The sequence below is a fragment of the Notamacropus eugenii genome, chromosome 5 (genome assembly GCF_028372415.1).
Source record: "Notamacropus eugenii isolate mMacEug1 chromosome 5, mMacEug1.pri_v2, whole genome shotgun sequence".
In the NCBI taxonomy this organism is placed as follows: domain Eukaryota; kingdom Metazoa; phylum Chordata; class Mammalia; order Diprotodontia; family Macropodidae; genus Notamacropus; species Notamacropus eugenii.
The window spans coordinates 188,752,448-188,896,626 of NC_092876.1; the positions used below are offsets into that span (position 1 = coordinate 188,752,448).

General features: G+C 38.0%; 1 protein-coding gene and 1 long non-coding RNA gene across 2 annotated transcripts; one reads left to right on the forward strand and one right to left on the reverse strand.

Annotated features, from left to right (window-relative positions):
• The first annotated feature begins 4,484 nt into the window (after nt 1–4,484).
• Nucleotides 4,485–46,744, forward strand: FGF9 (fibroblast growth factor 9). Its single transcript, XM_072611717.1, is given in 5 exon segments — nt 4,485–5,320; nt 5,322–5,422; nt 6,134–6,400; nt 18,779–18,882; nt 43,278–46,744. Coding segments are annotated over 5 exon segments (759 nt in total). The 5' UTR covers nt 4,485–5,279; the 3' UTR covers nt 43,524–46,744.
• A 4,616-nt stretch (nt 46,745–51,360) lies between these two features.
• Nucleotides 51,361–69,045, reverse strand: LOC140505587 (uncharacterized). The gene is made up of 2 exons (XR_011967568.1): nt 68,723–69,045; nt 51,361–51,917 (listed from the first exon to the last, which is right to left on the reverse strand). It is a non-coding gene; the product is annotated as an uncharacterized lncRNA (long non-coding RNA).
• Between the last annotated feature and the right edge of the window lie 75,134 nt (nt 69,046–144,179).

A 144,179-nucleotide genomic window follows, 5' to 3' on the forward strand; every position in this document is an offset into this window, starting at 1 on the left:
GTGAGTCCCAACTTAGGTATCATCTCTTCTTCTGCCTTCCATGCCCCCCCCAGTTAAAGGAAATCCCTTCTTCAATCCATCATGCCTATCAGATGTCTCTTGTTGACTTCTGTCATTTTGGTTTACATGATATTCATTTGTTTATTAGACATCCTCCTACTAAAATGAAAGTCCACCTTCTCTCCACAGCAAAGACAAACACTACCACTTTTTAATCTTTGTACCTCTAATGCCTAGAACAGTGCTTTACATATAATAGACAATACAGTTTTTTAATTTGAATTGAGCAGACACTATTTGTAAGGCAAAGAAAGTATGAAAATAAGCTCCATAAGAGAGTAGGTGATGATGGTCTGAAGAACCCAGTAAGCATACTGTTATCCCATATCTTATTATTTGGCATACATGGAGAAAATTAAGATGCTTCTAACAAGTCTCCATGGAAGAATCTCAAGAAAGGCATCGTATAATTTGAAGTTATCAGCTTCTTGTATGAGCAACAGAAGCTTTACTAAGCCTCTGTTTACCTTCCTGACAATAAAGATTACATGGGGTTGGGAGGGGAGGAAAAGATGCAAGGACCAAATGGAAAATGCTTAGAAAGTAGGAAAAAAATGATGTGAATGGAAAAAGGGAAATGAGGAAGGAAAGGGAAGTCAAGAAAGGAAAGGAAGTGTGGCATAATGATATCAAGTAGATCCAGGTTCAAGTTCTGCTTCTGATATGTATGACTATGGATGAGTCATGCAATCTGTCAGTGACTGGATTACCAAGGAGTTGCCAGTCTCTAGCAATGATGGAAGTTTCCACACTAGTAGTTCCATATGCTGATGAAATCACACATGTGGATCAAAAAGTAAGAGATGAAAGGTAGAGTTAGAAAGTAGTAAGATCTTAATAAGAAGAAGTTTAAAGTTTTTATAGATAGCATTAGGAATTTTTCAAACCAATGAAGTGAATTGAACTTTGAGGTAATGTCCTGGGATGCAACTTTGCATACAAGTGCTTATTAAATATTTGTTGAATTTAACTCAATAACAACAGCTAGCCTTTACATAGCACCGACTATGGGCAGAATACTGTACTAAATACTTTACAAATATCTCATTTGATCCTCCCAACAACCTGAGAGTAGGTGCTATTATTATTTTCATTTTTACAGTTGAGAAAACTGAAGCAAACAGAATTTAATGACTTGTTCATGATACCACAGCTAGTAAGTGTCTAAGGTCAGTGTTGAACTTATGTCTGTCCTGATTTGAGGCCCTGTGCTTTATCTGCTGCACCACCCAGTAGTCTTTACTAATTTTGCTATAATAAGCAATAACAATTACAGTGATCTTGGGAGTCATATTTTGTACTGAGAGAGATGAGGAAGCCCCAAGTTGAAGACTGAAAGAAACAAAGGGGAAAGTAATTAAGGAGCAGATAGGAGTTTTCACAGAAGAAGGAAAAGGAGCATATGTTGTATACATATTCCAGGTGATGAAGTTAACTTTTCCACATTTTGAAGAATCTATAAAGTCAGTTCTGTGGGATTTTGTGGAAGAAAGCTGTCATAAACTAACATGTTCTGGTTTTTTTTGATGATGTATTATCCCATGCACTAAACATATATGGATCAAATTAGAAATTTCTTATTTTGTGTTTCAAATGTTTATTGTATTAGCATCATTGAAAAGGGAAAAAAAATGAAAGGATTCTCTAAGAGCTTGTATGTGGGAAACACAAGGTTCAAAGACATACCCAAACTACATGTTCAGTAAATAGAGAAGAGAGTGATAGTGGAATAGAGATGGACAGAGGATAGAGTGTCATAAGAATAAACAGTGATTTTTAATGTCATCACTGATTTCTATAATCACTAAGTTTAAACCAAAGAAGTTAGATGTCAACATATTTGGTAGCAAGCACTGGTGAAAGGAGGAAGAAAGAAGATATTACAATGACATTTTACAGAGGGCAGTCAGTAGCCTGGGAAAAAGGAGGGAGAAACCAATAAGGTTTGCAAGTAATGTCTGTTAAACACAATTGATTTTCCTCCCACTGGGTGGAACCTTGTGGGAAGATCTAAGTCTTTATTTGTAAAAGGAGGCAGTGGTACTATATGATTTCTAAGATCCTTTCTAGCTCTCACAGTCCATGAACCTATGAAAAAAATATAGGGTCTCTTCTGAACTCATAAAGAGGACAAACACTTGAGAAAAAGGCACACAGCTTGTAAAGAAACATGAGAATTAACACAATGACAATTTTAGTAAGTGACATTTAATTGTTATTTTTTTTAAATTGGTGGCATTGAAATCATAAGAGGTCTCCCCTAAGTAAACAGAGCTTTGAGAAAGTCAGTCAGCTTAGGAGAAAGGATGAGGAAAAGAGATGTGGTAAGGGAAGAGAAAAGAAGGCAAGGGACCAAAAAAGAGAGGGCAGAAACAACGAAAAAGATGATAGGTATAGGAGAGCAATGAAAGCCTTAGGGAATTGAGTAAGAAAATAAGTAGATGTAGTAGCTAAAGTGAGGGTGAATGAAGCATGGGAAAAAAAAAAGAGAACAAAGCTATGAGAGTAAGATCTTGTTAAATCATTTCTTTAAATGACACTCATGAAGTCTGAAACAATAATAACGTTTCTTGAGCTTTATTACAGAACCCCGAAATGGCTCCTGCTCACTGAGGACTCACAATCTAAACTTAGACTGAAGAATGCTCCTGTTGACAGAAGGGAGATTCCCAGTCTTACTGCGCCTCTGTAAATGTGTCCAGATTCCTCCCAAAGCACAATGATACTCACATATGTTACCCACTCCTCCCACCGCCCAAGCCATGGGAAAAAAAGTTCAACAACACTGAATGCAAGTGGTCCAGTAATGTCCCTGTTTTCTGTAATACTGGCCGGGTGTCTAGGGTGATTACTGAAAGCTATTGGGGTGGTTTATGAGAGCTGACACTTCCTGCTCAGCTTTTATCAGCCACTGAGCAGTTATCGTTAACAGACTGCTATGTACCATAGTTGATGTGACTGTTGTAAATACCACTACGGTGCAGGGTAATTATGCTTCATAAAAAAGTAAGGAAGAAGCACTGAGCAACTAACCCAAGACGGTCGCTGATCCGGCACTGCGGAAAAAGGTGTGGGAGAGGGAGGAAACAGATGATCCTAGCTCTGTCCACCTTTCCACCCCCCACCCGCCTCACTCCGCCCCTGCCTTGCTCCCCTCCTGGTGGCCTTCCGCAGCTCAAACCCCTTACATCTCGGTCAACCTAGGGGTGGGGGTGGGGGGTTACGGGAAAGGTCATTCTAGGTCACGGGCACAGCCAACGCCCAAGAAATCTGCAATTTCACTCCCTGCTCCTATCTTCTAGCAAAAATTGCGTGTCACTGGAACATCAGGACATCTTCCTGTCCCCAGCTTTTGGGGGCTGTAGTAAGATGGAATCAAATTCCTCTCCTGCAAGAACACACTCTCTCTCTCTCTGTCTCTCTCTCTCTGTCTCTCTCTCTCTGTCTCTCTCTCTTCTCTCTTTTCCTCCTACCCCCATGTCCTTCCTCCTTCTCTCTCCAGCCCCCCCCCCCCCGACCCCCCCCCGAGTGTTTTTGTTTTGTTTTGCCCAGTAGGCGCAGTTGGCTTTTCCTTTCTCGGCTGAACGCCCCGCAGTCCTGAGTTTGGCAGTCTGTGGTGATTTCGCGAAAGTCTGGAGAACTTTCAGTTTCTTTGCTGAGACTCGGAAGAGATTGCCGGTGTTCAAGGGTTGTGAACAAAGAAGAGAGAAAGGGGGCGGGAGAGAAGAATGGGAGGGAGGAGGAGTAGAGGGAAGGAAGGGGGAGAGAGAGAGAGAGAGAGAGAGAGAGAGAGAGAGAGAGAGAGAGAGAGAGAGAGAGAGAGAGAGAGAGAGAGAGAGAGAGAGAGAGAGAGAGAGAGAGAGAGAGGATATTTATGGAGTAGTTATTCCTGGGAGTTGCAGTGAAATAAGCAAAAGCAGGCTAGATAAAGTGTTTACTGTGACCGCATCAGTGAATGTGTCTAGTATGACTGCACTCTTGCACTGGGCTGTGTGCTTTCTGATCGGCGGCTGCTATCTGCGGATTTCTTTGTTCCGCGCTTGGGTTGTGCCCTGTGTACACTGCTGGTTGCTATCAGAAACTTGTTCAAAGTCCCAGTTTATAGAAAGGTTTCAATGTGCAGTTTCCATTGGAGAGATTAGATGGAAGAAGCTATGTCCAGTTCCGCTGGGGATTCTGCTTCTGAGGACTGTTAAAAAAAAGTCCAGCTTTCTTTTCTGTTTTTAGTTAGATATTTTTGCAAGGACACTAAAGCCCCATCCGCCACGTCTTTCCACCCCTCTCCGCCCGTCGACCTCCTACCCTCCCAAGACTCAGGGAACCTTCCTAGGGGTCGGGATGAACACAATTGGTCTTAATGGCGTGGTTTGAGGGAGGTAAGAGACAATGCTGATCTTTTTCCCCAAAGTGCCCTCTAGGGTGAGAGTTGAACTCTTGGACCAGCAGCAATTCGCTAGCGCCTCTCCTATAGGACTGTTTGCAGGCGTTGCTGCAAAAGTTGGTGGCCGAAGCACCGGAGCCGCAGAAATGGCAATCAAATATGATCTCGTGTGTGTGTGTGTGTGTGTGTGTGTGTGTGTGTGTGTGTGTGAGAGAGAGAGAGAGAGAGAGAGAGAGAGAGAGAGAGAGAGAGAGAGAGAGAGAGAGAGAGAGAGAATATGGAGAATACAGAGAATATAAACAGGGTCTGAGATCTGTCACTAAGTACCTGCTTGCAATTCTTTAGGATAAGCAACTGAATAAGATTAGAAGAGAAATTGGGGATTGTGTCCATACTTGTGAGATTAGTCCCTCTCGGTCCCCCAAACTACTACTAATATTTAAATCCTGTTTTACAATTATAATACCATACTAAGAATTATAAATTCCACCCGAAAATTAACTTTGTAGTGCAGGCATGAACCTGCGGTTTATGTTATTAGGGGAGAGGATTTCTGCAGCCTGCTAATCCAAGCAAGAAACCTTCCGGCCAAAGCACTTGTGATTCCAATAGCATTGCACTGCCTCCTGCCTCTCTCTCGCTTTTTCGCAAGTGTTCCTCATCCCAGAAGAAGTTCCGAGCTCTTGAAATGTTTGCTCTGCCGCAGAGCAGCGGTAAAGACTACTCCACTAGAGCCCAGAGAGAGAACTGAATCTCTGTATTGCAGCAGGTACGGGTGAGCGCTAGGACCTTGGAGAATGCTCCCAGAAGCAGTCAGGACTACCTTAAACCCAGCCCAATGCCTCTTCCTGCGCCACTCTGCGTGCTGGATGGAGATATACAGTCAAGAGCCGCAGCTCAGTGCTGGAGTTCAGCATTTCACTGGGAGCCCTGCAGAAGCAACACCTGTTTCACGCCAGCCAAGAAAGCATACAGGCACTCGTACGTTTTCCTCATTTGCTTGTTGGTCGTCAATAATTATAAGCCAATGGACATCTTCTGACCCGCTGGAGAATTCCGGATAATAGATTTGGACGTCAAAAGTTTTTTTTCTTCCTTTTTTTTTTTTGGGAGGGGGTGGGAGGGGAGGATTTATCTCAGCCTACAACGTGAGATTTTTTTCCCCTTGAAGGATTCATGCTGATGTCTGCAGAGTCTGTTAGAGAGTAAAAACAGCGCATGCCTTCCTGGAGTCAGGATCCATAAATTCTGACGTAGCCTGTGCATCTTAAAAATCCCTATAATAACGCCTAGGTATTTAAGTTGCTATGGTCATTCTGATCTCAAACCAAATGGAGAAACTACGGATTTTTTTCCTTATTACGGTCGGATGGGATGAAGACCTTACTGCCTGCTAACCGCTGGGGATCTATAGAAATACATATATATATGTTTATAAATATGTCAGTGTGTGAGTATAAAGTGGTGGTTTCTTAGACTATCAGTGGTTTGACCTTGAACCTGTGCCAGTGAAAACAGCATATTACTTTTATTTATGCATTTAATGGATTGAAGAAAAGAACATTTTTCTCTCTGTAACTGCAGTAAGGGAGGGGAGTTGGATATACCTCGCCTAATATCTCCCGGGTTTGACACCATCATTATTGTTTATTCTTGTTCTCTAAAAGCAGAATCTTCTGATGGCTCCCTTAGGTGAAGTTGGGAACTATTTCGGTGTGCAGGATGCAGCAGTACCTTTTGGGAATGTGCCCGTTTTGCCGGTGGATAGCCCGGTTTTGTTAAGTGACCACCTGGGTCAGTCCGAAGCAGGGGGGCTGCCCAGGGGGCCTGCAGTCACGGACTTGGATCATTTAAAGGGGATTCTCAGGCGGAGGCAGCTATACTGCAGGACTGGATTTCATTTAGAAATCTTCCCCAATGGTACTATCCAGGGAACCAGGCAAGACCACAGCAGATTTGGTAGGTATACAATTAACCCTTTAGTGATCATGTGATGAAATGATCTGGTTATAACTAACAAAAAGGTGGTGGCGGTGTTGGAGGCTGGGAAGGGATTAGAATGAAGGTTTTTGAAAAAAAAATTTTTCTTTGCCAACTAAGAAGAAAATGCCTCCGGAATTGCAGGTCTACAGCTGGTACAGCTGCAATTCAAACAATTTTTTTTGGAGGGGAGAGGAGGCGGGATATGAAACAAGATCCTAATTCTTTTGGGATCAGATCTATGGGAAGGTCGTGCTTAGGAAGTTTCTGTTGAACTGACTAATTCCAGAATTACTAGGTTTTAATGATTAACCACTAAAAACTGAAAAATACATTCAGTTTCCTGAAGGGAGTGGTCATCATCCTGTACCAAAAATAAGAGTTTTTTTTTTAATTAATGCTCATTTAAGTAAACTGCTTGAACTGCAAATCTACTGTATTGTTTATTCCTATTGTAAGGTCCGACTGAATGGCCTGTGGGGATAAGGGACTTAAGTCATATTTTAACTCCAAAGTGTGATGGAGTCAGAGGCATGCGGGGAAAATTACTTCTGGAGGGCATAGGATTAGATAAAAAATGTTTGTGCTTGCAGGTATCAACTTAAGATCCATACGCTTTAATTATCATAAAATGCAGAAAAAAAGTGTGTGTGTGTGTAAGTGTAAAGCTGTGAGCTAATTTTAAAGAGCATTCCGAAAATTTCATTTCCAGAGGACGCTATTTGTGACTCAGCATAGAGGGTTGCAGACTGGAGGTCTCGTGGCTTCATCCACTTTTAAGTGCCTGCACACACACAGGCACACACGTGTCAAATAGGCCTGGAGCTGCTGTTGGTGCAACCTTAAAGACCCTAACAAGATGATTTGAAATAACTGAATCTGTGTGTGTGTGTGTGTGTGTGTGTGTGTCCCCAATTATTTTTCCCCCCTCGTCTCTTAAATACAAAGTAAGCGCCAGTTTGGGCAACCAGGTTGTTAGAAGGAGTTAACTTCTGAGTGAACCCACCTGACAGTACTTAAACTAGGTCGTAAAAAGAAAGTCCTGCGGTGATCCGAAACTGCCCCCCCCCCCCCCCCCCCCGCATCCAGATGTTGAACAAGCTCTTAACTATACGTTATTGCATCTTGGGCTGTAGATGATGCCAGTCTTGTGACGGATGATAGCCAGAGGGCTCATTATGAAAAGTTCAGAGCCTGCCAGGTGAATATTCACCGGTGTAAAAGGCTCCACCAGGATGTTCTTCAGCCGCTTTTGCCAGAAATTTTCTGAGTCTCGAGACACATGGTCCCTCCTTCTCCCCCTGCCCCCCCCCTCCCCCGCCCCCGTCCAGGGAAGCACCATCAATAATTTAGAATTGTAGCTCCTTGCTTTGCAAAAATATCTTTTGGACTATTCAGTTGAAAACAGCTTTCTCAGCTCAAAAAATGCAGCTATTGGATGCTGCAGAGTGGAGAATAAACTTTGCGGAGACATTGATGTATGTCTTCAGGGGTTGCCACCTTGCTTACAGCTTAATACTACAATCTCTGGGAGTGGGATGCGTGTGTGCGTGTGTGTGTGTGTCTGTCTGCGCGCTGTGCGTGAGCAGCTGCCTGCCTCTAGGGACCTAAGCTGCTTCCTTTTCCGTGGGTTCGGAAGCGCTTGGCAAGGAGATCAAAAGCTGCAGTTAGCCACGGAGGAGGTGAGACATAGCTGGCGTGGCCGGGAACCCCTCGCCGTGGGGTTCAAGTTGTCCCTAGCAGGTGCCTGCTCTGCGCACGGCTGCCGCCGCGCGGGGCCGCGGCGCTGGCGCTCGCACACTTACCGGCACCGCTACGGCATTGGAGGCAGCACCAGCCAGCAGCAGCAGCGAGGACTTCCGCGGGGTCCTAAACACGCTCCTCTCCCACTCCACTTTTCTCCCTGTGTTCAGAGTACCATCAGCTGCTCCCGTCTAGTACCGTAGTGACCGCATATTTGAAGCATCTATTTTTAAAAGATTTCTAGCCGCATTGGGCTAAGCTCATGCTTTTTTTTTTTTTTTTGCTAAACTTTTAGTGGCAGCTTTGCATTCTCTTTTGTGTCATCCACATTAGAGGAATGGTTGATTCTCTAACTGTAGGCTCTACATACCAGAGTTTGGGGGACCCTCCTCCCTTCCTCCCCTAACCCTCGCCAGGTCCCTTTCACCTCTTTCTGAAGGGCTTGAAGCATATTTAAGGGGTCCTGTCTGCCTGTTCAGGGAGCCTTGCGCTGGGTCCTTTTTGCCGCGGTGCACGGACCTGGGGCTCGGAGGAGGGGTGTGAAGAGGGGAGCTGGGGTTGGGCAGAGGTGGACAAAGGGAACTGGATAAGGTGCATGGAGATGTGGGGATGCAAAAGTCAAAACCCTTTCTGGGATTGCAACTCGTCTTAGTTTTTCCAGTGTGTAAAGCCTAGGAGACCTGGAGTTAGTTTAAGCTTTTTCTCTGTCCTTCCTTGACCACCCACCTCTGCCTCAGTGTCGCCCCCCCCCCCCCCAACCTCCTGTAGTAGAATGATCCCCGTGGAACGGGAGATGGCCTTTAATGCCACCCAGTTTCGTTGGGCAGTGCAGGTTTTATTGTGTGCATGTTAGCCAGTCTGTCTTGATAATGCAGAAGGTGGAGAAGTCTTTCGGAAAACCCCGCACCCCACCTCTAGTACAATTCAGTCTCAGCTCGGTGAAAGATGATTTGCTCCAAACGCTGTCATCCCTTCCACTACCCTTGAAGCACTAGTGCCCTACTCCTCTCGAGCGCGTGTGAGTGTGCGTGTGCGAGTGTGTGTTGCGTGTGTGTGTGTGTGCGTGTGTGGTGTGTGTGTGTGTGTGTGTGTGTGTGTGTGTGTGTGTGTGTGAGATGAGAGAGAGAGAGAGAGAGAGAGAGAGAGAGAGAGAGAGAGAGAGAGAGAGAGAGAGAGAGAGAGAGAGAGAGAGAGATCGCAATGTAGGGTATTTGCCAGGCACTATGGAGTCATTGTCAGTTCAGTACTCTCTAACGGGGTGCTGGGTGGGGGTGCAGGGGACACTGAGATGGGGAGGAGAGGAGAGAGGCGTGTGTCTTGCGTCAGCAGAAGAGTACTGCAGGCACAGCATTTTAAAAAAAAAAGACCCAGGAGAAACGCTTCGCCCAAGAGGTGACCTCTTCTTCCTAAGATTTGTCTGTTTGTGCTGTCAGGGTGGATGGCCACATCGAAGGGAAGAGAGAGAACCGATCATCCAGAGTCGAACCTGAAATCATGGGGTTGAGAAGTGGTGGGGGTGGGGGCTGCAAGGAGGCCGGGACCACTGCTGGTTGCCTTGGGGTGGAAGAGGACTGGAGAGACAAGTAGGCAGCCTTTGCGGGTCTTCCTCCCCCACCCCAGGCAGGATGGGGGTAGTGGTGGTGGTGATAGGGATAGGAAGGATGGTTGGCCCTCCTGGGAGGATTGTGCATTTCTTAGATACCTCAGACTAGGTGCAGTCACCTTCCTCTTTAGTGTCCGACCCTTTCACATTCACTCCTTTCAAATGAATTGAATAGATGTCTGTGTGCTGGGGGAAAGCCAATGCGGGTTATTTAAATCTCAAACCTTTCATCGGGTTAGGTTTCTGAGAGGAATTGCACTCCTGGGTGACAGGAGCCCTGCCGCTGTCTCATGCTGCTGCTGCTGCATATCCCAATAATAGCAACTCTCTGCAGAGAGCCTTGGGCAGAGTCTTCTTCCCCTCCATGTGACAGGCGCTTCCCTTGCTGGAGTGAGAAAGAGGACCTGACTGAAGGGGGTGGAGTGAGAGGATAGAGATTCTACCGCAGTTTCTCACACCTCGAACCTCCTAGCTTACCCGCCTCCTTACTCTCCTTACTCCACCCCCACATCTGAATCCTCGGGGACCTTCTCCACTTTCCCCTCTCATCCTTTTTAGAGGACTTGGTCTTTATTCTCAGTTTCTCTTGGATGCTCCAGAAAAGAGTTTGTGGGGGAGAATAAGGGGAAAGTTCCTTCACAAAAAATAGAAGGTACATTTTTCACTTCAACTGTATCTCCAGACCAGGGAGGAGGAAACCTCGAGAAAAAAAAAGCTGCCTCCACACAGCTGCAGGGGACTGCTGCTTCTGCTGGCAAGCCTGGTGGTGACACAGCAGCAGCAGTGCAGGGGACACTAATCCTGGCAGAAGCTACTGCTGTGACAGCAGTGGGGTTTAAATTGGGTGGGGCCTGGAGGACTGAGTTTTTCTTTTTGGTATGTGTGTCTTTTTGTGTATGTTGGGGATGGGGTGAGAGATTAGAAATATAGATAAGGAACTTGACATTTTACTTTTGATTCATGCCCTGGGGAGAAGGGGGCTTTTATATTATTTAAAAAAAAATACTGGAATCTTGCACAGTGCAGAAGAAAAAATATTGAGAAATAATTGTTAAGACAAGTGCAAAGCAATCCCCAAAGTGAATTTTAGTCCTTACCTGCTATCTAGCCTTCAGAATGTCTAGAGACCCAACTGAGGCTGAAACAAGTTAGGTACTAACCTTTTAGGAGGGATTGTTGTACCTACTGCTACTGTTATGTCAGCTAACGTAATGGAGGTAAAGAAGCGTTGGAACACCAGTTAGAAAGGCACCATTGTCAGCATCAAGGACAATATATTAAATGAAGGTTGTTTCAGGGTGAAGAGGATAAATTCAATGGGCATTACAGTTTTTAGGAGAAGGTGGAAAATATTACATTCCCCTCCTGTATTCTGCCCTGTTTCCCCAAGTTCCATATGTCTGGCGGTTCAGTAACTTCCTAGCTAGATGCAGCATGTTTAGGAACTGTTCTTATGATTTGCTTCTGATTCTCTATTATCATGAATAAATTGTAGCACTTGCTTTAGCTACCATTTCTGACTTACAATATGTTCTATGATTTGTCAGCCATTTATTCTGTAGACCTGATGTATGGAATTCCCTTGGAAATAAATGAGCTTTGTGGGCAAGAACATTATACTTTACTTCCTAGAGTAGTTTAAAACATATCTTTTTACAATAGCCTGAATTATCATATTTGATGTCGGTTATTATTTTCATGCACAGGGGTGGGGAACCTTTGGCCTTGAGGCCCCATGTGACCCTTTAACTGAAGGGACACAGGAGGACCTAGAGGGCTACATTGGGCCTGGAAGCTGAAGGTTCTCCATCAAATATCTTTTCATGAAGTCGTTTGTGTCTATGTTAATAAGGATTACCAAATATTGATTAAGAATGCAACAAGATTTCTCCTTATCCTTCTTCCAAGGGCTGATCTTGGTTCAGCCAGGAAAGTTTGGCATGGTTCATAGTAGCTCTAGGTCCTCTACTTGCTTGGAAAAAAAACTATAAACTTTCCTACCCTAAGAGACAGGATGTCTTAAGCTAGAACCATGGACCAATTGACCTGAGTTCAAGTTCTAGCCTCACAGTTTATGAGCTTGAACAAATTAATCTCTCTGAACCTCAATTTCCTCAACTGAAAAATGGGAATATTAATATATTATCCACTAAAAAGATTATTGTAATGAAAGCATTTTGCATACTATAAGCTATATTAGAAATGTGAAGTTTTTTTTTTAAATTAAATGAGAGCTGTTTCCAGATTGTAAACTTTGTTGCAACATAGGCTATATCTTATCTATCTGCTTAATTGGCTCCAACTCCTTGCATATGGTATGACTCCAGTAAATGTCTAATTGATATGAATGTTTGAATGAAGAAAATAGAGTCTCTGGGACTGATTGGCCTTGGAAAAGTGGGAGGGAAGCTCTGTGAGGGAAGGAATAGGGGGCAATAGAGGAAGATGAGAAGAAAAGAGAAAACCAAGGTATGGGAATTCTGAATGCTTCAGGCCAACCCTGAATCACTGAAGCAGCCTCAAGAACTGGACTGATCTTGGGCTCCGTCAGATCAGAGGTCTCTATTAAAGGCCATAGCTGTGTCATTCAGTGTACAAGTGGACCTTCTAGGCGCGTACTACTGTGTACCTCTAAACTCTTAACTCTTTTAGTTATGATAGAACTTCTTTGGCTACCATGTGATGGGGTCCCAGATAGAGTATGTTGGATAGTGGAGGACAGGGGAAATGCCTCATCATTTTTCTGCATTCTATTCTTTGTTATATGACATCATATCATAGGACATCAAGGCTATATCTACACAGAAGGAAATGGATGTTTTGGCAGGGAACAAATAGTGCAATATGATAGCAAGCTTTAATATTTCAACTTTGGGAACAGTTCTAACCTCTTTTTAACCTTTGTTTTATGAACAGAAATTTTTGCCTATTAAGTATCACTTTTCCAGACAAAAGACACCTCCTTAGCTAGAGCCAGAAGAGATCTTAGAGATTTTCTTGTCCATTTTATAGATGAGGAAACTGAGACCAAGAAAGAGGGTAAGTCAGGTTCCCAGGACCTAAGCTGAAATAAGTACCCTTTTTTTTCTTCTACTTCTATATGAACAATGGGAATGAGGAAAATAGTTTTCTGCCAAATAGAGGAAAATTGGTCTAACACTAACAGCAACACACAAAGGAGTTAACTTACCTGACTAAGGTCAAATAGTCTGGTTAATGAAGAAAATGTTATTGATAATGTCAAAATCCTTTCCTAAGTGAGAATTGTCAAGTCTTTCTGTCAATTAACAAGTTTTTATTTTGCACTTGCCATATGCTAGGCATTGTGCTAAATTCTGAGGCTACAAAAAAAAGGCAAAAACATAGTACTGGTTCTCCAGGTGCTTATATTTGAGTGGAAGAAGAAACATACATGTACACAAAATATATTTAAAGTAAACTTAGAGGGGAAGGCTCTAGAAGCTAGGGGGATTTGGAAAGTCCTGCTATAGAAGGCAGTATTTGAGCAAAGTTTTGAAATAAGTCAGGAATTCTAAGAGGTGCAGACAGAGGGCATTCCAAGCATAGGAGACAACCAATGCTATAAGGATTGGATGACATATCCATTCCTATATTCCTATTAACCACTAATAACTTAATAACACCATAACCTGTGATGTGGTGAATTGAAATAACACTTCCAGAAAAGAGCCCTTCTATGTACAGACTTAAAAAAAACCCCCAAAACCAAAACATTCACTGCAGCATTGTCCTCATTTTCAGTTTGTTCTCATTGTATTTGGGTACTTTTCTTTATGAAGCAGTATTTCTTCTCAGTCACCTTATTTGAGGAATTTTAAGTATAGGAAGCAGGAAAGTGGAATAAATATAAAAATGACAACAGTTTTCTGGTTTCAGATGAGACATGGGTGGGATAAAGAGTAGTTGGTATTTAGATCATGAAAGACTTAGCTTCTCACTGTTTTGGTGCATGTTTAGAATATCCTTAGTACAAGAAAATTCACATGGCAGGGAGAAAAGTTTGTTAAGTTTGACCCCTCCCCAAAAGAAAACCAAACAACTTCAGAAAGTAGTATCAGATACTTCTCAGTGCAAAAAGGGAAAAAAAAAAACCCAACTCCCCTCTCAACATTTCTTCTACTTTCCAGGATTATTCTTTTCATTGAAACTATACTTATGTTTGCAGCTTCTGGGATGTGGGGGTGGGGTGGGGAGTCACAAGCAAATCCACTCAGTACAACTGCTGCACTCTGAGACTGCATTACTGACAGTAATAAGCTTTGTCTGCTCCTCCCTTATTCCCCCATAGGCCCTGGATATACTAGGAAATAGGAATGCCTGAATGTTATGGGGACTGTTTTGTTTTTCTCTGAAGATAGCAATCATTATTTGTTGAATGATAAAATGCAAATTGTGGAAATAGTAAAGAAGACATTATAATGAATCTCTACAACTTCCCCCTCTCCCCCAATAATCCACACTTAGCTATCTAAGGTGGTTTACAATAGTGATGTAGACAAATGACTAGACTTTTAGCTTTCAAGTAAGTGTTGAACTAAACCAAATGTCCCAAATTTCAGGTCTTTCCATGTTCAACAGATTTTGGTTGTGTTATTTCCCCACAATGAAGATGTAATTTTCTAGTTCTAGGAAAGTAGTCATTTTATTTAATGTTAGAATCAATAACTATGGATGGAAAAATGTAGTCACAAAAGAATTTGGCTTTTTTTGAAGGGCTTGTAGGCATTCAAAACACATTCATATCAATGGTAGATAGCTTCAAGATGCCAGAAAAACACCAGCTAGGGGAAAAATGTAGTGGATAGCTACTTCTTTCCATTCCTTCTTAAGCTGAACTTCAAATTGCTCTAGAAATTATTTTATAAACTTTTGGAAAAGACTATACTTCTCAAGGCATTGTAGCTTAGTGACTGCTTTACCTGTCTTTGGATGTCTTTAATCCAGCTGTCAGTCACCTGGTGTGTCTTACAGACTCTTGAATTAGCTCCGCCTCCCATCTTTTCCATAGTGAGTCTGATTTTCTGAGACAGTGGAGTTAGAAGCTGTGTACAAATGCTTGAGGATGCCCTTTTTCTACCCAGGTGTGAGATAGAACTGCCCATCTCACCATGCTTGGGTACTGTAGGATCTGCATTGTAACTCTTGTTTCCCCTATCCCAGCAACATTGCCAGTAGGGATATGGGGGAGAATCTGGCAATAGTTTTTATTTCTCTTAATACACGTAGTTTTTCTGCTTCCCCATAAAGATGTCCTTACCTTTTTTCCTGAGGTGAATTTACGTGACCCTTTATTAGTAATTACACAATTGCAAAATGTGATTGTTGGTAGAAAGGCTAGGAGAGAGGTAAATATGATAAAACTTCCTCCCTTATATTGAATAAAATATATTGCTTATTAATTTCTGAAATTTGAAGGAAATTCTAACTGAATTAAGATACTGAAAATTATGCATAATGTGGACTGTAAAATGTCCAAATCTATTGAGTCTCAGTGTCAGGAAAAACTTCCTAATGTCAGAGCTCTTTAGGATGGAAAAAGCTGGAAGTAATGGTTTTCCCTTCATTAGACTTCTCCAAGCAGAGGTCATATGACCACTTGTTGGGTATGGGGTAGTAGAGATTCCTTTTTCAGGCAAGGATTGGGGCCACTGATGGCCAAGCGATGGCCACTTTCACTTACAACTAGGAAATTCTGAGATTCTTTTCAGGTCAATTCAACAAACACCTACATGTGTATAATGTATTGTGTTCAGGGCTGGAGAGTCAGGGGTAGATGTGATACAGAAGGGGTTTACCATCTAATGGAAGGAAATGAGGCATGCACACAAATAACTATGCTCTAAGGGAGAATAAGATTTACAATGCATTTATACATGTTAGTTTGGGCCAGTGAGCTGGAATAGGGTATTTGGACTCATGTCCCTATTCTAATCTTAAACATGTGGGTGCTCATTACTAGTTACTCAACACACATACTATTCATAAACTGCCCTTTTACTTTCCTGCTTGTCAAGAAGTACTTATTTCAAGATCCCCGGTGATTAGACTGGACTATGAAGACATATTTTATCTTTGCTTTGATACTATTAAATAACTCATTTACCAGATACAATAACTAAGTTTATCTAACAAGTAAATCTAGTAAAAAGTATGGTTTTTATTTTTGGAGAAACTTTAGAATAATGTATGTTAATCAAGTTTGTGTAAGTAACTGTCAAAATATAAATGTAGCCATATACCCAGGATCTTTCAGTGAATAGCAATGCCTTCCCTTTATATGTATCACTGATACTCTGTAAACAAATAAAACCAAAAAACAAATAACCAGAAAAAAAAAAACTGCTGGGGTAGGGAGTAGGGATAGAGTAAGTTCCTCATTCTATCAGATTCCCAGGGTCCTCTGTTCTTTCAGCTCTGCCCATTAATTGAATTAAAAGCAGCAAAAGAATAGTTACAGTATATCTGCTAAAGGCAGAGTTATAGATAATCTGTAACAACATAACAGGTCTTTTAAATAATTTTTGTGATAAAAACATTAAAAGTTATTTTATATGAGATTGTTTCAGTTTCTTTGCTTATAAAATGGAGATAAGCCCTTCTTTTCCTACATTGAAGAACAGTTGAGAAACTCAAGTCAGAATGTGAAAACACTTTGTAAGTTTAAAGTGCTATAATAATGTGAGTTTATTCCTTCCTTCGCCCTATCTCAAATGGTCATTGTAACTGTCTTCAGACATATAGTCTTGGCAAAATTGGTGACAGGTTTTGTTGTTTTGTTTTTGCCCCAACTTACATTGTTGTTGTGTGCGTTAGACTGAATAAACAGAGTTGGCTACTGTTTGATGTAGCCTAAAGGATAAGATAATGTCAGGCTATGATCACCATACTTTTGATTTCATAACTGTACTTTTGGAGTGACCTAGTGAATTATTGGTTCTCAGATGAAACAAGGAGATTCTTTTGTTTAAATTTCCCATGAAAACTGAACATTAGACAGTCGTCCCTGGGTTGTTTTAGACCTTTAGTCTGTTGTTGAATGTTAGTTGTGGCATATGCTATATTTGGTGGTGTTTTTTAACTAGCTGAAAAAGCTTTGGCAGAATGAGACCCCTAAACATATTTGCCATTTGATGTAGCATTTCTATTACTTTGAAATTCAGAAATCTAGGTTCCACACCTTGTATGTGTATGGATAATTCAATAAAATAAGAATAATTGCTTGGATTGAAAAATAGGAGTGCTCATTATATACAATGGCATCTCCTATGTGGTGATACTGCCTCATTTGACAATATCTTTGTGATGTAAGCAGGAATCAATAAACTGATTTTATATGAGGTACTCCTCCTATCCATAATTTATTACATGACAAACATAATTTTAAAAATAATTTCTTATATATTTTTTCTCACACAGTAGTTCAATTTCCATTAATCTATATGGTACTTATATACTACCTATGTTGGCAGACACATACTCTCTAAATACTAGCCTTTCAGTATTTATAATAATGTGTACACCATAAAGGAATTACAAATACTTCCTCAGAAGAAACAGGTTTTATCTTTACATTGTTTTGATACAAAAATTTCTCTTGGGGTTTTATCCTAGGCTTTATTAGATTTATGTGGTCCATGTCTGTTATTGATTACCACACAGTCTATTTTGTGAGAGATGCAAAATTAATTGTTTAAAAATCCATGTAAGTGCTTTTTTATTAGTCACATGGGACTGCCTACAGTGCAGTGTTAAACTTAGTTCTTTTACTGTTAAATGTAACTAAAATTTTAAATAATTGAAGGTTTTCTTTTTATAAGTTGTTCAGCACTGAGCTACACTAGAATGCATCATTTCTAAATGGTGCATTGTAGATTTAATTATATAAATGAGGAAATTATGAGTACAGTTATATTACTTCTATATTTGCCTTGCCCAATTGATATTGTGAGCTAGTCACCTTTAGCCAATTAGAAAGGTCATTCAGGTTTGTTACAGTAATATTCCAGCTCTGTGTTTAGATTGGATAGTGGTAGGGAAGCAAGTTTCAGTAAAGGAAGGTAATGACAATGTTCAGTGCTAATTTGTAAAGATACTGGACTTTGTCCAGTAGAAAGTAAATTCCTTGAAGGTAGGACCTGTTTTATGTATTTTTAAAAAAATTTCCAATGCCCAGAACAATGTAGGTTCCTAATAAATGCTTATTGAATCTGAATAAAGAATTACTTGTTTGGGGGCATAGAATGTGGTGTTATCTGACTTGCCCACATACCTCTTTGAATTTCAGAAAAAATGAAGAAGAAAAGTGAATAATTTCCAAAAGCAGTAATATTTGAGATAAAACAGGAATATTCCAATTTTAAAGGTTAAATTTTTAGCAAAACAGAGCTAGGGAACTAGGTGTTTTTTCTCTGAGACTAATAATGATCTAGATAATCTCTGTTATGTTTATGTGGGTACATGAGACAACATTTTGAGGGGAAATCAAACCTTGATCCATATGACTAGATATACACTTCATTCCCTGATGGTTTTAGTTTTCCATCTATAGAATAATATTTTAGTTAATTAGAAAATGTCTTTTGTGGGTTTATTTGACCAATATTTCAGAGGACAATTAGCATTCATAGGCATGGGCATCCATCTACATTTCTAGTATTTTATTCAGGGAATTTGTTGTTTTTGGCACAATTCAGGATGCTGATAAATTATGTGACGTTATTTAACTGTAGATTTTGGTTAAAATTTTGGGAAAATGTTCAAGATTTATCTTTTGGTTGTCATACTATAAAATTGGTTAAAGCTAATTCTTTTGTATTATTATTTTAAAATCAAAATCAAAAAATTAAAATAAAAAACCTTTATCTTTTGGAAGATGTTTTTCTAAATAATGACTTAGATTTTATGCCACTTCTTGCTCATTTAAAGTCTATACATTTCTGAGGAAATCTTTTATGCACTGACTTGTTCTTTCTTTCCTTTTATTTTAAAAGGTATTCTGGAATTTATCAGCATAGCAGTAGGTCTGGTCAGCATTCGAGGCGTGGACAGTGGACTATACCTCGGAATGAATGAGAAAGGAGAGCTGTATGGATCAGTAAGTATTCTGAGAGACATTGCCTATTGTGTGCTAGTATTAATCACCTTGCACTACATTTTCTTAAGATTTAAAAATAGCCCCAAATGGGCAAAATATTTATTCTGAAGAAGAGTTAAAGTGCTTACTTTTATGTATGAAGTAGAAAACATTCCATTTAATTGTAAATAGACATTATTTTTGAATTTACGTGATATATGCCAAGCAAATGCTTAAATTCAGGCAATACGCACCACACTACATTCACTATTTCTCTACACTGAAAATCTGCAAGTATGGAAATAATTCTTCATCTAGAATTGAATGGAGGCTATTTATTTTTTGGAAAATGTATTGAAAGTCACTATTCTCAAGCATCCCAGTGAAAACTGGGTGTGGATGAAAAAGTAAGTCTAAAACCAAATTTCAAACCACAAGGAATTTTCATTATGCAAACAGGAAAGGGAAGGTGACCTTAGATCTACTATAATTCTCACTCTTAAATAAGAATTTGAGATTATTATAATTACTTTTGCTGCATGTTTTAACCTCCCTTTTAGATTACAAACTCACAGAGGGCAGGAACTACGTCTTTTGTATCTTTCAAGGCTCTTAGCATAGGACTTAGCAAAACAGGAAGTCTTCAATATTTTCTGCATGCATGAATAAAGTATATAATTTTAGCTAAAATATTTATTCATAATCATAGTTTTGTGCCATATATATGAAGGACATTTAATCAGGATTTAGCTGAAATGTAAGAATTTTCATCAGAGCAAATAATACTTTGAAAATACAAAACAATCTAACAATCCTAGATAGGAAAATCCTTGGTGTAGCTAAATCAGAAGAAATGAAAATGACTTTCACATAGCATTTGGGGATACCTCTTTATAAATATACCACTTTCCTATCTCTACATTCATCATCATATACAAGATAACAAATATATATTGAGATGGAAACCTTAGAAAAAATGTGACCCAAGAACCCCAAATCATAGGAAACCATGGTCTGTTTAAGTTGAAACTAAGATGTTGTTTGGAATGGTATAAGGTGTTTTACAGTCTTGGAAAGAAATTTGAGTTGATTTTTTTGGAAGTTTACATGTCCTTGCTAATATATGTGCCTTAAAGTTGTGTGTTTGTTTTTTAAAAACCAGAATTTGTATAAATTAAGAATTAGCTTCACCAGAGGTGTAGCATAGGTCAGATTTGGTAATAATAAGTCACGTTTGGTCTAGAACTATTATTTTACTATTGTAGGGAGAGCGCAGTGATGAAGCTTCCTCTACCAATGCTGAATAGCAACTATTGTATAACTTATAGTCTTACTGAGTTGCTTGGGATGCCGAGAAGTTAAGTGACTTGTCAGAGGTCCATACCTAGTATGTGTCTGAAGTGGACCTTCAGTCCAAGGTTTTCCTGACTCCAAGTTCAGCTTTTTAGACATTATGTCATACCACCTCTCAATTTTGCAATAATAAAAAAAATAAGTGCTTTACTTAGTAAAATATCTGTTCTTTTTTCCATGGTGAGCAAGGGTCTTCTTATTAAGTATAGCTAGGCATTTTAATCGCCCTTTCTACTTTTGTAATTTCTCCAATTCTAGCAAGATGTATTAATCTGAAGTAGAAATCATTCAAGGGGAACCATTTGTAGTAAATGAGAACTCAGTGGTGATTTCTGTGTCTATGGTTGTATTTGTGTTGCGGTTCAGTCATTTTTCAGTCATGCCTGAGTCTTCATAACCCCATTTGGGGTTTTATTGGCAAAGATTCTGGAATATCTTCTCCAGTTTATGTTACAGATGAGGAAATTGAGGTAAACAGGGTTAAGTGACTTTCCCAGGGTCATGCCACTAGTAAGTGGCTGAGGGTCAGATTTGAACTCAGGTGGATGATTCTTCCTGACTCCAGGTCTGACACTCTATCAATTGTGCCCCTTAGCCTCAGTTGTATTTGTACCCCTTGGCTGTAGGGAAGAGTCAGCAGTTTTATGACTGTTCAGCTCTGTGTTAAGCTGATGCTGAAAGTTTGGAAAACATCAGTTTTTAGGGCTCATGGTCTATTAGGTTAAATAATTGACAGATTTCGAACTACAGATATAATTTTGATTGAAGAGGACTCCCTTGCTTTTGACAGACATTCTCTGGGTTTGTTGAAGTGATTTTATCCAATTCTTCCACAAGGCTACAGTGGAAAGCTGCTCAGGCATGGAGCCTCCATACAGCCTCACATAGGGGTGTGTGGTTGGGATGAGTCAAGAGAAATCTGTTCTGGTGCGTTTCACGGGAACTCTCACTGGCCTTCCTAGGCCCATTTACTGTAAACAAGCTGTGAGTTATGGATGCCACACTCCTGTAGCCAGAGACTAGGTAGCCAGTTCCCTTCACTAATGTTTAAATCTGGGCAAAGGGGAGAATCCAAAGGAGGTGAAAGAGGCCCTTCCTTTTCTGCTTGAGAAAAATGCTTACTTCTTGGGGTGATGGGAATGATACCATCTCAGTGACTGTTCTGAAGAAAATAAGCAGCAGACTATTTTTCCCACTGTAATTTTCCTATAAAAAAGCTTTTAAAATTTAGGATCTTTTAGTAGTTTATTCATGTGCTGCATTAAATACATAGGTACCTATGTTGGCATGGCCTGAGAACATGTAGTCAGGGGTCCAAGGGCAGAATTATCCTCCTTTCTTTCTCATGTTCATTTGCTGCATCTTATGAGCTTGCTTGTAGTATACCATTGGAAAAGATGGTCTTTAATCTGCACACACACACACACACACACACACACACACACACACACACACATACACATACACATACAGTATAAAGAGTTTTGTTAGCAGCCTGAATATAGAGCCAAGAGTTCGGGGGAGGGGAGGAGGGAGACTAAGTGGGTTAAGTTCCTAAAGATAGCAAACTTTTGTCTATTTTGTCATTTGTCTATACTTAAACCAAAATCAGGAATTCTTAATCTGAGGCCTAAGAATTGTTTTTTTTCAAAAGTTCTGATAACTACATTTCAGCATAATTTATTCTCTTTACAAAGGGAATGTATTTCATTTTATGTAATTAAAAATTTGTTCTGAAAAGAGGTCCATCAGTTTCATTAGACTGCCAGAGGGGTCCAGAACACACCCCAAAATATTAAGAACCCCTGACCTAGATGAAAAAGAGAATATAGGAGAGGGAAGAGGGAATTATCCACTTTACTTTGTTACTGGGAACCATGGGTTTCTTTATGTAATGGTATAACATCTAGCCCATTACAGAAATGGGGAGAAAGAATTAGAAGAGTGATCAAAAAATCAAATTTGGATTGTGAGAAAGTTAGCAACAGAAAGGAAATAGTAACTAGAAAATGATCAAATACATCCAATTCAATGAACCAATGTAGTAAGTGCTTACTAAGCAGAACGTGATGCTAGGCCCTGGGAGAGATACTAAGTTTAGATAGGATGCCCTCATAGTTTTGTATGATGATGTGACACATAGGTAACTATAATATAAAATCGTACTTGAGACACGTATAAAAGATGCACAAAGCAGAAGGCCATATGAAAACTGAAAGGGGAATGGTTGCAATGAATTGGAGCAGCTGAGGAAAACTGGAGGAAGGGATATATTAATTATACTTCAAAAGACGTTTAAGAATTCACCAGGTAAAGAGGGAAGGGGAAAGTGTTTAAGGTATATAGCTTTGATTGGGGGGTAGGGAGTAGGTGAAATTGGTTGGAACACGGAGCTCATAGCAGGCAGTAGCATTAGCTGCTCTTGAAAGGAAAGTTGGTATCAGATTGTGAGAGATGTGCTAACTTTTAACTTCATTCAGTAGGCAATGGGTAGCCAATGAAAATTTTTTAAACTAAATTTTATTTTACTGAAAAAAGATGCCTTGTTCTCCCAGCTCCTCTTCCTCTCCTCTCCCGCCACTCCAGAAAGCAAGAAAAACAAAAACCCTGTTACAAACATTTGAGTTTATAAATAAAACAAATTCTCTATGACCATTTGACCATGGCCAAAAAAAAGGTCTTAATCTGCACTCTGAATCTCTCATCTCTTTATCTGGAGGTGAGAGGCATCTTTCATCATGAATCTTCTGGAACTGTGGCACTGGAAAGTGCCCAAATTTTTCAAAGTTGTTTTTATGTTACAATATTTTGTTATTGCATAAAATATTCTCCTGGTTCTGCTCACTTCATTTTGCATCACTTCAGTCTTCCCAGATTTTTCTGGAACCATTCCTTCTATGATTTCTTACAGCATGATAGTATTCCGTTACATTCATATACCATGGCTTGTTCAATGAAGATTTTTGAGCAGCAGAATTCTGTTTAAAATCCATGCACAATCCAGATTTATGCATAGAAAGAGTTAGTCTGGCTGTCATATGAAGGATGGATGCTAGGTTTATGAGGTAGGAGTATTTGTGAAGAGGGTGAAAGGAGGCTGACTTGATGCAAAGCAATTTCAGTGCTCCAGGTGCATGGTAAAGCAATGGTAACAGGGAAGAGGAGACAGATTCTAGTGATTTGCTGAGGGGACTACGACATTCAAGTTGTAGTTTAAAGAAAAATAAACTTGTCTTGACCTCTTGTGAAATGGCATAAGGCTCAAAGAAATAAAATTCATGAAGAAAATAGAATTTCTGGCTACCCCTAAACATTGGAAAAAAACCTCGTTGGCATTAAGACTGATTCCATGATGAGGCAAGGTAAACACACCATCCCTGGGAATACAGTAGTTACTTCTGTAAAGCCAGTTAACTCTTTGAGGACAGACAGTTCAATTTTAAACAAGTAACCTGAGTTTGTGGATTAACTTTATATTCCCAAACTTGACTTGTTGTCCCATAATTTACCCTTATATTAGATGCAGTCTGACCAATGCACTGGTGGCCTAACAACTCCCCAGAGTATTAGTGGAGAACACCAGTTCTTCCACTAGAGTTTGGAGGTGAGAAATATGGTGATTATTTTGTTCATGGATATCATTCTTTTTCTTTTTCTTTCTTAAGAGGTGCCTTCAGATAGGTTTATCCTCCACTATTTGAATATTATGGAATAATAGGTCAGCCTTGACACATACTAATTATGTAATCAAAGGCAACCCACTTAAACTCTCAGTGGCTCAAGTCAACAAGCATTTATTAAGCACCTACTATGTGCCAAACACTGTCCTGAGTGCTGGGGATATAAAAAAAGTAGAAAAATCCTCAAGGAGTTTGGTGATCTAATGGGGAAGAAAGCATGCAAACAGCAACATAATTCTATCACCGTAAGTTAGAAATGAATTGCTGGGTGGAATTTCCCAAACTGATGAAATCACAGGTACAGGCAAACAAAAAGCCATAGGTACGGACAATTCTAGGCTTGAATATGTTGAATAGCATGCTGTGGTTAGCGCATATAACATTTTTAGAATGGAAAGAGAATATCTTACTTCATTACAACTAGTGGAAGGGATTAGGCAAGGTATGTTTGAAAGCTAATATCTTTGCATGTGTTGGAAGTGAGCCAGGGTATTAGCATAAATTTAGCATCTTTATTCTTAGAAACAGTGTCAGGCCAGGTGTTGTGGCCCAATCATTCTTGGTATCAGTAATCAATATTTGGATATTGCCAAAACACAGAGGGAGTCAATAGTTATTACTTATGAAAATTTGGTGTCATAATGTAGCCAGATGTTAGTATTTCCTATAATTTAAAAAGTGCTATTGAGCACTTTTTAACTGACAATATGAAAGGGTTTAAATGCCTGCTAATCACATTTTAGCAAAAATGTAAGCCTCCCTGAGGGGTAGGGATCACTTAATTTTTTGTTTTTATAAACCCAGTGCTTACTAGAGTGCCTGGCACAATAGTAGGTGCTTAATTGATGTTTAATTGAATTATAAAAAGAGATAATTTGCTAGTTTGTCTAATTTATAATGAAACTTTTACTTAGTTGAGTTTTTTGACCTGTCCCTGAACTGTATGCACACATAGGTTTCTACATGCTATGTTGTCATGTATTTTCTTATAGATTGTGGAATGTTTGAAACACTGGTGGCCCAAGATGGAACTAACTTCCAAACAGAACAAACAGAACATCTGACTTTTACTAGATATGATTCTTAAAAGACATGATTTGACCCATGGCAATGTAAATTCACCAAATAATAATAATGGATAGCATTTATATAAGACTTTAAAATTTACAATTTGCTTGATATATTTTATCTCATTTGATCCTCACAACAACCTTGGAAAGTAGGGGCTATTATTATTCCCATTTTACAGGTGAGGAAACTGAGGTATAGAGAGGTTAAGTGACTTACCCTTGGTCACACAACTCATAAATTTCTGAGGCTCCAAGTCCAGTGCTCTGGATCCACAAATTTGGTCTGTTGTACAATAGGGAGTGAACTAATGGAAATTGTAGCTCTATAGTGGGACACGAGGAAGGAGTCCTTTGGGTATGCAGCCCTAGAAATGGCCCCTCTCCAAGGGTGTGTTGGGTCAGAAGCTGATGATTTTGCCCCTTTGGAGGTTTTTTGGGATATGGTCACCTTTTCCCCTATGCATGCTTCTGTGGATTTATGCAATAAGAGTACTGTGTTAGGTGCTATTACCTTAAAAACCTACCAATATTTTTTCTTCAAAAATTTTTTGATAATAGAAGTTTAAACCTGTCATGTAAAATCACAGATTCTCAGAGTTCATGGAGTTCTTTAAGGAAGTCAGCTCACATTAAAAAGAATGCACCAGGTCAATAGGTAAGCTTTCGGATATTCAGCATGATCAGGACATGAGATATTTTAGTTAACCAAATATTTTGGTTAATCAAGGATTACCACATACAGACTGATGAATTACCAGTTTCCAAAGGATATGCACCCAGTGAAATATATTCAATGCTCAAACCAGCCTATAGAAAGCATTCTTTCTTTGATGATTCAGAAGGTACTTCAAGACCTTGTAATTCAGGACCTCAGGTTCATCCATATGAACACCAGGCATTTTTGTAAGAGAGATGTACTAAAAAGTGCCAGCTCCTAGGATGTTCCAGGGATAAGGTGCTATAGGCAGTGTGGTGTAGTGGTGAGAGAGCACCAGATTTGGAATCCAAAGACCCCCTTATTCCCTGTAACTTTGAATTATTTAATATTTCTGGACCTCAGTTCCTCTGCTTGTAAAAGGAAACAGTTGACCCGTTAACCTCTAAGGTCCCCACTCTAAACCTGTGTCATCCTGTGCACAAAATTTTGCTGTAGGGAGTGAGTACATAGGTAGTGTATGATGGTGGGGGGTGGGTGGGAAAGATACTATATTTCTTTCCTTGATATACATTCACATTATATGTGGCTCTCCATGAATAAGAAAATATGTTACCAGGATCAAATATGCAACCAAACAAATGTTTTTTAATCCATTCTACAACAATTTGTAACATAGAGATGTGGGGAAAAATTAGTATTGAAGGCGATGTCTTTGATCTCTCTGTTAGGTTGAAAATTTTCATTTATATTTTTTTCTCTTATTCTAGGTTTAATTATTTTAAAGGGTTCCCCTTTCTCACTAGCCTTAGTTATATAGCCCATATATAATTTATTTTTTCTCAGCATTTATACTTATGGCCTTTAGTTTTCTGAAAACTTTTTATTTGACTGTTCAAATTTTTAGGAAAATGATTGGGTTGGACAAGATGATTTCTGTGATCTCTTCCAGCTCTGAATCCTATGATCATAGAGTAGGGTAGCCAAACTCATTGTATGAGTCATACATGACAGCCTTTGGAGTGATGTGGCCAGAATCATGGCTTATAGGGCTCTAGGACTTTAGAGCATGGGAAAGATGTGTGCATGTGTATACACACATATATGTATGCACACACAAGTACATGTGCACACACAGTATCTATTTGTGTATCACATCTATCTTTATCTCTATATCATCCTCTATGTTTTGGAGAAATCAATAGTTCATTTAAAAAATGCTTTCTGTCCCTTAGTAGGAGTGGAGTCAAAGATTACATGCCAAAGAGAAGAAGCTTAAGAGTATAGTCCTCCTGCAGGCTCAGAAACACAGCCTTTGCAATCAGATAGACATAATATTGACACATGGGAGAGAAAAGCTGGGAAGAGAGCTCCATAGCTGGCATTGTCGTGATTCTTACTCTATTTGTATCTCTTCTCATGTAAAATGGATCATAGGCAGGTAGTGACTTACGGATGCCCTACACATGCAAACAATTATTAGGGGAGTTTGCATTTGGAACTCTTCCTCCTTCTATGGAGTTATTACCCTTTTCCTCCCTTTCAGGACCCCTAAGAGTGACTGACTCAGGGAGGTGACTTCCCTGACTACAGATGTAGAAATAGAAAGAGAGGTGTTATCTTATTATGTATACAGAGTCATGTAGAGAGTTACAAAAAGGTTCCATCACCAGGAATCTGTGTCTCTGGCAGTCACACTAGGTATGCTCCTCTCTCCCATACGGCTTCCACGGAGGTCACCTGCTACTTATGGTATAGTAGATATGTTTCTGGAACAAAGTGGAACTTTAAACTATTTTCCACTTTGAGGCAATATTATTAAGACAGACTGATTTATGTTTTCATAGTGACTTAAAGGTTTACAAGATCTTTCCTTACAGTAAAATTGGAGGAAGGTAAAATATGCACTATCCTTTCCCTTATAAAGATAAGGAAACAGCCTTAGAGAGATTGTGACTTTTGTAAGAGTACTAAGAAACTTAAGTACTTCAGTCGTTCCCTGTTGCCTCTAGGATAAAATACAAATTCCTCTGGCGGTTAAAGCCACACACAATCTGTCTCCAAGCTATTGTTTCATACTATTGGTACCTTATATACCCTTACATGCCCTACATTCTACCCAGACTGGCTTATTTTTTTGTTCTAGGTACTCACCATGCTATCTCCCACCTCATTGCCTTTGTACAGACTGTTTCCCATGCCTAATATGCCCTCCCTTCTTACCTGTACCTCTTGGAACCCCTTTTGTTGTTATTCAGTCATTTCAATTGTGTCTAACTCTTCATGAGTCCATCTAAGGTTTTCTGGCAAAGATACTGGAGTGGTTTGCCATTTCTTCCTCCAGTTCATTTCACAGATGAGGAACTGAGGCAAATAGGGTTAAGTGACTTGCCCAAGGTCCCACAGCTAGTAAGTGTCTGAGGTTGAATTTGAACTCAGAGCTTTCTGACTCTAGGCCTGGCACTCTATCCACTGCACCACCTAGCCACCTCTCTTGACGCCCCCCCACCTCCCTTCAAAGATCAGCTCAAGTGTTGCCTTCTACAAGAGGAATTTCCTGTTTGTCCTCCTCCTCCCACCCTGTGCCCCCTTCAAGTTGTAATTCCCATAACTACACTATTTTGTGTATATTTTTAATTTGCTTATCTGCATACATGTTGCACATTGTAGAATATAAAGTCCTTGAAGGTAGGGACTGTTTAGTTTTAGTCTTTGTATCTAGCACCTAGCTCATATGTGGCACATAGTAGCACTTAAAAATACTAGTTGAAATGATTTAAATGCAGGTCTCTGTGTTTTTTTTCATCTTCCCAATTAATTAAGATTATTATTGCAAGTATTCTTCTTTTAGATATATTATAGGTTCAATAGGCTTTTGTGGGCTGGCCTGGGAACCTAATCACCATTTACAACACTGTTTCTATGGAAAAACACATTCTGAGTTTCAATTGGTTAGGGACTGCCTAGTTACAAATAACAGAAAATACACAGTAGAAGAAGCATCAGAAAGGGAAACTTCCTTCTGTCCCTTCATTTTTCCATTCTTTGATTCCATCCTCACTCCTTCCTAAGGAAAATGTGGTAGGAAAAGCATTGCTGAAATTAAAGTGGGAAGGGCCTGGGTTCAGATCTAACACCTGCTATTTAATTACGTGGGTGACTTTGAGCAAGTCAACTTACTTCCATTGGCCTTCAATTTCCTTATCTGAAAAAAGAGCAGATTGGACTGCGCAATCCTTACAGGTCCCATAAGGTGTAAGTTCTGTATTCCTCAGTCTAGTTTCCTTAACCATACTAGTTCCTTTGTTGTCCTAACTCTTCTGTCCAAGGTTATCTCTTTCCTAGAAGTGCAGACCCAAATCCCTGACCCACCTTTAAGTAAATGGATGACTCAGTTCCTTCCAGAACCTTGAGAGAACCTACAGAGAGGCTTCTTAGGCATAGATTTCACCAAGCCCCTAGAAAAATCTTCATCTCCTTTTCAGTCACTGCTGTAGTCTGCCCAGAAGGGACTAGAATCTCCCATGGTTCTAGCTGTCCATCTCACAAGATATGTTTGGTAGCCATCCTAAATTTTAGGCTTCAATGTAGAACTTTTTATGTGGGGCCATTCCCTCGATTACTGGATTTAGAAATGTAGGTATGAGGTTTTTTGGGGGTGGGGTGGGGATGGGATGGGGGCAGAGGCAGATATTTTCTCCCTCAGCTGCTTCCTGAGCTATGCCCCTGTATTCATTTTCCCCAATTCCCAGCCCAGCTTTGTTCTCTTGCTCTTTCAACCCAGCATGCACTGCCAGAACTGCTTGTTACCTTGCTGCTGGACTGGTTTGTGCCTTGGTCCTAAAATCTGGTGTCACCTGGGGATTGTAGTTGAGCCACCTAAAGAACTTCCTCTAATCAGCAACCACTCAAAGCCTCAGTAGGAGCCACTGGACTACTGACAGATCCTCAAGGAGCAGTAACCACAGTTAGTGGACACCCTTGCTTGTTTCTGGCTTTGAACCCCTTACATGCAAAAGTACACCTATAGATATATTTTTTTTAACCTCCTCAGCCAGCTGAGAAAACTGACAGGATATGTGAAAGGAACATAAAATGGCTAGCATTTTCCTTTCAAAGTAGTATTAAGAAATGGATTGGTTTAGCAGTACATAGAACTGTTTCCTTTCACCCTTTCCAGAAAGGGTTATTTTTTTTTTTGTCCTTAATCAATTCCTCCCTTTTTTAATCTATTTTGTCAGTCTTCCATAATCTCTCCACTGCATATTTCCCCTTTCTGGTAAAGAAGGGCTGGTAGTTTAATGGAGCATTCCAAAACCAGACTTGTCAAGGTCATGCAGAAACACTGCTCTCTCTGGTGCATAATGCGAGTCCTTTCCTGTACCCTAGAATTGTTTTTTCCCCTTTTTGCCTTTTTAGCTGCCATGTTGCATTGTAAATTCTTACATAATTTGCTGTACACTTTCAGCCCTGGGCTCCTTTCTGCGTTGCTGCTCACAGAGTGCTCTTTCGGAACAGCTGTGTTTCACATAATCTTTTCTTTGTAATAAACTGCATTTTAAAAAAACACACTGATTTCTGGTTTGTTGTTTCCTACCCCTGTGTCTGTTATTCTTTAATCTCCTTTGGAGTCACCTCTTGGTCCTTTGTTTTATCCTGAGGACTTTCCTATTTAGCATCATCTGCAAGTCTCAGGGAGCATTTTCAGTATAGAAATGCTGATCCTCGTGATGGATGTGCACACTCTGGGGCCAAATGAAATGACAGATTTTTGCTTTTGCCATCTAGGGCAGTGCTCAAATTTGTCCCTCAAATTAAATGAAGCAGATGAAATTATTCCTTCAAATCATGATGTGGCATTTTGTAGTTTAGGATGGTTTTCAGATTTTAACAGAAAATCAAAGCTGTTCTGTTGGAATTTGTTTTGTTTGCTTTGTTCTTAAATAAATCTAATTATTCCTTTATCCACTTAGTATTTAAAAATTCCTTTTAATTTGTTAGGGGTTTAATTTTCTCTGTGCATAATATGGGAGATTGGAATAGGCAAGTGACTTCATATTGCAATTTATGTTGCTCTACTGCACCCAAATGGCAAATGTCTACCCCCTTCCCCATCTGTTATAGGGTCTAGAGTTCCCATTCCTTTGAGTTAAGACATTGTGTCTCCTGAAGACACAATTTAGAATGGAAATATGTCCCCTAAGAGGGTTAACACATTAAGCCATTATCACCAATTATCACATTAATTAGACAGCTGTGACCTAACATAGAACACTGGGAGAATCTGGCACAGGACAGGTAACTTGTTATGGAGAAGAGAAGGAAGTTAAAAGGACTGTACACTTTAGGCCTAGGGAAGGCTAGTTAAAAGGCTTCAGCCACTGGTGGTACATGAGGTTGCTGGGAACTAGGAATGAGACATGGGGAATGCTAGCTCCTATTGCTTCTACTTTGAAAATATCTTTCCCTTCTGTCTTCTCTGCTTCCACGGCAACTACTCTAATTCAGGCCCTCATCTCTCCTTACCTTGACTATTATAGCGTTTCCTGACTAATTTTCCTGTCTCCACTCTATTCCCTCCCTATTTCATCTTTGCCCAAGTAAACTTTCTAATGTAACACTCTGATTATGTCATTGGTCAACACAAAAACCTTTAGTGACTCTCTATAACTTATCAAATAAAGCAAGAAGTCTGGTTCCTGCCATTTAAAGCCCTCCACAGTGGGACTCCAAATCACCTTCCCAGTCTAATCTCTTGCAATTATTCCCTTTAACATACTCTATATTCCAGCCTGGTTAGATGACTATCTCCTCTTTTCATGTTGCCTTCTTCCATTATCAAGCCTTCTCCCATGTCTGAAAGGGACCCTTTGTTGTCCCCACCCCCCATACCTCCATCTGTTGAAGTTTCCCCTCTTACTTCATAGACTCCACTCAGGTGCTACCTCTTCTTTGAAGCCTTTCCTCATGTTACATTTGACCTCTGCTACACCTGTCTAACTTGATAGGAGTTACCTCTCTCTCCACACTTAGAGGTCTCATAATTCATTTCATGGCACTCTACCCATCACATTCTCCATTGTATCAACTACTTATGTACATGTATTGATTATACCTAGATGGTAAGATTCTTGGGAGCAGAATTTGTGCTATATTTATCTTCCCATAACAAGTATTAGGCTTGTACAGAGTAGTTGTTTAATAGAAATTTGTTGAATTTAATTGAGTTTAGGTGGGAGAAGCCAAAGGAAAACTCTAACTACTTAACTGCATCACCTGAAGTCGGTGCTGAGGAATGGTACTTGATTTGGGTGTTAATGATCATGGAAAATCAGAAAGGACTAGGGAGATGCCAGACAAGGTGGATTAGAAATTGCTAAGTTATTTCTTCTTAGGGCTGCATTTTCTCCCTTTTACATTTGTTATATATGTATATATGTGTGTGTGTGTGTGTGTGTGTGTGTGTGTGTGTATAGGTATATATACATATATGGCTTTTTTGCCTCTACCTTTTATCAATTTCTTATCATCTCATTTTTAGCATTTTTAGGTTGTTTTCTTAATTGAGTTCTTAAAATAGCTCAGTATGTCAGGTTCCCTAGTCAGCTTGTCACTTTATCAGTCACTTTATCAGTCAGCAGTGCTCTTGAGCCTTTACTTTAGTTAACAATATGTAGTGGAACCCTGAAAAGGAAATACCTACTATGTAGAATTGTAGCATTTTGGAATAGGAAGCGATCTTGCTTACAGATCACATCTTATGTAAACATAGAATATCAAATCTGGGAAGAACATTCAGTTAATAAGCCTTTATTAAGAGCCTACTATATGCCAGGCATTGTGCTAAGTGCAAGGGATACAAAGAAAGGGGGAAAAAATCTAGTTCCTATCTTTAGTAAGCTCACAATTTAATGGGTGAGGTAATATAGAAACAACCATATACATACAAGATATATACAATAAAAATGGGAGGTAATCTTAAAGGTAAGGTACTAGCAGAGGGCAAGGGGAGAAGAAGGAATGACTGGTAAAAACCTCTTGCAGAAAGTGGGATTTGATTCAGTTTTAAAGGAAGCCAGATAAGCCAAGGTAGAAGGTGAGAAGGGAGGGTATTTCAGGCATAGAGGGTAGCCAGTGAAAAGACATTTTAGAGTGAGGAAACAGAAGCCCGGAGGTTGAATGTCTGTCTCTCTCACAGTCACACAGTGAGTGATAGAACTAGGATTTAAATCCAGGTCTCCTCACTTCAAATTCAGTATTCTTTCTATCACACCCCAGTAGTTCCAACCTTTGGTTTTACAGATGAGATCTAGATCCTCTAAAACCGGGATAATGGAAGTGACTTGCTCAAGACCATGTAGCAGATACAATTCTCTGTCTCTCAGTGTCTCTGTCTCTATCTGTTTGCCTGTCTCACTCACTCACCCTGCAGTTCATTGAGCTATTATTGTGGGAGCACTTAGAAAATAAAGGTGTCATCCTCTTTCCTTTCTCTCTTTTGTCCTTTATCAAAGCCTTTTCATTCTTGTTTCTGTTGCTTAGAACATAAATTAAGCTGGTGTTTTTGTTGTATTTATTGCTTTTTTGTAGGAGTCAACTGATATTGTTTTTATGACCATTCCCCATATTTGTTGCAATTTCTTTTTCACCCTCTCCTGGTTAGCATGCCTTTTAAAGAGCATTTAGGATGGGATATCATCCCCTCCCCCCAACATCTGTAAATTTATAGGATTCATGAACTCAAAGCAATGAGAGATCTTTGAAGTTATCTGGTCAACTACTCATCCTTGCCATTTTATAGATAAGAAAACTGAGGCTTAGCATGATTCAATGACTTGTAAAGGTCACAGAATCAGTAAGTGGCAGAGCGCTGCAGGATTCAATACCAGATCCTTTGAACACAAATCCAGCACTCTTCACTCTTTTCCACTGTATCCAGAATGAGAATTCAATAGACATTAATTACAACTGTGTATGCAAGGACCTTGAAAGATTTAGAAACAGAAAATTACCATTGAAGATGTTTTTAGCTAGTTTCTTCAGTTTGACTTTAGACTTTGACTTTATTGACCTTTCAGATTAACAAATGACTTCCAAAATGAAATAGTTGGCTGGTGGTGTGTGTATCCTTTGAATTAATTCTTTATAGAGTAGAATTAAAGTAGCTCAGGCTTGTATGATTTGGTATTTAAATGTTTGCTGCATATTTCTAACCATTTGTTAAAATGCTGTGCTTGCCAGGACCACAGAGTCAAACAAAAATGGAGGTCAGAATGTGTAAATGGTTGCTATTATTGGCTGATATGTGGAGATCTCATTAAATGACCACCTGAAGAGCCCACGTCAAACTTTTAAAAGCTGAATACCACTCACATTAAATGTCACTGCAATTGAAAAGTGGAGCCTCAACTGAAATGAATTTTAGTCTTTATGAAAAGCATGGCATTGTTACCTTTGACGGCAAAACTTCTTGAAGCAGTTTATACTTCACAGAAAGTGGTTGTGTCACAGTCTTTTTCTCACTCATATCACATTCTTCGAAATCATATTAGAAACTTAGTGGTTGGAAGTTGGAACCCAAATTTCCTTTTGTGTGTTCTTCCTTTTGCAAAGGAATTTTATGTTAAGATTTCAGTGCAGGAGATCCTTATATTATGAAGATATGTTTGGGGACAGTTTCTTGCTAATGCCTTTAATAAATGATAAGAATTAACCAGCTTGCATTCGGGAGCTCCTACATGGTGAGTGATGCCATTGTAACCTCATATTGAAGTAAATGTCAAATGTACCTGGAGTAGCCAAAGCATCTAACCCTTGGGCTAAAAGTAAAATGAAATTTAAGGAACCATTGGCACCATGCTACTGGGAACTATGTGGTACTAAACCTGATGGAAGGCAGTTTATCAAAGTTAAGATTCTCTTGGTGCCAATATAATGGCTCTTTTAGTAGATGGGAATACCTTTGTACTTTACACAGACCATTTGGAAAAACAAGTGAACTTGTTTAGCTCTTTTTGTAACTTTTCTAATAGGTATTTCTGTGACTTGGAGAAATGGTAATCCATGTGACGATGGCTTTTATTTCATGTGGAGACATTCAAGTCATATGTCAGTGACAATTCCCAAAGAAATATTGGTTAGTGTAATAAATAGTGTATGTGATTTTAATCAGCATGCAAAGTTATATGGATGAATTTGAAAAGCTTTTCTTGCAAGGGTTGTGTGGAAAAATGAAATGCCCATAGACTGCACAAATACTAACTGTTCCTTAGCTTGAATGTGAGGACTCTTAAGTGTGAATCTTACTGTGTGCTAGAGGCAAAACATTTTTTGTGGGATGTATTTCATATAAATATAGTGAAAGGTAATAGGAAAATGTGATTTGGTATTCAAATGTTCATTTTATACTGTTTAAAGGAATACATAGTACTAGAAGCCAGTTGGTACTATTGCATGTTTAGCAGATTGCTCTTGATGTTGTCTGAGCCCATTGTTTAACGTGTGTGTGTGTGTGTGTGGGGCAGTGGGGGGGCTCATCGAAGATTTTTTTATTTCCCCTAAGGTGAATCATTACATAACCCTATGCTTTAGGTTGGCCATGTTGACCTGATCTAAGTGTTTTGGTTGCTGTCTTAGTTCAAGTGATCAGTATTTAATAGAAAAGCTGACAAGGTCACTGTTCTGTAGTTTTTAGTCTTTTGAAGAAAATCCAGCTTTTTGGAGGGGCGTTTGATTTCAAGTAGATCTTGAAGTAGACTGAGAAATGGCTCTCCTCTGCCGATTTCCTGTGTTTTGTTTCCTTCTCTTCTCATCTGCTTCCCTCATTCAGGATGTCTCCCTGGAGAGGGGAGTTAAAAGACTGGGCTTCTTATTAAAGGTCCTTTAGTCATTATATTTAATCATCCCCATCCTTACAACAACTCCCATTAAGACTTTACTGCTTTATTATTAATGAGAGAGAAAGAGAGAGAAAGAGAAAAAGAGAGAGAGAGAGAGAGGATATGAAAATATAAGAAAGAATAAGAACTTATCCGTAAGAGATGCTGTGGTGAAGAGAGTTTTAAATGCCATGACTCTAATGAATAGTAGATATAAAAATGAGTGATTACATCAGAGTCATTAACTTATAAAATGTGCAAGGACTCCACAATTAAGTCTGTTACTGAGTAGTCACTCTTAGTATTTAAAAGTATGATTTATGTAAGCTAGCTATCACTGGAATACTCTAAAGGATCTGTGTTCTTAGTTATGTGGGTGTTTCCTCCAAGGGTGTTGATTGCAACTCATCCTTGCTGCCTTTTCTTTATGACTCTTCTTCATGTTTGCCATAGGGAATCCAAACAATGTGTTGAGGGTTTTCCCTCAAGTTCTCTTTATATTACCTGTTTACAGATGGAACATTGGTTGATTATTTTTCACTTCCTTTTTGACTAGGTTTCTTTTTTTTTTTGTCACACATTTCTTTGTTGACACAAAGAAATAAAGGCAGTCAGCTGTACAGTTGGTCAGCTAAACATTGTCAGATCCACAACATACATATATTAATGTAGAAATCCCATTTGAAAATGTCAGTGTAGAACTACAATTTATACTTTTCAGAGAACTACCGTTTTCTGAGAGAAAAAATTCCAATTAGCTCCATTTTCCATTTTTTATAGCTATAGATACAAATTGGGCATAGTAATGTCCACATGGACCCTATACTTTCTAATTTCCATACTTTTCAAACTAATCTCCCCAATGGTATGTGCTATTAGATAACATTCCTCGATATGCATTGGGATGTACTGTGATTTTTCCTGTCATTAACTCATACTGAGTTTTAATGAGCCTGGTACAAGTTTCGCAGTTTAAATTTCAATTTTCTCCACTGCTCAGGACTGGATGACACAGAATAAAATGGGGTTTCCATAGTAGCTAACATTCACCAGATTGTGTTCCAAAGCATGGGCTTCGCTAGACTTTTGAATCAAGTCCACATTCTCCACCCAGGCCCGGTGATATAATCCAACAGTTCAAAGATAGGTATGCTATAAACAGCCACAGTTAAATAATCTAAAAAAGCAGTTAAAATGTGGAAATACAGTAAAACAAGAATTGATCACTTTATAGTGGAATACTCTATAAACTGTCTGCATTGGAAACATGTGGGTGAGTAAGAAAACATCTGAGTTGCATAATTCTAAAGTGTATAGTTATGGGCAAGCAGATACTTTTTGTATTCCACCCCCCCCCCCATCACTGCTCATGTGTCAAAGCATAGATCAAGATTTCTCTTAAAGTTCCACTGATATAACTTTTTTAAAAAAATTATGATTTGTAAGAATTACCCGGGAGTGTAAATAAGAATATAGAACAATTAATGAAATGTACAAAAATGGGATAAAGTGGTGAATGAGGCTGATTTCCAGAAGTTTTCCCAAGTCATCTGTAACACTAATGCCTATGTATACAGTGAAATCTTCTAGTTTGTGACATCAATACTTCTAAACAAGAAGAATGACTAAAAACCCATCTATTCTGCTATATAAGAGCTGAAATGGGTAGTGCTCTTTTCTTTCCACATTTTGTGGGTTGTGCAAGTTTAGCAGGGGGTGGGAGTTGTGGGGGAATGAGAAGGGAAAAGGAGGAAGAGTAGGAGTTATAAATGCCATAAAACTGCAATGCATTGGTGACTTTGGTCATGTTTTGGTCTCTGGAAAACTTCATTCACTAAATGAAACATTCAAACTCTGAAGACCTAGGTTTGAATCTGGCTCTCTTCTACTGTGTGACCTTGGGAAAGTCACTTTTCCTTTTTCAGTTTTCTCATCTATTAACATGAAGTGGTTGTTCTGAATGGCTAAGTGGTCAAGTAGATAGAAGACTGGGCCTAGAGACAGCAAGCACTGAGCTCAAATCAGGCCTCAGACACTTATTTACTGTGAGATCGTGGACAAGTCATTTTACCTCTGTCTGCCTTAATTTCTTCAGCTGTAAAATGGGGATCATCATAGCACCTACCTCCCAGGGTTGTTGTAGGGATCAAATGTGTTAATATTTGTAAAGCATTTAGCACACTAAATGACTTATAGTAGGCTCTTATAAATCTTTCCTTCTTCCTTCCTCTCCTTCTGACTTATAGTAGGCTCTTATAAATCTTTCCTTCTTCCTTCCTCTCCTTCTTTCCTTCCTTCCTCCCTCCTTCCCTACCTCTTTTCTCCCTCCTTTTCTCTCTTCCTTCCTTCTTTCCTTCTTTCCTTCCTTCCTTCCTTCCTTCCTTCCTTCCTTCCTTCCTTCCTTCCTTCCTTCCTTCCTTCCTTCCTTCCTTCCTTCCTTCCTTCCTTCCTTCCTTCCTTCCTTCCTTCCTTCCTTCTTTCCCTTCCTTCTTTCTCTCCTTTTCTCTTTCCTTCTTTCTGTTCCTCCCTCTCTCCTTCTGAGGTAGGCCCCTTCAATCTCTGTATCTCTCATCCTATAGTATCTGGGATCTCAGTGCAGCTGACATAGACTTTACATTTGTATGGGAGAATTGAACTTCGCATGATTATGACAAATGCTCACATTGGATAATCCATTTTTCTGGGTTCCCTAGAAAGCTATTTTATGTGTGTGTAAACTATGCTGTAATAGCCTACTAGGGGAAATAGAGCAATGTTTACTGAGCAGTGAAAATGCCACTTTAGTTTTTTTACTTATTCAATCTTCCCCCCTTTATGTTTAGGAAGGAAGTTTTCACATTCTGACAGAAAAGGGAAATGAGAATCTTTACCAAAATAAGCACTACTAGAGCTCGTTATGACATTTCCTCTAGTACCATTTCTACTCCTTGTCTTTTGTCATTGATTCCTGTCTTTGCCCCAAAAGATTTGCATTTTTCACATTTTGAGGGGGAGAGGAGATAGTAGGGGAAGCAGGGGTTTTGGAATTTACCCTTGAGATTCCTATGGTATATTCTGTTATAGCATATAGTTCTATTTCAGGAAGGTCCAAGTTATTTCCTGCTGTCTCATTTTTTTTTTTAACCTTCAATATAAGCTAGTGGATCTTTTCTTTGGGAGAGAAGATTAAGAACAGTCACAGTGCTTTCTGAAAAGTAACAAAAACAACAAACAAACAAACACAAAATCCAGGGATCCAAGTTGTAACAGTGTGGTTGTCTGTAATCCCTCTGCTGGGGAGGTTTTGTTTTGATAATTATATGAAAGTTATAGATAAAATAGAAACAAATGTTTGTTTATACTTGAATTAAGTGAGCTTATTTTCAGTTTAGGAAGACCACCTTGGAATGTGTATTTACATATGTATATGTGCATATATATTATATTTGCAAATATATACATACATGCACATATTTGTGTGTATACACACATGCACACACATATATACCGCAATAGATCCAGTCCATGGCTATGGATAAATTTCAGGGGACCCACAAACTTGGATGGGGAAAAAAATTACATCTTTGTTTTCACTAACCTCTAACTCAAATCTAGCGTTTCCTACAATTATGAATTAACACCCCCTCCTCCCCCAATCAAACTATGATTCTGAGAAGGGACCCACTGATTTCACCAGATTGCCATAGGCGTCCATAACACAAACAAGGTTAAGAACCCCTGGCCTAGATGACTATGGGATACTCTTTAGCTTAAGGAATCTATGATATATGATATATGATATATATATATATGTATTGTGTATATAACATTCTCAAATCAAAAGACTCTGGGAAATATATGAACTATAGAGAAAATGTTGAATAGTGAGTAGATCCAAGAAATAAGAAAATATGACATTTTAGGAATAGTTCTATTTTTAATAGGATGGATTCTGCAGTGCTTGTCAGGTGATTTGATTTCCCACAGAGAAAAGGCAAACTTCATTTGGATTAGTTTCATGTCCCCTGTGGAACTGCAGACTCAGTGTATAATACCACTCAGTGTCTGTTTTTGTAATTAAAGAATACAGCATAGCTTTTAGTTTAAGTTTTAAAAATTTATTTAATTACAATAAATCCAAACTAGTGATTTTTAGCCAGGAATAATCTTTAATGTGAGGAAAATATTCATTACACAGATGGAGGTATAGCCTAAAGATAGCTACTAATATGTTTAACACACTATTTTTGTTCTGACAGTTTTAATACAAATGAAAGAGAAAACACATTCGGTCTACTTTTTTGCCACCCCAGGAGGAGAGTGGGCTGTTGTATATCCACAGAGGGATGCCCTCTCTGGGTTCATCTGGGTGTGTTGGTGAGGAAATTATCTGCCCCTTGTGCAGAGGCAGATGACGTGAAAACTATTCCCAAGTGCACGCCCAGCTGTATACTTTCCATAGTGGGATTAACTAGAATGGGACCCTCAGTGTACGACCTGTGTACTCTATCTGTATTCTGCTGAGAGTTGAGGGGAAGATTAAACTAAAAATTTCCAAATACATCCAATGGGAAAGTAAAATTTTAACCAATATTTCTGAAGTAGACATTTGTATAATTGGCTAGGCATTTTTATAATGTGTGTGTGTGGTTTGTTTTTCCATATTGACTGCCATAATATAGTTGGGTCTAGTCTACATGAGAAGAGAAAAGAGGGAAAATGTAGATAATTATTCAAATAATTCATATTTTTAGCCTGCAACTGAGTAAAATTAATTTGTCATTATCTGTTATTTAGTAGAAGCTATTGATCTATTGTGGGTAATTCCTTGGTTCCCAATTCTGGTTTCATTTTGCTTATGTAGTCACAACCTAACCTCAGGGTTACCCAGCCTTTTCTTCTTATCTGATACTTGATCACTCCTTTCTTCATGATTTTTCCATACCTTTGGCAAAATTTCTTCTATTTAGTGAGATTAAAACAATTCTAACCTATTGAGTTCTTGATTATTTGGAAAGATAGCTTTTGAGAATACTTACTCCCCATGGTACATTGAGTTTCTTTTGCATAATCAAAGAGCTAAGGCAGATAAAGTATACTTGTGTGAACATATAACAAGACTGAACTCTACCACTAGGAATCTTTCAGTTCGACTAAAGACAGAGATTTAATTGAAACAAACCACACCAACAATGGACAAGGACTGGCTGGGCCAACACTTGAAGACACTAGTTCAGCTTTGTTGCAAATATACAAACTAGAAACCACATAGCTAAAATGGCTAAAACTTTGTTACTTTACTATACTTTGAAAACTCATGAAGAAATCAACATGGGTAATGACACATAGATCTTTGGGTGAAGGTGCTGGTAAAAAGACAAGTAGCTTAATCATCAGCATAGATACAAGCTAAGAAGTGATTTGAGAATTGATGAAAGCAGTAATTCCACAAAGTTGCACTCCGAGGGTATTTCTTTGGGTGTGTGCAGGAGCTTGGAGGGGTAATCCCTTTGAAATTTTTTTCTTGGGCTCCTGAAATTTAAACCATGTCTTTGAGCATGACATAATAGAACGATCATTGAATTTGCAATCAGAAGAAAAAGCATTTGTTAAGTACTTACTATATGCAAAGTACTGTGTTAATAAGCATTGGGGTTACAAATAGAAAAGCAAAATAGTCCGTGCTCTCAAGGAACTCACATTCTAATAGAAGACAACACATACAGGAAGTTTCAGCTGCAAATAAGGTAGAAAGACACAGTGATGGATGGAACAGAGTGGCAAAGGAGATGGTAACGATTTTTTTAGTGTCATTTATACTGATAAGACCCTATCTGTTTGTGAGTTTGAACCGTTTGATGTGCCTAGGATTTCACAGTGAGAACTTTCTCTTCCCAGTCCTTAGTAACTGTAACTACTGAGAACATGGAGGCTATAAAATCTGCAGAAGTTGCTAGGTCAAATCTCCACAAGGGTTTTTCCTCTTGATGATAGCTTTGGGAAATGGGCTGGAAGCAAGATCAGTGGTTTGGTGTCTGGGGGAAACTATTACTAGGGTTTACTGGTGGCCGTTGGTTGATGATTGGTGTTAGTGGTGGTGGGAATGTTGGAGGCTCTTTCTCCTCTAAGGTTGCATCTCTAAATGATAGCTTAAGGGGGCTGGGCTAGAAGTAGAGCTGATGGTCTGGGGGATATTGTTATTCTAGGGCTCTTGGGTATAGGACTCTGGCATGTAAGGGGAAGTATTAACTGAGGTCATATTGGTGGTTTTATTCTCTTGGCACTAGCAACTTCTCTCCTCCCCTCCCTTAGGAAGCTCACCTGCTTCAGTTAAGCTGGGTAGCTGGTCCATTGTTGACAATCTTCCACTGAGTGTATATAATGAATGACCAGAATTTAGTACTGCATATAATTTATCCACTAAGTTCTGGGACAGAATTGTGGAAATGGAAGAAATCAACATCCAATCTTTTTTTGTGTTGTTGTTACCTGTTGGGTTATACCTAGGTATACTGTTTTATTATTTCTTTATTTGTGAAGCTACAAATAGGTAGTACAGCTCACTTTTAGTGCATTTGGTACATTTTCCTCAAAACATCCAATATAGTTCTACTTACTCAGTATGTCTCCACATTAATAATTGTGAAGGAAACAACACCCCCAGTCCTAAGGCTCTGTTTTTCTAGGGTTCAGCAATAAAAAGGGATACAGTGATACTTTGGGTATCCTCATATAAAGGCAGATAGGTAACCTAGTGGATAGAGTTCTAGATGGAGTCAGGAAAACCTGAGTTGATAACCTGTCATGTACTGCTTGTATAACCTTAGGCAAGTTACTTAACTGCTTAGTGGCTCAGTTCCCTCATCTATAAAATGAGGAAGATGGACTTAGTGGTTCTACAGACCCTTCCTGCACCAGGTCTATGATCCTATAAACCCTATTTAGATCTGCTATTGTTGCAGTTCATGCTGTGTTGTTGGCTGCATGAACTTCAGGAGAGGGGTGGACCATTTGCTGGTGATTCTGCAGTAGATGTTTGATGTTATGGAATACTGCAGCTATATGCACTTTAGAGATCCTGTAGCTACACGCTCTTCCTCTCTTGGCCATTCCTTCTATGCATATTGGGAAGCTATACATTTATCAGCTGGATTTTTCATGCTGGTCACCCTTAAGGAAGAAGGAGATGAACTTTTTTCCCCCTCCTGGAATCCCTCAGGAGAATGAATGGAATTACCTGTGTAGGAGGATCAAAAATGCTTGGCACCAAGGCTGGTGTTGCTTCTCTGCATGAAAATCAGTGTTACTGATGTACAAGAAGTACTTTACAGAAAACATTTAAAAAATAAAGCATTTACCTGAACTTTTGACATTAGCTAGGTAATTTTCACTTTCCCAGCCTGTATAGTCACCCTTTTAATTGTCTGCAGAAAAAAGGAGAAAGCTTTGTTAATCGTTCTCCATTCTCTCATCATCCTCTGCACTTCATGACTCACTCAAGTGATTGGCATGTGGGTTAAATTGATTTGGAAGCTGAAAAATTACTGTTCTTGGAAGACTGTCCACAGTTTAAACAGAAAACAAAACAAACTTCTAAGGCTATTTTAATTTTTTTTGTAAGTAAGCCATTAAAATAGGAAATAAGAATGGGACTGAATTTTATGGTTGAGAAATTTGCAAAAATAGTTATTTTTAAATGCATCTGTTTATCAAGATCATACCACACTGTAGGATCATTTTAAATGTCACTGAAAGTTGCTTATTTTTAGTAAGATATTTTATTTCTGTTTTGTCTTCACAGGAAAAATTAACTCAAGAGTGTGTATTCAGAGAGCAGTTTGAAGAAAATTGGTATAATACGTACTCATCGAATCTATACAAACACGTGGACACTGGAAGACGATATTACGTTGCATTAAATAAAGATGGGACTCCACGAGAAGGGACTAGGACTAAACGGCATCAAAAATTTACACATTTTTTACCTAGACCAGTGGACCCTGAGAAAGTACCTGAACTATATAAGGATATTTTAAGCCAAAGTTGACAAAGACAATTCCTTCACTTGAGCCCTTAAAAAGTAACCACTATAAAGGTTTCATGCGGTGGGTTCTTATTGATTAGCTGTGTCATCATATCAGCTCCACTGTTGCCAAACTTTGTCGCATGCATAATGTATGATGGAGGCTTGGATGGAACATGCTGATTTTGTTCTGCACTTAAAGGTTTGTCCTCCTGGAGGAGAGCCTATGCCCAATCGCTTGATTTATTATGAAAGAGAGAGTGAGTGAGTGAGTGAGAGAGAGAGAGAGAGAGAGAGAGAGAGAGAGAGAGAGAGAGAGAGAGAGAGAATGAACGAATGCATGAGTGAATGGGTGTGAGAGGGGGAGATGGAAGCTAGAAGTGAAAGCAAAGAGGAAAAAGGCCTGATGCATGCTGGGAAATAGACACGCTTTTAAATTTTTGATCAGTTGTATTTCATCATATATCAGCATAGCTGCCATACTTCGACTCATCAGGATTTCTGGCTGGTGGCCTGCTCAAGGGTACGCTGCATTGACAAAGGCATGGAGGGTGCAGTCTTACTTAAAAAAAAAAAAAGACTTTTCAGTTTAAATGCTTGCTGGTATCATCCCAGTGAGCTTAAAGCAAAGACCTCTTAGTAAAAAAAATAAAAAGTTAAATTTATTTATAGAAATTCCAAAGGCAACATTTTATTTATTTTATATATTTATTTATTATATAGAGTTTATTTTTAATGAAATATGTACAGGCCAGATAGGCATTTTGGAAGCTTTAGGCTACGTAAGCATTAAATGGCAAAGTCCGCTACGAACCTGTGGTAAATTCATGCAGTAACTCTAAAGGTGCATGAATACAAGAAATTCTCGTGACCCTAATGTACTGAAAGGTGACAATCTCTTTTGTGCCCGTATTATTGTACAAGTATGCACACCACTCATGACCCTGAGTGTTCACTCTTCAGACTGCTTGTTTCATAGCTTACCCCCCAGAGGATTAAAGATCAAACTGGGTCTCAATCTCTTATTCTGTGTCTGTAATATTTCCTCTCTGATTAAGTGGCTTATTTCATCATTGTAACTTCACAGTTGTGGAAAAGTATAAGGGTTGGTATATATTCTACTTGTTTAAACCTATTGCAAATTATACCAAAGCTAAACAATAAATATGCTTTTTATTTTTAGCAGATTTCCAGAACGGTAGAACTAACATCACCATTGTACTAATTTAAGGTTCTCAAAAAAAAAAAGGAAAAAAAAGAAAGAAAAAAGCTTACATAGCACAGAATTATTTTCAAGAGGCAACAATCAGGTTAATAGGATGACTCTTGTAAACACTTTTTATTTGTTCACTTGGCTATCTACTATGAAACGATAAAAGTTCCTTAGGGGTCATTGTAACATCTTCTATGGAGAACTGCTTTCAGTGTGAACTGTCATCATACATGATACTAGCACCCTTCTTAAAGTAAAATTTGCAAAATGAAACTAATAAATCTGTATCGATAATGACAATGAGGGGGAAAGCATTATACTTGTTGGCTGTGTTTTGTTTTTTAAAATGGTCTTCACAAGCGCTCAAGTTTTTTTTTTTAAGGGGGAGGTTACAATATATAATATCTTTTACAAGACTTTTTATAATATTTTATGCTGTCAAGCATAGGAATACATATTTCTTTAGTAGCAATAGTTTTGGAACTTGCCCTTGGGCAAGGGAGAATATTTCTTACTATATACTAAGGAAAATAGAGCCAAATTCTTAAAGCAATATTTAAGAAAAAAGGAATTTATAACAAATTCCCACACCACAGCTAGCCCTTTGTAGCCAGTTATGATGGGAAATTGAGAGCGACAGTTAAAAAAATGTTTGGAGATTTATATTCTTGAACTACTTTTAATTTAATATTCCCACTTTGTTTTGCTCTGATGCACGTTATGTAGGACAAAGGTATGGCACTGGCAAATTTAAAGCAGGTATGAAATATCAGTACATGTCTCAGTGTCCTGAGCTTGTATTCTGAGGTCCTTAAGTTGGAGTAGGTAGCAATGCCCTCCTCATGAGTTGCATTATGAAAAATTAAATCTAGTAATATGGTATTAAATAGGAATTTTTTTGGGAGGGAGTGGGCAGAAGTGATAATAATAAGTTGATTTAAGGTGGAGGTTAGAATTGCCTATTCCCTTGTTTTAGGATTAGTTATATGTCTAAATAGTAACTTGCATTTAAGTCCAACAAGTAAGATTCTTATTTATTTTTAAACCCTTCACTACTATTGAAATATGCACATATTCAGGCTTTAGTTTTCCATAAAATATTTGATTCTTTTGATGGAAAAGTATTAAGTATCTGCTCATGAGAGAACCAAATTTCTGAGATGTAGAAGATATGACCTTCAGCACTGAAGTTCATTTTACTCAATTGCTAAAAGCCTCCTTAAAGTAGCATTAGAAGTCAGGTAGCCAGCCTCAAAGAAAACAAAACCCAACCACAAAGAGATTCATGGAAAAGGCTAAGATGCCTATGAGTTAGTTCATACAAGAATGCTACTTTGATGTGTACTTTGGGAGTTCATTTTGTTCTGGTCTCTTTTTAAAGAGGAAGAAAAACAAGTAAAATGTTATGTGCTTTTGGCAAGTGATACAATAAATTGTAATGAATTATTCAATTCTCCATAATGGTGTGTAAATAAATAAGTGCTGACTTATGCGATTTATGTAAATAGGCGTTATTGGGAGGGGAGGGGTTTGCTGGCTCAGGGTTTTGGCATGGGCATTGTATTGCTGGGCTATGGAGTGTTTCATCTCTAGCTTGTTGATTCATACCCATCTCATGTCACTAGTGACCAAAGGTCTAATTGATGGCAGCTCTTAGCCTTTATGGAATGAGCTGTTCCCTTTTCCATAGACAGATGCTCATGCCACCAAATCATTATTGTGTTGGTGCCAACTTGCACCTTAGTCAAAGACTGAATGGGCATGGACTGACCCACCTATCCTTTCATCTCTCATGTGAGCCTTCCCAAGTGGTGTTGAAGGACATGAGCAGGTCAGAGTTATGTGGGTGCTCACCCTGCCTGGGCCTGTTTTATAGAGAAATTGACAGCTTTGTCACTCCATGACACCCCTTCTCATGAACACTAAACATCGACTTCATGTTATCTACCTGATAATCTGTAATTGTATGTAAATACATACACAGTTATGTAATTTGTGTAAATACATAATTACAGACTTTTGAAAAATGGTATTTTTTACTTGATGTCCATTTTAGAGCTGTTTCAGCTAATTGTGCCTACATGAACCATTGGAATTTGGAAAAAAAATGTTCTCCTTGCTCTTACAGCTGTTGTGTGTGTGTTGAGGGTATGGAGGAGGGGTTGGGAAGCAAACACATTAAGATATTTTTTCTTTTTTGTAAGTTTGAGGAGATAGCTTTCCAAGATGGTACTTGGAACCAAAAGAATTCTATGTGCACGTGTGTGTGTGTGTGTGTGTGTGTGTGTGTGTGTGAATGTGCAGGGTAAATAGAAAAAGGAGAAATTATAGTCAGTTTTCTGCATATTTTGACCTTGGTTATATGCTAAATTTAGATTGGCTACACCTGGTAATTTGCAAAATAGTCTAAATAAGCAAATCTCAGCGAGGGGGATATTGCAGGTGACAAGAAAATGCATATATTTGTTGTTTTCATGTGTTTTATATATATGTGTTATACATACATATACATAAAACACATGTTACATATATGTATTTTATACAACATATGTGTTTTATACATGTCTATCCAAAGAAATTTTCTCCTTTTTAAGTTCCTGTTTTGCTGTTGAATTGGGATTGATGGGATTGATTGGGAATTATGGGGACAAAGGTCTCCTGGCTGTTGCTCTGAACAGACATCCAACAGGGTAACCAGCAGCTGTAGTAGGAGCATCACCTACCCCCTGCCCCCACCAGCCTCTGAGGGCTTGGTAAGAGCAGTTGAAAAAATGTAAACATTGGTTAAGCAGGTTTCCTTTTCTTTCAGCTAGCTAAGTCATTCCTGCCTGTTCAAGTGTTCTTACTAAGTTTTAAATACGATATCTGGAGCAAGGTGGTGGTGATTATATATCCAGAAAATAAAAATCTGTGTTTTTTCAATTTCAATTTCAATTTTTTTTTGCCTATCCTCATATGTTAATATGTGTTTTGCTCCTGTCTCTAAAGAGGCACAAAGAGAGCATGTAGAGACCAGGTAGTGAGTGCCTGATCATGGGCCAGGGTTTGATATGAGCTTGAAAGTCACAGGGGAAGAGTAAAATGCTGGGAGCAAAAGTTTCATTGCTGTTTCAGTAGACAGTGGAAGCTCTCCAGCCTGAGATACGTACTTAGACATTCTCCCCTTCCCCAGAGAAGCTACGTTCACCATGATTTCATGATTTGTCCAAGTGAATTAAAACTAATAAAAAATGCTTGTAAGGGAGAGTTTAAGTTCAAATTTTCCATTTTTCTTTGAATACTGGAGTTAGCAACTCAGAGAAGGAGCTTTCCATTTTGCTTTTAATTTCATCACTTGAAAGTAGCTTCTCATTTATTTATTGGCATCTTTTTAAGCCCATCCCATTTGATTTTTTTGGTTTTGAAAGCTGCTGCTCTTGGGAGTGAGAATATGGAGATCCCTCTTTCTTTTCTTTTGTAGGAATGTAGAATTCCTTAACAATTCTTGGCAGTTGTATTTGTCTGGGCTCTGTCTCTCACTGCTCCCAACCAGAAGTTCCCTTAATACTACACAGTCCGACCTCTGGCACTGGTAGTTCTTGCCATCATTTCCATTGCCATGGGTGAACTTGGAGCCAGGAAAATCTGATGCCTGGTACCAAGGAGTTAAAAGTTGTGTAATGGGAATATCCAAAGTGTGGACAACGGGTTCTGCCCTCGCTGCTTGGGAAGAATGTGGAAAACATTGTTGACAGTATGCAAGGCCAGGCTTAGGAATCGGGAAATGGATTTTTCTAAAATACTCATAGATGCTTTTTCCTGTTTCCTGACCATATTGTGGGATATTGCAAAACAACCTAAGTTCAACCTGGCTCCTGTCTAGTGCTTCTACTGTGTACATGTGCCCTGGGTTTGTAAGTTACAGCTTTCTGAGCCCTCTCCTCAACTCTCTCTTAACCAGCAGGAGGTCCTTTTCAGTCGCTGAACTTACATAGATACTCGAGTTTATAGCTGTGCCAGTTTGGGGAGAGGCAATATTCAGAAAAACCAGTAATCTCTGTGCCTCTAAACATATTAAAAGAGTATTTCATACTCAATACCCAAATGGCTCTAGAAACTTGTCAATGCAGCTAGGTGGTATTATGGCTGGAGCTCCAGGTCTGCAGCCAGGAAGACCTGAGTTCAAATCTAACCTCAGACACTTAGTAGCTACATGACCCTGGGCAAGTCTTTTCACCTCATTTCCTCATCTGTAAAATGGGGTGGTGGAACCTACTTCCCAGGGATATTGAGATGATTAAATGAGATAATAATTGTCAAGTACTTAGTGCAGTGCCTAACACATAGTAAGCACTATATTAGCTCTTACTCTTATTACCTACAGACCTTGTATAACTATTATCTAGGCTGGCCCGTAAGTTCAGCACAGAGGACCCAGTCAATGTACTGGTGGGTCTTCCTTGCTTTTTTTTTTTTTTTTTGGATATTACAAGGATATCAAGAAAGCATAAAGGCTACCTATGTTATCACTTATTTAGATACAATGGTAGCCTGTCCTTTTCAGTTGTGTATAGTGACATCTCTAACCCAGCAGTGTGTTCTATACTTTGATATTCTGATACCTGTCAAGTGAAGGGGAGGTTGAACTAAGAGTTAGGAGAAATGTTTTTGTCTAAGTTCTGTTACTATCTACTAAGTTTATTATATAACCTTGGAGATGTTATTCAGTCTGTCTGGGTCTCAGTTTCTTCTTTTGTAAAATGAGGAGGTTGGTTTAGATCTATGAGGCCTTTCAACCCCCACATTCTATACTCTTTAACAGAGGTTCCACTGCATATCTCAAGAATATTGTTCATAGGGGAGTGGATCCATACTTTGTTGGTTTGACTTAAAACCAACTGGTTGGAGATTAACAGGGACAAACACTTGTGGCCTCCTTCCTTACCACTGGTACTGCTATGTGGATTTGTGGCTGAAACCTGAACTCTTTCAGTCAGATGACTTTTTTGGCTATGTGCAACCTGTTTCTCCCCCTTCCCCCCCACCAAGGTCTTTTGTTTTGTTTGACCCCTTTATCATACTTTTCTCCTCATGTATCATCCATGTAACACGTCAAGCACAATACACAAAATCATAGATTTAGAGTGAAAGGAACCTTAGATGTCATCTAGTTCGACATTCTTATTTATAGATGAAGTTGAATCTCAACGGAGGCTGTGATTTGCCTAAGATCCCACTGGAGGTAGGGGTAGATAGGTGGCCCAGTGGAAAGAGGACTAGGCCTAGAGCCAGGAAAACCTGAGATCAAATCCAGCCTCAATCACTGGGTATGTGACCCTGGACAAGTTGCTTAACCCTGTTTGCCTCAGTTTCCTCAATTGTAAAATGAGGATAATAATAGTGCTTACTTCCTAGAGTTGTTATAGGAATTAAATGAGAAAATATTTGCAAAATGTATAACAACTCTTGGCACATAATAGGCAGTTAACAAATGTTTGTGCTCGCTCTTCCTTCCTTCCTTCCTTCCGTCCTTCCTTCCTTCCTTCCTTCCTTCCTTCCTTCCTTCCTTCCTTCCTTCCTCCCTTCCTTCCTTCCTTCTTTCCAAGGACTTTGAACCTAGGTACTTTAGTATAAAGTTCAATATTCTTTTCACTGTCATTCACAACAGCTTACATTTAAATAGGACGTCTTTAAAAGTCTTAGTGCAATTATAAACTCTTTTGCCTTATTACAGCACTAAGACTTTTTTAGGACACCTTATATTATGTATTATTCATTTGAGACTCAATGAAATCTGTGGGGTGGATGCTATAGTGAGCTCTTTCATTTATCTGATGAAGTCTCAGAGCAGTTAAGTGACTTACCCACAGTCATACCCGTATTTTAAATAAATTAATGTTAGAGACCAGATTTGAACCTAGAATTTCCTAATTTCACGTTCATCACTTTCTCCTTTATGCTACACCACTTCCTATAAAAAACTGTAGATAGTGACAGTTTTCATCTTAAAGGAGAAAAGAGATGAAATTTTACATGTAAATGTTAATCAGCCAAGTGCCTATTTGTATATTACTGGGCACTAAGTAAATTGTTAAACAAACAAACATTGGAGAGCTCCTATTTAGCTATTGTAGGGCAAGGATGCCCAGATTATATGGTACTGAGGATAGTGTTGGCAACTATCCCTGAACCTCAGAGTTCCCTTTCATTTTTGCATTTTGTTTATATTGGTGTAAAAAAGCCTGGTTAGCAGCAAGCCCCATTTAAAGCCACAAAGCATGAAGTAGGATAGTCTTTTCAAAGGTCATTCTAGACTCTTATGAATCAGACTTCTCTAGTGTTTTGTCTCTTCCTTGGGAGTCAATAACTCCTTTTGAAATAAACAGAATGGGACCTTTTCAATTTTAATTCTAGAGAAAAGGCAGGGAATTCCAAAGTGGATCTACTGTGGACTCACCTGACTTTTAGAATGTGCCTTGCTTAACAAGAGTTTTCTGAATTGAATTGGGTGGAAGTGATGGAAGCAGTAAGTTAGTATATGATACCCTATGGTCTGAAAGAGTTAATGCAACTTTCCATAGTGCTTTTTTTTTATAAAAAATTCCCAACAAATATCTTCCACACAGTGAGAACTGAGCTCAATGAAAAATGGAAAAATCACCATAGCTATTTATTACAAGAGGGGTAGCATGATGTATTTTTGGTTAGAAGGATAAAACGTCTCATTCTGTTTGTCTCCACCAGAAATACAAATCTGTAGTTAATCAGCTTTTGGCTTCAGTTTTTCTTCCCTTTGGTTTCCTCTTTCAGTTCTAGGGAAGGGCATGACTCTCCCTTGCTCCACCCACATTTAGGAAGAGATGTGTTTCCCCCCCAAGTAGGACTGACAAAGAGTGATGGATGGTTCATGAAGGAATAGCTGATGGGACTTTAGACCTTGCCTGAAAGAGTTTGATGTTGCTCAATTTAGCTTAAGAAATCTTGCCTAATTCAATTAGGGGAGCATTCAAAACAGTGCATGTTGGCATAAAAACATGTTCTACATCCTTTGGGACGTGCATCATGTTGGTCTCTCCATTGGTGGAGCGAAAATGAGGGGGAGAACATTCCTATCTGTTATGTTTTCCTTTGTGGAGTCTCCAAAGTACATTCTTCAAAAGAGGATCATGAATGACTTTTAGGTGAAGGGAGACTGTGCTGGAAATGATGACATCTCTTCTGATGATCTGCCACAGAGAAGAAAATCAGTGATTCTGATTTATCATAAAAATGTTTTATATGTGTATATGTATGTACATATTCCTTGTACCTATATGGATATGCCTAATACATGTATATATACACACCTATATGTATATAACATACATATATGGATACAAACACATATAATACATGTATTTTTACCTGTATATAGGCAAAAGGGACACACACATATAATACATGTATGAATAGATATGATTAATATATTCTATGTGTATGTATTTAAACACACGTATAGGCACAAGGGACCCACATGCACAGGAATATATTATGAATACATGGGAGGGGAAATAAGCATTTATGTAGCATCTACTGTGTGCCAGGCACTAACTTTTTACAAATATTGTCTCATTTAATTCTCACAACAGTCCTTGGAGATAGGTTTTATTATTATCTCCATTTTACAGTTGAAAAAGCTGAGTCAGGCAGAGGTTAAGTGACTTGACCAGGGTCACCCTACTAAGTGTCTAAGGCTGGATTTGAATTCAAGTCTTACTGACAACAACACTCTATTCACTGTGCCACCAGCAGCCTCAGACTGGCATATCAGCATGTCTATATAGATAGGCATGAGAAATACACACATACATGCACACATGTATCTATATGTATATGTGCATATATATGTATACCCATCATATGTGTATATACATATACACACATATACATACATATTTCCTGTTGCACATTTCCCATACCAGTAATTTGCACTATTACTATTTTTGAGCTTTAACTTAGTTTTTGAACTACGTATTCCTTTTAGTGGGTGGGGGCAGGGTTTACATTTAATTGCTAGCGGGCTGGGGAAAAAAATGTGTGTAGGACACACGTTTCAGTTTACATTAGAAACATGTTCTCTACCATTTTATTCAGTGTAAGGAATCAACAAAACATTAAATCAAGTCCTGCTTTGCGTTGTCAGGTATTTGAGGTGTAAATGCTCACACTGATAATTTAACAATTGGCTCTCTTGAGTTAGTTTTAGGCTGACTCCTGCACTGAGGATGGGGATGGGGAACCTTATTCTAATAGAATTAGTTTTGCTTCTCCCCAGATTAGTGTATGAAGGTAATGCATTTCCTGCCGGCATCTCATGACCTATGCTTGTTCAAGCATTTTTCCTTTTCTTCCTGGCACATAGCAAGCACTTAAATATATATTTATTTATTCATTGGTTTATTCTTCTTGCAGTATACGTGCTACCTTGTTTTCATATCTGTCCTTACTCATTTTTCCTAAGTTTGCCATTCTCTTAAGACTTAATCTGTATCTATCATGATTCACAATTTCTTTTTAAGTGGTCAACTTCTGTTCTTTGGTAAGAGAGTATTAGTGACAACCAAGAGAGAGAAGCATTGGTAGTGTGGGGCTCACTTTTCACTTAAACCTTGACTCACAATGCATTTTGGGAACATTTGCAAGTGTCATGGCTGCCCATTGCCAAATTTACCTGTCCAAGTCCCATTCGGGGAGCACAGACATTTATACACATGTACTACACATGAAATTGATTTCTATAAGCACAATTGGCTTATCAAAACTGTATTATGCTAACAGCTTGGCATCCCTGTCTAGACTTAATTTGAAGACCTTTTCCGTAGTGGAAGACAGGCAGTGTGGTGGACTAGAAAACTGGACTTGTGATCAGAAAGACCTGCATTCAAGTTCTTCTTCTAACATACTGTTTTTTTTGTCACCACAGACAAGTCTCTTCATTTCTTACTGTCCCAGGAAACTCTCTGTGACCTTAAGTTTGAAGCCATTTGTCTCAGCATAGGAAGTTTCTACATTGGCAGTTCCTGACACAGGTGAAATTACAGATCTAGACCCAAACCAACCAATAAAAACCCCATCCTGGGGCTGGATGTAATTGAATACCTATGGGACCTGAACTCATGAATCAGAAGCAGCTTCTGGCTCTTTCAAGACTGTCCTATGGTTCATAGAGATCTCAATTCTCTTATCCTCAGATAATTAATTCTTTGAAATATCATAGCATCTGGTAGGGGAATACTTCGCATGTTTTTGGGTTGGATCCCCAAGCAATTAATTGATTAAATACTTGGTTAAATAAAAAATATTTCTCAATCTAAAAGAAGGTAAAGATGAACAGCTAAGGGGTGCAGAGGATAGAGTGCAAGGCCTGGAGTTAAGAAGACTTGAATTCAAATCCATTTTTAGGTGCTTATTAGCTGTGTGATCCTGGGCAAGTCACTTTCTTTTTGCCTCAGTTTCCTCATCTGTAAAATGAGGATAATAATAGCATTTAACTCAGGATTATTGTGAGGATCAAATGAGATAATAATTATGAAGCACTGAGCACAGTACTACATAAATGTTAGCTATTGTTGTAGAAATTATAAAATGGAAATAAAAGTAAGTAAAAATATTGTTCAGAGAGGTGGCTCCTGTGACAGCATGGTAACATGGAAGAATCATTGTCTCTGGAATCTAGAGGACTGTGCTTCAAATCCTGCTTTTGTCACTTTGATGGATGTTATGTTGGTCAAGTTATTTTAATCTCCTTGGTCCCCATTTTCTCCTCTGTAAAATGAAGGGATTGGACCAGATAGTCTTGGGGTCTCATCCATCTCTAGAACCATGACTGATCCCATACCAAGGAGAATGAATGGGGGTGGAGTGAACTTCTTTACTTAAAAAGAATCCTTTTAAAATGGGTGAACCAACTTGTTCCCATATCAAAATTTAATTGTCTATCGTTTCCTACATATACCAAAAGAGAGAAATGGGAAGTTCTTGGGAAGGAGCATGACACTGATTCTCAAACCAAATTGACTTTACCGGAGGTCATTGAGTCAAACTCCTACATATTATAATTCTATGTTATAGATGAAGAAATGGAGGATCAGGATGTGAAATACTTTGCTTAAGGTCACAGGGGTAGTAAGTGTCAGAGGATATTTCTGAGTCCATATTCTTTAGCTGTGACACCGATCTTAGTTCCTTTGTCAAAATGCAGATAGAATGATGAGGATATGCTTCTAGATAAAATATCATTGGTGAAAGGATATATAAACTTGCAGGTGGGCAGAAAGAATATGAAATAATAAGTCATGTAAAAATATTCACTCCAGGTTGCCTTTTGTTTTCCTTTACCTCTCCTGCATTCCTTCCCTCTGCTTATGTCACAGATGCACTGGATTGTGTAGTACGTAGAGGTGTCTTGCAGGGATGTGGCATCATTTGGGGAAGGAGTACTACACTTGGACTCAGTATAGGCTGTCATCTGGTTCCAGTGAATTCATTTTATCCAGACCATTTCGGGAGCTTCTTATGGTTTAAAGTGAGCAGAGATCCCTGCTGTTGTCCCTGAAGGATCGGCTTGCCTTTCTCTTTGCTTTGGAATGTAAAGGGGCCATTGAAAAATAAAGTATGAAGAAGTCAATAGAATGTAACCTAACATACCAATCTGGGCATGTTGTGCAACTGGCAGTTATGTGTATTTTTAGGACAGAACAGTAGTTAATTTTCACAATTCCTGCTTGACTGTTTTCGACTTAGCAACGTGACAATTTGTCACATGGCTGTTTACCTAGTTGGAAACCTCTCCCATTAGCTCTGAACACTCTGAAGGAAATTCTATTACAGGCTAGGTGATAAATGTGTGAACAATTTATTAACCCAATTTATTGATGAGTGATCTCTCAAAATAAAGAGGTCAGGGGAGTTGGAGGGAAATGCCACAATGCCAAGAAAAATTGTTAGGTTTGAGAGAGATGGCAGGAGAGAATGAAGAGAACTTGAAAAAATGGTTACACAGCTGATCATTAGTACTTTACTGGTTTTATATCTGAGACATGACACAAAGGTCATGCCTGAAGCATTATGGATTAATGACCTGGAAATCAACTATATTGGAAGGACAGAATTTCACACCCAAATGCCCTTTTAAAATCCTCCCTTGCTTCACAAGGGAGCTTTATTCTGAGGGTAATAAATACAGGCTGAATGATCACTTATTGGGGATGTTGTAGACAGGATTCATTGGGTTGGGATTAGACTTGATGACCTCAAGTCCATTCTAGTGCTTCCATTTTACGGTTATGATCTGTGTGGCATAGAGGATAGAGTGTTGAGCTTGGGATCAGGAAGACCAAGGTTCAAATCCTGCCTCTGTTACTGGCTAGTTGTATGACCTGGACTAGTCATTTATCATCTAGGTGCTTCTAGAAATACTCTTAATCTACCAAATCATAAGACTGAGTTTTGTTATAGACAATGAGTGTCCATACCATATATCCATATATGATCTGAAAGTAACAGTGGGCTTCATTTTCATCTTTAAGATTATTAAGAAATAGAGGCAGCTAAGTGGTATAGTGGATACAGCACCAGCCCTGGAGTCAAGAAGACCTGAGTTCAAATCTGGCCTCAGCGACTTGCTAGCTGTGTGACCCTAGGCAAGTCACTTAACCTTGATTACCTCAAAAAAGGGTTAGTTAGAATAAAGCAAAGTTCTTTTTAGTGCCGAAGTAGTTATAGCTTGTTCTCATGAACTTTGCATAACATTTCTGATATAATACTCTACGTCATTCATAGACTAAATGGCATACCAGTGACTTTAAAGGATGACATGTGTTGTGTCCTAAGTGGTTTTTGTTCTGTGGAGAATGGCACCCAAAGACAAAGGAGTTCAGTCAGGCAGTCAGTTAATAAGCACCTATTAGGCACACGCTATATTCCAGACACTGTGCTAAGTGCTGGGGATACAAAGAAAGGTAAAAAAGAGACTAAGTTCTCAAGGAGTTCAGTTGATATTATATCAATTTGTACTTTATGGGCACTGTTACTAAATGCACATCATATAAAGGGCATCATTGTGATCATATTATTTTTCAATATTTGTTTGCTGAAATGAACTATATAATGTACAAAGCCTAACAAAGAGTTGCTGTATTCAGCAATTCATCCTGGAGTTTGTAGGAAAACAACTAATAGATTTCACGGATGGGAGTGGTTTTTATAACTAATGACTGCACAAGGCTTGGTCCCTCAAAAATGTCTATTTGCTTTGGTAGTCTTAACGGAGTGGCTGTGGTGCCCATTGCCCAAGAATACGAAACACTTAGGCATTATCTCAATTGCCTTCACCACATTCTAGAGAGGTAACTAATGGGCAGGGTTGTCCTACTTTTCCATTAAGGGAAGCCCAGAGATGAGAAGTGACTTGATCCAGCGCCTGTTGCTGGATCAAAGCATAACCCACATTAGCATGCAATCTCTCTGATCCTGAATCCAGTTCTCCTTATACCATCCCACTTCTTGGGCCAGTATTCTAAATCATGCATTTCAATCTAGAGCCAAAGGACTCCTGGCAAGTGGGGCAGTCTGAGAGAGCCTAGTTCTTTCCTTCCAGTGGCAGACTTGTTCTGGGAATGATGATTTCCTATCCCCCTAGTATTCGCAAGCTGGTTCTTTCACAAAGCCATTTCTATACAATTTTGTTTAGTAGGGGATTAGAGAAGCAGAAAAAAAATAACACTCCAGTGGTATGGCCCATTGAGATTTGCTGAGCTTGAATAGTTAATTTCATGGAAAATGACTTCGCTATTTTAAAAAGTAATCTTAGGTAAACACACTGTTTATTTTTAGCTCTGGAGACATTTGTTTGAATAGAGCAATCTTGTTTAAAACTCATCATCCAGCCCATGATTATGCACAATTGTGCATTCTGTCCTTCATCTTGGAGCTTGGTGGTCTGTTGCTAGGGGCCATGACTGCGCTGTGTAAATGCCTCTTGATGCCACTTCAGGAAACATCCAAAAACCAGAGTTAGAAATCTCTGTTAGTTATCTCATGAAACAGAAGCATATTGGGTGGTGTTTTCAACTAGCCATCCTAAGAGTGGGTCAGTTTGAATGTTCAAGTAACTATTATTTCACTTAAAAAAGTGTAATATATACACTCATTCTTCTAACTCAATGATTTAATAAAAAAAGCAAAAATCTGTTTTTGTTTTATTGTTATGTAATGGTATTTGGATTGTTACAATATTTGCCTAATAGCAAATCCTCTGGAAAGATCCAAAGAGTTATGTTGGCAGTAACAAGAATACTATCTAGGGGTAATTTTTTTGGCCCTAACACCTTCAAATGAAAGCAGACAGCTCATCCAGCACTTCTGCTGTTTTGGACCAAGATAGCATGAGTGCAGAGAAAGAATGCTAATAATAACACACATTGATCTGGCATACTTTCTAGTTAGAGGCAGCACAGAGTAGTAGACAGAGAACTGGCCTTGAGGCCAAGAAGAGCTGGCCTTGAACACATCCTGACTTTGTGACCCTGAGCAAGTCACCTTTCAGTGTCTAGGCCAGAGGTGGAAAACTTTCAGTTGCCAGCAAAACTCCCAGCTGCCAGCAAGTGGTTAACAAAAGAAATAGAAATGCAAGTGTTGTTCAGTTGTTTCACTCATATCCCATTCTTCATGACCCCATTTTTGGAATTTCTTGGCAAAGATATTGGAGCGGTTTGCCATTTCCTTCTCCAGAATGAGGAAACTGAGGCAAGCAGACACACTTGTAAGTGTCTGAGATTGTATGTTGAACTCAGGTCCTTCTGACTCCAGACCCAGCAGTCTATCCACTGTACCACCTAGCTTTACTCCAAAATACAATATAACATAGATAATGTTGATTTGTATTTTCTAAGTCAATCTACTGCAACAGGATTTGTTTCTATTTGAGCTCGACACCACTGTTCTAGGTAACTCTTTTAAGATCGTCAACTATGGAGAAAGTGCTGGCTGCATTGGTGGAGGAAATTTCCTCATTTGGAATTCCTTATCCCAGTGAAACCATAAGTCCTATTTCTATCCTTTTCAGTTACAATATTCTTTATCTCATGGTATCTTTATGATATCCCCTTGGGGGTCAAATTTGTAAGTGTTATTATGCATGTTTTTTTCTAAGTGTGTGTGCGTGAAATTGAGACTCAGGTTAAGTGACTTGCCCAGGGTCACTTAGCTAACAAATGTCAGACCTGGGACTTGAACCTGGGTCTGACTCTTATTTAGGTATTGTTGTTCAGTCATGTCTGACTATGACCCCATTTAGGATTTCCATGGCAGAGATACTGGAGTGGTTTGTCATTTCTTCTCCAGATCATTTTACAGATGAGGAAACTGAGGCAAACAGGATGAAGTGACTTGCTCAGGGTCACACAGCTGGCAAGTGTCTGAGGCCAGATTTGAACTCAGTAACATGAGCTTTCCTGACTCTTAAGTCTAGCACTCTATCCACTGTACCACCCAGTTGTTCAGAACCTTTCTGCTACCCAACATTTGCCTCTCAGGGAAATATTAGAGCAAGATGTTTAGTTAGCTGCCCCTGTTTAAGTGTACATTTCACTATGTCAAGCTGCTTCCATGTACAAGAATCACCAAGCCTCAGTGACTCAATTATGTTTTCATTCCTACCTTGGTACCTCTAATGTTGAATAATAGTAGGAAATAGCCAAGTTGTTTGAAATCAACAGACCATCAGGACCTTTCCTTCTGGGAAAGGTGGTGTAGTGGAAAGTCTGTCAGATAGAAAGTTAGGAGATCTGGGTTCATATCCCTCCTTTGACAGCTATGGGATGACTGTGAGCAAGACTCCAGCCTGTTTCTTCTGTAAAATAGGGATACTAAATGCTTACATTATCTAATTCCCAGAGTCATTGTGAGGAAAATGCTTTGTCCAACTTAAAACCCTAATGGATATACCTATGAGCTGTGAGTTTATCTAAGATAATGAAAAGTTGACTTCTCTTTTTCTCCTACTGCTTTCTTGAGATCATTCACTGAAACCTCATTCTATTTTTTTAGTCACATAATTATTGGAGAGACAGTGTCTCTTTTTTGTAATGGAAGCCAATAGAATTATTATCCAGCCAACTGTGCTGTAAAAAACATTTATTTTGAATTTCTATCAGGGGAGAGCTTTTGTCTTTCCATCCTGGAGGCTGAAATGAAAAATTCAATCTACTGCCTGGGTGAACTTGTGTAAGTCACAACTTGTTTTTATCTCAGTTCCTTGTATATATAATAAAAGGATTAGACTAGAGAACTGCATGATATCTCCAGGGTGAAGATCATGTGGTTCAAATTGCACCTGAGTGGGAGCCCTCCTTCTCTACAATGTTTCTTATAAATGGACAATCAATCTCTTCCCAGAGGCCTCTTGTCTAAGCCCAGGAAAATCAGTTTACCACTTTGGGACTCAGTTTCCTCATCTGTAGACAAAGGAATTGATCTATATGACTTTTAAGTCCAATGACCATTCTCACTCTAAGTCTAATCTTATACTAGGAAATCTCCTATATTCTTCTATACTATGATGGGAAGTTCATTATCCCCCATAGCAACTCATTTTCTTTTGAGCAGCTCTGATTTTTATGAAGCTTTTCTGATGCTAAACCAAAGTCTGCCACTCTGCACCTTCCACCATTGCTCTTCATTTCCTCTTCTAGGGTCCGGTAAAACAACACCCCCAAAGACCCAGAAACAGTAGCAACAGTAACAAAACATTTAATACAGTAACTCTTGCATCTGTTCCCTTTTCTTCATTCAAATCACTGCTACCTCAGTGCTTGGACTGTTTCAGATGTTTCCTAATTGATGTCCCTACCTCCAGTCTCTTCTTTCTCTAATCTATTTTCAACACAGCTGCCAAATTAACATTTCTAAGACACAATCTGACTATGTCACTCCCCTCTTCAGAAACTGTTAATGGTTCCCTATGGCATCTAGAAGAAAATTAAAAAAAATTGTAGTCTCTCATTAATTCCCTCTACAATCTGGCTCCTATTCTACCTTTCCAGTATTATTTTGTGTTCTTCCCTTTTATGTAGACTCTGTTCCAGTCAAACAAAGCCAACTATTTCCCAAAAGTGACATTCTCTCTTTCATCTCCATGCCTTTAAATCCCATGTTTGTGATGTACTTTTCATCTTATAAAGTCTCTAGCTTCTTTCAAAGGTACAGCTCAGGTGCTTTTTCCTACATAATATCTTTCCTACTCTGCCCAGGTATCTGTATGTTTCCTTTCTTGAAATTCCCTTATATACACTTTATATTTGCTTACTTGTGTACATATTATAACCCCCAGTAGAATGTAAAGTCCTTTGAGGGAAGAGTCTGTTTCATTTGTATCTTTGTATTCTCAGAGGTTAGCCTAGTACTACCCATTGATTTAGTTGAGCCCTTCATGACAGATTTTCAAACACAAAGTCAACTGTCATCTCATCACTAAGTCTTTTCTTTTTTACATGAGTTTCAGTCTAGCCATATCACCTTCATTCTATATTTGCTCAGTTGTTTTTTTTAAACCTAAGTGTAGGACTTTACATTAAGCTCTATATTAAATGTCATCTATTTAGATTCAGCCCACTTTTCTAAGCAGTGGAGAATTTTTTTGGAGCTTGATTCTGACCTCCAGTGTATTAGTTATCCTTCCTAGCTTCATGTCACCTGTGAATTTGATATGCCTGTTATCTATTCCATTATTCAAGTCATTAATAACAATTTTGAGGAGAACAGTTTCAAGGGCAGAGAATGAGACATAGTGGATAGATCTGAAATAAGAAGTCACATAATCATAGCACTTCACATTTGGAATGAACCTCTAAGGCTATAAAATCCAACTCATATCCAAAACAAGAATCCCATCCCCAAAACATCCCTAACAAATAGTTATCTAGCTCCTGCTTGAAAACTTCAAAGTGTAGGAGAACCCTCTACCTACTAAGGCAATTCTTAACATTTTTGAACAGCTCAAATTGTTAGGAAGTTAGGCTTTTCAAGCCTAGATGTATTTCTATGCAACTGCCACATTTTGCTCTCTTAGCTCTGCTCCTGGGGGATATGCAGGCCAATTGTAATCCCTCTTCTCTATAGTTAGACAGCACGTCCCTGCTCCATCCCTCAAGTTGTCTCTTCTGTTCTCCAGGTTAAATATCCACAGTTCTTGAATAGATCCTCATATGGCAAGGTCTTCAGGTTGATTCATCATTTAGGATGCACTTAGCTCCAGCTTCTGTCCTTCCTAAAATGGTACCCCAAATTAAATACAATGCTACTTTAGTAATGAAGTCAAGAATGATTCTAGGAATCTAAATCAGGCAATATTTTGGTTTTTAAAAATTTAATTGTTTTTCAATGAAAAAAATCTATTTTTCTTTCTCTCTTATCTGTATTACACTCCTCCTCTCATTCAGAAAAACAGAAAAACCAAATGTTTGTAAAAATATGCACAGTCATGTAGGAGAAGCTAGGTGGCACAGTGGATAGAGCACGAAACCTAAAGTCTGAAAGATCTGAGTTTAAATCCAGGCTCAAACACCAGGTGTGTTCTTGAAGAAATTACTTAACCTCCGCTTGCCTCAGTTTCCTCAATTGTAAAATGAGAATAGTAATAATGCCTACCCTACAGGTTGTTGTGAGGATCAAATGAGATAATATTTGTAAAATGCTTAGCACAGTGCCTGTCACATAGTAGGTGTTACATAAGTGCTTTTCCCCTTTCCCCCACCTACCTTTTTATGCAAAACAAATTTCCACATTGGCTATGTTCAAAACATATATGGCTCATTCTGTACCTGGAATACATCACCTTTCTGTCAGGAGGGCGATAGTATGTTTTATCATAGGTCCTCTGGAATAGTTGTTCATTGTGTTGTTTAGAGCTGTTTTGTCTTTTTAAAATTGTTCGTCTTTATAACGTTATTGTATAAATTATTTTATTAGTTCCGCTCTCTTCACTGTGCATCATTTTATACAAGTATTCCTAGGTTTCTCTGAAATTGTCACCTTCATCATTTCTTATAGCACAGTAGTATTCAGTTACATTCATATGTCATTATTTGTTTAGCCATTCCTTGGTTGAAGGACACTCCTAAATTTCAATTCTTTGCTTCTACAAAAAGAATTTCTTTAGATAATTTTGTTCACAGGGTCTTTTTTTCCCCTGTCTTTGATCTCTTTGGGGTGGTGGTGGTGGTGGTGGTGGTACAGCCTTAGTGGTGGTATTTCCTGGGTCAAAGGATGTGCACAGTTTAGTAACTTTTTGGGCACAGTTCCACATTATTTTCCAGAATGATGGTACCAATTCTCCACTAACAATGTATTAATATTTCTGTTTTCTCACAGTCCCTCTAATATTTGTCATTTCCAATTTTTGCCAACTTTGTTGGCTTATAATTTGCAGATTTTACTTTTTTCCTTGCTTTGAAAATTGAGATTATATTTGCTATTATCCTATTTTGAGGCACCTTTCTGATTCTCACTAAATTTTCAGTTGTCAAGAATGATAATATTCAAATATGCCAGTTCTTTCAGTACTTTAGAGTGTGGTCTGGACAGAAGCAGAATAATGCAGGATTATCTCCTCTCTTGTTCTGAGCACTATGCTTATATCAATGAAATCTGGATGGACACTAGTTTTTGGCTACCATTTCATATTGCTGAGTCATTTCGAACTTAGAGTCCCTAAAAACTGCTAAGCATCTTGCATACTAACTATTGCCTAGCCATTCCTACCTTATCTAGTACCTTTAAAGTTGAATTTTTGAACCTGTGTCAGACATTTTATCTACTAAGATATAGATTGTTCTAGCCAATAGTTAACCCTCCCTCCCAGCTTCCTGTCCTGATTTCCCTCATGGTCATACTATGGTGCCTTATTGTAGCATGGAAGTAAGCTTGAGTTCACAAAGGTGAAGCTAATAAAGCATAAGCATAAGCTCTAGCAAGTCCTGCCATGCTGGAAAGACTTTGAATATGATGTCGGCAACAGACCAAGTCTGCTTTCTGGAAACCAGTCTAAATAAGTAGGGAGAGACTCATGGTACCAGTAGGCACCATGGTCACTTGTCAATAGATTATTTGTCCATGTAGCTCATGGAATAATTCAGTTTCATGTGATATAACAAGAAAATTCTTGGAAGGAGCGCCAGATGTGGATTCAGAACAAAGCCATAATGAGGATTTCTGCAACCTTAGTGTGATTCAGTTGAGTAGGTAATTTGGGGAGGGAGATATGTGGTATGAAGAGGAGGGGGGAAGAGCACAGGTATTTATTAAGTGCCTACTAACTCCCTTAAGGCTTTGCCTGGGTCCTCTTGTTTTTTCTCTATGCTCTCTTACTTTGTGATCTCATCAGCTCTTATGTGTTCAATGATTGTATCTATGCAAATGACTATCAGAGCTACATATACAACCTTAGTGTCTCTCCTGAACTTCATTGAGCCTTGGTTCACAAACAAGCTAGTGGACATTTTGAAGTGAATGTTCCATAGGCACCACAAACTCATTTTGTCAAAAATGGATCTTATTTCTCCCCTATCTCCTCCCCCAAACCATCCTTCTTATGAACTTCCTCCCCTATTACTGTGAAGGGCACCACTCTCCTCCTAATCACCAAGGCCCACAACCTTGGTGTTGTCCTTGATTTCTCCCCATCACTCACTCCACACATCCAATCCATTGGTATATCTTGTCATTTCTATCTTCATATCATTTCTCATTTGTGTTCCTTTCTCTCCACTCACACAGTCATCAGCTTTGTACTGACTCTCATTAACTCTCATTGCACTCTTGTGATAGTCTCTTCACTGATCTCTTTGTATCAAGTCTCTCCCCATACACCTCTCCCAGATCCCCATTACCTCTTGAATCAAATATCAACTCTTCTATGCTATTTCAAGCTTTTCACAACATATCCCTTTTCTGGATATAAAGTTTTCTTGAAGATTGTGCCCTTCTTCACATTCTATACAGCCACACTAGGCTACCTGATGTACCTCACACAGGACATCCCCTTCTCTTGTCTCCTTGGTCTTTGCACTGGGTATCCCCATGACTGGAATGCTCTCTATCATTCTGCCCCTTAGGATTACTGGCTTTCTTTGAGTCTCTGCCCAAGAAGACCTTCTGCAGGAGACCTTTCCCTAGCTGCTAGTGCTAGCCCCTTGAAGGTTACTTTGTGTCTAGCTTGTATGTTTCTTGTCTATATTCATATATGCATGTATTATCTCCCCCAAATATGTTCCTTTACAGCAGAGACTGTTTTAACCTTTTCTTTGTATATATACCACCTAGCATAGTGTTTGGTGATGATTGTTGATATATAGGAAACTGGTTGTTGAGTCAGGAGGGTCAGGAATCAAATCCTGCCTCTAGAAATACCTAAACTAAACCAAGGGCTAACTTCTCAATTCCCTGATTGAGTGACTCTAAGATGAAGAGTTTCAGACCAATTGCTGATTTGGATTAGAAAAGGGTTTTTTCATATTTAGGGAATCACAAGTCTGGACCAACTTAAACTATTAAGTATCAAACAACTTTCAGAGATGGAAAAGTCCTATCAGGCCAAAAAAAAAAAAAAAGAATTTCAAGTTTTTTTTTCACTCAGTCATTCAGAACCTTAGAACAGTAGAATTTACTGAATGAATGAAGCATTTACTAAGTGCTTACTGTGTGTAAAACTTAGGGAGTGCAAAGTGAAAGGTAAGATAGTTTATGCTCTTGAGTTCATATTCTAATGGAGAAGACAATACACACAGAAGGTAGTTCTTTCACTTAAATTTGGAGAAAACTCCTATATAGCATCAAATACACCATAAAGGAGGTTTCTAGCTATTCTGCCTAAATTTCCTTTTCTCCAGCTCATCCTAATTACTCTGTGTTGTGCCTCCTCGTACCATGCTAACTAGCTCTTCTCTCTCTGGTGTTTACACTTTTCAATTATTTATAGGCTGCTACGTTTTCCCCTTTGCTCCTCACCAGTCACCACCATGCCATGCTACACCTATTTAGTTATTTTAATCTTTCCTAATAAATCAATTCTTCCAACCTCCTCATCATTTTTATTACTCTCCTCTGAACTCCCCCCAGCTTTTCTCCTGCTTTATGGTATTGAAGTGCCTGGAATTTAATGTAGTTTTCCAGGTGGGGTTAGAGTGAGGCTATTAAAAAAGGACTATCACCTCTGGGTTCTGTGGATGAAGCCATTGGGAACAAAGCCCAAAACTACATTAGCCTTTTTTGCTGCTCTATCAGTTTTGCTAACTCATATCTAATTTCCTGTCCGCTATCACCCCCAGTTCTCTCTTACAGCATTACAGTCTTTCAGATTTCTCTATTCCATTGACTATCAATCTACCTTTATGAGGCTTACATTTTTCCTGATATATAGAATGGGGCTTCCAGTTTCCAAATGAACTTTTCTCCATTTCTGGTTCCTCTGTTTGGGATTCATACCTGGGGGCCAGAACAAGGAAATGAACTGGGACAAAGACTTATAGGAGGGAGTCAGAAACAAGGATCAAGGTCCAGGATTTAGATAGTGAGCATTCTGAGGACACAATCAGGATTGGTAACCAAGACGTTAATCAAACTAGAATCAGAATCCAGGACATTTTCAGACAGATTCTGACAGTTTGGGAAGATAATTTATCACTTAATTTCTGAGGAATGGAGTTAATGACACTGATTTCAGAGGAAAAAAAGAGTGTGGGTAATAATGATAACAATACTCATAATGATAACTAGAATTTATAAAGCTAGATCAAACAAGAGACTATTTGTAAAGTACTTTGCAATCTCCTATATTTTAGCTATTATTGTTGTTATTATAACGATCATCATCTAGCACTTATCTAGCACTTTAAGATTTGTCACCCCCTTCTAGAAAGTACACTGGACCAAGAGGCAAGAGAACTGGTCCTCTTCCCAGTTCTACTACTTGGTACAAATCACTGCATCTTAACTAAGTCACTCAACCTTAACATATATTTATTAAGTACCTGCTGTCAGATAACTGAGCTGAAAAAGCAGAAAGTATACTGGCTTGGAGTCAGAGGAACTGGTTCAAATTCTTTCTCTGATGCCTTCCTACCTTGTTGGGCAAGTCATTAGATTCACTTATAAAATAAAATAAAAGTATTGGAATTGATTAACTCGGAGGTTTCTTCATGGGCTCTTTTAAGATATTATGACCTTACACTGTGACTAAGGAAAGCATTGTGCCAGGCATTAAAGAGAAGATATAGAAATGAAACAGTCTCTATTCTCAATGACCTTAGGGGAGCACAACATGTGCACAAATAAGTATAATTCAAGGAAATTGAGGAGGAAGAGAATACTAAGAACTGGGAGAGGAAATCAAAGAAAACTTCACTAAGGACATGGTATTTGAGCTGAGTCATGAAGGAAGACAACGATTCTGAGGAAATGAGGGAGGAATGCATGGAGGACAATTTGTGCAAATGATGGGGGCAGAGAATGGAATATCCAACTATAGACATGGTTAGGGGGGCAGGAATGTGGAGTGTGTGAAACAAAGTAGCATGAAATAGGGTTAGAACAGTAGATCAGGGACATATTAGAGAGGAGTCTTAAAAGCCAGGTTACAGACTTTGCCTTTTATCCTAAGTGCTATAGGGAAGCTCTCAAGAGAGGGAGGGAAGTAGCATCATGGTCAGATGGTCAGATATGTCTCAGGAGTATTATTTTGACAGGTTGAATATATATATATGTATATATATATTATATATATATATTAGCAATAACTAAAATGACAAAACACTGCTTTTGTTTTTCTTCTCTGCAATACCTTCTTTGGTTGATTTAAGATTAACTCCCTGCAATGGAACAAATTATAGCCTATTCACACTTCCATTGTGTGATTCTTGTTCCTGTCTTCCAATAAGCCTTCTGAAGGTGGGACAGTGAACAGAGCACCAGCCTGCTGGTCAGGAAGACCTGAGTTCAAATTTTTCCTCAGACAAAATTACTAGCTGTGTGACCCTGGGTAAGTCACTTAGCCCTGATTGCCTCTAAATTAAATGAATGAATAAATAAAACATAAAAAGGAGGAGTGCTTTCTCTAGATCAGAGATCCTTAACTTGAAATCTATAGACCTCTAGGGAGTCTATGAATAGATTTCAGGGAGCTTGAATGGGAAAACAAATTATTTTATAAAAAAAATTTATCCATTATTCTGAGGACTATCTTCTTTTTTGATATGATGTGAATATCAACATATACCACATACACTGTCCATCTGTTAGCCCTCATGATCACTATATGACTAGGCTGCATGTGACCCACAATACTTCTGAGTATGTCCAGAACTAGAATATAATTGGGGAATATTTAGCAAAATAAATAAAAATATAACACAACATAGATAATGTTAATTTGTGGTTTTCTAAGTCAATATGCAGGTGTCAGGGATGCATTTCAGTTGAATTTGACACTAGTGGACACTAATGCTGTAGATCATCTTCTTTTCCAGACAGCCATCTCATTGTTTATATCGTTAGCATAGGTATGTAGCTCTTCACAAATATTTGGGATTCTTCACCAGAGAATGATCTCTAGGTTAACACCATCCAACTAATGACTTCTCACAGAATCACAGAATTTGAAAGTTAAGGGACCTCAGTGGCCATCTAGTCCAATCCAAACACAAAAAGAATCTTTACCATAACAGACCTTTCAGGTGGTCATTCAGGGTCTGCTTGAAGACCTCCAAAGAGGGAGAACCATTACCTCCCATTCTATTTTTGGGCAGATCTAATCATTTTGGCATATTACTTGATATCAAGCCCTAAACTGCCTTCTTGGCAACTTTTAACCATTGCTGAAAGTTCTTGTCAACTTTTAGCTACTCTTTGGGTCTTATCACTCTCTCTAGATTTCTTTCTCCACCATGCCATAGCAGTATTCTCAACCTAAAACTTCATTCCAACCTTGGGGTCTTCTCACCTTGGATGATTGCTCTTCTCCTGAAATCTCTTCTTCTGATTGGTCAGTTCCTTCAGAAATCTTCATTTTAGGGAAAATGCTCAGGTCAGCCATGTTCATTTTTTCATTCCTTTCCAGGAATGGAGAGAGAATTCTCTCTCTATTCCTGACTCTGTGGACTTCTTTATCCCACCATGCCCTGCTGCGGGTATACTCTCCTTTTCCTTTCACATATTGTCTCTCATTAGAATGTAAGTTCCTCAGAAGAAAGAATTGCTCTTTACTTTTCTTTGTATTTGTCTTAGCTCAGTGCCTGACAAATAGTAAGAGCTTAATAAATTCATGTTGGTTTAAACATTTCTGAATCTAACTGAATATTGGACTGTTAATAGAGGTACAACGTTCAGAATGAGAGGTGATAATTAAACCCATTGTACTTTATACTGTGCTTAGATTGCATCTAGAGTATTGTGTTCAGTACCACATTTTAGGAAGGTCATTGACAAACTGGACCATGTCCAAAGGAAAGCAACCAAGATCTTTAGGAGACTTGAAACCATGCCACATGAATATTTGTTGAAGGAACTGGAAATATTGAGCTCAGAGATCAGAAGATTTAGGGAGGGCACAATAGCAATAGATGAAGGGCTACCATATAGAAAAGGGATTAGGCTTGTCCTAGAGAGCAGCACCAAGGACAAAAGAAGAAAATTGTCAGGGTAGATTTTTGGTTTGAGGGAAAGAAAAATAACAAAGAGGAAAAGTGGAATAGACTATCTCAGGAGGCAGGCTACAATTCACTAGAAGCTTCAAGAGGAGGCTTCTTAGGGATTGAGGATTACTATTAAGGTACCGTTGGACCAAATGACCCCTGACATCTTTTCCAACTCTGGAATTCTAGAAGGGACTGTAGAGTTCACAGTCTATCTCTATTTTACATGGTAGCTGTAGGTCTCCTGAAAGATTTGGACTCCAGAATGCTAGCAAACAGATTACATTCATCCAGATAGCTCTGATTGTTCATGGTGATAGTCTGGATGTTATTCATTGAATGCAGTTTTCAAAAAACAAAAAAAACAAAAACCAAACTGTGCCTGTGGAGATGTTAGTATAATTAGATGTGGCAAAAAAAGATCTTTTATGTATTGAGTAATCCATGGAGACTCAAAACAACTGTTTGGTTTTTTATTTTATTTTATTTTTTTTGCCTAAAAACTCTCATGTCTCTCAACCATTTTAGAGTACATGTATTTTCACTTGGTTGTAATATAGGAAAAAAGAAGTCCTTGCCTTCTTTAAAAAGTGACAAATGAGGTTAGAGAATAATGAATAGACAAGAGCTGAGTGAGGGCAGGAAACAGTTACTGCAAGAAGCAAGCCCAGAAGGGCCGCCACCTTCACAGAAGGGACTTGGTAATCTCTTCCCCTTCCTCTTTCCCTCTTAACCTCCAATGGATTCCATGGACAGGGAACCATAAGACTAGAAAGGAACATACTGTGTGCCTCCTTTCTTTTTCAGGTGAAGTAAGGTTAAAATGAGCATCACAGACAGATTTGAATTCAACAAGAACTTGATTCATTTAATTAAGCTCCAATTATGTGCAAGGGATGGAAATATTAGGAGCGTAACATCCAGGCTGAAGGTTACGTGTAAAAGTGGAGAAAGCCTTTCCCTTGACCAAAGGATCACGGATTTAGAGCTAGGAGAGGCCTCAGAGATTGGTCTGTTCTCTTTGTTTTACAAATGAAGAAACTGTGGTCTGGAGATGTGACTGAAAATCATATAGATAGTAAGGACTAGGAGACGGATTTGAACTCCAGTCCTCTGCCTCTAGGTTAGTCCTCTTTCTGCTATACCATGATGCCTCTCCTGGTGGAGAAAGAGAAGACTGACTGGGAAGTGTCATGAGCAGATTGGGAAATTTCATTACTTATTGGGAAAAGGCATCATTAGGAAATCTCATCATCCTCCAAGATCCAATCAGCCTTGGTAGTCATATTTCATTAATACCATCTGCCTCTCTGATGTGGAGGGTAGAGTCAAGAGCTCCAAAATTGCCAGTTTAAAGAGGGAACCCAGGCCAGGCTGTACTCTTTTGGAGTTCTTTGGACTTTACCATCATGCTGTCTTGCCAGACACTTTCTCCTCCTCCCTTTTTAAGCTTCCTCTCCTGTTTTCTTTCCCTGTTGGATTGTAAACTTCTTGAGGGTAGAGACTCTTTCTTTTTCCTATTTCTATCCCTAGGGATTAGCATATAATATATATAATATAATATAATATAATAAATATAATTATAATAAATATATAATAATATAATAAATTTATTGACTGAAGTTCAGATTGCATGTGTGTGTATATATATAATATATATTATATATACACATGCACACACGCACATATGTATGTATGTATGAACTTGTGGATTTTGTAGCACCAGCTAAAGACTGTCCCTTGTCCTGTGCATAGAGTCATTGACCAATTGTTAGTTACTACAGCAGATTTAAAGTGAGTGACCAAAATTGATGGGGCTCAGTCAATCACCCTAAGTCATTATAGTCAGCTTGGCATAGTGGATGGTGTGCTGAACTTGGAGCCAGGAAGGCCTGGGTTCAAATTCCATTGCTCTGGATTCAAATTCCATAGCTTTGTGACCATTGTTGAGGTTGTTTTTCCTCTCCTATAAAGTGAAGGGTTTGAACTAGCTGGCCCCTAATATTCTCTCTGGCTCTTAATCTTTGATCCCAAGATCAAATCCTAGAAAGAATTGTGCCCTTATGCTCCATTCTCTTTTTATCCTCTCCATTCACCTAAGAGTTCTCCTGGCAAATGTCATGTTCCATGATGGACTGTTTGGTCCCAATGTGATGGCTGTAGCAGGAACATTTTTTTTTTCTTCACTGGAATGGCCTCTGTAGGACTCAAAGTACCACAGTCCATAATGTTTTTCTTTTGGAGCCTGCCCTCTCAGTGACAAGAAGAATAGCTTGGTTTGGCAGAGGGTCCAGGTTAGGATTACATGACATATGGCCCTGTGACATTTTTGTTGGAAGCCGGCCACACTGTCAGATTATCCAGAGGGGCCCCCTGGTCTTTGTGCAGAAGCATTATTATCCATTTACCTAAATATCCCTGTAACCTCTCCTCACTAGAGGCCTTTTGATAAAAGATGACATTTGAGGACAAATACCACAGAAAGGGGCTGGGAAGAAGAACGGAAATATCTTCTTTAGTCCCCAAGCCTCTCTGGGGTTGAGTTTGCCAGGGAGTCAGATGATCAGCTCAGGATGAGTTCATATTTGTCACTTTTCTAACTGATATGCATTTCTCTTAGGAATGATCTTGTTCTTTTGCATACTCAGTCACTCTATTTGCATCATCTTTGAAAACAGGGGTTTTCATTTCTTTTATGAATTGTAAGGCCTTATAAGCATAAACATTATTTAAAGATGGGCTCAATGCAAAAGAGATCTGGGATTGTATCAAACATACCATATGTGTGATGGGCTTCATGGATATTGGACATCAGAGAAACCCAGCCCAGGGATGGCAGCCTGCAGCTTGGCACCACCCTCCTTACACTTCCATCCCTCCCTGGACCTCATTAACCATGCTCATTAAAGACTTGTGCACACACACATGCGTGCATGCACACACACACACAGACACACACACTCTGTTTCCTGTATCCTCCAAGGTATTCCTTAATAAAAAAAATGACCATAGTTTACTTACTCATTCATTTAATAGATTTATTTAGTTACTACCATGTGCATAGAACTATGTCATGTGTCCATGGAGCTTTCTATGGAATTGACATGATAAGATTGAAACCCACTAGAGGTTAGGTTTCTTGTCCCCTGAGCCCTCAGTCAGTGAGGTATAGGATCAGGGAACCTCTTAGTTAACACCTCAGTTTTCCAAGCTGCCTTCCTGTCCCTAGAGAATAGTTAGAAGGACAATCTCAGGTAAGGATTACTGCTATTCCGGAAGTCAGGAAAGGTCTTTCTGCATGCTAACTCTCTAAGGATAACTATGTTGAAAAAATAATATGAGCATCAAATTGAGCTAAATTTATACATAATGAATAAAATACAATTGTGAAGAGTGCTTTCTGCAATGAGAAAGAGAGAGAGAGAGAGAGAGAGAGAGAGAGAGAGAGAGAGAGAGAGAGAGCAAGCGAGAGAGCATTCATGACATAGATTCTAGCAGTTCTTGATTTGGTAAGACAAGTGTGCTTCAGGTTAAAATAGATAAAATTCAAACTTACAAAATAGTTAAATTAGGATGTGATTATCCATATCACAAAAGATTATTTATATCATAAGTACTTAACAAAGGATTATTTTAAAATACTATTTTATTGATGATTTTTGCTTTTATATCATGTTAATTTTCGAATGTATCACATCTCCCTTTTCTACCAATCAAGACATCCCCAAGAAGCACCTCAGCAAAAGCAACTAACAGATTAACCATATTTAGTCTTCCACCTCTTCAAAGAAGGGACAGAAGTATATTTTCTCAACTCTTCTCTGGGGATGGGCTTGTTGTTTCTTTAATTTTTTTGTTTTACATTCTTATAGTCATTGTGTGTATCATTTTCTTGCTTCTGCTTACTTTACTCTGCATCAGTTCATTTAATTCTCCTCATACTTCTCTGAATTATTCATAGAATCACTATGCTTCTTAAATAATGAGGAGCAACACTAGAAATCAGTTGTGAGTTGTTCTGACATTTCATGCGAGTATGTGAGCCCACATGCTTTTATCCTAGCCTTCATTTTGTTGTTGTTCATAGCACCCTTTAAAAACAATACACCGTAGATATAATTTAACTAGATTTTGGTAAAGCATCTGACAAAGTCAAAAATAATTGATTAGAAAAAATAAAGACGTGTGGGCTACATGATAGTAAAATAGAATGGGTTTGGAATTGATCAAATGACCATGTAGAAAAAATAATTATTGATGTTTCAACATTAATTTGAAAGAATACCACCAACAAAGTGTGCCAGGGACCTGTGCTTGGTCCTGTGTCATTGAACATTTTTGCCAATAACTTGGATAAAGGCGAAGATGGCATTCTTATTAAATTTACAGATGACACACTGCTTGAAGGAGAGCTAACACAATGGAGGACAGAGTTGGGATTAAAAAAAATCTTAACAGTCTGAACCTTGGTCCAAATCCAGTAAGATGAAATTTCTCAGAGATAAATAAAAAGAGACAAATGTCTTTAGGTTTGAGATATTAAGTCCACAAGTACAAAGTAAGGGAGGCATAGCTAGATAGGAGTTAATTTGAAAAATGTGGGTTCCTTTTGGACTACATACTCAATATTTATTATCACTGTGATGGGGCAGCCAAAGAATGCCAAATGCAGTCTTCAAATGGAGAGGCATAGTGTCCAGGAGTAGGAAGGCAAAAGCTCTACTATTCCCTGCTTTTTTCAGAGCAGACCTATTCTACTGTGTTCAAGTCTGAAAGCCACATTTAAAGCCAGACATTAATAAGCTGGAGAGTAGCAAGCAGAGGTCACCAAGAATGGTTAAGGGCTTCAAATCCATGTTGTACAGGGCGCAATTGAAGGAGCTAAGCAGTCTAGCCTGGAGAAGAGAAGACATGGGTTCGAGTGTGGAACATGTACATTTTCTTCAAGAACTGGTAAGGCTATATAGAAGAGTTTGTTCTATGTAGTTTCAGAGTCTGAAACTAGGATCAGTGAGCAGAAATTGCCAAGAGCAACTCACTTAATCTCTTAGCACCCTAAGCACTTGCAGTCTTTGGAAAGACAGAACAAAAGTTGCTAACAAGAAGTTGGAACCAAAGTTAAATGATATGCTAAGACAGCAGGAGAGAGAGAGAGAGAGAGAGAGAGAGAGAGAGAGAGAGAGAGAGAGAGAGAGAGAGAGAGAGAGAGAGACAGACAGACAGACAGACAGACAGACAGACAGACTGACAGACAGACAGATAGACAGAGGGGAGAGAGAGAAAGAGAGAGACAGAGAGAGAGAGAAAGAGAGAGAGAGAGACAGACAGACAGACAGACAGAGAGGGGGGCGAGAGACAGAGAGACAGACAGAGAGAGAGAGAGAGAGAGAGAGAGAGAGAGAGAGAGAGAGACAGACAGAGAGGGGGGAGAGAGAGAAAGAGAGAGAGAGAGACAGAGAGAGAGCGAGAGCGAGAGAGAGAGAGAGAGAGAGAGAGAGAGAGAGAGAGAGACAGAGAGAGAGAGAGAGAGAGAGAGATTTGGAGTAGATGCTGAATAGCATTGGTGGAGGTAGTTTCCTTACTGAGAGTTTGTTATACCAGTGAAATCATAGATTCAGTCCAAAGGGAAAAAAAGCATCACTCTTCAGGGAAGGATGGGCTGCTTCAGATGGCAGTGACTTCTCTTTCACTGGAGATCTTCCTTTAAAGGTTGTGTGACTACTTCATATAGAAGCCATTCTTGTTCAGGTATAGGTTGGACTACATGACCTCTTGGGAGTCCCTTCCAAAGAAAGTTCTCCACCAAACTGTACTAATCAGTGTGTTTCTTTTGTAGACCTTTCATTGTTGTGATGGAAGCATACTGACGGGATCTAAAAAGATAGTTTACCCATTCAAACCCCTATGGATGGATTAGAACTAATTGTCAATTTGTCAAGAAGGAAAAATCAAGCAAATTTATTAATTCAATTCAATTTAGCAAACATTAGGTACTGCAATAGACATTATGGGTATGAGGACAAAAACTAAAACAGCCCCTCATCTTATGGAGCTTACATTCTACTGGTAGGAAACTATGTGTACCAGATAGGTAAATACAAAGTATATGAAGAAAAGACAAACTTGGTTGGGGTTAGAGAGGAAGGATAAGAGCTCTAGCAATTACAAGAATAAGGACTTCTAGGAAGCTGGGGTTCTCTGAAGTAGAGGCAAAAATAGAGAACATACCAAGCATGGAGGACAGGGTGGGTGGGGTCATGCCCAATGGAAAATTGTCTAGGTCAGAGGAGAATCCCATCTTCCTAATATCTGTACCCTTAGGTTGCTATTGCTTCAGGTGGATGCAGGAGGAAATCGAATATGTCCATGGTCTAAGTATCTTCCATTTCCTTTCAAAATTTATCCATTTTGAGGAACCATTAAATAGTCATTTAAGTAGTTATTCTGTGAGACCACTCTTCAGGAAGGATGAATCCACGGAATAATTGACTGAACAAAGACAGAACTAAGGTTTTTTTTTTATCTATGGAAGATTAAAATCTTTGGTTTTGGGAAGATAGGACAAAAATGGCCAACAAGAAGTTTGAGCCAAAGCAAACCGAAGCATTAAGATAGCAAACACATCTTCCTTCAATAAATTTGTCTTATCTGAATCATGAACTATATTCCGGTACATTTGAAAGATTGCTGAGCTGCTATCAATGGCATCTGAAACATGGACAGCAAGAAAAGGGCTTCAGGACTAGAGACCTGAATAAGTAGAATAAGAGAAGTCCTGGGAGTCCTGCTGTATTCTGTTCTGTTAGTGGCATTTCTGAACATCATTTTCAATGGTGAGTGCTGACATTTAGAAAGGACAGTGACAAATTGGAGTGTGTCCAAGGGGAGGTAATGAGAATAGTGAGGGAACTGGAAGTTCTGAGGTCTTTTCCAGCAATGAGATGCTAAGATTTTGAATGCTTGTGATCAGTTGGTCTAAAGCTGTTTGATGTGTCATGATGTGCGTTGGAGACCTGGGCTCTAGTCCTTACTCCACCACAAACCAACACATTGACTTTGAGTAAGAATCTTTAACCTCTCTGAGTCTCTTTTTCTTCACCTATAAAATGAAAGGGTTGGAGTTTGGTCCCTACTAGTTCTAGAATTCCATGAATGATTGGCACATTGGGCTGGTGCCAAGATATCTTTTCACTCTCAGGTCGCATCAAAATTCCCAAATACAGATGCTTTCTCTTTTGGAAAGAGACAATACATCCGTCTGGGTTCAGAAGTAGACCTCTCATGTTAAGGAGAAATTTAAGCTGGGAATAGGCAGGGCCTTAACAAGATATTTATCATTGTGATGGTGCCCAGAGGTTTCTCACAATGATTGCATCGTAAATTTTACTAATCTTCCCTTCTGATTTATGTGGCTCTTCTAAAGGACATTGTTAAGCAGCACATTAATACCGATGCTAAATATAGCTGGAAAAAAACACAATACCAATCCCTGATGTTCCAATGCCCATCGGCAGACTGGCAGCCATGTGTCAGTCAATAACCTACTTTTGTTCCAATCTTCTACACGAGCCTATATCATGTCAAAACGGCTATTTTTATCTAGAAAACATTTTGAAAGTTGTTCGAAATCCTCCTTGCTGCATTACCCAGCCCTCCCAGGAGCTGTTAAAGTGTAAATGTGCAGCGAGGCATTCTTCCCAGCTGCTCTGGAGCTGAGTGACCTTGCTGGGCTCAAGCCTTCCTTTGAAAACAAAAACATGAACTCGGAATTTTAATTAAATGGCAGTTAGTGGACTGGCCATAAGGCTTGGTTTGCTGGGGTGTGGGGCTGCTAAGCACAGTGTGGATCTAAGGTCATCATCACAAAAGTCCAGGATACTAACTTGCCATGGAATAATAGATCAGCACTGGACTTCTCCCCACACAACCCATATGAAGTACTTTGCCTTGTCAAGCAGAGCAGGCAATGTTATGAGCAGAGCTATGCCATGAGGGAATAGTATTTGTATAGTGCCAGGGACACTTTAAAAGCTAGAGGAGAAAATAAAACCTACATGAATCATATCATTTTGGTTCATGCCATGTGGAACTTATTGGTTTAAGGTTGCAGAGTCAGTCACCCATGGTGTGACGGGTAATATGGTTCAATTTGGCAGGTTTGCATTGCTCTCCGACTGTTACTGGTGCTGCTTTGTAACTGGCCCATAAAATGAATTAAGTCTGCTTAAGTGGGTTGTTTTCCATTGAAACAGATATTTAAAGTCCTTTAAAAATAGCATTATTGAAACCTGTTATTCGTTTACATTTCTTTGTGAGAAGGCACACATTCTGTTTATCACAAGGATCTCCTGTTTCAAGGTTTTAAACAAACTCTGAACAAAAGGCTCAACTCCACCTGGAGAATTTGAGGAATAGGAGGGACTCTCATCTACTTGGAATGGTGTGAGTGAAGGTCCCCTGGAGCCAATGGGTATTAAGATAACTTCTAGTGGTCCCTTCTGGCACTGTGATGAAAGGAAAACTCTAGAAAAAAAAAGAATGCACTTCTATATGTTCCCTTATTGCCTTCTCTTGCCTCTTTTTAGTTGTTAAAAAATAAGTTTTTTGATGTCTTCTTTTTATACTGTGTTAATTTCTGAAAATATGGCTCCATTGCTCCTCCCCTTACAAAAGTCTGGAATTCAGACTTTGATTATCTCAAAGAAAAATGGTTAAGCAAAACCCAGTGACCACATCTGACAATATAAAAAGTATTTTGCCCTTGTAGTATCCCACCTCTTTATCAAGAAGATGACAGTATATTTTCTTATCTATTCTTTAGGGTCTTTATTGGTTTTTTCCCCAGTTACTCAAGAGTTCAGCTTTCCTTTACTGATCTTTTCATTTACATGGTTGTCATCACTATGTACATAACGCTTCTTTTTTCTTCTCAGTTCATTCTCCATCACATACAAATCTTCTCAAGTTTCTCTGAATCCCTCACTAACCATTTGTTTTTTTACTGAACGATACTATTACAGCATACTCATATACATTAATTTTTGGGTAGTGCCAGGGACACTTTAAAAGCCAGAGGGAAAAATAAAACCTACGTGAATCATATCATTTTGGTTCATGCCATGTGGAACTTATTGGTTTAAGGTTTCAGTCAGTCACCCATGCCCATTGGCAGACTGGCAGGCTATTCCCTGATCAATGGGTACAACTTTTTATTTCCAGTTCTTAGCTACTGCAAAACAGTTTGTCCCTCCTTTAAATTTGCAGGATTACTAATGATCTACCAGTGGAATGCCAAGTCTGTACTGATCTATTACCTTTGGCAAATCCCCTTTGCCTTGCTTCATCTTCCTGGTACCAAATCAAAGGTTTTTATATCCCAGGGTATAGGCAAGTCAGGGTATCATCTAGCAATGAATATCTAGATCTTCATTGGTTGGTGATTCCTATTTACAGTGTTGGAATTTCCCTTTCTTTGTTGAAAGTGTGTGGAGCTGGAGTTAGAATTGTATCTGGGGTAAGAGGCAGGATAGAGACCCTTAATTGGGAGGGTAGGGGAGATAGAGACTCCAGTAAACTGGTGTGACCAAGATGAGGAGGATTTTACTACTTGTAGTATGCTGCTGTATTTTGTTTTCCTACTTGCCAGACTGTTCTTTTTCTGGTTCATCATCTATGTCTTGCCCCCTATCATAAGCATCCTTGAAGGTTCTGTCCTATAACTTTTATTTTTTCTCTCACTTTTCTCTTGCTGATATCACCCCTCTTTCCACCATGGGTTCAATTGTCATTTTTTCAGAAGACTCCCAGATCTGTCTATCTACCCAGTCCCAATCTCTCCCATGAGTTCTGGTCCAGCATTAGCAACTGCTTGCTTGGACATCTCTCATTGCATTCTCAGAGACATCTCAAACTCAACAACATAAAGACAGAATTCATTATTTTCCCCTAAGTGCTCCCCTCTTATAAACCACCCTTTTTCTGTTGAGGGAACTGCCATCCTTCAATTCGCTGAGATTTGCAATCTTGATGTCTTCCTTGACTGCCCATTCTCATAAAAGCCAGAGACAGCTAGGTGGTACAGAACTTAGAATGTTGGTGTCATAAAAACCTGAGTTTAAACCCTACCGCAGACACTTAATAGTTTGTATGACCGTGGGGAAGTCAATAATATTTTTTCATCCTCATTTAGTTGATAGGTATTTATTAGCTGCCTACTATGTGCCAGACACTGTGCTAAATGCTGGGGATACAAAGAAAGGCAAAAGACAGACCTTGTCCTCAAGGAACTCTTGTTCTAATGAGGAAGATAGCATGCAAACAACCATGTATGAACAAGCTATATATATAATCAGTAGGAAAAAACACCAGAGGAAAGTCACTAGCATTAAGAGGGATTGGAGAAGTCTTTCTGTAGAGGTTTTTTTAAAGCTTGTACTTTAAGGAAACCAGGAAAGTCAAGAGTCAGAGAGGAGGAGAAATCTCATTCCCAATACAGGAGATAGGCAGTGCAAATGCCTGGACCTGAGAGAAAGGAGATCTTGTTCAAAAAGCATCAAGAAAGCTAGTGTTCCCGGCCTCAGTTTTGTCATCTGTAAAATGGTGGTGATGGTATCTATCTCACAGGGTTGTTATGAGGACCAAATGAGATAACATGCTTTTCCAACTTTAAAGCACTCTAGTAGTATAAGACTTTATAGAACCAATTGTATCTCCACAATATTTTTTTCACCTGTTTCTCCTATCTATCCATACGGTCACCATCCTAGGTTAGATCTACATCCAGTTCTGCCTGAACTTTATAGAAACAGCCTTTTAATAGAACTCCAGGCTTCCACTATTTTCCTTTTCCAACCCATTATCCATTGTCCCTTAATTGTCTTCTAGATACACAGTCAGGCAATGTCACAGTTCAACAAAGGTTCAGCAACCTTCAATGATTCCCCAGTGCCCCAAGAATAAAACACAAACTCCTCAATTTGACATTTAAAGCCCTCCATGATCTGACTCTAGTTTACCTTTCTAGACATTTCACATTGCTTCCCTTTATGTACTCTATAGTCCAGTCAAATTACATTAACTGATGGCCCCTAGCTTGGCATGCCATCTTCTACCGCTATGCCTTTGTACTCCCTCCTCACCTTCACTTCTTAAAATCCTTCACTTTCTTTAAGACTCATTTCACATTCCACCTCCAAGATGAAGTTAATTCTGATCTTCCTAGTTAGTGTTTTCTTCCTTTTCAAATTAGCCTGTATGGGCTTAAGGGGGGGGGGGGGGCGGGCTCCTGGGGCTGTCTGTATGTTCCTTCCCATGCCATTCCTTCCTTATTATCAAGAACCATGTGCCATAGTTCTGACCTCTAATTGCCTCCCTTCCCATTGCCCTCCCCCATCTCTGAGCCTCCTTTCCAGTAATTATCCTGGTTCAGCAGATTAAAGATGATGGGGGGCATCTTCACAGTTCTCTCTGGATCTCAGAGCAGGAGGCGCCCAGGGTGTCATAGCTGATATGGACAAGAAGAGATGAGGCTTAGTTCAAACTTGCTTAGATTTTAGTGGAGGGGAAATGACAGCTGGTCAAAGGGCTAGCTAGATAGCTGTTCACTGGAGGAACAGATCATGTTGGGGGTTCTATTGCTCTTGCTATAAATAGACCTATAAACTCTCATGCTCACCTCCTCTAAGCCTAGAGTGTGTGGGGTTAGTTTTTCATCTAGTCTCTATAAATTTGGTTTCTTCTAGCCCAATTGGCTACTTAGAAGCCAATTTGATGGCTTCTAAATTTGTCACCATTTGGAATAAAGCCCATGTAGCCATGACCAATTTAATGATTTGACCTTAAATCTCTGAGGACAGCATTGGTGAGGAGCTAGGAAGTATATACTTAGGGAACTATTTTCATGCTGTAGGGAAAAGAACACTGAGTTTAGAGTAAGAGGACTAGGATTTGAATATGTATCTTTGACTTGCTATCAATATTGTCTTTATATTGGGATCTTGTTTGATTTGCCAGTCTTGGCAATATCTTAATTATCAATGATCACTTCATTACATTCTACCTATCTGGAATAGAGGGCACAATAACTTACCATTTTCCATTTAACTCTGTCCAGAATGGTAGCCTTAGGGAAATGGATAGCTGTAGGCTCTGTTACTGGATTTCTCTGTTGTTAACATAGCTAGACTTCCTGATGTGTCCATTTCAAAGGAGCAGAACCTCTACTCTCCCCAAGATCTTACAGAAAGCTTGGAATGCAGCAGTCATCAAAGGGGGAAACTCAGGGGCAGGTTACAGAGACTCTAGTGAGAACAAAAATAAGTATGTGTCAAAGATGAACAGGGCTTTGGAGGGCTTCCTTTTTGCTCTTTCTTTTTGGACAGTAGTATAGCAGGAGACTTGGTTCTTTGGATGTTTCCTTCAGTATCTTCTCTGTCTTTGCCTCTCCTTTCTTTCCCTTTCCCCCTCTTCCTTCCCTTCCCTCTTTCCCTCCATCCTCTCTTTCTCTCTCCTCCCCTTTTCTTCTTTTCTCTTTCCTCCTTTCCTTCTCTTTTTTCTCTCCCTCTCCCCCAGCCCTTCCTCTGTGTCTTTGTTTCTGTCTATCCACCCCCACCCCCCACTTGCTTGGCCTTCTCATATCTTGTCTTGTTCTGTCAGCCCTTTGTCCTGTTCCAACCAAGGAGTGATGTCATGTACAGATCCCTGCACCTAAAGTTAGAAGGTATGGGTTTTAGACTTAGCACTGCTATGTATTAGGTAACTGACTTTGAATAAGCCACTTTACCTCTCTGGGCCTCAGTTTCATCACTTGTAAAATGACCTTTTAGGTCACTTCCAACTCTAATGGTTTATAAACTTAAGTTTTTGCAAGATAAGGTGCAGCCCTATTCCAATCAAAGGAAATTCTAATATCCATCCTTTAACAGGCTGAGAGGAGGGAGCATGAGCTTGACAAAGATGCCACATCTGACCCCAGAGACTCACAGGGGCTATATTTTGCACTAACCATCAAAGCAGGAAAACCCTCAATGAAATTGTGAAATGCTGATTTGTGTATGGGTGAGAAGGTGCCAACAAGCTCTTCTAGTGTTGTGAAATTTAGCTAGCTTGAATGGGATGCCTACAAGCAAGATGAAAAGTTCTAAGGATCCTCTGAAGACCACCTTCAAATAGACAACTGCAGAGGCACATGGCTAGACCTGGCTAGCAACAGAGTTGGAGTGACTATCCTTGATCCAAGGCCCTATGTAGATGATGAATTTATTAGGGAGCACTGCAAACAGTGCCAGGTACTGTAAATAGCAGCTGCACTGACAAACAGAAGAACAATATTTACATGTGTAGGATGTGAAGGGGACTTCTAGTCATACACTGGCATTTTAAGTCATACTCCCACATACAAATAGCAGTCACATTCCATAACAACTTTGAATGTAAAGATAATGGCTATCACTTCTTGATTATCCATAAGTAAATGGATCTCATCTGCATATTACTCATGACAGACTACAGCCTCATCACTCCTGATGCCTAGAACAAGATGGGAAGGGACCTTGAAATAGATTGAGTAAGTGTTTTCATGTAGGTATATGAGGGGAGGGAGAGAGAGAGAGAGAGACAGAGACAGAGTACGTGTACGTGCATGCACGCATGCGTGTGTGTGTGTGTGTGTGTGTGTGTGTGTGTGTGTGTGTGTAAATGAGGATAGGGGTGTTGTGAGGCTCAATTGATATAAATTATTTTGCAAGCCTTAAAGCTCCATATAAATGATGATGATTATGATCACCACCACCACCACCATTATTAGCCTATAGTTCTTTCATTTCCTGAGCCTTCTATTGTATTATGGCTGAGCTCAAGCAATTTTTTTTGAGCAATACAGGGGTGAACTGGGAAAATGTTTAACAATTGGCTCTCAAAAATATGTATGCATTCACACTTTAAAGTTTTATCTGCACTATTAACACTTTCTTAAGTTTAAACAATCAATAAAGCAATACGTCAAACCCTGGTTTGTAGCAATGGATGATTTCAGAGGTGTAAATGTTCACACTGAAAATTTAATAATTGAGTTATGCAATCCTGTTTGAGCTCTAGCCCAGTGATGTCAAACTCAAATAAAAAGGGGGTCATTAAACCATATGTAAGAATCCTTGTGGGCCACATATTAACTTATCTATGCTGTATTTTATTTTTACTTATTTTGTTAAATATTATCCAGTTACATTTAAATCTGACACTGGTTGTGCTGGGGAGTATTGTGGGACACACTGTTAACTGTCTATTTTATACCTCTGGTGTAGAGGAAAGAGTTCTGGATTTGGAGTGAAGAGATTAGGATTTAAGACTTTGTTCTACCGCCAATTAGCTTTGTGACAATGGCCATCAAAGAAGGCAGTAGAGTGTATTTGGAGAAGAGTTGATTAAATACCTTAGTATGTGCTAGGTACTGTGCTGAGAGCTAGGGATACAAGCAGGAAAACAAGACTATTCTTACTTGGATGAGAGGGGATACGGCATTGAGTGTGGCAGGGAACATACTGGGGAATGAGGAGGGCAAGAAGTGAACAGGAAGGCTGGGACTTCTCTGCTCTCAAAGAAGAGTCCTCATAAGGAAGGAAAGGTAGCCCATGTGGAGATGGAGGAGCATCCTGGAGAGTGAATTGGGAGGGAGACAAAGAGCACAGAGAATTGGAATTAGGAAAACAAGAAACTAGTCCTTATCCTTTTGTAAACTGTCACCTTCACTTCATCACTTCACCTATATGAGTCTTACTTTGTTTAATCTGTAAAATGTGGGGATTGGATTAGGTGACCTCTAAAGTCCCTCCCAGATCTAAATATCTATGATCAGTTTTCTCATCTGTAAAAGAGTGGGAAATAACACCTGCCTTACTCACCTCATAGGATTATTGCAATGAAAATGCTTTCTAAAATTTAGCCCTATAGAAATAGATCACTACAACTATGGTTACCATGAAAATAAATTAGACAGAGAGTGTGATATAGACTGGGCTTGGCATTAGGAAGCACTAGGTTTAAGTTCTGCCTTTTATACTTGCTAGCTATTTTACTTTGGGCAAGTCAGTTAATTCTTCAGTGCCTTAGGTTCTAATTTGTACAGTTGAAGGTAGTTTCCATACCAGGAATTCTCCAGGCATACAAAATTCTAGATCTTTCACTTACTCAATGAATTGATGTGATTATATATATATATATATATATATATATATATATATATATATTTCTCAACCCACAAATTCCAAAGACAGCTTCAAAGGTCAGTAAGAAAGCTCTTTCACCTGGGTGAAAGGGAATGGCGTCTGGCCCCAGCCCTGGCCCCAGGGTTACAGCAGCCACTGCAGCAGCAGGATTCACTTTTGGAACCCTCAGCCTAAAGATCCTGGGGGAATTGAGTGGCTGATCTGAGTCTCAGTTCTGAGTGGTGGTCCTGGGGTGAGGAAGAGCACTGACATGGTGGAGCTGGTGGTGACTATGGAGAGGAAATCTTGCTCACAGATCCTGGACAGAAAGGAGTATTTGTGGTTGTTCATAGACCAGAGCATAGGCCAGGAGAGGTGGAAACTCTTCTCCCTTGATTGTGCCACCTTGGAGGAACTGAAAACTTACAGGTCCCTAGAGTATACCCTTAACGTGACAAGGACTCAAAAGTCAAGTAACTGACTGGAAAAATGTCCAAAAAAAGGAAAAAAAATAAGACTATAGAAAGTTACTTTCTTGGTGAACAGGTATTTTCTTCCATCCTTTCAGATGAGGAAGAACAAAGCATACCATCAGAGGAAGACATCAAAGTCAAGGCTTCTATGCTGAAAACCTCCAAAAAATATGCAATTATCTCAGGCCATGGAAGGGCTCAAAAAGGATTTTGAAAATCAAGCAAGATAGGTGGAGGAAAAATTTGGAAGAGAAATGAAATGATGCAAGAAATTCATAAAAAGCAAGTCAGCAGCTTGCTAAAAGAGACTCCAAAAATGCTCAAGAAAATAACACCTTTAAAAATAAACTAACTCAAATGGCAAAAGAAGTCCAAAAAGCCAATGAAGAGAAGAATGCTTTAAAAAGCAGAATGGGCCAAATAGAAAAGGAGTTTCAAAAGCTCACTGAAGAAAATAGTTCTTTAAAAATTAGAATGGAGCAGATGGAAGCTAATGACTTTATGGAGAAACCATGAAATTACAAAACAAAACCAAGAGAATGAAAAAAATAGAAGACAATGTGAAATATCTCGTTGGAAAAACAACTGACCTGGAAAATAGATCCAGGAGGGATAATTTAAAAATTATGGGATTACCTGAAAGCCATGATCAGAAAAAGAGCCTAGACATCATCTTTCATGAAATTATCATGGAAAACTGCCCTGATATTCTAGAACCAGAGGGCAAAATAAAGAATCCACCGATCACCTCCTGAAAGAGGTCCAAAAAGAACAACTCCTAGGACTATTTTAGCCAAATTCCAGAGTTCCCAGGTCAAGGAGAAAATATTGCAAACAGCCAGAAAGAAACAACTCGAGTATTATGGAAATACAATCAGGATAACAAAAGATCTAGCAGCTTCTACATTAAGGGATTAAAGGTCTTAGAAAGTCAAAGGAGCTAGGATTAAAACCAAGAATCACCTACCCAGAAAAACTGAGTATAATACTTTGGGGGAAAAATGGTCATTCAATGAAATAGAGGACTTTCAAGTCTTCTTGATGAAAAGACCAGAGCTTCGTAGAAAATTTGACTTTCAAACACAAGAATCAAGAGAAGCATGGAAAGGTAAACAGGAAAGAGAAATCATAAGAGACTTACTAAAGTTGAACTGCTTACATTCCTACATGGAAAGATCATATTTGTAACTCTTGAGACTTTTATCAATATTTGGGTAGTTGGAGGGATTATATACATATAGACAGAGGGCATAGGGTGAGTTGAATAGGAAGGGATGATATCTTAAAAATAAAATTAAGGGGTGAAAGAGGAATATATTGGAAGAAGGAAGGTAGAAATAGAATGGGGCAAATTATCTCCCATAAAAGAGGCAAGAAAAAGCTTTTTCAATGAAGAGGAAAAAGGGAGAGGTGGGAGGGAAAAAGAGAAGCTTACTCTCATCACATTTGGCTTAAGGAGGGAATAACATGTACATTCAATTTGGTATGAAATTCTATCTTATGCTATAGGAAAGTAGGGGAGAAGGGGACAAGTGGAGTGTGCGTGGGATGATAGAGGGAGGGCAAATGGGAGGAGGGAGTAATTAGAAGTAAACACTTGAGGTGGAACAAGGTCAAAAGAGAGAACAGAATAAATGGAGGGCAGGATAGGATGGAGGGAAATATAGTTAGTCTTTCACAGCATCAGTATTATGGAAGTCTTTTGCATACCTGCACATGTATAACCTATATTGAATTGCTTGCCTTCTCAGTGGTGATGAGTGGAGAGGGAGGAAGGAAGAGAAGATGGAACTCAAAGTTCTGGGAATGAATGTTGAGAATTGTTTTTGCATGCAACTGGGAAATAAGAACTACAGGTGACAGGGTATAGAAATTTATCTTGTTCTACAAGAAAATAGAGAAGATGAGGATAGAGAAAGGGAGGGTTGTGATAGAAGGGAGGGTAAATTTGGGGAAGGGATAATCAGAATGCACAGTATCTTGGGTTGGGGGAAGGGTAGAGATTGGGGAGAAAATTTGGAACTCAAAATCTTGTGGAAGTGACTGTTGAAAACTAAAAATAAATAAATAAATTTTAAAAAAAGGAAACATTAAAAAAACTCAAGAAAAATAAAGTGAAAACAATGACAACAACAAAAATGTGCATTTTCAAGTGCTCTTTAATAGTTGTGAGGAGATATTCCATTTTGTTCCAGCCACTTTTTCCATTTATGCATCTTAACAACTGTTAACAGCTGCTGAGCCCATCTTGTTCTGTAAATGCCTTAGCCAAATCTCTCAGGTCTCAGCTTCTAAGACTGCTATGAACGTACTGCTGGTGGAAAGATTAATCTCACTCTTCCAAGTCCTGCTATTGTGGCCACTGTGCATAGCAGACTCTTGACTTATTTGTATGAGAGGAGGGGGTGTTGTTCACCAAAGGAATTTGTAAGCTGGAGACAACAAACGTGTGATGCACAACACTTCAAAGTGTGAGTTGAATCAGAATAAAATATAATTGAGAAATACTTGGCAAAATATATAGAAATATAAAGTAACATAGGTGATGTTACTTTGTAGTTTTCTAGGTAAAAATGTAGCCCTGAGGGATCTATTTCTATTTGAGTTTGACACCACTGTTGTAAACCACAAGTTGCTCTAAATTATTATCGCTATTTCACTGCTAAATGCATATACATGATTTTATTTTCCCTATTTTAGATGATCTATGTTTCCTGTCGACTGATTCAGAGAAGTGAGAATTGACTGAAGGTGTGTAGACACACACAACTGTTTTATATCATCCCCTCCAAAAAGGTAAGGAGCCTGTCTCAGTATCTGCCCTAGCGCATGACCTGGGAAGCACCAAGATAGTCCTTGATGAGTATTGTGGCTGACCTAAAGGTTCTGTGGGGTCACTAACCTGACACTGGCACTGAATGAAGCTCTTTTTGGTGGCTTGGCCAGCCTGATTCTTCGTAGCAGGACCCTGTGAATGGTGGCAAACACCAAGAAACACGATAAATGTCTTACAGCAAACATCTGAGGTGTGATGTAATACAAGTCTGTCACAACCTCCCTGTCTCCCAAACTGGGTCACTGAAATTTTGGATGAAAACAACTGATGTGATGCCACTTCTTGGAAGAAGGAATGATTTAAACTTTCCAGTTTGGTTTTGATCCTGTAGGCCATGTTGTGATGAGAACGGCAACATGAAAAGGACTGAGACACAGGCCTATCATCCTGACAGTCCTTGACGCTTTGTCTCCTGGGTCAGTTTTGGTTTCCATGACGGATAACGCTCCTAGTGAGTCAGCATCGTAATAATATTTATACTGATGGCTGTATTAGCCTGTGGCAGAATAGGCAGCCTAGTGAAAATCTACATTCCTTCTCAAACTATGAGGACCAATATTAATTTTTCCAGAATCAACAAATTCCTACCCAGTCATCTCCATGATTCCTGCCTAGGAGGCTGAAATATACTGTTTTTCAAGCTCTAGCCATGCCACCTATGAAGGTCAAGGATGAGTTCTATTTAGTTTGTTTATGTTGTTCTTATATGACCTTGATTTTCAGGAAAGCAAAGAGCTAAGGATGTAGGGGAGCTGATCTATGGAGTTGTTTTGCACACTTCTCTGTCATGTGTTGGCAGCCATGTCAATAATACACATTTATATTATTTTACACTTTCTGGTTTGCAAAATGTTCCCCTCAGAACAATCTTATAGGGTAGATAGTGCAAGGATTATGCTTCCTGTTTTACATATGAGGAACATGAAAGTCTAAGAAGCTGAATGACTTGCCTAAGCTCACACAAATATTAAGAACACGAGGTAGAATTTGAACCCAAAATGATACCAGGTCTTCTGACTTGGACTCTAGCAAGCTTGTCTCTCCCCTCCCCCACTCTCTGAATCTATAGCTCAGCATAAATCAACCTCATTATTGGAAAAAAACAGTCTTAAAGATGGAAAGACATTAGCCACATGGTATGGTGACCAATATACTGAATTTAGAAGTGAAACTCGAGTTCAAATTGTAGTACTTACAATAGCTTGATGATCCTTGGTGACCTAGTCATTTAACCTCTTAAATCCTCAATTTCTTTTATAAGATGGGGATATAATACATTTGCTACCTCTCTTTTAGGATCATTTTGAGGATTTTTTTTTGGAGTGGGGAGTGGTATTGGACCTGTCATTTCATAGGGAGTTTGCAGGTTAGCACCTGTTCTGAAGCTTGGAAATCTTAGAGGTCTGCCTCAGGAGTTTGAATGGTTAAACATCAAGTACCACATTTAGGCTCTGGCAAAACTCCCCAGTATTGTCTTAACCAGGTTAAAGTATAATAAGAAAATATTTAGCAAAATAAATAAAAATATAACACAGCATAGATACTGTTCGTTTATATTTTTCAGTTATCAGTTTCCACAGAGATCAGTTTCCATTGGAATTTAACACCAATGGGTTAAGTGAAATGCCTATGGTCCCAATCAGTATTAGAATCAAGACCTGAACCCAGGTCCTCCAGAGTCCAAAGCAGACTATCTATCAACTCTGCCATAATGCATTTATTGTAAGAAATATCCTCTATAAGAGAGGTAGCATGGTGTAATAGAGATAGAGAATTGGCTTCATGGCCAGGAAGACTTAGGTTTAAATCCTACTTCTGATACACACTGACTGTGCTACCCTGGGCAAGTCACTTACTCTCTCAGGGCTCTAGGCTACTTTCAGAAATAGGAAGTTGTAGAGCAGGTACTGTCCCCATTTTGGTGGAGAATGTTCCTTGCCAGGAATTCTCTACATGAATGAAATCACATGCCTACCCCCTGTTTCAATGCTTTATACAACTAAAAGTACTAAGTCGTTGTGAATTACTACCTTCATATTGATTGACTACCATGTTGATGAAGGCATGACTCAGGATAGTTTCCTATACTGAGGGTCTAAAGTCCAGGAGACTAGTTCTAGCTCAATCACTGAAGACTTCAAACTTGTCACTTTCATCTGTATGAGCCTCAGTTCTCTCATTTGTAAAATAAGGATAAAGAATCATTGTACCACCTCCCTTGTAAAGTTCTGAAGGGAAAGAAATGAAATGGTGAATGTGAAAGTGTCTTGAAAAACAGCTATAGACATGTCAGCTGATTATAATGAAAAAAAAAAAAACAACAAGGCTCAATCACCTCACTAGCTCCACAGGCAGTTTCCCAGTAATGTGAGTACTGAATGTAGTAGAAATGAAATGATATGAAATCTTGCTGAGAATCACCACAGATAAAGTCTAAGCTTGTAAATGGATAGCTCAAGCAAACATTCCCATGTACTATTAATAATTATTTTTGATGCACATAATGATATGACTATTTGTTGTTGATTACCAGAATGACTTGCTACTGAGCCCTAAGGAGGATCCAGTCCTCGCCTAAGGGGTTTACAGTTAGAGTTTTCTATTTCGCTGCTAATGTGTATCCTTAACATTTGGACTTTCAAGAGAGCACATTAAGATAAAAACTTCAATATCTGTCTTGATGAGACTTGAAATTTTTATGACTGCAAACAGTCTTCAATGGAAAAATATAATAGTAGTGATCTTTTCAGACCAACAATTGCTCCATAAGACAAGGTGAGATTGCTGGCAAAACTCCCCAATATTGCCTTAACCAGGTTAAAGTATAATAAGAAAATATTTAGCTAAATAAATAAAAATATAACACAGCATAGATACTGTTCATTTGTATTTTTCAAAGTTAGTGCCCCCACAGAGATCAGTTTCCATTTGAATTTAACACCAGTGGGTTAAGGGAAAAGTGGAAAGGGAAGTACAATATTTCTGAAATTGTAATAGCTACTATATTTGCATAATTCCTTTCGGGCAGCATAATTTTCACTGTCAGAAAAATTTTGGGAACTGTTGAAATAAAAAAACCCTTCATCCAAGAGGATCTAGATGAATTTATTTTTCTCTTTAATGACTGGGAGGATGCTACATGTTCTCTTGGATGAGAAACAAAGATGGATCATTTCTCCACTCTGATCAATCAATCAACAAACATTAACACTCTGGTGCATGCCTGGTACTGTGCACCTGGGGATACAGAGATGAAAATGAAACTGTTTCTGCCTTTATCTCTCTCCTTCTCCTATACCCTTCTCCCAACCCTCTTTCAAACTGCCCAAAACCCAGTACAGGTGCTTATGATAGATAGAATTTGAGTAGGAATGCATTAGTGGATGGAATTTGGTGCAGTGGATAAAATCCTGGGCAAGAAGTCAGATAGACCTGGGGTCAAATACTGTCATTGACACTTACTAGCTGTGTGACCCTGGTCCAGTCAGTAAGCCTCTATATGCCCAAAGCTATTTCCTGGGACTTATTTATGAAGTCATTCAAAAATTGTGATTCTACCAGGAGATAAATAGCTGGTTGTGGTTAGGGATCCAGTCCTAAAAATTCTCTAGCCCTACTGTTGAATGAATTGACTGGTAAGGGCCTTGAGGACAGGAAGGAGAAATGATGTTCCTGGGATCAGGAGAGGCCTCTGATTTCCCTAAAGATATCTTAGAGGACCTGGAGGTCTGAGCAGAAACGCTTAGAAGAAGGAAGTCAACAGTTTTAATACTATTCATAAATCTGCATCCTAGGGCTAGGGTGGAGATGTCCAGGAAGCTATGAGCTATATAATCAAAAGCAGACCTTCACAGAGACATGCTCTTGTTATAATTAATTCACCCTGGAGAACTCCTTTACTGGCTCCATCTTATCTTTTGACATTGTAAGGGTGGGAATTTAGTGGTGGGACAGTTCTCCTTAAGATCCTTGACTTAAATGGGTCCAGTGATGCCCATCTTTAATGAGTTGAAATGATTCATTCAGTTCTGAAATTACTGAGGACTTTTGGCAGACTACATAGTACCTATATACCTCCTCCAGCAAAAAATGAAATTTGCACTAGACCAAATAATGATCAAGTAATCTGATGAGAACCTACAGTAAGTCATTTCATCCACTACAGAAGTGCACAAAAAGCCAACAAAAAAATGAGTAATAGGAAAAGGGACCATGAGCGCCAGTGTAGTCAATTAAGACAGTAGCTTTCCAGCAGTATCTGAGATGATACAGGAACATGTGCCTAGAGGAGGCAAGAGTAAAGGGCTCCCTCAAGAAAGTAGTGATCAAAAAGTCCCAGGTTGGGAACTTTGTAAGCCTTAGGGAGCAGCTGTGCTCAGACCAGGACACTCTAGGCTCAGAGGCTCTGAGGAAGGACTCTGTCCTCAGATACCACAGAAGATCCTGAAGATTCAGAGGTCTGAAATTAAAGATTCAATGGGTTTAACCCCAAAAGGCAGAGATCAGCACAGGAACCTGAGTAACCCAGGACAAGATCATGCAAGGATGACCACACGAAAAGTACAACAAGGAGAAGAGATTGGAACATGAGCAAAACTACATTTCAAGAACTGAAACTAGAAATATACAAACAATATCAGCATTTAAAAATATCATAGATATTGAGATCCTCCCATAGAACAGAGTAACTGGATAATGACTGCAAGTCAAAAGGAAAAAGTGAATTTTCTGTAAGAACTATATAAATAACTTGAAGAAATAGAGCAAGAGAAAAAAAGTAATAAAAGCTCTAAAGGAAAGAAGGAGAAGAATACATAGCTTAGAAGAGAAAGTGATATATTTTACCCAAATACTGAATTCTTTAAAGTTGAATTTTCTCTCTATGACCTGTTTTCCAAGTCAATTGTCAGACACAGAGGTAGATATGTTATATGTGTATATACATAATGCAATACGTACATAACATATATACATATATATAGCAAAAGATGTAGGTTTACAACTACTTTAGCATGTAATACCTTAACAGACCTTACCATGCAAAGCGGAGCATAAACAGAAATTAAGTCCATGATTCAGCAAGAAATACAAGAACAATATTAAAAGATTGAGAAATAGAAGAAACTGTAAGATATGTGGTGCATAAATATACTCCACTTTGCATGGTAAGGTAAGTGTTTATATAGTTCTTACAGAAAGAAGAAATGCAAGACAAGAAAACAAGAAATAAAAAAACAAGAGTCAAGAGAAATCTAGAAAAGTGAATTTATTTGAGTAATTGTTTGGAGCTGCAGGATGATGTAATGCTAGCATCCTTTATTTTTTTTAAATTAAATTTTAAATTTGTTCAGATTTGTTTCTGTTTTTTCTTTTCAATGAACAAGCATTTATTCTCTCTCACATCTACCTGCCCCTATTAAAAAAAAAAGAAAGAAAAACAAACTCTGTAGCAAAAATATATAGAGAAGGAAAAACAACATCACATTGGCTTATTCTGAATCTTGAATTCATCTTGTAGTCCTGGCTCTGCAGTCAGAGGACCTGGATTCACCTTTCTTTTAGGAGATAGGTAGTATTCTTCACCATTGCCCTTCTGATATTGTAGTAAGTACTTAGCACAGTTACTGACACACAATAAGCATTTAATAAATGCTTGTTTCCTTCCTATCTTTCTTCATGGTCCCAGAGGGTAGCACTAGAAGCAATTGGTGGAGGTTAAGCAGTTAAATAAATATTTACTGAATGCCTACTGTGTGCCAGGCGCTATTTTAAATTGAAGCAAAGAAAAAATTCCATCACTATCCAAATATGTAATGGATTGTATCAGGAGATAGTGAGTTTCTTGTAACCTGTGAACAAATGAATGAATGAAAGAAAACAAATTTATTCGGTGCTTACTCAAAGGGATTAAGTGCTAATGGAACACTTAACTATGGCTTTGTGACTTTGGATGCATTCTAACAGAACACTGACGGCGCCATTAATGAACTCAATCTATGAATCAGACTAACAATGACTACCTGGGGACACATGCAAGGTATAGACAAACCCATTACAATTTAGCCTCCTCCCACCTTTCTAATTGTCTTAGATGTCACTCTCCAACACATACTCTTTGATCCAATTGCACTCTTCCCTTGACTATTCCACAAACAATACACAAACCATATCTATAGAAAATCTGATCTCGGGTCAACTTAGTTGAGTTGGAGAGGAGGAGGGCTCCATTCAAGACATCACAAAACTGCTTTTGGGGAGGCACGAGGAGAGAGAGCTGGACTGTGGAGATCACCTGGCATGCAATTGTGGTAGGAGAAGATTCATGCTGTGTAGTAGTTTTGTATTTTAACTAATTATTCTTCATTACCCTTTCGAAATTTCAGAACACACATAGTTGTTAGGTGCTAGCACTAGGTCTCTAAAATAGGATCCCCTGGGTCAAAGCCTTGGTTTCCTATCCTAGTCCTGGCTCTGCTGGTTAAGGCAGAAGTTTGCCTATGATGTCCTTAGTGTTGGTGCCTCACATCTGGTCTCTTGGCTCTCCTTTATCTTGTACAGTAGTTGTATCCTCTTGGTTTTCATTTACTTGTCTGTTTTTGCTTCACAGCTTGCTCTGACCTTAGATTTGTACATTATTCAATCTCCTAATTACCATCTTGTTTGCTGATGCATTACCTAGCTTAGATGCCTTACTTTCATGCTTTTGTTTCTTATGGTTTTAGCTTTCTACTTTGTCTCTGTGCTCATTGACACTACCCATGGTCCTGGAGCTAACAATATTTATATCCAAAGAGATCTGTTATTTTTTTAATAGTCTTTCATTTTAATCTCAAACCTATGCTTAAATATATGATGTTTTGTCAGAACAGCTCAGAAAGGAAAAAAAATAATTTGTTTGCCTTTGATTTCACTGCATTTGGCTCAGTTGATTGGAGCATAGGGTTATTGAAGTCATGATGAGGTCTACAAGCTGAGCATCAGCTTGCATTTACAGCATGGAAGAACAACTAGCAAAATGATGAATGAGGATTCTAATTATACTTTTTCTTTTAAGTAAGAGAATTTATGTTAATGGTTGGTGTCAGCATAGGGAAGTGTTGGCAAAGTCTGGGCCTCTGCTCTATATTGTAAGATATGTGGGAATTCTAACACATTATCACTTATTCATGGATACTAATGGCTTTAATCAAAGTAAAGTATCTTACCTAAAATAAACATGATTAGCCCTGACAATAGAAGTATAAACAGAACCTTAAATAAGGACTTGATTAATTAAACTTCTCTACTGTGTGTGTTGACTGGTGTTTGGTCCTTAATAGTGATATATAACTTTAATAGTGATACATGTCACATAGCCAGTATTGTAGAAAGTCTTTCACATATTTTTCTTTATATATATTTTAAATCAATTACTTCATACCAATGCTTCATATGAGCTCAGCAGTTAAAAATAATACATTTTGTTCCAGAATAGAGAAATATTATGCATTATACACTTAAAAATCACAATAGGGTTAGCTGAGTTTCTTTTTTATATAGATTTTTATTGTTTTTTACATCACTTTCATTTCCCACCATATTCTTTCTCTCTCTCCTTCCAGACAGCCATCTCTTATAATAAAGAATAAAATCAGAAAAAGAGAATAAAAATTCAGCAGAACTAATCCATCACAGATATCACACACAATATATAATGTTCCATATCTGTGGATCCCCATCCCTATAAAGAATAAGGAAGTACTGTTTTTTCATTTCTCTTCTTTGGGGCCAAGCTTGGTAACTATAATTTTGCAATAATTATTTTCAGTTGTTTTGCAGTTGTTGATCTTGCCATTTATACTGTTGTAGCCATTGTGTATATTGTTTTCCTGGATTTGCTTACTTCAATTTGCATCATTTTACAAAGATCTTTCCATGCTTCTCTGTATTTACGATGTTCCTTGTTTATTGTAGCATAGCAGTATTTCATTACATTCATGTGCAGGTAGATGGTAGAGGATAGAGCACTGAACTTGGAATTAGAAAGACTGAGTCTAAGTCCTCCATTAGAAAGCTAATAGCTGTATGAACATGGATTACCTATGTCTGCCTCAATTTCCTATAAAAATAAAATTAATAATAATAATACCTATTTCAAGGCTTCCGAGAGTCAAATGAGATAATATGCATAAATCATGTTGCAAATCTTACAACACTAGATAAATGTTACCTTTCACAATAATTATTATAGACCACACAATATGTTTATTCATTCTCAGACTGATAGCCACCTACTTTGTTTCTAGTTTCTTTTTATTGCCATACCAAAAAGAAAAAGCTGCTATATTTTGGCATATATAGAACCTTTTTTTTTTGGTCACTGGCATCAATGGCACATATTCCCAAGAAGTAAAATTTCTGTTTAGAGAATGTGGACATTTTTACCAGTTGATTTGCATAATTTCAAATTGCTTTCAAGAATAGATTTAAAGTTTCAATAATCAATTCGCCAGTAAATATTTATTAAGTACCTACTATGGTCCAGGTATTGTGTTAGGTGCTGGGGATATTACAAAGAGTAAAATAATCCCTTGTGGCAATGAGCTTACATTCTAACAACAATATACATGTACTTGTCTTTCCACATTAAGTAACTAAAGGGCATGGGATATGATATTCCAAAAGTCAAAGGAGCTAGGATTAAAACCAAGAATTACCTGAGTATAATACTTCAGGGGAAAAAAGATCATTCAATGAAATAGAAGACTTTCAAGCATTCTTGATAAAAAGACCAGAGCTGAAAAGAAAAATAGACTTTCAAACACAAGAATCAAGAAAAACATGAAAAGCTAAACGGGAAAGAGAAATCTAAAGTTGAACTGTCTACATTCTTACGTGGAAAGATAACATATGTAACTCTTGAGACTTTTGTCAGTATTTGGGTAGTTGGAGGGATTATGTACATATAGACAGAGGGCACAGGGTTAGTTGAATAGGAAGGGATGATATCTAAAAAAATAAAATTAAGGGGTGAGTGAGGAATATATTGGGAGGAGAAAGGGAGAAATGGAATGGGGCATATTATCTATCACATAAAAGAAGCCAGAAAAAGCTTTATCAATGGAGGGGAAAAAGGGTGAGGTGAGAGGGAAGAAGTGAAGCTCTTATCACATTTGGTTTAAGGAGGGAATAACATGCACACTCAATTTGGTGTGAAAATCTATCTTACACTACAGGAAAGTAGGCGAGAAGGGAATACGTGGGGTGTGTGTGTGGGATGATAGAATGGAGGGCATATGGGAGGAGGGGGTAATCAGAAATGAGCACTTTTGAGGAGGGACAAAGTCAAAAGAGAGAACAGAATAAGTGTGGGCAGTATAGATGGAGGGAAACAGTCTTTCGCAACATGATTTTTATGGAAGTCTTTTGCATAACTGTTCATGTATAGTCTGTATTGAATTGCTTGCATTCTCAATGGGGATGGGTGGGGAGGGAGGAAGGGAGAGAAGTTGAAACTCAAAGTTTTAAAAACTAATGTCAAAAATTATTTTTACATGCAACTGGGAAATAATAGAGGTAATGGGGCATAGAAGTCTATCTTTCCCTACAAGAAAATAGAAGAGATGGGGATAAGGGAAAGGAGGGATGTGATAGAAAGAAGGGCAGATTGGGGGAAAGGGTAATCAGAATGCATGGTGTCTTGGGTTGGAGGGAAAGGAGAGATAGGGAGTAAATTTGGAACTCAAAATCTTGTGGAAATGAGTGTTGAAAACTAAAAACAGATAAATTGGAAAAAAATTAAGTCATTCTGCTCCCTACCCAAAGTTTCCCAGGAGAATACCAGAATGTGCTTCCTGTCCCTGTAAGATCCCTTAGCTCTCTTGCAAGTATCCAGGCAACTCTTTAAAAAAAAGTTATTTGTTCATACTCTTTGACCATCTAGAATCTAGATATTGGAGAATGGCATATTTTGATTAGCTGTCTACACATCTTGGATACCAAACACTTATCAGAAAAATTTGATACAAAGGTTTTTTTTCCCCAGTTAATCAGTTCCTTTTCATGATAGATGAATTAATTTTGTTAATGCAAAAGCTCTTCAATTTCACATAACCAAAATGATCTATTTCTTTTTTTTTTTGTAATTGCCTCTTTGTTTAAGAATTCGTTCCTTTTCCATAGCTATGGAAAGTATGTAAGCCCCTTCTTTTCTAATTTAAATTTTTCTTTTTTAATATTCAAGTCATGTTCATTTTCAGTTGATTGTTGAATATGATGTAAGATGTTGGTCAAAATCTAATTTTTTTATAGGGTGTTTTCCTCCTTTAACAGGAGTGCTTATTAAATAGAGTTCTTGCCTAAGTGATTTATATTATTGATTTAATATTTCTGATTTGTTCCTGTGTAGTCTGTTCCATTGATCTACTTTTCTATTTTTAACCACTACCAAATGGTTTTGATGATTGCTGCTGCATCATATCATTTAGTCTGGAAGTGTCATCTTCCTTTCATTTTCTATCTTTTAAAAACAATTCCTCAGATCGTCTAGATCTTTGGTCCCTCTAAATGAATTTTATTATTACTTTGCCTACTTCAATAAAATGTACATTTGATAGCTTGTTTAGAATAGAACTAAATCTCTAAATTGACTTTGATAGTATTGTCATTTTTATTATATTGGCTTGGCCTAAAACATTTAATGAGCTTTTAATATTTCTCTAGCTCTATGCCTTGTTCTTTATTTCCCTAAGGGACATTTTTTGTAATTGAATCTATACAAATATTAAGTGTACTTTGATAGACTGACTTTTAAATATTTTAGGTATTTTGTAGTTATTTTGAAAAGGGCTTCTATTTCTATTATTTCTTCCTGGATTTTGCTATTGATGTTTTGGGTTTTATTTTAAAGCCTGTGACTTTCCTGAAGCTGTTAATTATTTCAATTAATTTCTTTGCTGTTTGCCTAAGATTTTATAAGTAAACTATCATGACATCAATAAATAGCAACATTTTTGTCTCTTTGTCAATCTTTCTGCCTTTACTTTTCTCTTTTAATATCGTGATTTCTAGTATTTCTAGAGCTATATCAAATAAAAAGTAGCTGGGAGACAATGTCAGGATAAAATCCTGCCTCAGTCACTCACTATGTGACTCTGGGCAACTCAGTTAGCCTCTTTCAACCTTAGTTTCCTTATTTCTAAAATGGAGATAATAATGGAACTTACCTTGGAGGATTGTTGTGAGAATCAAATAAGATAATATATTTAAAGCACTTTGCAAATCTTGAAGTGCGAAATAAATGATAACTATGATTTTTCTGCTATTATTAAAGTGAGGAGAGGGAGCATCCCTGATTTACTTCTGTATTTATCAACAATCTTCTAGAGGTTTTTTTCCCATTATATATCATCCTTGCTTTCAGTTTTATATGCTTATTATTTGCAGTTTTTAAAAAAAATTAATGAAGGTTGTACTTTTGTCAAAAGATTTTTTCTGCATCTGTTGGGATAATTATTTAGTTTTGGAAGTTCTAATTTTTGATAATTTGTAGACAAGGGATAATTTCTTTCATTACTTATTCCAACTTTAATAGCTATATTTATTTATCTTTCTTATTTTTTGCCTCTTTTTGAGTTTTGGCAAGTCAAACAATCTGTTCTGTTTTCTTTGTAATAATGTTTCAAATGCCTTTCTTTTATTTAACATACATCTTTTTTCCCTCATTTATGATTTGGTTTAGGTTTGCAGGAAATGTCACTTTGGGTTTCATCTTGACCTTTGTTTTTGTCCAGAACATATTATTCCAATTCTCTTTGGCAGTTTGTAGCTTGTGTAGTATTGTTTTGACAATGATTCAGCAGCAATCCCTTAATGGGAATCCCTTAATGTGTTCAAAACTACAAGCTCATGGTCTGGTTTGTCCATCTCTGATGGAGCTTGGAGGCTTTTGGGAGAGTGGTGTTGAGTGAGGATGTTCAGAATTAGTGTTCTCTCCTATTAATTCATTAAACTTCTTCTGGTTTCTTGCTTTTCTAGGCTGTTCATTCAGCTGTAAATACTGTAGATGGGGCACCCAATTGTTTTTTTGTTTTGAGTTAATGGGAATTAGGGAAAATTCCTAGTCTACCATCTTGTTTGTTACATATCCTGGAAGTTGGATTGACTCAATTTTAATTCTTTTCCATTTAATTTTGTTTTTTTAATTAAATCATTTGCCATATGTTTTAGAACAGAAGGTCAATCTGAATTAGGTTAATTTTATAGTATTTTTTAAGTGAAAAGGGAAAACATGATCCCAAATGACATCAAAGGCTACAGAATGTTTCTAAACATAATGATTTTTGTAAACTCCTGTGACATGGTCAAAGATGAGCATTTTCCTAGAGTATTTTTAGAGGCATACTCTGTAGCTGTCGATATGGCGCTGTAAAAAGTTGGAACTAACATCATTGTCACAGTAACAGCAACATTGTGTGAGGACTAGCTTTGATAGACTTAATTCTCTGCAATGCAAGGATTTAAGACAACTCCAAAAGACTCATGATGGATAATGCTATTCATATCCAGAAAAGGAACTATGGAGACTGAATGCAGATTGAAGCCTATTACATGCACTTTCTCTTTAATTTCTCATGGTTTTTCCCATTGGTTCTAATTCTTCTATACAACATTACTAATGTGAAAATATGTCTAATGTGACTGTATATGTATAACCTATGTCAGATTGGACACTGACTTGGGGAGGAAGAAGGGGAGGGAGTGGGAGAACATTTAACTCAAAATCTTATACAAATGAATGTGGACAAAAATAAATGAATTTAAAAAGAGAAAGAAATTTAATAAGAAATGAATAATAAGACCAAAAAAAGGAAAAATGAGGAAAAATTGTACCTAGTTCTGCCTACTGAAGCAGATAGAAGAATTCTAATAACTCTTTTATATTACTTCCCTTAAATTATTTGAATATAGTTATCATGTCCCTTCCCTCCTAGTTTTGTCCTCTCCCCAAATCTTAATTCCTTCAACCAATCTTCATATGGTATACTATTTAGGCTCTTTGTTGAAACAGTTGCCCCTCTCTGGATGTTCTTTGGCTTACTAATGTCTTCTTGAAAAAGTAGCCCCCAGAAGTGAACACTATTCTTCAGATATGTTCCTATTAAGACAGAATGCAGAGGGATTTCATTTCCCTATTCCTCATTTTTTTGGGTCAACATTCTAAGATGCTCTTCATGAAATCCAGGGTGCTTAAGATCACAACAACTTAATTTTTTTCCCATTTTTGTTGCAATATCACACTATTGGCCTATATTGAATTTACAGTCCTTCAGAGCTCTCAGATCTTTTCCAGATGAATTTTTCTCTATCCATGTCTCCCCCTATTTTATTTGTGAAATTGATTTTTTTGAACCCAGATAGGAAATTTTGAATTTCACCTAGACTCACATAGATAGTAAACCTCAGGGCTGGGATTTGAAACCCACCCTCTGATTCTGAACTAAGTGGTCTTTCTATTTGATTGTCCCAAATTGTTCTGAAGGTGCTTGCCCTAGGAAGAGATCTGGTAGAACATAATCTGTCACTTTCCTGAAGAATTGGATATATCGTTCTTTAATTTCATCCTACCCTGACATTTAATACCACATTTATGTAGCATTTTTATGATTTGTATGTCACTTTACATGAATTATTTATTTTATCCTGGCAACAGTGCAGGGAAGCACATAGTTTTGGTTTTGATAAGTACATAAATATAATTTCATTGATTAGGAAACTTCTACCAATTCAGATCAACAAGTTTTGGGCAACTTTTGGTCTTAGAAAATTACCTGGGGGACTGTAGGTTAAATGACTTTCCCAGGCTTGTAGACTTATACAGTCAGTAAGTATGAGAAAAGTAACTTTACCCCAGCTCTTCCTAACTCTGAAGCTGAGTCTCCATCCCACATCATGCTGCCTAAACAAAGCCAATTACTATTCATTTCATTTTTTGAGATGGGAAAACTGGAGATCAAACAGTTAAGATAACTAACTTAAGTCCTAACATCATTTCACAGAGCTAAGTTAAAATTCGAACTCAGATTCTCTAACTCTACAACTGTCCACCTTACACCACATTGTCCCCCATTTACTTCTTCCCCAGAGTAACTAAAATGACTGTTTAAGAGAGTGACTAGACTTTTTCCTCATGGACTGTAATATGATTTGCTCTTATTTTGTAATTTGGGGTTATGTTTACAAGAGAAAAAAATAGTAATGATCTCTGGCTTATGACCCAACACTATGGAAATCTTCTCAGTCTGTGTTGTAGATGTAGTTCAATCTACATCTCTTGCATCAGACTCATTTTTTCCCTACTCCTTTGGTCACCATCCTAGTATAGGCCCTCATCACCTCTTGCCTGGATGATTTCAATAGCTTTCTAACTAGTCTCCCTGCTTTTGGTTTGTCCTCTTTCCAATCTATTCTCCATCATGGTTTCCAAAGTAATTGTTTAAAATGAAGATCTGACAATGTCCCTGCCTACAGAGTAAACTCCAGTTATTTGTTTATTTACATGTATAACCGTTCATTCATTTATCTTTCTAACCATTTGTTTATTCATTATTCATTCACTTGTTTATTTTTATGTATTGCACCTTCTTTACCTCTTGAACTCTTCCTGAGTTCTTAATCTTTTAAAAAAATTTTCATCGTTCTCCTCTACACTCTACAACCCTGCCAAATGGGCATTCTTGCCAATACTCTCACACAACCCTCTATTTCTTGTCTCTGTGTCTTTGTACTGGCTGTCCCCCATGCCTAGAATTCTGTCTCTTCTACCTTGTAGTATCCCTTGTTTCTTAATTAAGATTAAGCACCACTTTTTGTATGAAACCTTTGCTGAGTTCCAAATTATCTTCTATTATTTTGTGTATACTTCTTCATGTGTATGTTGTTTCCTCGGACAGAGTGGAAATAAGCTCCTTGTGGGCAGGGGCCATTTCATTTTTGTCTTTATATCCCCAGGACCTAGAACAGTTCCTGGAACATAGTAGAGGCTTAATAAATGCTTTTTAGTTGCTTGATGGATACCTGATGTTTGCCTCCAAATTATAGTAATTCTATATCTAATATAATTTTATGTCATGATTTCACTTGTTTCCATTTAGATGGCTTCAAAGACATTTGGGAACGCAAATTAAATTTAATAGGCATTTATTAAATTCTTGATATATTCAAGGTGTTGTGCTAGAACCTGTGAGGTTCAAAGAGAAAAATAAACATTCCCTACCCTTAAGGAGCTTACATTATACAGGGGAAGGGTGTAATATTTATACCAATTAGTAAATGCAAGAAGATTTAAAGGAGACAATACTTAGTAGTATAGGGACTGGGAAAGTCATTCTAAGGGAAGTAACAACTGAACTGAGACTTGAAAGGAACTAAAGATTCTAAAAGGCAAAGGTGAGGAGGGAGTAAATTCCAGGCACACAGGAAAGCTCCTTCAAAGGCATAAAAACTGGTGATAGAATTCTAAGTTCAGGGGAGAGCAAGTGGGCCAGATTGATGGGAACATAGCATGAATAGGAATATTGTGACAAGTCTTTAAAGGGAAGTTGGAACTAGATTGTAAAGAATACCAATGTTGATTGCCTCCAAGAAGAAAGACGTTTATTTCACATTATCAGTAACTTGCTTGCATCTTGCCTTGGAAAAAAACTCTGGCTATATCAGATACATATGTTATTTCTCTCCAACTAAGCTGTAAATGTTTCTCAAATAGGGACCTTTTTATCACTTTGGATTCTTTATAACATTTAGTATTGTGCTGGGCACATAGCAGACATTCAATACGCGCTTGTGAATGAATGAATGAATGAATGACTTTATATTGACTTCGACAATGATCTTGGCTAAGTTATAACATTTGTTTCAATAAAAAATTAACAGTAAAAGTATGTTAACATATGTAAAATGTGGGCTTTTAAAGTTAGGTTCTTATTTATATTGAACATGCATATTTAATGTCTAAGAGGAGAGAAGTATAATATATCATTCCATTAATTTTCTAAGTTCCAACTAAAATCCCACTTTCCATAAGAAGTCTTTCCCCCTTAGTGCTATTGCCTTTCCTATGTTGATTATCTCTAGTTTAACACAAATCTGTCTTTTTTGTATGTAGATGTTTGCATATTGCCTTCCCAATTAGACTGGGAGCTCCTTTGAAGAGGAGAGCTGTCTTTTTGCCTTTCTTTTCTTAGTACTTAACACAGGGCCTTGCATATAGTAGGTCCTTCATGCAGGACTCTTGAGCTTAACTTAGGGATAGCTTTCTGGGGTCACTGGTTGTATTGATTTACAGCTTCCCCAAAAATGTACAACTATTTTGGAAAACAATTTGGAATTATGCAAAATAACTACAACATTCATTCTATTGCCAGTTCTATATATCCCAAGGAGTCCATTGATAAAAGAAAATATTTGTAGTTTCACTGTTTCTGAAAGAAAAGAATTGGGTTCAATTGATTGGGGGATGGCTAAACAAACTGTGGTACATGAATGTAAGGGAATTTTACTGTGCTGCAAGAAATGAATGTCAAAGAAAAATTTATTGGGCATCTACTATGTGCTAAGCACAGTGCTAAGTGTTGGAATATGATGAAAACAGAGAGTCATGAAAAAAATCTATACACAGGGCAAAGTGAACAGAGCAAAGAAAACAATAAAAACAATGGAAAGAACCCCACCAAAAAAAAAAATCAAAAGTTACCAAATTATAGAGAAAAGGCACAACTTGAAAGCAGAGATACAAGAAAACACTCCCACCCCTCCCTTTTACAGAGATGGAAAGTCCACAAGTATTTTCAGCTTTTTTCAATCTAATGATCAGTTATGCTGATTTTTCTCCCTCTCCTTTTTTCTTTAAAAGAATGCTCTTTCTTATAAGATATACTCGCTGGGAAGAAGAGAGGGAGGGAAACATAGCTTCCTCACTATAGCAACATAAAAAACCCAAAGAAATAAACAAAAACTTATTTATTTATTTTTTTTACAAAAGAACTACATGATTGGAAAAGGTTGTAGACTAGTCATGTAGTGAAATTGAGGAATAGCAGGCAGGTAACCCATGTGTTGCTCTGATGTTAGAAAACAAACTGGAAGCAGGCCTCCTGTACGTTAGAAGGACCCTTTATGGAGTATTTATGGAAGGACAAGTATTAAATAAAAACTGCATAAGATAAGGAAGCATGAAAAGCTATACCAACAGAGATAAGATCAAAGATGTCTTGAAGTATTGAGCTACTTTGTATTATTAGCTATTTTCTTATGTGCATGTTTTGTCTCTCCAATGACTATGAACCCCTAGCTGTCAGAGACCATGCCTTATATCTAGAATTCCAAATGTGTGATTGCATTCATACTTCTGGTGTGGAAACTCCCTCCACTATTGCAGATCAGGAACTCATCTATAACTAGGGGTAAGCTGAAGATGGTTTGTGAGAACTGATAATATTTCAATGTGAGCATGTATTCCTCAGAAACTGGTAAGTGTTACAGATCTGAGCTTGACTTTCTGTTTTGCTGATTGTCTAGACAAGAAAACAATGGAGAAAATGTAAATGATGCAGATTGACCTTAGAAGGGTGTCCTGTGTTTTTGGAGAGCTGGCTATTAAACATTTATCAGTACCCCACTGTCCATAATTTAGAGCAAGGGTTGGTAAAATTCTAGCCTACGGGTCAAATCTGGCCTATTGCTTGCTTTTGTATGACCCATGAGCTAAGAACAAATTCTTGTCTCAGATGAACCAGAAAGAGATAGAATACTCTTTATTATAAGATGTGACTCTCTGGGAAGAAGAGAGGGAAGGAAACATAGTTTCCCTCTAGACTTAGTGACTTAGACTCTAGACATAGTGACTTAGAAATATGAAAAATTTTAAAATAAAGCTTTATTATATTTAAAAATCATTCTTGTTTCCCTGACAGGCTATGGAAAAAGAGGCACGGTAGACAGTACACCATTCCACTAATTTTCTTAGTTCCAACTAAAATCCTACTTTCTGCAAGAAGTAGCACTTTCAATAGTTTGCAGATTCCTGGCTTAAGAGTTTTGGACTGAGGTTCAGTAAGAAGTCAAAGAATAGAACCAGGAGGTATTGGAGGCAAGAATTGAACTCAAGTCTAACGGGGGCAGGTAGATAGTCCAGTAGTTAGAATGTTGGCCCTGGAGTCAAGAGGACCTGAGTTCAAATATGGCCTCAGACACTTACTAGCTGTGTGACCCTGGGCAAGTCACAATCCTGATTATAAAAAAAAAATTAAACTCAGGTCTTCCTGACTTGAGGACTGGTTCTCATTATACTATACCATATTACTTCTTACCTTGTAGATCCTGCATAATTGTTTCTTGTTGATGATGGTGACTATGGAAACCATTATGTGAACAGGCTGCAGTTTTTCAGAGGGTCAAAGCTGCTTATTTTCTTCCTTTTCCCAGCTTCCACCAGAGCCAGAACTCATATACAGGACATTTGGTTTGTAACAAACATGCATTTGATTTTCATTTCTTTACCAAGTGCAAACAAAGTTTGAACTTGTTTTCCTTAGACTTACACCTTGACATACTTGCCCATATGGTTCAATGAGAACTTAGACATTTCAGAGGTAACGGTTGAATGTAAAGGTCCTAAAGTTAGTAGTGTCTTTCTTCAGTGTCCTCTGTCTCTTTTTCTATCTCTTTCTGGTTCATTGGAGACAAGAATTTGGAATGAAAAAAAGGAAACTGTGGAGAAGTCTGTGGAGTGTTCTATCTGATACTGGCAGGGTTCTGTTCTGAATAAGGATGCACAGATTGTGTGATGACCAGCGAGAGGGTTTTGAGGATAGGAAAAAGAGGATTAAAAATAAATGCTAAAAATGGTTACTTGTAATCACTCTGGAAAGAATTTGTAGGTTGAGAATGATATTCATATTCATAATCAATTCAGGGATTTTTATGGGCATCTGGAACACTTTCTTTAACACTTTTTGCTTTATGGTTCTCTTTCTTGACCCTTAAAGTGAGTCTTCACCTAATGAGGATACATAAAAAAATCTGATCACTCCCTCATACATGTGATAGCATGCTTTAGTTGTGTCATAGTTCCTTATGCCAGAAGATTCTTAGAAGGGAAAGCAAGGCTTCTTACCCTCTCTTACAGGTAGAAGAACTTGGCTAAATGGATTTAAATATTTCCTCAGTGAAAATACATGAGAAATAACATCATGTACTAGAGTGTTGACCTTGGAGGCAGGAAGACCTGGGTTTAAATTCTTCCTTTGACTCATACTGCTTGTGTGACCCTGGATAAGTCATTTGTACCTCTCATTGGTCCTAGGCAGACTGTAAGTTACAGGCACTATTTTGCATAGATAGAAGAATTTCCTTTTTAGCAGTTCCCTACAGCAATGGTGTCATACTCAAATAGAGAAGAAGTATATGATCCCTGTATAGGGCTGCATAGTGACTTAGAAAACCACAAATTAATATTACTTATGTTTTATTATGTTTTTATTTATTTTTAAAAATATTTTCCAATTGCAACTCTCTGAGTTAGAATATGACCAAAATATCAGGATACTGTATATTGTGGAGTGATAGAAGTGGTCCTTATGTACATTTAGGTTTCACTAGTAAAGACAGTGGCAGCTAAGTGGCTCAGCAAAGTCAGGAAGACCTGGGTTCAAATCTGTCCTGAGACATCACTAGCTATGTGACTCTGAGCAAGTCTGTTTGCTGAATCCACTGGAGAAGGAAATGGCAAACCACTCCAGTATCTTTGCTAAGAAAACCCCCATGGGGTTATGAAGAGTCATGAGGAGAGTATCCTTAAATTTTAGTTGGAGCACTGGTTTGGAGTTGGTGCTTAGAAGACACCAATGCCATGAATCACAGAGCCAGGTGCTTCATTTAACACTATATAAATCATTGGAAGACTTACACATCCTCTTTCCTTAGACAGGAATAATTTCAGTTGTGGAAAATTAGAAGTTGGCTGAGAAATTTCTGCCCATCTGGAGACTAGGATCATAGATTTCAATTTGGAAGGGACCTTAGAGGTCATCTAGTCCAAGCACTCCATTTTACAGATGAAGAATCTAAGACCCAGAGGAGTTAAATGATCATGGGAAGTCACATAGATAGTAAGGAGGAGAGCCAGAATCAAATCCTAGTCCTTTGCCTCTAAAGGGTGTTTTTCTTACTATACAAAGGTACCGTTGGAGAGGTGGGGAGCCAGAATCCTTGTCCTTCTGAGTCCAGGGAAAATAGAACAACCTATTTCCTCTGTGGTGGGAAGGCTTCTGGGGTCTGAGCAGAGACAAAATAGAACTAGGTAGCTATGGCTAAGTTTGTGGACAGATGGTCAGAGAAGGATCCAGGAATGGACCGGCAATAGTACTCCAAAAATCCAACTTCTGTGTCCGAAAGCCACACCATAATAAACCTGGAGGCTTGGAACATTCATTTATCTGTATTTGCCTTCTTGCAGATGACACATCTTCTTGTACCTTATAATATAGAACAAGTCCTAGGGTAAATGAGTGTTTTAGGCACTCAATCATCTTGCCCCTATGACCTGTGAAAACAAGTGTCAAAGTAGAATATAGAGCTATATCTGTGTGACTTGAAATATCTGGGCATTTATTTCAGTAAAAAGTCAGTGATCAGGATATTTCAGTGATATCTCGATTCACAATGTCTTAGAACTGTGCTGATATAGTACAAGAATATTTTATTTTTAGTTTTGAAATTCAGAACTTGTGCTTCCCTATTGAATTTAGCTCTATAAGACCTAGCCTATTGCAATAACTTGTTGGTGGGTCTCCCTGATTTGTGTCTCCCCACTCCAGTCCACCCCCCACTTAGCTATCAAAGTCATCTTTCTAAAGAGGAGGTCTGATCATGTCAACCTCTCAGCCCCACTTTATTTAACTACAGTGGTTTTCTATTACCTCCTATGAAGTGGAGGGATGAGGAATCAGTCAGTGACTCTCAGTGTAGGCAGCTAATGCAGATAATTCAGAATCACCTTCCTTATTTTCCACAATAGTAAGGATTTTTTGTTCTCTTTGGAAAGATGGATCCTAAAAATCTATTCTTTCTGCAGTAAAAAGGCCATCATTTTTCCTATTCCTCAAACTAGATTCTGACTCAATTGTGGGGAGGAGCAAAGGAGTTGATGGGGAGGTAGATGTGTGTGTGTGTTCATCCTTTGTTGCAGAAGAAGACCATGCCATCAGAGAAATAATGACATGACTTGCACTTGACTTTGTTTTTGAACAAGGCAGGGCTGTGCAGGTCACCAGCCTTACTTCTCCTCCAGAGTCATCTGAATCCAGTGACCAGATATTCATCAGGATGACTGGAGATGAGCCAGGATGAGGCAATTGGGGTTAAGTGACTTGCCCAAGGTCACACAGCTAGTGAGTGTCAAGTGTCTAAGGAGAGATTTGAACTCAGGTCCTCCTGACTCTTGCACTGTTGCTCTATCCACTGCATCACCTAGCTGCTCTGGGAAGGTAGATATGAACAAAAGAAACTGAAGAATCTAGCTGTGATGATTAAATAAGGAGTGAAATGATAAATAACCCATCAGCATTTCATCCTGTCCTAGATATGTACCTCTAGATTGTTGAGTTTTCACTTGGTCAGAGTGTGGGACTTTTATAGGTCTAATGTCATATTAAAATATCATTTAAAATGTGCTTCTTTTTAGAAATGTGGAAAGTAAGAAATGTGCTTAGATAAACAAAGGAGTACAAATGCTGTAATAGAAAAGTCCATAACAGACTTGATGAAGGTTGTTTTTTCAGTGAATATGTTATATATTAATGTCTAGAGCTTCAAGGACAGAAAACAGAGTGAAGGATGATGGGGATATCTCGGGAGTTCACAAAGCACGTTGATAAAATAACAGAGTTTAAAAAGCAATTATAAGCAGAGAAGGAAAGACAAATGTAAAAGAAATTTGAAATGGAATCGAACTTGTAATGGTTCATGCCAAGAAAATGTATTGTCCTCCCCTCACCCACATGAATTCTCAACTTTGTAGACTGGGAGCAAATACCAGTGAATTCTTTTTTTTGCCCTTAGTTTGGGAGTCTGGAAATTTATTCTGGACATTTTCTCTAAGTTATGTTGAGATATAAGTAGATTCAGAAATCTTTGAATGTTACAATAATAATTCTTATCAATTAATAATGAATAAGAATTTAATAAGCACCTACTATGTGTCGGGAACAGTATTAAGAGATGGGGATACAAAGGCAAAGATGAAATGTTCTCCGCCCTCAAGTACCCTAATGGGAGAGAGAGAAGAGGGATTTAATCATTATTATTTCTCTTCTTACTTAATTACCAAGGCTAGATTTCCCTTTTTCTTTTGCTCACATCCTCCTCCCCATCAATTCCTTTGCTCATTGCTATTTGAAGAAAAATGATGTATTTGTTTAAGTAAATGTGAAGTTCAAATAATTTTTTGGGGGTGGGAGGAGGGTCTAACAATTGAAGGGCAATTGGTGTCTCATGAAGGAGGTGATGCTTTGAACTAAGCCTTGAAAGGTGCTAGGGAGTCTAAAAGCAAGGAGTGAAAAGGGGATACATTTCAGGCATGAGGAATAACATGTGCAAAGGCACTGAGAATGGACATAGAATGGAACATATGAGTAAAGGCAACAAGGCCAATTTGCCTGGATTGAAGAGAACATGAAGGGGAGGAATGTGTAATAAGTATGGAAAAATAGGTTGGACTTCCTGTCTGTCTCTATCTCTCTTGCCCCCTTTCTTCATTCTCACTTTTTAGCCCAAGCTCTAAACCTTATTAGCTTTTAAGATGTCCTCTAGTTCTAACTTCTATGAGGAGTCTATGATTCTATCTATTGATCTATCTATCTATCTATCTATCTATCTGTCTGTCTGTCTGTCTGTCTGTCTGTCTGTCTGTCTGTCTATCTACCATCTATCTCTCTGCTATCTATGTGTCTGTCATATATCAATCTACTATCCATCCTTTCATCCATCACTATATAGATGGATGAATAGACAAATGCTATCTTCTATCAGCAATGTATGGTGGAACAAACTTTGCCTTGGACATCAAGAGATGTGGGTTTTGCCCTCAGCTCACTGTGTGACCTTGCCAAATTATTTCACCTCTAGAGATTTCAGTTTCTTCATCTATAAATTGAGGTTATATCAGATGATTTCTAAGACCCCTTCAAGCTTTGATTTCTAGAATTCAACCTAAAAAAACCTTTATGAAATCTACCACCATAATATCTTAAGGCTGATATTACAGGAACTCTGAAAGACTGTGGAGAAGTTCAGGCTTTCCCAGTAGTTTACTATTCAACTTATCAGGAAACAAAATACAGTCCCTTGTCCCTCTCATCAAAAGAAGTGTTTATCTGAGAATTAATGGGTTGGCTCTAACATCCTTGGGTTGGGCTCCCAAATTTTTCATATGAAGAAATCTTGACTATCAGGTGGAGCTTTTTCTGCCTCTACTTCATTCTGTAACTCAATTTAGCTATTAATTAGCTGTGTGTATTTATGCAGAAATTAAGTATTGTCCACACCTAGACAATGATCAAATGTTGTTAATAATAAGCATAGAAAATGGTTTCACATACATTATCTCATTGAACCTTATAACACTTTGATGATTTAATCTGTATGTTATTAGCTCTGTTTAATAGGTGAGGAAACTGATGCTCAGAGAATTTGCTTCGATACTTCAGTGATCTGTGATTTCATTTCTTTCTGTGTGGGTATTCCTTCCATGTTCACATATTGCAAGCCCTCTATGCCTTAAAGGATGGTCTTTATTAGTGTTATGGTTGAAGAATTCATGACCCTGTGGTCAATCTCATTATGAGCATCTCCAAACCCTATTTCCTAACCTTAATTCTAATCCTAGGCTGATTCTTAGATGACAGAAGTAGACTATTACTAGGCTTATACTCAAACTTTTGTGTCTGCCAGAGCCTGTGTTCTACTAATATAACCCTTGAGGGCTCAGAGCACCTCAACATCATGATGGGGTATCTATCACAAGAAGCTATGAGTGGAGATTAGTCAGGTGATGTAACTCCAATTTATTCAACTAGTAAGAGAACCCAATTCTTCTTGTGGTCCAAGTAGAAACGGGATGATCACTTGTCAGGTGTGTTAGGGTGGGGATTTCTTTCTTTAATGGGCTAGATTAAGGTCTTTTCCAACTCCCAAATTTTATGATTTGCAATTCTAGTTCCACTATGCCATGTCAAAGGATGAGGTGATAGCATATCAAGGTTGGTAAGCTTGGGTGTATGGGGGAAGGGGAAGGACAGAGAAGGAATCATTCAGGGTCTTCTTACATACTTTAAAGGTAAACAATCTCTAAATTCATCTGATTAGAATTTAGCATGAAGAGCACCATGGCACAGTTCAGGGATTCTTAAATCTTTTTCTTGTGTCATGAATCTCTTTGACTGAGTGATGATGCCTATGGTACCCTTCTCAGTCAATTGATCAATCAATATTTATTAAGGATCTATTACGTGCCAGACACTATGCCAAGTTCTGGGGATACAAAAAGAGGTAAAAGATAGTTCCTACTCTGAAGGAGTTTATCATCTATTGGAGGAGATAACATACAAACAAATACATGCAAAGAAAATTATGTACAGGATAAATAGGAAATAATTGGCAGAGGAAAGGCACTAGATTTAAGAAGAATTGGGGAAGGCTTCCTGTGCAAGATGATATTTTAGCTGGGTTAAAAAAAAGCCAGTGAGGTCAGTAGTAAGAGTAGAGAAAAAAGAGCCTCCCAGGCATGGGGGATGGTCAGAGAGAACGCCAGGAACTGAGAGATGGAGTGTCTTGGTCATGGAATAGCCAGGAAGTCCAGTGTCCCTGGATTGAAGAGTATATATTGGGGGCAAGGTGTTAGAAGGTTGAAAGGTAGGAAGGGGTTAGGTTATAATGTTTTTGTATGAGGATTATAAAGGAAAACAATTCTAACGCAAGTTATCAAAATATTTCTAATGTATTAAAACATTTAAAAACTTTTTTTGTTTTTAATTTCAAATTCTTACCTTCCTTTTACCTCCTCTCCTACCCATCTTAATAATTAAAAAAACTCCACAAATTCATGGATCCCAGCTTCAAAATTTTTGGTTTGTGGATATAGTGCTGGTCCTAAGGTTCAGAAGATTTGGGTTCCAGTTCAGTCTTTGACACATGCTGGTTGCTTCACCCCCTGCTTAGACTATAAATTGCAGAGCAGTGGCTGATCTGCGTTTGTAGATGGGATTTTCCTCTGCAGCAATTTCCTACAGCAAAAAAAAAAATAACAAAAGAGAAAAATTCTCCTTAAAAAAAGCAGCAATTGTGTGCTATTGGGGGAGCAGCAGGTGAGTGCCCCATCCTAAGACCTTCTGATTTCAGATCTGTCTGACACATTTTGACACTTTTTAAAAAATAAGTTAATTGCTAACTTCCAAGGAAGAAAAATACCTTTTTCCTACATGCTGGTCTCTTATCAAACATGCTGAGCACGACTTGGTTAAGCAGTAACTCTTGCTATGAAAGTAAACAGAGTCCCCCTACCCCCCTTTCACATTTCCATCCCAGTCAGTAAGAGTGGCACTAAGAACCTGGGAGAGCATAATTAAATGCTATTAATAACAAGCTGAACTGGAAGTATTTCAGTTTCTTTAACACACCTTGAGAATATTTACCTCCACAGAGGGCAGAGTGTTTACAAGGACTCAAGTACTTATTTATCCAAGAACACTTTTTCAGAAAAGCTTCTTTATGGGTAGCTGGAGTATTCTTCTGCTTGTATAGTGACCTTTATTAACAGTTGGCTTGGAGTTTGGTAAAACTGTTAAGGGGAAACTTAAACTGGTCAACATGGTGGTTTTTACAAAAGTTTCTGCCACAGTGGGGAGGCAGCCTATAGTAGAGTGGGAGAAATACTTGATTTGGAGTCAGAAGGCAAGTTCAAGACCTAGTTTTGTGATTAGCTAGATGTACCACCTTCAACAAATCATTTAACCTCTCTGAGTCTGTTTATTTATAAAATGGGAGAAGCAGTTGATTGTGACATTTCTACTGATATATTTAAGGGCCCTGGCTTCATTCATTCATTCATTCAACAAGTTCCTACTCTGTTCCCTGCTAAGCCCTGGGAGAATTTCAAAGTTTAGATAAGACAAGGTTGTTACTCTCATGGATTTACAAGTCTTGTAGGAAGGACAATAGGATCATAGAAGGTAGAGGTGGAAAGAATCCTGAAGGTCATTTTGTTCAACTGAGTTGACATATAAGTGGTTTAGTGGATATAGAGACCAGTCTCCATTTGGTAGTGAGAGAACATGGTGATAAAAAAATACTTGGTATGAGGAGAGATCATCAGAGGTTGAGGGACAAGGTGTATTGACAACTTTCGATGACTTGGTATTGAATCTCTTTCCCCTGTATAGTCACTGGGGACTATAGACACCTATGTTTGTCCATTTCCAAGATTCTTATTATCCTCATACTCATGATACATCAGAATCAGGGAAACAAATGATAATGATAACAATGGTAAGAACCCATCCATCACTGTTTACCTGAATTGTACTGAGTGTGTTGTTTCTAGATTTCTTCTTCCTGAAGATGCTGGGAAAATTGGTCAATTGATCATCTTTGGGTTAAAGCATTGTTGGCTGGGGTTCCTTTAAAATGCAAATACCAGAGAAGCACAGACCTTCAACCAATTCTTACCTAGTCTCTGATAGTATGTACTCATTCCAATAAAAAAAAAAAAGAAGAGATTAGGAACCAGAGGGAATTGGATCCACTCAAGGGGGATGATGAGGTAAGAGAGCAAACAGAAGGATAAAAAGCTGAAATTATGGCTATGGAGGGGCCAACCTGGGGGAAGGATTGATTTAGGTATAGTACTATAGTTGCTGGTGCTTAGACAGTCACAAGGCAAAAGCTGAGTGGTGGGATTAAGGTGAGGAAAGAGGCAACAAAAATGGAGAAGAGGGCTTTGGAAGAGGAGATTGGTGGGAAGTGGATGGGGAAGAATAATTTGACTGTTTTCACAACTTTGTCTCAGTCCAGTCCTGCTATTGCAGGTTTTAAGTGTGATAAATGGATTACTTCCAGAGATCTATGAAGAACGAAGATAATGGTTAAAATTGTGAATCATAGGCAGCCTTGCTGAGCATAGGATCTTGCCCTCAAGGAGGGTAGATAGGTAAGCAGGTAAGGTATTGATAAGTAGATATTGATAAATGAGTTCATAGAATCATCATAGGGTTTAGAAATGGAAGAGACCTTAGAAGTTATCAGTCCCAGGGGTTCTTAAAAGTTTTTGTTTGTCAATGGACCCCCTTCCCTGGACAATCTAGTGAAGCCTATGGACTCCATCTTGCATAATGTTTTAAATACATAAAATACAACAGATTACAAAGGAAACCAAAAGATGTAGTTTTTTCTTGTCCAAGAACATAGCATAGCCCCCCCTCAAATCTGCGCCTGGACCAAAGATTTTTTTCAAGAACTCCTGACCTGGTCTAACCCTTTCTTTTTACACAAATGGGGAAACTAAGCCTTAGAAGAGGGTAGAAAATGTGCCTAAGGTCTCAGGAGTGGTAGGCATCAGACCCAGGATTTGAACTCAGAGCTTCTGATTTAATATCTAGTGCTCCTTTTGCTACATAAATTTTTCCTGTTGGTTACATAGTTTAGCCTTGTACAACGAGGTGGCATTTTGGGGCAATATGTATGTATTGATATCTTTTGTTTTTACATCACCTATAGTTCCCAATGTAACCTTTGTCTTCCCCTTTCTTCATAGTCATTCCTCATTATATTATTATTACAAAGAGTAAACACAATAAAAAAAAAGGCTGGCAAAATGAACACATTGAAAAAAGCCTGACATTATATGCCACATTCCACATATGAAAAAATCTGTGATTTCCTTAGTGGAGATAACACTTAGTGTGAGGAACCATTGCTTGCGAAAGCACACCTAAGAACCTAATACCAGATGAGTTTAAGGGAACTGACTGAGGCAGCTGTGGGACACAGTAGATAGAGTACTAGACCCAGAGTTAAGATGGCCTAGGCTCAAATCCTGCCTCAGATATTTATTAGCTGTGTGCCCCTCTGTAAGTCAGTTAACCTTATGCTGTATTTGGCTTGGTTTGCTTATTGTCTCACCCATTAGATTGTAAGCTCCTTGAGGGCAGGGACTATCTTATGCCTCTTTTTGAATTCCCAATACTTAACACAATGCCTGGTACATAGTAAGTGCTATGCAAATGTTAGTTATTACTGTTTATTACTATTTCCCATTTCCTATAGAAACATCTCTGAAATACAGCCTGCTACTTTAAATTAGGGAGATGGATTTTTAAAAACCAAGGTGGCATAAGATATAATTTGTTCAATCATAATTTTTATGATGCTTAAAAGATTTTACTACTGAGAATAAATATTTTACTTTGTTTTTATTTTGTTTCATGCCATACAGCTGCTGAAAATTGGACTAATTGTGCAGTTTTCAGTAATGGTGCTGGCAGAGAGTATCAATAATGTAGGCCCACGGGGTTTGGCTTATGTCGTTTATTTCCCCCCAATTAATTTTACTACACTATGCTAAAATAACGTGTAACCAAACATTTAGATTTATGTGACGAGGTGCAGCCAATGAAAATATGTTTTGGAATGGAACTGTGTTACTAGGTTGAAATGAACGAGATTAAAAAAACCAACAACCCAGCAAGCGCTTTTAACTTAAAAGTTAAAGCAGAAGAAGCTGCTTGGTTTTATAGACAAAGATTATTCATGAAGAGAATTCCATTAATCAATATTACATTGAATAAAACACTGTTTGTCTACTTCTGAGGGGCAGCTATGTGGCACAGTAAATGAAGTGCCAGGCCTAGAGTCAGGAAGACCTGGGTTCGAATTTGGCCTCAGATATTTACTAGCTATGTGACCCTAGGCAAGTTACTTAAATCTGTTTGCCTCAGTTTCCTCATCTGCAGGATGATTTCGAGAAGGAAATGGCAAACCGCTTCCAGGATCTTTGCCAAGAAAACCCCAATGGGGTCATGAAGAGTTGGACATGACAACCCACTGAACAACAACACATCTACTTGCATCACAGTGCTCAATCTTTCTTCTTTATCTTGTGTTTACTAATGCGATTGTTTTTCCCCAATAAAAGATGAACTTCACAAAATACTCTTTTGAGCTTGGTATAGTGAAAAGGGCACTGACTTCATGGTCAGAAGACTCAGGTTAAAATCCTGACCCTAAAGCTGACTCCCTTGATGGCCTTGGGCATGTATCTTAACCTCCCTGGGTCTCAGATTCCTCATTTACAACATGAATAGGCTGGACTAGATGACCTTTGGGGTCCTTTCTAGCTTTACAAATCTCCTCATGGTGGGTGTTAAAAAGCTAATACTGGACTCCCACATGAGGCTATATTGAAGGAACTGAGGTTGTTGATTTTGGAGGAGAAAAGACTCAGGAGGTTTACAACGGCTATCTTCAAGCATTTGAATGGATTATAAGAAGCAGTTACGCTTGTTCTACTTGGATTAAGAAAGCAGAATTGAAGCCATAGGTGGAAGTTGCAAAGGTGAAAATTTAGGCTTGATGTCAAGAAAAACTTCCAGCAATTAAAGCTGCCCCGGAGTGGAATGATTTGTCTTAGGAGGCAACAATAATAGTATTTCTATATAATAATAATAACAGCAATAATATATTATTATATAATTATAATAATCATTATAATGACAATAAATGATATAGAATAATAATAAATAAAAATATAATTACATATATAATTATGATAATATATAATAAATAATAATATTTACACAGTGCCTTAAAGTTTGCAAAGCTTTTATATACATTATCTTATTGGTCAGGTATGTTGTAGAAGGCATTTATGTTCAGGGACAAGTTAGTCCAAATCTGTTATTCTTCAGTTCTGTGAGATATAATCAATTAATATTGATAATCAGAGGATAGTTATATAAAGCTATCTCTGTAATTGTATTTATCAAGGAATTTTGAATGACTTTAACGTACACACACACACATACACACACATACATGAAAAAGACTATGTATAAAAAAAGTCTTGAAGTTGTATTTTGTAAGACAGTCAAATATTTTATCATCACCAAACAATAAGCACAGCAGGATTTTATGTTCTCTGCATCTTTCAGTATTTGGATTATTTTGGAGTATTAGGATTAATTATGCTGAGGACTGTGGTTTAAAAAAAGTCAGTCTCTTCCTTTCTCATATTTTCATTAAGGATACTCTGAATTTATTGATAATTCTCATAAAAATTTCATGGAGATGGCTAGGCATATGGCCCAGTTGTTGTTGATATTCTCTTGACTGCATTTTGGGGGTAGTATTACTGTGACTTTTTCTAATTATTTAGTATCTTCCCCTCGTTCAGTTATCTTGAAAATTGATTCCTTAATGTCCTTAAAATTATGTTAGCTCCAATATGGAGTCTCTCTGTGTATATACAAATGGATCCAGCTACTTTTCCTGTATGTCTTTATAAGTGACTTCATTTTGTAGGAACCCTTATTTCCTTATCTATCTTTTTGGAAACAGTGCTATTAGAGTGAAAATGTACTGGTGTTACTCACATCAACGAAAATACTTTGATACAGAAATGCTGACAAAGTGATGCTTCTTTTTACCTTTACCCGGAAGATGATCATCTGCCTGACAACCAATGTGACTTCAAACCATTGAAAGATTATTTGATGCCAAATAACTCCAGGAGAAATCCCAGGAGCAGAACAGAAGTCTATTCACAACATCCATTGATTTGACCAATGCTTTTGATACTGCCAGTCATGAGGGCTTGTGGAAGATCATTGCAAAATTTGGTTGCCTAGAGTTCATCAGTATTGTATGTCAGTTTCATGATGACATACTTGCACAGGTGTTGGAAAGTGGATGATGCTCTTTTGCTATCCCAGTCATCAATGGAATGAAGGAGGTTTGTGTGCTTGCTCCCATGCTTTGTAACATGATGTTTTCAACAATTTTGTTGGCAACCTTCAGGGAGGATGAAAGTGGTATGAAGGTCAGCTACCATATTGATGGTAAATTATTTAACTTGAAAAGTCTATTATAAGCCAAGACTAAACTGGAGGGAGAGGTAGTGCATGACTTTTTGTTTACAGATGAATGTGCACTCATTGCAACCTCTGAGGTTAAGATACAACAAAATATGAATTGATTCTCTGCCTTTCGTGCTAATTTTGGACTGACAATTAATACCAAGAAAACAGAGGTTTTTCATCAGCCAACACCATACTAAACATCCATGGCGCTATTGGTTATAGAAAATGGAGAGATTTTGAATGCTGTGGCTATGTTCCCTTAAATTGGCAGTAATACTTTCCAGGGATGTACACATAAATGATGAGGTTGACATAAGTATTGCTAGAGCTAGCTCAGTATGTGGTAGACTGAAGGAAAGTGTGGAAGAGAAAAAGTATTAGGATGACTACCAAACTGAAGGTCTACAGTTATTGTGCTGACCTCGATGTTGTATGCCTTTGTAACCTGGCCAGTTTACCAGTATCATTCCAGGAAATGGAATTGCTTTCCATTTGAATTGTCCTAGGAAAATTTTGAAGATTTGTCAAGATAAGGTATGGAACACTGAGGTCCTTTCTTGACCTGAACTGTTAAACGCTCAAATTCTACTGCAGAGTGCGATTCCAATGGGATGGCCACATTGTTCAAATGTCTTTTTGGTTAAAAGACTATTTTACAGAAAACTCATGCAAGGAAAGTGCTCACACAGAGGTCAGAAGTGATACAAAGATACTGTTAAGGTCTCTCTAAAGAACTTTAGAATTGATTGTGAGATATGGGAGATCCTGGGCAGGACCACCCAGCATGGTGTACCTGCATCCAAGAAGGCTCTGTGCCTTCTACTCTCTGCGTCAGTAAAGCAAAATCATAGTAGCTCAAAAGAAATGTGAGATGAGCAAATTTAGAGACATTTCCACTTCAAGTGTTCACGTGGACTATTTGTGCCCAACTTGTAATAGAGCCTTCCAAGCTTGTATTGGTCTGATCAGTCACAGTTGGATGCACTGTACCTTGACCCCTACATAATGATGTCATTTTGATCCTCCTTGAGCATAAAGGAAAACAAGCATCTACACAGTCTGATGAAGTACTTACGTTCACGATACGCCTCCACTCTCTTTAAGGTTTTACAAATGAGTTTAAGTTCCATATGTTGGCATTGGCCTTGACTGCCATGTCTCTCTGTTAAGCTCAAATTTTTTTTTGTTTGAGGTTATTTAGATTTTTTTGGTCTCCTTATTGTGCCTCTTACTGGTAATGAGGTACATATTAAAAATACCACAGTTAAATATAACAAATATTGTGTAACAAATACCCATGGCTTGTAACATGGACCAGGTTGTCTGTATGTAACAAGGATACTTAGGCCTTACTCCATATTTCAGGGGTTCCACCTTTGAGGGGAGTAGGAGGGTGGCAGTCACTGGAAACACCTCCCTCCCTTTCTCTTATCTTCAAGAGGATATATTTAAATTTTAAAGGTCTAATTCTTTTTTGAGGTTTGGACAAAAGGTACTTTCTTTGGTCATTCTAGGGGAAAAGAATTCTCCTTTACACACACCTAGAAGGTAAAAGACTAATCTCATCTAATGTCACTCCTCTCCCACCAAATGCTTATTTCACAGAAGATAATTACAGATAGTGAACAACCATATTTCTCAAAGTAAGAAACAAAGCAGTTCCGGGAAATGGTGCTATCAGTTTAGGTGATAGAATACACAAGAGATAGGGGCATAGAACCTGGAAGTGAGATGAAATCTTCACTCCATTGGGGAGAAAATGATCTTACCCTATGAGTACACTCTTAGAAGTCTAGGGGTTGTAGGCACTGGGAATGAATGGATACATTGGTATTACAGCTCTTCTCATGCCTATGAACTCAGGAAGCCTTCTATTCCCCATTCAAAGTCCCTGAATTTTCTGTTTGTTCTTTTTTCCCCCTCTTTTCTTTCTGCTTCTCTCCCATAAGTTTCTCAGTCAATCAGGATGTTTCCCTACATGTATGCAATAACACAAGGGCTCTCCCTCAGCCAAACTTCTGGAGAATGGGGCTCCATAAGTAATGACTGAAAAATTCTAGCTATGAATTGTGAACTCCATTATTTCTAAGTCCACATATTTTAATAGACCATTTCAGGGGTAAGTCTAATTGAATTATAAAAGGGCCATTAGGAATTCTGAGTCTGCTTTTTCCTTTGGTAAACCCCCTATGCAAAATGGGCTTACATGTAGATATTTTCATTATTCCTTAGAAGTGATTAATATTTCTTTTGTTTGATAGCAAAGGAATATCTTTTAATCAAGAAATAACTCTGACTTGAGACTTCAAAGTGACCTCTACTCACTATCAAATAAATTTGTTCGGTTCATGTTTACAAAATTAGCAGAAATCTCCAAGTCTCCCTAAAACACTATATTCATGTAGTATGGCTCCTTTAGTAAAAACCTATAAACTGGTAGCAATAAACCACTTGTTGGATATATTTTTTTTCAACTTTTTCAGAGTTAAGTCCTCATGTGGTTCTAATCTACGTAGGGAAAATAGAAGCGATAAAGGAGAGCAAACTAGAGTCTGAACAATGGGCAAAGCCTTGCCAGGTCTGTCTCTGCCAGATCCTGTTCTTTCTCACCTGGCATTATATCTTTGTCTGTTTTGGAGGTAAGAAGAAGGAGAGTTTTACTTCTGAAGCTTTTCTTCAGTAAGACCCTGTATTACAATATATGCAACCATAAAGAGGGCAAATTTACATGAGTGTTAAAGGTATAAATAGAACAATCTATAAAGCATGTCTGAAAAATTAATGAACTGTTTTCTTTGGGAGGGCTTTTAAAAAATTATTATTTATTTATTTTTTAACATTGCTTAATTTTTTTTTTTGAGTTCTGAATCTCTTCTTGTCTTCTCACCACCTCCTTACCCATAGAAAAGGCAAGAAATGTGTTATCAATTACATATGTGAAATCACACAAAGCATATTTCCATATTAGTCGTGTTACAAATAAAGCAAGAAATAAAAGAAAATCAAAAAAGGTTATGCTTCAATCTGTACTCTGATTTCATCAGTTCTCTTTCTGGGGTAGATCACATTTTTCATCATGAGTCTTTTGGAATTGCCTTGGTTGATCATTGTATTGATCAGAAGAGCTGTCATTCACAGTTGATCACAATCACAATATTGCTGTTATTATGAACAATATTCATTTGCTTTTACTCACTTCACTTTGCATCAGTTCATATAAATCTTCCCAGATTTTTCTGAAATCATTCTGCTTATCATTTCTTATAGCACAATAGTATCCCCTCACAATCATATACCACAACTTGTTCAGTCATTCCCCAATTGATGGTCAATCCCTTCAATTTCCAATTCTTTGCCACCACAAAAAAAGCTGCTATAAATATTTTTGTTCATATAGGTCTTTTTCCTTTCCTTTCCTTTTAAAAATCTCTTTGGAGGACAGATCTAAAAGTGGTATTTCTGGATCAAAGGGTATGTACGGTTTTATAGCCCTTTGAGTGCCAAATTACTCTCCAGAATGGTTGGACTAGTTCACAACTCCACCCACAGTGCATTAGTGTCCCTATTTTCCACTTACTCTTCAATCTTTGTCATTTTCCCTTTCTGTCATAATAGTGAATCTGATAGTGAAGTAGTATCTCAGTGTTTTAATTTACCTTTCCCTAATCAATAGTGATTTAGAGTATTTTTTTCTTTGACTGTAGATAGCTTTGATTTCTTCTCCTGAAAACCTCCTGCTCGTCCTTGAGGAATTACTTGCATTTTTATAAATGTGACTCTTTCCCTATATGTTTGAGAAATGAGGCCTTTATCAGAGAAAGTTGCTGTAAAATTGTTTTCCCAGTTTCTTCCTCTCCTCATAAGCTCTTTTCTGATGAATTTCTTTTTTGAATATTTGTTTCTCCATGTTGCCTTGAGCATGGCAGGAGTAGTAAGATTAATCACAAAAGTGAGCTTCTAAAGGGCAGAAACTGTGTCATGTACGTTAAGTATCTGCGTCTTTGAGTCCTTTAATAAATTAGATAACTTTGTTCTTTGGCATTAAATAAATCAAATAGCTTACACATATGTTTCAGACGCTTTAGTCACAGTGCATTATCATTACAATCTTGTCATTTTTTTAAAAAGTTACTCTTCAAAATTCATATGGCCCTGGGATAATTTGCACAATTCTATTGTAGTCATTGAAGGTGGCATCTTTTTAAATGACCGTTTCTTAATTTCTTTCATGTGCATTCTTATCATGGCTCTAACTCTAATAATAGTAGCCTGTTTGGACTCAGAGGATGTTGGAGCCTCAAGGGGCCCTTGATGTTATTTCATCTGTATATTTATCGCCCTTTACAGTTTATAAAACTCTTTCCTCCCAGCAAAGCTGTGAGATAAGTAGTATATTATTATCTACACATTACAGATTAGCCAATTGAGGCTTTCAGAGGTCAATCAACTTGCTCTAAGCCATGTGGCTAATAAGTGATAGAACTCCAGCCGGAGTTTTTCACTCTAAGATCTTTGCTTTTGAATCATGGTAGGCTGCCTCAGCATTGCAGCAAATAGTGCCAGATTATGTCAGAGGCTGTTTAGAAAATCCAAGAAGGGCATTAAATAGTAGCCAGAGTCCTCCAAGGCCCAGGACAAATCTACTTTTTTTACACTTATTTTTAAAAATCTCGAGTTCCAAATTCTTTTTGTCCACCCAATTCTTCTTCCCCTTTTTCCCACTCATTGAAAAGAAAAGCAGTGTGGTACTTATTATACATCTGAAGTCATATAAAACATATTTCTATTTTAGCTATGTTGCAAAAAAGCACGAAAAACAAAGTAAAAAAGCAATGTACTTCCATCTACATTCAGAGTCCATTAGCTCTCCATCTGGAGGTGGATAACATTTTTCATCATGAGTCCTTCGGAACTGCCTTGGATATTTGTATTGATCAGAATAGCTTTCATAGTTAATCATTATTACAAATTGCTATCACTATGTATGATGTGCTCCTGATTCTACTTACTTCACTTTGCATCAGTTCATATAAGTTTTCCTAGATTTTTCTGAAACTATCTTACTCATCTTTTCTTTTTTTAAAAAATTTCTTTTATTTTCAATTCATGGAAGAAAAAAAAGCATTTCCATAACACAGTATAATAAGAAAAGAGATGATTACATGTGAAACTTCAAGTCTACCATGTAGAACTTGCTATTCCCTCCAAATATACAACAAAGTTATCATGTAAATTGATTTTTTCTTTTTTTCCTCCTCTCTGCTCCACCCTAGAGATGGCTACAATTACATACAAATAGGTGTATATGTATATAAAGTTATTCTATGCATACCTCTATTTATCAGTTCTTTCTGTGGATGCAGATCGCATTTTTCTTCACATGTTCTTTATTTTTAATTTGTGTATTTATAATAGTTAAAATGGTGTAGTCACTCAAGTCATTTTAAAAATAATATAGATAACAAAATTTAAAAAAAATGTTGCTGTTACTGTATACTGCTCACTTCACACTTCATTGTTTTGTGCAAGTCTTTCCATACCTTTCTAAGATCAATGAGCTCATAATTTCTTATAGCATAGTAGTATTCCATCACAATTATACACTATAACTTGGTCAGTCATTTCCTAATTGATGGAGATAACTCCAATATACAGTTCTTTGCCACCATAAAAAGAGCTTCTATAAGCATCCCATTCACATTGTTATAATAGTTATAATTACTTTGTGAATTTCCCTCCATCTTATTTTTACTCACTATTTTCTTTCTCATCCTCTCTTTTTTCCCTATCTCTGCTACTTTATCATCTTCCTCTACTCTCTCACTCCCTACTTCACTCACCCTCCTAGAGCTCCACCCATCACCTCCCCACCCCCAGTCTCAATCCACATAGCCCTCTAAAAATCCTCCCATTCTCTCCCCCACCATTCTAAATCCCAACCCACATACCCAACTAAAAGTCCTTCTCCCACTTGTCCCCTAGTTTTTCTTATAGCATGAGGGTATTACATCACACTCATATACCACAACTTGTTCAGTCATTTTTCAAATAATAAGAATCCCCTAATTTTCCAATTCTTTGCCATCATTAAAAGAGCTGCCAAGTGCTTTCATTTAAAAAAATAAACATTTATTGAGTGCCCATTTCGTACCTGATACTGCTAGGTGCTGGGGATACAGATAAATATAAAAAATCTGCATGCTCTCTCAAGAACCTTACCTTCTATGTTTATGGCAACATAAACAAAGTAAAATTAAAAAATATATGAAGGAAATATAAAATAATTTCAGTGGAAGGGAATATAAGCAACTGGGAAGGTCAAAGAATAATTTGTATATGAGACTGCAGTTGAACTGAGCTTTGAAGGAAGTACCTTCCTGGCACTGGGGATATTCTGTGCAAAAGCAAGGAAGTAAGAGGTACCAATTGTATATAAGGAATAACAAGCAGGCCAGTTAGATTGGAATGGAATGTGTCTGAAGGGGAACAATAATCTTGGAAAGGTAGACTGAAACCAGGTTATGAAGGACTTTAAATGCCAAACAGAGGATTTTATATTTTATCATAAAAGTAATGCGAATGTATTGTACTTCTTTGAGCAGGATAGTGATACATATAGATAGAATAAATTTAAGCAATATGGATTTCATGATTCCAGCTTGAAAATAAATATGAATTTATTTCATGTTTATGAGTGGTTAAGGGGCTAAAATTGAGCAGAGCATGCTAATCATTACCGGCAAAGACAAATCCATAGTGACAGTCCCTAAGGCTGAGACTTGCTTCATAATTCATGGAAATGATCATAGTGTGTTGATGCCTCATATTAACTGTATATTTAATTTGCCCATGCTGAAGCTGTACTCTTCTGGCACATAGAATTGAGACAGTTATACTTATCTCTGTGGGTAATAATTACAGCGACAGCTCATTGTTATCCTTTTCTAGGAATCAGGGATAAATACTGTAAGCGACAGCAAAATATAAAGTGAACTAAATTAATAAAATGACCAGGACAATGCTCATTTATCTTTCACTCAGTGACCATACTTTATTATTTCTCAATAATATAATGCAAGCTATTTGAGGACAAGGACTAGCTCACTTCTGTGGTTGCGTACCTATTGCCTAACATAGCCCTGGTTATGTAGTAGGGGCTCAGTAAATTCTTGTTGATAGACTGGTTGATATTAAAGTGGTTATTTTCACTTTTCTCATACCAGGCAATCAATATCTCTAGAGAAATTCCTTTCAAGGCTATTTTTTTTCCTGTTGTATGCTCCCATGATGTTTTGCTTCTGCTTATATTATTTCATTGATAACATTCTTCTACTATTTACATATTTACATACATATTTCCTTTTTCTAAAAGGCTATTCTGGAGGGGACTAGTTTCTTGAAGGCCTAGATCTGTTCGGGAGTAAGTTCTTGAGGGTCTTGCCTAGCTAGAAATCTTTTGAGTCTGGACCTGGCAACAGATAGCCTGATCAACGTCCTAGCTAAAATCAGAAAAGCTCACCATTGTCTTCAAAGAGGACCAATGACATCAGAAGGGTGACGTCTTTACTTGCAAGTGAATTATATTTAAGTGAGGAGAGCTGTGCAAAGTTATCAGCCTCACTCTCTTCCAGTCATTGGAATCCAGTGGTAAGACATAGGTCAGGCTGACTGGTGATGGCCCCAGCACTGAAGCCTACGCAATTAAAATGAGGCCATGTGTTATGAGACAATCGTGCAATTTTTTTGGGGGAGAGGGTTGGGGTGGACTGGGGAATAAAGTATAATTCCTCTAGAAACTGTAAGGGAGTTGAATCTATCTATGCAGGGTGTCAAAAATCATTCTATGACTTAGGATCATAGGATCCCAGATTTGTAGCTGAAGTGATGGCAGGGTTTAACTTCTTCATTTTATAGATGAAGAATCTTAGACTGAAGTAGGTTAAGTGATTTTCCCATAGTCACACAGGTAGTAGAGTTAGGGTTTTAGCCTAAGTCTTCTGATTCCAAAACTATTTGTGCCCAGTCACATGGATTACCTTGATTTCTATTTGTTATTTGTATTGTTTTGATGTCCTGTCAGATCAGTGATTCTTGAATGATTGGGTAATAGAGGATTTTGTATTGCTGGGGGCTCTGGTTATGATTTTCCATGATTTGATTATTCAAAGCAACCCCACTGATTGTGGGAAAAATAACAATAACAAAAATAACAAAAGGTTCCAGATCCTGAATTCTTAGAGCTTTCAGGGTCCCAACTGCTGCTATGAAAAAATGTCTCATCTTTCACACCTCCTCAGAGTCTTTACATGCCAGCTTCCTAGATTGAAAAGCTTTATAACTTGCCCTAAAGCAACAAAAAGTAGGAATCTTAGATGAGTGAACCATAATCAGCCAGCTGGCTTCTGAAAGGCATTTTTAGTGGAGACAAAACTTCATGGGTAAGAACTGGCCACACATTTTCTCAGAATAATATCGACAGTTTTTAGGCATAGAGTCTGAGAAGTGTTTATTTGTACTCATGTTTGACCTGATATTTATTGAGTGAAAATTTGTATCTGATTTGTTCTTGTCCCAAAATAATCTTGATCGTTTTATGTAGAACCCTCCTTCACAAAAGTTCTACTATGAGCCTTTATTGTGTCACAGAGGTGACCCTGGGTTCATGAAGACTATGCCAGAGGACTACAAGCTCTGGCAGCTTCCCCTAGGCTGGAGAGGCTTTGAGTACAGTCTTAGCAATAAACTGTCTGCTTTCTCAGGACCTGTCTAGCTAAGTACCAAGAAACTCATTGGTCTTAGGCTGGCCACTAGGTGATGAATTCTTTGGCCTTGGAAACAGAGAAAAATACAAAAGTGTCCCTAGCCCTGTGTAGCTCCCATCTGCTCCTTCAGTGATGGTAGATGGTGGTGTGAAAGAGAAGGGGCAAAGGGTCAATTTAACTGCTATGTGCTGGGGATAGAAAGACAAAAATAGACTATCCAATTGTCCCCTCCTGAGGAAGGAGGGATGCAACATTTAAGCTAATAAATAGCCTGCTTTCTGGGACTTCATCTCTTGAAACTCATCTTCTATAAGATAAAATCTGCTCAGAAGTTCATGCCTCCTCAGATAATTTTCCACTCTGGGTGCATCACTGCATGACTTCATCATGCCCTTCATAGAGTAACTTCTCTACCCTCACACTTTTCAGCTTTTTTAATGTGTTGTTTCTACTGTTACGTCATAAACTGCTTAAGGCCAGGGACTGTCTTGCATATACACACATACATACAGGTACGTATGTGTGTATATGCACGTGTGTATATGTATGCACACATGTACACAAACATGCAGGTGTATGTGCACACACACAAGTAAATAAATCTACATACATGTGCATTTATACATATGTAAGAGTAAATAAAAAAGGACAATTTCAACCAAGGATATTAAAGTGATTCTCAGCTGCTTGATCCCTCTTCCAAGCCTCATTGGTCCCAACTTTCCTGAATAAATAAGTTCTTCTGCATAATCAGGAGTTGATGATGATACAGAATCTTCAGGGCACCTGTAGTGAAAAGACTGGTAATCAAAGAGTTAAGTGATGATATTCTAGAAAAGTAATAGAATGCACATCCCCAAGGACTTAAATTACTTTAAAGATTTAGAAGGTTTGAAGGACTAAGGTTGCTTAGCCTGGAGGAGAGACAATTTAGAGCGAACATAATAGCTGTCTTCATAGATCTGAAGAGCTGTTACGTGGTGGAGGGATTAGGCTTGTCCTTTTCGGCCCCAGAGGGAAGAATGAACACCAAGAATTGGAAGTTACAGGAAGCAAGGTGCAGCTCAGTGGAAGGAAGACCTTTCTAATAAGTAGAGCTGTCAGTGGAGGTATTCAAACACAGACTGAGTGACCTCTTCTTAGGATGTTGCAGAGCAAATTTATGAGTTGGATTACCTAAGGTCCAAGGTTTCTTCTAACTCTGAAATTCAATGATTCATTGAATAAAATTAAAGCAAAAACCACCCGTCTTCCTCAAATTAAATGAACAAACTTGGAAACCTTCAAGTATTGCCTGTAAATACACACATTAGTTAGTTAGAAAAAGCATTCCATATGCCACTTCTGTTTGTGTAGGGACATAACTAAAAAATACCTGTATGGGAGGAAGTATGGAATGGTAGAAAGATCAGAGAATCAGAGAATGTCTGAGTTTGAAGGGATTTCAGGACTGTCTGATTGCAACCACCTCATTTTTCAGGTGAGGTAACTGAAGCACAGAGCTATGATGTAACCTATCCAAAATCTTATGTGCATTGGACCAGACAGTATTCTGGTCCACTCTGCCACTAACTATATATGTAACTTTGACCACATCATTACAAAATAAGGGAATCAAAAGGACCTCTAAAGGTCCTTTTCAGCTCAAAACCCCAGTAGCTATACAATAATGCTACTTACTAACTTTTCATTTAAATTATTTTCTTTTGAACACTTCAATCAATTCATACTCTCCTGAATGTGCGTGTTCCTTCTAAGGGTGCTGATCACAATACATTTATTTCTTCTCACACTTTGCAACCTTTTTCTGTATTTCCCATAAAAATTCCTTAATAAGGCATCCACCCAACATGCTTGAAGCCTTTCTTTAGGTTTTAAAACAGCATATAGGAAGCAGCCTGGCCCCAAGCTACCCATCTATCATCTCTCACCTCTTTTCCCAACCCTCTATCTCTTAATTGATGTCTTTTACTCTGTTCCTTGCACAAAACTCACCACTGGCAATACACTGGAGCCTACTTATTCCTACCATACATCTCTCCATTGTCTTATTGTTTTTAATTTTTAGGAACAATGGTGCACTATTGTATACAGCTACTTACTGTATCTGAAAGAATACTTGTGGTAGAAAGATAGACATTTGTTTTAGGAAGCAGGTTGGGATTGTTAAAAAGTGCTAAGCAATTTACCAAATCCAATCTAGCCTACTTTAGTTTCCTCTTCAATTTAGGACCAAACTCATTTTCCACTTGTAGAGTAGAAGGTTGATGAACTGATGTACCAGCTCCATGAGCAGTCCATCTAATATAGCCTTGAAACAGCTAGGTGGTATGGTGGATAGAATAATGAACCTGAATTCAAGATGACCTGAGTTCAAATCCATCCTTGGCCACTTGCTAGCTATGTGACCCTGGAAAAGTCACTTCATTTGTTTGCCTCTATATTCTCATTTGTAAAATGTGGATAATAGTACCTACCTCCATTGTTATTACGAGGATATAATTTTTGTAATGCACTTTCCAAACCTAAGTGAACTATATAAATGTTAGTTATTATATAGCTGGCTATTATTATTAATAATATTAGATTTCATAATCTAGAAAATGTAGAGTTTTCATCCATTTGGATTTTCCCTTTGGGATTATTAGATGGAACTAGATTATGTGAAAGCATCTGTTGTATTTTAGAGCTTGAGGCAATCAGCACAGTATCATCCATAATCAGAAGCATTTGAAGGACCCCATTTTAGAAGAAATGGCTCTTTCAGTGGAACTATATGTTAAATATAATTCATTAACAGTAGAAAACACCTCTGGTGACCATGTCTTTCCTGTTTCATGCTTTCTTTAATAGTAATAATTAGAGTATCATCAAAATATTAATTCTATATTTCATTTGGGAAATGATCTCAAATAATTTAACATATTTACCTGGTTGGATGAAAGCCATTATAAGGCTGCATTTTGCTAGAAAGAATCTGTATTGATTAATTGATTTTATAATCAACAAATAAATACAGAGGAATCTTATGTTTTCTTCACCTTTCAGTCAAAAATATGTATGTACAAACAATTGTGTGAGTACATGAAAATGTGGTCTGGTATAAATATTATTTGTGAAAGCTTGACTATTTCTTTCAAGAATTTTCTAATGGAGTATTAAACTCCTTGAAAATAGGAACTTTTTTTGCATTCTTAACTCCTAGAATAGTGCCTAGCACATAGTATGCACTTACTATTTTGTTTGATGTAGAAGGTTCCAATTGACTGGAATAATAGATGATATGATTATCAAAAAAGAGGATTCAGAGGATGTTGTTAATGACTCATCAATATGCTTACATTATCACCTGTGAAGTGTAGGATACATTGGAGAGGTTGTTAAACATTCCTTGTAAATGTTATTGAACATTTACTAGGGGCTGGGTAGAATCTTCACAGTAATGCAATTGACTAAAAGGTACAGAAAAGACTTCTCCTACTATATTTATTTTTTGTGGATTATTAAAAATTGATTTTGTGAAATAAAACACAGCTTCAAAGGCTCTCTTACAACAAGGTATCTCACATTTATATACTAAGATCACACATAATTCTTTGGTAGATGCAAATATTGAGATAACTTTGTTTATAATCTTCTGATTATCAGTATTGGGCTAGGCACCAGCCAAAGACATATATTCAATACTGATAGCATGTACACAGTGCTTTGAGGTTTGCAAAACCCTTTGCGTGTCATTTTATTTGATCCTTACAACAATCCTGTGAAGTTGGTGCTATTATTCTCCCCATTTTACAAATGAGGAAATAGGTTGAGAGGGGTTAAGTGATCTGCCCATGGTTATGCAGCTATTAAGTATCTGAGGAAGGATTTGAATTTAATTCTATTCTAAGTTCAGTCCAAAGGGATCACCGAAGGTGTTTGCCTCTGAAACAGAGAACATCTTGTGTAGAATTTGAAGCCTTTGATGTTGAGAACCTTCCAGATGCTACAGTTTTCAGATAACTTTGTATTAGTTGCATCAAGCTTCAAAATCTTATAGAATATTTCTCAATGAGATCTATGGATGCTCAAATAAACCCAGATGCCTAATGATCCACAGCAGAGAAACCAAATGCCTGTCATTCAGCCTATAGAATAAGGTTGGACAGCCAGTCCATTGAACTAGTTTATCAGCACATGCACTTGGCATTTGAGATGGAAAATTAGCTAAACTCTGAATTGAAAGGAGCAAGCATTTGGGAAAATATGTCATGCTTTCAATGATTGTAAGCTGTTCCCTAAAACTAAAACTCATCTTTTCAACTCCAACATCCATTGATTCTACAAAAATGGAAGGTTAATAGCTGTGAATTTTGGAATACCATTGCTGAGGATTATCTCTTAAAAAATTCAAAATTTCACTTCATCCAAAGGGAAATGAAGGGATACATAATGGGAAAAAACCAGGCATTAGAATATTGCTACTTACAACCTCAGCATCAAAAATGGTATAAAAGATATTTAAGAAACATATGATCAGAAAAGATGGTGTATTGGTCATGTAGGAAGAGCAAGACATAACCCATGGATAGCTCCAAAGTACTTTGATACTCAAAATATTATAAGTGCAAGAGAAATACCTTCACCATCATGGGTTTATCCTCTTTGAAAGATTTATGGGAGAATATGGACAAGAATCATATGGGATGAAAAGACATGGTTTGTTTGCACATTCTCTCTCATTAGAGGGAATGCCCATATTGGAGATAGCACAGATACATTAAAAAAACTATGGGAGTTTGATGGGCCAAGTACTCTCCATGGTAGAGAAGCATCTGTAAATACATTTTGATACATAATCATGCTTCACACTTATGCATAACAGATTTGGGGATTCTCTTTTGGCACATAGGTTCCCATTATTATTTTTCCTTAAAGTGAATGACTAAAGACTGAGTGCACTCATCACTACTTTCCCCAGTTCCGATGATAATAAAAGAAAAACCATACTGTACTTCTCACCTGTCCCTTTGCCAATGATCAAGTGCTAGAGGCCCTCTAGTGGCCCAGGAAACTCTAGTCATGTGCTCATGGGAGCCTAGGCAGGGAGGGGTTGGATGGGGTCAAGCTCAGAGGTATGAGTAGACAAAAATGTGGCATCATGTTTCTTCTCACTTTCCACTTACAGCTGTTTCTAGAGTGCCATATATGATTTGAATTGTCTAAGTCTTTTTTTTTTTTTTATTACTCTTCTCCCCCAATCCCATGAACTTTAACTAGTGAGACTTGATAGACTTTCCAGAGGGATGAAGTAGAAAAATGGTACTCAGCCACTTAGGAAGGACAATGTAGAATAAAAGAAATCCTTGCATAGCAAAAGAAAGTCCCCATGTCATGCCCTTGGGAGTCAACTGGACCTATGTACTATGGGAACTCTTGATTCCATGTGTTAGCCAGAACTGAGTGATTCTTGCTGCCATTATGGGACTTCACATACACAAGGGCTTCAGAAACCTTCACTTATATCTCTCATCATGGAAGGAATCTGCTTTAAACAAGGTAGATGAGATACGAGCTAAAGATCACTTTACAGATTCTTTGAATCAAACTAAAAATGGTTAGCTCTTGGCAAGGGAGGTTCTTCAATCTTATATAAGGTGAGCATTTATCATGATTAGTGGGAGGTAGATAAAGATGAATGTATATAGGACAGATCCCTATTCTCTTTTTCACTCTTGGACTGTTAATCTGAAGGGCAAACTAGAGTATCCCATTGAGGGAAGAGTTTATATTTGCTTTAAACAAAGGGCTAATATGTGCTCTAGGTCTAGGCTAAATTGTGCAATGTGGATGACTTTCCAAATTGGATTGCATTTAATTCAAATGACATTAGTTCATGCTCTGGTATCCTGGGTAATTTGGTATTCCAAACAGCCTCTTAATAGGATTCTTTTTTTATGGTTGCAGAGAGTCCCCCCAGTCTTCCATTTTAACTTCATGCTACAGCTGTACTATATTTTTTCATTGTTATCATCTGTTGTAATTGCTGGGTATTAAGAGATTGTGTGGACGTGTTATGAAACTGAAATGTATTGTGTGTATATTCTTTTCCTGGTGTTTTTCCCCCTGTAATGGTATAAGAAATGTCGTTTCTCTCCTGTCAAGTCTCTAAAGGGCTCTTTGCAGCTAATTTAAGCTGTTAAAGTCATTCTCACTCCAATACATCTGTTCTTTTTAGGAATATACATATGTATGTTGTTTCTATTTCAATTGCTTAAGCTGAATGAAAGTTTCACACACAATTAAAAATGAAGAAAGGCATTTGTATGCCTTTTTGTGGTTCTGGCCCCCTCATCCATCCATTTACCAGAATATATAGTACAGTACATCCCAGTATGAATTCTTTCATACAAAATTGATCCCTCAGTGTACTGGAGTGCTATGCTCTTCAATAGTTCAACTTCAAAGATGGGTGATTTTATTGATGTAGGAATGCCTACCAGTAACATAGAGCACAATCCTGCTAACCCTTCATAGAATATTGAAGCATAAAATAATAATCGTTACATAAGAGGTAACTTTCTAGGGATGAGTGTTTTTGAAATTAGGGAGGTTAGGACTAAGATGACAAATACCCAATTCCACCTGACCCATGGTTGAAGCCTTTCTAGCTTGGTAAAACTAACCAGGATTTGTGTTCTGCTGGCATAATTTTTGAGAACCCAATATTATTGCTGTGCCATTAGGGTAGGACTTTGGAAGATGTTACTGCTATTAACTAGGATTAAAATAAAAAAGAGAATATGACACAGAGGAGGGGCAAAAGAAAATTTTCGTGAAGAATTTGAAACAGGGAAAATGGCTGGATCTGATTCAATGTAGGGAAAATACATTCAACTGCAGGGGGTATCAGAATATTTGTGCTGTAATTATGACTGTCTCATTATGTGATGTTAGGGACGTTAATTCCTTTGTTTAAATATCAGTTTATTCAACTGCAAGAAGGCATTGCACTAAATGGTCTTTAAGACTCTCTACAAAATGGGGACACTAACACATTCTCTGCTTGGCAGCTAGGTGATACAGTAGAGTGCTGAGCCTAGAGTCAGGGAGACCTGAGTTCAAATACAGCCTTAGATGCTTACTAGCTATGTGATCTTGGGCAAATCACTTAACCTCTGTTTGCCTCAGTTTCCTTAACTTTGCACTTACCTGACAGTTTTACTGCGAGGATCTAATGAGATAATATTTGTAAAGCACTTAGCACAGTGCCTGACACATAGATGACTCTGTATAAATGCTAGCTATTACTATTACTGCTGTTGCTACCACTACTACTAACTACTACTACTACTTCTACTATTACTACTACTACTACTACTTTTAGTACATCACAAGGTTGCTTTGAAGAAAGTACCTTATGAATCTTAAAGTGCTAAATAAATGCAATTGATGACTATGATAATGATGAGGATGGAAATGATGGTGGTGGTGATGATTGTGGAAAATAAGAGAAACACAAAGCTAAGTAAAAACTGATAGAACAAGAAGGAGAAAAAGCTGGGGCAGGATCAAGTTCAATGAAGGTGAACTTGGTACAAATTCTGAGAGAAAAAGGGAAGGGAGACTAGAGGGTAAGTGGACACAGGACACTGACAATATCTTTTATAATATCTTGTGTGGTAGTTAGAGCCACAACTTGAAATTCTTTAATCTGAGACAAAAATAATTGAGTGGCAAGTGGTTTTGAGAGAGGTAATGGCAGCACAGAGGACAGCTCATGCTGTTGCAGGTGCTATCACCTGAAAAAGGGGGCACCATGTCTTTCAGAGTGGTGTCTCTGCTCTGCTCTAGAAGGGGTTGGTGTGGAAAAATGTCTCCTGGGAGAGGATGTCACAGCCACAAGATGTCAAGGGTGATAGTCTGAGGATGGACAATAGAATAGTGTCATGCCATGTGGCATAGGCTAGAAGAGAGGACCACAAGACATGGGGATGGTCTCAGAATCACCAGAGGAAAGAAGTATTCTCTTGAGTATCAGTTACTTTGGGAAAAGCACATGTTGCTCATCCATAGTTATGGTGTTGAGGATAATTTGACACTATTTAAAAGTTCAGGTATATAATACTCTGTAGTCATAATCAGGTGGCTAATATACAGAAAGGCATTCTCTTGCTTAAATTATTCAGGTAATTGAAGTAGTCCAGATTATAGAAAATATTGATTATCAAGGTTGCTTAACTTTAGCACCTAAATTTATTATATAACTTAGAGGCATGGAATTCCAAGATTGAAGGGGTCCTCAAAGGTCATAAATGAACACAGAATCTCCTTTATATTGTTTCAGATGAGTAGCAGTCAGTTTTAACTTGAAGACCTCCAGTCAAAACTATCTCGCATCTTCCCAAGGAAGACCAGCTTCTGGATAGCTTCAATTATCAGGGAGCTTTTCTTTGCATTTGACCTAAATCTCTTTTTTTTTCTGCAGCTTCCACCATTGTTCCTAGTTTTACCCTCTTGGGCTGGTCAAAGTGAACTTAGGCACGATGATGACTCTTCAAATGCCTCATGCCATCTATCATATTCCTTCACTTCTTTTCTAAACCAAATGTTCCCAATTTCTTCAACTGATCTTTATATATCACATTGTCAAGAACTTTTATTATCCTGTTTATATTCCTCTGGACTTACAGAATCAGAGAATTAGAGAGTTAGAAGGGACTTCAGTAATATCTACTCAAAATCATGCTCAAATGGACCTACTGCAATTTGTCAATATACTTCCTAAAATGTGGCAAGAACTAGACTATTCTAGATGTGGTCTGATAAGGGCAAAATACAATGGGAATATAATATTTATTATTATGAGCATGTCTACCTCAGTATGTCAATATATCTACAAACTCATTGGTAGAGATACTCCCTCCAATGTTGCAGATTGAAACACACCTACATCTCATTTTATATTACTGTAGTCTGTGACTTCCCATAAATTCTGTCCAAGTATTCCATCTAGTATACTAAAGGTCCTCCTTCATATATCTTGATATTATATGGTCTCCAGTGTTGTATATGGGTTACCCAATTGTTATCTTGTTCTCTTGACAGGACAGGCCCATTTCCATTTGTGGTCATAATAACAATAACAATTACTTACTATGTGCCAGGCACGTAATATTAAGCACTTCATAATTATTATCTCATTCAATCCTCACAACAACCCTAGGACGTAGGTGCTATTATTATCTCCATTTTATGGGTGAAGGAACCAAGACAAACAAGCTAAGGGACTATCTTAGAGTCATGTAGTATCTGAAGTCAGATTTGAACTCAGGTCTTTGATTTGATTGAAGGTTTGGTGTTCTATCCACTATGGCACTTAGCTGCCCCTATCATATATCTCTTTTATATTGTAACACGATCTATAATTTCTCCCGTAGACACTATAGAAATATTTCTGTCTTTAAGATGTCTTTGGAATCTTGGATAGTGACAGTTGAACTGACATTCATTAAGTAATAAGTAGGTAAGAAAATGACTTTTAACTATGACCTCAAGAATTCTTTGGAAGGTGGAGATTATTAGACATTATTTATAAAGAGATTGCATTTTAATTATCTATAAAGAAACTATTTTCCTGTTATGGCTGAAGATAGACTTAGAGAGGACAGAGAGAATGAACTCATTCCCTGAAAACAAACAAATAAAAAGATAATTCTTGAGAACAGATTTTAATTTTTTATCAAGAGAAGCTAAATGATAGGAGTGCATTTCAGAAGTGAGGGGAATTTATGAGTAGATATAATGGCTAGAGGTTACTTTGGGTTTGGCCTTTTTCATAGTTAAAATATTACAATTATTTATGTCTTTGTGTTATTATTTCTTAGCTGTTAATAAATTGTAAAACCAGTAAGTCTGATGTTTATTCAAGTTGAAAAGTTAAGGCTTTTAATCTCTTTGTATAACTATGTCTACCTCAAAGAAGCTTTTATAAGAGAAGAGATTTCACCAGTTTGTAAAATAAATAGTATTTAAAAAAACTGTTGTGGGGTTTCAGTGCACTGATTAATGAATGAACAAAAAGTTGATATTTTAGTAATTAATAAAGAAATATCCAAACAAATATCTTAGGAATCTGGATCGCTAGAGTGAATATGATAAAGAATCAAGAATCAGGCTGAGTAGTGACAACCTTACCAAGGCTGCAAATGAATGCAATTGACCTATAATATCCCTGCTACATTATTTTTACACCATATTTTGCACACAGTAGTGTTAGTAATAGACCACAGTATATTTCACACTTATCATGTATTTCTCTACTGCATTTTGAATGATGTGCAATTTTGATATCTAGAGATGATGGTATTGCAGGATTCATAACTATATAGCATCACTGGAGGAATATCACTGTTGAAAAAATAGGATTGTGTTTCAGGTGGAAATTTAAGGTCAGGAAAAGTGCTTCGTAATTTCTCAAATGCAATCCAGTCTACTGTCTTTTCTTCTATTAATTCTGGGACCAGTTTATCAACCACCTGCAGTATCTGTCAATGCATTAATATATTAGCTCTTCCTCCTAACTTTTTGTCATTTGCAATGTTACCAAGCATCGTATCTATATGCTTGATAATAGCCTTTAACTGAATCATGCCAAGGGCAAAGCTTCTTCTCACTGGATCCCTTCCCAACCTGGGTTTGGCCACCTATAACCTTTCTTCTTCCTTTTCACTATTTTTCAACTCAGTAGTCTGGATGAGAAAACTGACTATCTTACAACCGGCTAGGGAGAATTGTTGCTATTTATTTGATGATTGGATTTATTGACGAAAGAATGTGAATGCTTTGTAGAATAAAGTTTGAAAATTATGGATTCTAGTCATACAAAGAGCCTTAACTATTGTGGAATTTCAAGCTTTCATAATTGGCAAATTAGGGCATTAGTCCCATTTTATGGCAGTGGAAGCCTTGGACTTAAGATTGACTTCATCATGAGAAGTTTGGTATGGGTCAGACATTGAGGTCCTTGCTCATACTAAACTGCCAAGCATTCAAACTCTGCTTCAGAGAGCTCAACTCTGATGGGCTGGCTGCATTGTTTGAATGCAAATGTAAGCTTGCCAAAAAGATTATTTTATGGAGAACTCACACAGGGCAAGCATTCACATGGTGGTCAGAAGAAGCAATACAGGGACACTCTCAAGGTCTCTCTTAAGAACTTTGGATTTGATTGTGTGACATGGGAGACACTGGCATAGGACCACTCAGCATGGTATGCCAACATCAGAGAAAGTGCTGTGCAAAATTGAACAGTTCAAAGGAAATGCAGGATGCACAAATTTGGAGTATCCACTCCAAATGTTCACATGAACTCTTTGTGCCTGACCTGTGGTAGATCATTCTGAGCTCATATTGGTCTTAGCAGCCACAGTTGGACCCACTGGAACTTGACTCTAGCATAGTGATGTCATTGGGGTCCTCTTTGAGAATGAAGAACAACAACCAACTGACCAACCCTAGCTCAAGTAGGGTTTGCAAAAATCTAATTAAAAGAAAAGGTGGGAAACAAAGGGATAGGAAGCATACATGTAAAATCAAGGAATTCCCAGACATTAGAGAATTTCCTATGATTTGAGGAAGTGAAGAAAGATAGGTTATTGTGGGGATGAGGGTGGTAGTGAGAAGGGGTGGGAATCTTGGTATTGATTGAGAGTACTGTCAAAACACTCAGTACTTCCAAACTACCAGCTTCTACAGGCCTGGCCATTGCTCCATCAAGAATTTTCAGCCTAGTCTCTTGAGGATTTGTTTCCTATGGTAATAGAATCCTAATTTTTAAAATGAAAGTCAATGGAAAACATTGTTTCCTTTCCAGAAGTGCACTGTACAGTTTTGCTGAAATGCACTTATTCTATATAGTCCTATTTCAGACTAATTCTCTGCTTTTAGTATTTATATTTTCTTGTTCTGCCACCTTTTAGATACCTCTGTAGCCCACTCTATAAAGTTCTCTTTGCAATCTCTTAGTTTTCTTATTCTTTTCAAAACACCCCCTCATTTGCTAGATGTACTGAGTGATTGTGTTGATTACTGAATTTTAAAGGATCTCTGTCTCTCCCTCTCTTCCTCTCTACCTCTAACATAAAGTAAACAGATCAAAAGCAAAACCTTCAGTTTTTTCCCATCTCTAAGTATCCCCAGCCACCATTAAGGTGAATGAACATAGGATTAATGGATGCTATCTATTTCCTTGGAGCTTTTGGTATATCTTCAGCAGGTTTCCCAGATTGGGTAGAGTGAGTCAGTAGGGATGTACATGTGTGGTGTGGAAGTGCAGAGGAGGTTTGTGCCAGGCCTAGAGGCCTGAGGGCTACCCGAGTCTTCCCTTACCTCTATCGGAGGTCTTCGGTTGGCCAAACCGGATGCTCGTATGAGAGAAAGGACGTTCCAGAGTCGAACAAGGGTTGAGCTTTATTTCAGGATCTAGTTACAAGTGCAGGGGAATTCTTCCTTAGGAGGGAGTGAAGAATCTCCCAAGGAGGCAAAGATCTTACAATAAGAGATTGGAAGTAGAAGTACAAGCGGGGAGAGAGGGGGAGGGGAGAGAGGAGAGAGGAAAAGCGGAGCCTTGTTGTCCTGTCAGCTCCGCGCCCCTCCGCCCAAGAGAACTTTCAGGCTTTCCTGATCCTACTTAAACTCTCCAGCAGCATAGTTTGCATCTGAATACCGTGCTGTTAGATAACAATAGTGTGCCCAGATCCGGGACAATCTCGAGGGCGGGGAGAGCTCTCTCCCATCACGTTTCTCACGGGAAGAGGCGGAAATACACAAGATAGCTCGGTTCACCTCGATTCCCAGTCGTTTCCTGGGGGGGCCTCGTGAGAACTCTAAGATTTAGAAGTTCCCACCTTTACCCGCCCGAGACTGTCCACCTGGAATTGAGCTTCCATCCCCGGCAGGTTTGAAAGCTTGAAAATCATCAAGTACCATTTATTCCTCAGGAAGGAAAAATATTCACATTGAAACTATTTTGAAGCTGTATATCTTTTCTTTATTTGTTCTTTTCTGTTCTTCTTCTTTGCTTCAGAGGAAGCCAAAAAAGTGATAGAGATGGTTACATCTAGGAACAGCTTTATTCTAGGCTGATACTTAAAAATAAAAATGCTTTGGAATATCAAATAAAATTAAATTTGAGGGTCTCTATCATTTGTAAGAGTCACCATGGAGACAGCATGCATGGTCACCATGGAGACTTCCATCTACTCTGAAAATATTACCATATAAAATTGGATATAAGTGCATTTATGAGAGGGAAGTGTACAAATGAATGGGGCCGTCCTTATGACTAGCCTTATGAAAGACAGCACAGAGTAGTATATACAGAGCTGGCCTTGGAGACAAGAAATTTGGGATTCAAATATTGCTTCTGGTGTATACTTGCTATGTGGCTCTGGACAAGTCATTTAACTTCTTAGTGTCCCAAATTTCTTTCTGTGATTGTAAGTTATAAACCTAATGTCCATCTCATGGAGAGTTCCCTATATCAAGGAGATCACAGGTCTTTTTCATTTCCCTCCCACATAGTTGCAATTTTAGTCATTTGACTGAAAGTTCTCTTTAACTTCTGACTGGACTTTCTCACTTCTTGCTAGGTTGACTGGCAGGCAGTGTGATTGTCCATGGAAAGAGGTGTATGGAAGACTCTCTTCTGGCCATGCCTCATTGTAAACCAGTTTTCGGAGCTTTTGTATTTAACGAAGCTGTCCCTGGTGCTGACAATTTCTTGATTCTACCTTGTGATGCATTTAAGTACTCTTATGTTTTATGTATTATGATTTGTGACTTTGCCAGTGTGAATACTCAGGCCAACATAGACTGTAACTCTTTACATTCCTGGTACATAGTCTTCTAGGAATTATGTGGCTGAAAAATTCAACACCCTGCAGCCTACTTGACAATGAACTTGGCTAGGCTGGCTCTCAAATAATAGATGAAGTACTTATTGTGAGGGACATCTCAAAGCCCTTGCATTTTGGTAGGACCTAACAGATTTTGTCTTCCATTTATCATAACATTTGAGAAACCAGTCATCTCTCAACACTGTGAGTGTGACATCAGAGGATGACTTTGGAGAAAGTTTGTTCATATTCTATGTAATCGGTATCTACAAAATCAATTAAGAGGAGGAAGGGAAAATGAAAATGCTTTCTTCTTAAATGTAATATATTGAATAGTTAACATGATTTAGTCTGGTGATTAATTGATGAATTTTGGGAAGCCAAAGTTAAAAGTAGATGATCCTCAAGACAAACCTCTAAGGTAGATATTATCCAACCACTTTATAGATAAGGAAACTGAAGATGATATCAAATAAATGACTTATTTGGTCACATAGCTAGTAAGTGTTTGAAACAGGATTTGAACTCAGGACTTCTTGATTTCAAATTCAATTCTCTGCCTACTGTGTCACTTGGCCAGTGGCTTTCACATCTAGGCAAGTGAGAAGCATTGAGGAGTTATTTAGCATCTAGGATGGGAATGATTTACTACTAAGTGGTCACCAAATGCTGTTCTTGTTATCTTGTTTTCTCTCCCTCACTCTTCCTGAGACACGTATTGATGGCTTGACTTTTGAGATGTACAAAAAGAATCAACTAGGGAACAGGAGTTTCACAGCATTTGGGGCCATCTAGACCAATCCATTTCTGATCAGGGACTTATTCATTCAAATTAGTGTTGCCCCCATGACTCCTTTGAGAGGCAGTAAATTGATTTGGGGGATACTACTTTTATTCCAGTTTTGGAGGCCAGCCTTTAGAATGGCCTTTGGAGTAATTTTGATAGACAAGTGAGAAAATACTTTTTGTTAATTTAAAATCACACCTTACTTTTAACCAAATAGAATATTACTCAGTTCAGTAATTGACCTTATTCACCAGTCTTGAGTTTAATTCAGTTGATAGAATTGTAGATGTTTAGCTTGAAGGTTTAGGGGGATATGCAATAGAAGCCCTCAAGTATTTGCAGGTGTATCACCCAGAAGAGGTATTAGCCTCGTTCTGCATGGTTCCAGAGGATAAAACCAGGAGAAGTAAATGGAAGCTACAGATGTGATGTAAGGAAGAACTGCGTAAGTGTTAGAGCTACTCAAAATGACTGCCTTTTGAGGTAGTGACTTCTCTCTCTGCCCCTCAACTAGAGGTCTTCAAGTAGAGGCTGGACAATCATTTGTTGGGCATATATATATAGAGAGAATTCTTATTTAGGTATGATTTGGGCTACACCTTTTGGATTGCCTTCATTTCGGAGGGTCTATGACTTTGTGAAATGCTTTCTCGCTACTTTCAGAATAGAAATCATTCTTTTAAAAATGTATTTTTCCTGTTATTCTGAACTTGATTCAAATAAACATTTCCCTATGCATACAGAAAGAGAATTGCATATAAAACCATGAATATAAAGTACTGTTTAAATTTTTAAAAATATGTAATTCAACACATTCATTTCAAAATTGCCCTAGTCATTTGTGGTCCATTCAAATTTCCTTCTTTTCATTAAAAATGCTTTGCTTCTTCAATACCATTATCCTCTTCTAATCCACCCTGTTAAAAAAAACTTTCAAAGTCAAGGAAAAAAAAAATTCACACATTAACCTTTTACAAAAATGTATGTTTTATTTTGCCTTCTCTAGTCCATTACCTCTCTGTCAGGAGGTGGAATATTATGTAATCACTTCTCTTTTGGGGTAATGTTGACTCCATAACTTTTTTCAAAGTTTATTTTATTTTTTACTATATTATAATCATTATACATGATTTCCCAAAAGTTTTAGTGCAGTTTTTTCAGCTATTAAAGCTTCTTTATATTTCAGCTTTAGTAGATTAAAACTGGACTAAGAGTTTTGGGACAAGTTATACAATTTGTTTTCTTGGTTCTGCATCAGTTCATACAATTTTTCACATCTTTCTTGCAATCTCTTTCATCATTTCTTATGGAGCAATAATATTCCATTACCTTCACATATCATAATTTTCCTGGTCATTCTACAATTGATAGATACCCTCTCAGTTTCCAGTTCTTTGCTATAACAAAAAGTGCTGCTATGAACTTATTTTTATATATGTTCTTTTCCTCCTCCTTTGATCTTTTTGAAGTATAGTTCTAGTAGTGGCACCACCGTCTTAAAGAATTATACAGTTTAGTGACTTTTGTGGTATAGTTTAAATTACTTTCCAGAATGGCTGGATCAACTAATTCACAGCTCCACTAACAGGGCATTATTATTTCTGTCCCTTCACAGCTGCCCTAACAATTGCCGCTTTCCTTTTCTATCATCTTTACCAATCT